Genomic DNA, 121,864 nt, shown 5'->3' with positions numbered 1-121,864 from the left:
ATAAAAAGGATCGGAATGTACAAATGATGCGCAGGGCAATTGCTCACCACCCGCCGACCGACACCCGGCCGGTCCCTGATCAGCGATTCCCCACCCACAGTTCCTATACTGGATGTGACGTCCCATGGTATGGAATACACCGTTGGCCAGTTTGGGTCAGCTGCCCTGGCTGTGTCCTGTGCCAACTTCTTGTGCCCCTCCAGCTTTCTCGCTGGCTGGGCATGAGAAGCTGGAAAATCCTTGACTTTAGTCTAAACACTACTGAGCAACAACTGAAAACATCAGTGTTATCAACATTCTTCTCATACTGAACTCAAAACATAGCACTGCACCAGCTACTAGGAAGACAGTTAACTCTATCCCAGCTGAAACTAGGACAGCTGTACTGCCTGAGCGCAGCTCGCACAGGAGGGTTAACCACAAATCCTTGTTTAAATGCCCCCAGGGTGTAACAGAGACCTTTCCACTTCCAGCCCTGGGCCAGCACTCTCTGCTGTCATCACATGCCATAGTCTCCCGCGCAGTATCCAGAATCCTGCCTGCTGATAAGCATCCTGCACTGTCAGCACCCCACTTATGTCCATTAGTATGAAAAGATATTAATTGTAAACATACTTTTCAGCCCGGAGTTCATATCGTGTTTGCAGGAGGAGCCAAATTACTTTTAGCAGCAGCTGACAACTGCCGAGTACTGCCAGGCAGTTCCTCTGGCAGATTCCTAATTCAAACTTCCCTGGGTTTGCTGCACGGCTTTTGTTTTTATTCTAGCAGACATATCTGCATTGAATGGAAAAATGGTTTTTTGGTAGCACTAGTACAGATCTGCTTTGAGCTGCTGTGTAGACAGGGTAACAGTACTACGTTTTATGGTGAACTTATTACACTCCCTAAAATGGCACATGCTTAGGCACTGGCAGAACGCTTGTTTGAAACAGAGCAATGCAGTGCTTCATGCTGATGTTCTCAATAGCTGGTTCAGGTGGATTCCGGCATCTGGGAACACCCTTGCCAGATACTTCCCTGTAGCAGCTACACAGCCATGTTCAGCACATTTTACTACTACAAAGCAAACAGGTGAAACCATGGCCTTAGTGAATCAGCAGCAAATTTCCATTCACTTCAGTGCTTCCCCCCAGTCTCTTTTATCTTCCTTTTTTTGTCAGCTGGTATCATTTATGGGAGAAGCATATTAATTACCTCTGAAACCTCCTGCAGCGAAGTTTATGTGGGGAATTTCACATGGGTTATTTCCATTCCCTTTGCTTACCGAAACCTTGGCTTCGTGTGCCGTGAGCTTCAGTAAAATCCCTGACTTCCCAGAATAAACTTCCCATGGTAAAGGAGACACAGGCTGCTGGATGTCAGAGAGACAGAAAAACCGATCCCAGTTTCGCACTGCTTCTTGTATCGGGCAGGTTAAATGCGAGGCAGCGAGGAAAGACAACAGCGAGGAGGGCTGTGCCCACAGAAGCTGGAGGGAAGCAGCTCCTGCCCTTTCCTCAGCCGTAGGGGTAACCTGGGGGGGGGTCAGCAGGAAGACAAAGCCAGCAGAGCCAGGCTCTTCGCAGTGCTGCGTGGCAGGAGGATGAGAGACGGTGGAATAGAAGTGGTTCGGTCTAGATACAAGGAAAACGTTTTTCACTCAGAGGATAAACACTGCAGCAGGGACCCAGAAACGTGGTGGATCCTCCATCCTTAGAGGCTTCGAGACCTGACTGAACAAAGCCCTGAACACCCTGGTCCGACCCCAGTGTTGATCCTGCTTTGAGCAGGAGTTGCCCTGGATGACCTCCAAGGTTCCTTCAGGCCTGACTGAAGCAGCTATGATTCATACCAGTAGTCACGTCAGATCTAAGGTTAAGCACGCAATCATTATTTGGTCAACAGACAAACTCATATCGATAGTTTTATATGGACAGCATCTATCTTGGTTTTAATTATTCTCTATTCTAAAATTTCAGGCTGTATTGCTCTGGAGAAAACAGTAGCTTAGAAGTACAGAGTGTTTTACAGGAAGACCAAGGTCACTGAAGATTGCTCTTCAACTGATTCGGGCCAACAGGTTGTTTTCAAGCGACTTTATTCTCCAAACATATTCCTGGGTAGAATCAAACTGCAGGAGCCCATTTGTCTGGCCACGGATCCGTTAGAGGGAGACAAGCTAGGCAATAGACCCAAATGACAGTCAGGAAAACACAACTTCTGCCTGGCTGTTTCACAAGTCTTTCCTATTAAATTAGCCCACTACAACTACAAGAGCAAAAGCAACTGTTGCTGCAATTATTTCTCTGATATCTCACTGTATTATCATTAAAATCTCAGAGGAAACAGAGAACTACAGCATATACAAAACAGCGAGTGAGTCAACAAGAGAGGTAGGTTAGGGAGGAACCCTGGCATACAACATTTACTATAGCTGCCAAATAATGAATTCGCATTGAAATTAGCAAGAGCACTAAACTTAATTTGTCCTAGTATTTTAATGGGAAGTTAGTACGTTGGCAGGAGAAACAGCAAGAAGTTTTCTCACTAACTGTGGAAGTAGATCACTGGCACTGCAAAAAAGCCTGCCAGCATTTGGCATGTTGACAAGGAAGGAAGCACTGCCAACTGCCCTTTCCTTAACCAAGAAATAATGGAAAATACTAATTTTTCTATTTTACTAGTGGATTATGAGAAAACTGCTAGAAAATTGTTTTCAAGATTTGCTGGTGTTTTATAAGAGAATCCTAACAAAAATAGAAAAAGTTCTTTAGTTTTGATAGCTTTCTTTTAGCTACATCTAAAACACACTGCATTTTTTTAGCCCTTTTAGGTGAAAATAAAACATCAAGGTACCCTGACTTCATCATACTCAACTAGAAAATTATCCTCGTCTCTTAGTCTATACCACTGGCTGTGTTTTCTTCAGGAGGATCTATTTTGACTTTTAATGCTATTTATCCTGATGAGGGAATGTGTAATTATCTTCCCACGTCTTTCATTTGGAAGAAAATAAATAAGGCAAGACAGTTCTCCATCAGTTAAAACTTCTGGGGTATCTGAGGTTTGTAGCTCTCACTGGGAGTAAGGTTTGCTAATGAAGCTTTTGAAGCCACAGTGGTGATGTCTGATTGTAATTGCTGAAAGGTGACTCTTGGAGAGGTTTATTTGCACTAATCAACACCATGTTGTGCCTCAAAGCTAGAGTTCCCTTAGATGCGCTGTCCCTACCGAGTTATTCTGCAATAACTAAACAGGCTTTTCTGTTTACTTCTGTTCTGGCACCGTATCTGTTTTTTAATGGGATCCTTTGAAGCTGCTCTCCAAACCTGTTGTACAGTTAAAACTTCATAATTTCTTTCTAACACTTTCCTCTTGCAGCCCCCAACCCCTTCTCCTCTGGTGCCTGAGCCAAAGGGACCTTCAGCGAAAGTGTTAATGTAAAATATCCAAGGGCTTGGGGTGGGCTGTAAATATCAAATCTATTACATGCAGAGTAACAGTAATTTCTTATTTTCCTGATGGTGACCATTTGGAAACATTACATTCACAGTGCTGGATGCAGGTGGACAATATTAGAGAGTGATTCTTGTTCACAGCTGAAACAGGTCTACGCTTCCCTGAATTTTTGTGGCCTATATTTTACTATACAATTGTCCTCCAGTAAAGTAGAAAATAATCTGAGCGTCTCAGTTACCAAGGTGAGCTTACTGTTCATGCTTCACGTGGACCGTTCGTCCATTAGCAGCCACCACATGACTGAACAGATTTTCAGAAAAATAGCGTTGGTGTTAGAGGAAAAAATGCAACAGCTTACCCCAAACTTACCCCCAGCACGTTGTTTTGTGCTTGTTTTATCAACTCAGAATAAATTGTTGTAACTTTGCTCTAAATTCCTTTCAGACTAGATTGCTACGCAGTTCAGGCTGTCGCATTACACAGGTCCTCTTATTTTACAAAGTCCTCGCCCATCGATGCTAACTAAGCTCATTGGATCGTATTAATGCTTATTAACACGAGGCAGCTGTGGCACTCAGGACGCAGCACCATAACCGTGTCCAGCTCTCTAGTCTTCTCTGCAGGTCAGTTACCAACGGATGCCTGGATGGTGCTTGTTTCACTAACGCAAAAGTAGTAGTGCTACAGCTCCGTTTTAAGGCATTCTGAGATGCATGAAATCCTAGTCTGATTGATCATAGTATCACCTTCAATGCACAGTACCCTACATGAAGAAGAACATCATTAAGTGAAAGGCAGAACCCACAGCGAGATGAGTCTTGGATTGTAACGGTGCTAGGTTTGGGGTTTTAGCACTATTGCTGCGGCAGCCTAAGGCAATTACAGACGTTGCCTTAACGAACAGACCTTTCCTGCATAGACCCATTCCCCTGGATGTGCACAGTGCCTGTGGAAGGCTGTCACTGAAGCCAATTATAGAAAAAAATTGAAAACCCTGTAAAGGTGTTTGGAAAGTGAGAAATAAATCCTACCTGTCATCTCTTACTCAATCCAGCCAGCAAATCACGATCCTCACTCATTACCACCCTTGCACATTGTAGCCAGGGAAGGATCTGGCTCTGCAGATCCAGGATTGCACGTCACTTTGGGGACTGTGATTAGCCCGAGTCTTAAGTAAATGAGTTTGAAGCTGACGGTTCGCTCAATACTCTAAAGCCACTAAGTGTAGCTGGCACACGCTGTCAGCACAGGCGCTCTGCGTGCCATAGGGGCTTAGCGGGAGCGAGCCGGGAGGCTGAATTACGATTCCTCTTGCAGACAGGGTGAACCTTTTGGGCTGAGGCTGAGATCATCGGCTAGACACCGCCGAGGAGCAGTGAGGCCATCGGACCAGAACAGAGATACAAAGCAAACACTTCGGTAAACAAAGAGGCTTCTGCAAGGAATTAACACCTTCTCAAGCACAGGACAAAACACACCTGCGTTTCACCCACCAGGTCTGGGTTGTGGCACTTGTGTGTTTTGCCTCTGTAAGGAAAAGGTGCTGCCTGTGTCCGCTGGGCACTGATCGAGCAGGGGACCTGCACGAGTCCCTCACCTCCTCCTGGCTCATCCTGTCCCTCAGCCCGCTTCAGAGAATTTCCCCCACCTGGGGATGTTCCAAATACTCCTATTTGGAAATGCTTTAAGACACAAACTGCTAAATATAACGTTAGGATACTTTGGCCACCAGTTGCTGCTTGTGTTGTGTCTCAGCCCTAGAGAGGTATTAAGGTGGCAGAGAATACCTGGCCTCGTTTGTTGTTTCAAGATGCTGGTCTTTGTGATCCCAACGTTCCTGTGCATGCCATTCGGTAAAGCTCTGGCCGAGTATCGCTAGACGTCAGAATCCAAAGTTGGATTTAACTCCCGTAAGTCATAGCTCTGTCGGGTCGTTGCCACATGAATTTTCAGAACAGCAAAGCCTTATTTTGGTCATAGACTAAACATTTTTCATGGGTACAATTTTACACAGATCTGTCACGAGCTTCTACTGGACTGTAGCAGAAACCAATCTCAAAGTAATTTATTAACATTTTGAGGCTATCTGAAGGTCACACGTAATCAAGATTTGAGGCAAAAAGAGGGGGATGCTTGTTTAAAGCAAACAGGGATTTGATTAGCCTTGAAACCCTTCAAACTAATGGGGCTAAAACCTTTCCTAGCAGGCAAAGGAGGTTCCTGCTGTCAGTCAGGGTAACAAAACCCTTCCAAAACTGCCACGCAGAACGTGCAGGTTCAGCTGAGTGTTTCCAGCTCTCATGCCAACGACTGACAAATAATTTTAACACTTCAAAAACTTTAAAAAACAAAACAAAAAGTCAGTCAAAAGATTTAGAGCGCCCGATGCTGCAGTCAGATGACTTTAGGAGGTACTTAGTTGTCATTAAAAACATCTAGTCTTCATGATTGCCTGCAATCAAATGGTCCAGTTTCACATACGGAAAAAAAAACTCCAGATCTGTTGCATTTTAAATTTAATCTGCTGGATTTGGCTGCGACTTTTTGTGTACAGGGAGTTGGCGGAATGAGGGAGGGGTGGACTCAATCAATCAGTAGGTCTTTTTTTTCATCATGAACACTCAGGGAGTTGTCATCACCAACAGTAAACTCTAAATGCCACTTACCTGAGATTTACAATGTGGAAGAATTAGAAGCCTCCTTTTCTCAGAGTTATAGTATGTTCAATCCTTGCCCAGAAGAAACTGATTTTTTTTTTTTTTTTTTTTTTTTTTACCTTTCTCCTGAAAATGCAAAAGTTTTGATTTTCCACAGAATGTAAGATCAAACATCCCTTCATTCCTGACCCACATTTGCCACAGGTCAAGTAATTATGAATGAAAATGCCATTTTGTTTATATGAGTTCAGCTTATGACAGAGATTAAGTTATGAAATTTGTACTCCTGGCATCTTATTAATACTGCTCTGCTGTAAAATCCCTCAGGCAATAGGCGAAATAATGACTTAAAACTGCAACAAGATAATTACCTTACAATGCAGACATTTATAGCATTAGAGCATAGACTTAGCTCTGGATTTGAAAATACAATTTTTTTAGGACCTTATCCTTTATATAAAAGGGTGTGAAACACTTACAATTACCTAAATTTATTTCGATGACATTTTGGTTTAGATCCAATCAATTCCTAGTACATTAAGGAAAATCTTGTCATTATTCAATAACAGGATTTAGCTATTCAAAGCAATTTTCTTAACCTTTGATTTTGAAAAGGTAACTCTTCAAACATTAGCAAAATTAACTTTGTGCCATGGTGAATACTTTGATATATACAATAACTGTATTGTGTCTGGTGTGCCAAGATGCTTTGACGAATGGAAGAAATTAGCAGTTTCAGCACTTCCCTTCAACTTCCAGCCGAAAGCCCAGTGTACACGCGCAGAGGAGCAACGTCCTCGTTGACACAAAGCCACGGAGGAAGGTTCTTCTGAAGCATCTCTAAAGCAGATGACATAAACTACATTTAAATCTTAAGTGGGCACTCCTCAAAATTAATTGCTTTGATTTAGCTTCCTGTGCTTTTAAATGCGAGTAAACAAAGCTTCTTTCTGCTTAGTGATAATCCACACTAATGTCATAGTTCAAGATCATGAACTCTCCCAAGTGTCCCTTTGCAGGTAACACCTGATGTGGAACTAGCACAACAGGTTAATTCAACAAATGAATTTCCTTTACGAGTGGAGCAGGTCAAATTCCTGCAATGGGAAAAGATCTCGATAGTGCGTTTCATCCTTGTCAGTCCTGCAAAGCCAATACATGCCAGAGGGGACACCCTGCCTTCCCTACGCACGGAGACAAGTTTCTCACTTGCCCGGTTACTGAAGATTAATTACAAAAGGGGACAGCAGCTACTCAGGACCATTAACACGGGAACTTTGTTACTGATGAAGATGCACAAGCCCATGGAAATACTGCACTGAAAACCTACTTTCTGGTGTTCAGCTACACCAAGCAAAACCACTTGACCTAACGAGGCAGCCTGGAGAAAATTTTCCATTAATTTCTTATTCCCAATTCTAAAGTTGCAACGTTCTGGCCTTGTAAGGTGCTTACACTTGTCATTTCTCCACTGAGCTCCAAAATGAACGCAACTTCCCTGAACACAGTCAGAGCTCACATCGCTGTTTTCAGGAAAACATCGCTCCCCCCCCGTCCTGTAAGCAAAGCAAGACTACTATCAGCATCCAGTCAGGACAGTCTTTCACGAATGAAAAACATTAATCAAAAAACAGGCACCTAAGGAAACCCATACAAGTATTTCTTCTTGGTCACCAACATGTGGGAGATGGCAACCCACCAAAGGGGAATACAGAAACAAAAATCAGTTGCCTCCCTGAACTGTTTTCTGCCCTCTTTGCAAACACCTGCAAACTTGGAAAGTAAAGGCTAATCAGAAAAAAACTCCTCCCCTATAACTGGTCTTACTAATGGTTGCTGAGAGAATCTTAAGTATTTTATTTGGAAAGCATGACTATAGCAGATTCCTGAAATAAATCTGAAAACGTTGCAGTTTACCCCTGATTCTGCCTTTGTTTTCCTGGTTTGGTTTGTTTTTAACAGGTACTATTAGCAATTTCTGAGAATAAACTTCACTGTTACCCAACAACGAAAAAAATTTTCTATCTCCATAAAGTGAGTGTAAAAGACAGGTTAAAAGATTGCAGCTTTCCCCATTTGCCTCTTAACACACCCCTCCACCCTGAAAAGGAGATGTCGGGTGCTCAATAGCCATTACAAAGCACATCCAGCCAGGATTTACAGACGTTTAATTTCTCACATGCTCCAGCCATTGTTCCTAATGTAAATTAGAGTTTACACAAAAGCTAGAAAACATTGTACTTCCAGGTGAAAATACCAATAATGCCTTTAACCTTTAGCAAAGGTCAGATGTATTAAAAAAGTGACAACATAAAGATAGACTAAAACAAACAGTTTACAATTTCTCCTAACTATCTTCCTACAAAAATGCTTTCAGAACCAAAGTTCAACATTTGTGTAGGCACAGTAATTATATGCTAATACCTGTATGTATGTATTGCATCCAAACTGGTAGCATCTTGTGTGGCATTACGTTCTATTTCTTGGTAACACGGACTTCAAAACCAAACTTGCTCCACTGGTTTTTTACTCTCTTCCTACTTAGCAAATACAGTTTTTTATCTGCGCAGAATCTCACTTTGATAATGTTAACTGCAAAAGGAGGCAGTTATAGTAGGTATAAGAATTCCAAGCAGTTGCAGAAAGCAGCTCTTCAAGGAACAAAACAAAGCCATCACTGAACTGGGCCTTCCATGTGACTATAACTGAGAACAGGGCAGACGAAGTGTCTGTGGAAAGTTCGGTACAGGGTGAGTAGGTAGCTACCTGCTATGTGAATTCTCCAAGAGGAGATTTACACAAACCAACATTTACCACTCGGGCAGAAAGAGGAGTTGGGTCTTTTCATAATGTTTACCTAATCAGGCATGCTTTTACCATTTTACATCCAGTGAAGAAATCCCCTTGTTGCATTCCATTGCTCTGAAAACTTAACATCAAAGTAGTCCTCTTAGATACTCCACAAGGAAAAAAAAAAAAAAAAGGGACAACAGATCTCCCATTTTTAATATTGCCTGTTCAATTTACCATTAAAAAACCCAAACCAAACCAAAACACAACCCCCTGTCTTTTTCTTGTTGTTGTTAGGCAGGTAAGCTATGGAAAGGATTTTCAGTGCAACCTGTTTTCCATTTGATCGAGAGAAGAGCTGACTCTGAAGGCTGAGGTGTGTGAACTGCGGATCCCAGACAGCCGGCAAGCACAGGCAGATTGTAAAGACAGTGCAATCTCTCTATCGTGCACAGGTTCCACCGCACTCTGCTTGCTAGATATACAGTTGATTATCCGTGTATTAATGATCCGCACTCCTCGTAGTTTGTGACAGCTCCTTTAAGCTTCTGCAATATATATATCTCAACTAGCTAGGAAACATATCTGCAACTCTAACAGTGTACCACAGCACTGCCGAGAGGACGTGGAACACACCAGCACTTCTTTTAACTGCGGACGAAGTGCCACTTCCCAGAACCATGTAACGTAACCCCAGCTGACAGCTCAGTTGAGCAGAAATTGATGGTATTGCTGTAATGGAGTTATCAGTGACAGATACCTCCTATGCAGCTTCCAGGTCACACTCACTTAAGCAATGATAAACGAGCATGAAACACTGTTAGCACAAAACAAGATCATAAATACTCAATTTGTAGTTAAAAACCCCCACCAACTTCAGACAGCGGTAGCATCTTGCAGTTCCCATGATTTTACGGATGTTCTCACTCTTGTCAAAAATATACCACAAAATAGTGAAAGGAGACTTTTTGCAGGTTTTAAAAAAAAAAAAAAAAAAAAAGGAAAAAACTGCCAGTCATCCATCCAGAGCAAGTATTACATCACCCTACACTGGCTAATACACAAACACATCGGTGAACCTTGCAGAGTTTGTAACAGCTTTTGGTATCCCAAGGTCTGACATCCATCTGTCCATCCTTCTGTCATAGAAAGCTGCTTAGGCTGAGAGGACGCAGACCGGAATGTAAATGCCAAAAGTTGTGAAATTCAGTTGTCTGGGACTCTTCTATCCAAGTACTGACAGAGGTGGGAAGCCAATGGTTTGCAACGAAGAAAAATTGGAAAAGCCCATGGGGAAGCAGCCCTTGCAGTTGTGCTTTATCCCCTAAGGAGTTACCTCCACAGGCTCCAGTTGCTTTTAAGAATGAATAAAGCACATTCCCCAGGGTGTTTGCTGATTACAGTTAGATCAGTGACAGCTTGGGACACGAAAGACTGGCAGCTGCTTCCCCACTGCAGCAGCAGAGAACATGAGCGCCTTCTCCTGCTTCCCCATCACCTGGGATTTACCGGATACAACATGAAGGGCATCAACCCTTCTCTACCCAGCCGTCACGCTACCAGCAGTCCGTCGTCTCCAGATTATCCAACACTTACCCAAACGCCTCTCAGAGAGAGCGATAGCATTTTGGCTGTTTACATGAGAAGCGTTAACTCTAAAAGCAGGAATGACAAACCACGCTTGGGGATGCACCGAGAGCTGGCGTGCAGCAGCTAGCGAGCGCGTTGCACAGGGCACCCCTGCTCAGCACGAGCAAGCTGCGCACTCCTGCTTTGGTGGATGAGCCTGCTGGTCAACGTCTTCGTTACTGGCACTGCTGGGCTACAGACTAAATCCTTTAGCATTAACACGGCAAACTTTAAAAAGCCTGGCTACGTCTAAAACCTTAGGAGCAATCAGAAATTGTATTTTATCCTAATTTTCCGTATTGCTAAAAAACCGAGTTCCTTACTGGCTTAAAACAAGATTTTTGAAAAACAGTTCTAAATCTCTTCATTTAGAAGGATATCAGTCTCACTTTTACAAACCATGTAAACATTTATGCAACGTGTTCATTATTTATATCTTTTCAGGGTTTTATTTGCTTTTATTTAGTTGTATTTCCTTCATGAAGTTCAAAGAATAATCAAACACTTACTTGCTTACCAAAAGCAAATTGGAAATTAACATTGAAATGTCTGCATATGGCCATATACCCATATGAAATTTTACACTCATGCTAAGACCCTTCCAATTTACAGTAGGTACTTCCTTTTTACATTGCTACGCAGACGGGAGCAACCGCTACAATATTGTACAGTAAGAATAAATTACTTGGCTATATTTTATGTGTCAAAATACTTGCATTATTAAATTTACTGCTAGAACTATCTGTTGTATTGTGTCATGTACATTCAAATGTGCTGCAATTTCTCTGTCCTGGAAAGTGTATTATGAGACAAAGCACACGATATTGCTTCAGTCAGAATTTTTTAATCGTATTCCTACAAAATCATGTAAACAGTAGCATACAGATCCAGAAAAATCAATATAATATAATGGTGCATAAACTGTAAGTTTAGAAGAACGTCAGGAACACTTCAACAGTTTATAAATTAATATATACAGTAATGGGTACTCATCATTAGATAAGAACACCTCAAAACTGAGGAACTTAGGTGCAAGAGCTGTAAAACAACAGAAGTGCTCCGACACCAAACTTGACCATGAGGCGACATTGCAATCTACATGACTGCTTGTTGTCGTTTCATATTAAGCATTCGATTTAGCTGCTAGAAAGTATAAAACAAAAGTTTTGGTAGGAAGTTTATTTTTATTTGAAATCATATAGCAAACATCCCTAAAGTAACAAAAAAAACCCCCCAAAATGGAATACTCCATAAACAGGTTTCTGGAAGAGTGAAACTGAAGCTTACTAGGCTGCACAAAGAGGTCATTGACATCTCCATTCCATGCTAGTTCAAACAGAGCACCAAAAGGCATCTCTAGCTAAAGAAAACGTTTCAGGTAGTTTATAAATGGAGAGCGGTGGGTGGAGGGAAAAAGAAAGAAAGATGCAGAGCACGTATTGGGCTGATGCAAAATTCCTGCTTCCACATGCAGCATTCTGGGCAGTTTAGCTTTTTATTGAATTAGAAATTCATGGGAATGTAACACAGTTGATAATTTGTTAACTCTGGGCTATTTTGCTTTAAAAACCCCTCCAAAACAATAAAGAAAAATATAATCTTCAGCCTGTCTGTGATCAAAGTCATATTCAAAGTGTTCTTACCGCATTGCCCTTTACGAGATCAGGGACACACAGTAGAATGCAGGATATATCACTCTTATTTAGATGACACATTAAGCAGAAAATGAGTTATTACTTTCCTTTTCTCCTGTCTGTACAACCATATTTCATGGGGGGGGGGGGGGGGGGGATAATAAAAGTATGGTAAACATATCCTAAAGAAATAAAAGGCATTCTTCCCCATATTAGAAAATTCTCAGATATCAGTGAAAATACAGACTGCATAAAATGACTAGGATTATCCTGGAAACATCTGACACTGCAAAAATTCTCTTAACTGGATACCCTATAACATGATTTTCAGAGAATCTTTCCAACATTAAATATATTTTTCTGTTTCTAGAGTCGAAGCAGAGTCTTATGCCATCTTGTTTTGGTACATTTTTTATACCTGACCAATCACTTGCCCTTACAATGAAAATTAATATTGCACTAATAAAGGTGCATTTATTTACAATAAAGGGGAGGTCATATCTAGCCACCTAAAGATTTTTGCTGTATTTTCTTCTAGTTGTTTAGGAACAAATTCTGTTCACCTTTTCTATAAGAAATCCTGAGTGTAAGGTGAAGAACGACTTGTCTTAATTAACAGGGTACATTTATCATCAACAACGCATCTAGAAGCACTATCGTAGTTGAACCTAAATGCCCAAGTAAGAGCTTATTGTAAAACACTGTTATGCCTGTTGCCAGAATCCGAGCCAACACTGAAACACCAGGAACAGGAGAAAAGATTTCCGCTAACTCTGAGGACGCAGGTTGCAAACACAGAAAGAGGCCTGAAATTCTAGCCCAAATCTTTTCCTTATAATGGATGGGGGTGGAGAAAACTACAGTTGGTGGGAGGAATAGAAAGAAACCCTTGAACTGCTGTTGTCTGTCACCTTCCAAGCAACACGCTTCCAAGCTGCCTACTTAGCATTAATGCAAAGGTGCAGCACTCTGAAGGTGTTTATAAACAACCCAACCCCTTTGCTATTGCTTCCACCAGAGCAGCTCAAGCAGCAAGTGCTTTATTGTAAGCCAGACTGCCAACAGCTTCCAGCATTTAATTACCATGTTATGTTTCAGGCTTGGAGAGGTTTATGTCTGACATTAGCCGACAGGATTTGTTGATATTAGAGCCCTAGTTCACATTTCCTGCTGCAGTTTTTACTTGTATTACTAAACTTGTAATAGCAACCATGACAGACCAGAAAATCTAACACAGAAGAGGCTAAACGTAGCAATTTGGGCTTAAACTTAAGCTGGGTTTAAACTACTAATAGACAAACATTTCATTGGATTGTACATAGTACATAGACCTGGAAAAGTTTTATCACAGATGTATCTGCAGCTTTGTGTAAACTATTAATGTACTAAAGCAACACTAATTTGGTATTCACAGAGATAGTAATAGCACAGTTTTTACACATCTTTTGCCCTCTTTTCATTGTTATTATTCCCATGCCTAAAAAGACACAGGCACAAACTCCTAACAAGACCTCATGTTCTTATCTGTATCCTGCAGACTTTCCTCCCACTGATATGTAAGTGATTTCCATTTCCTCACTCACGTTATCCCATGGGGATCTTATACTCACATATACGCGTACTGTGATAAAGGAGAACTGATATGACAATATAAACACAACGAGCAGACCTCAATTCAAATGATATCGCCAACAACAGTGAACCTTGAGAAACTCCAAATATACTAACGCATCTAAGACCTTGTTCAACGTTGTAACAGGTAGCACCAGCAAAATGGTATTGAAGAGTGTCAGGTGAAAATGTTTCCCTCTGCTAACTTTGGTCACATTTCTCATTTTCCCACCCTCCCATACTTTGTTTTTTCTCTACTTCTTCATGCTAGCTTTTGTGTCTGATTTGATAAAGACAATGCAGTTGTGAAATGCATTATAGCTCCCCCAGTATCTTCCCATTTTTAACCATTTATTAAAAAAATAGATTTAAACCAGGACATTTTAAGTTAAATGAATGAAAAAGTTGGTAAGAACAATGAAGGTACCGTGGCAGTCTTAAGGAGGTAATCAAATTACGACAATTTTCAGTAAAAACGATCATTACAACCCTTCTCTCTAAAATCATCCCCAGAGTTACATGGCTGCCTGTACTCCAGCACTAAGCTTACATGAGAAATCTAAGTAAGATCTCTGAAAAATAAAGGCAAAGGAGTGTAGAGAAATCTTCTAAAGTCTTTCAGCAATCTCTTGACTGAAGTACAAATGTGTACCAAAAAATCCTGCTTAACAAGGTATAATGCAAACCAGATTTACCAAAGAAATCTTTTCTGTACACATATGAACAAGGTTTTCACGTACAAAACCATCAAACAAAAAAAATCTCGTCTCTCAAAGGTGGTTTTTTTTGTTTGGGTGTTATACATAACTACCAATGCAGTCAATATATATTAAGTTAAGCCAATTCATACATTATACCCAGCAATTCACACAATATACCAGTGGGAGGAGACGAACAATATTCTGGTCGAACAAATTTATTTCAATCCTCGAAGCACAACCCTTTTTCTTCATCATCATCATCAGTAGAATCTGCATAGGACTCAATGGTGTTGTACATGAAAGAGTACAGCTTGACATCTGGTCCTGAAGTAGAACAGCTTCTGCATTCTTCGTTGTAATATCTCAGTAACAGCCTATAAATGTCCCCTTAAAAATAAAAAGAAATAAAACCCATGTAAGATCATGCCATATGAAGAATGTATGATTGCAAATGAAGACTAGAAATGCACACTCACACTGAGATAGTGGCTAGGAGCATCTCTTTAAATGAGCAGTGAAAGAGGAGGTAGACAACTGTATGAGGGGAATGTAACTGTTTCCAAGTTTGTTCAAAACATAGAGTGAGCTCCCTCAACTTCCTGCTGAGCTTTCTGCACAAGCTATCTGAACGTTAGGCTTGCATATGTGTTACTTAAAAGTGTATTGCCCATTACCTAGATTTGTGCTTCTGTCCCAGAAATTAAAGACATTTGACAGTTATAGTGGGGCAATGGATACATTGCTTTTCTTGTGTTGCTACTGCATAACACATCTGACCACATCTTGCAGGATCAAGCCAGAACCACTATAAGACAAATCTGTATTAAGAATGCGTAAGCAGATTTTCCCTTTTTAAAGCATTTTGAGTTATATTAAAAACTTTTGCAAACCTTCTGTCTACCACATGTATCTCTATTTTCCAAATTCTGGAGCATAACTCCCAAGTGAATTAGAAAAGGATTCTAGAAGTCTTCTAACAGATTAACACTGCACAGTGGACCCTGACTCAGAAGAGCTCCGTACTCTGGAAACAGGTACAAATAAACCGAGACCCATTTGCTTGTGTTCAGGACTTGATGACAGTAATTCTTATTGGACAATTTCTACTTAAAGAGATGGTTAAGTCTCTTTGCTGCATGAAAAGATTTCTTTATGCTCACCAATAGTTTGGCCCTTCTCACAGAGAAAAGTGTGCATGCTGTAAATATCTCGCATCAGCTCCACATCTCCAAAGGTAAAATAAACAACATCACGTCCAGCCTCAGCAGCTGCCAGTATCTGTATTAAGGCTGAAACAACAAAAAAGATTACTCACATGCATACAGGATAAAACAATTTGCTGAAGGGAAAAATACAGCCCAAGTTTACAGCAAATAATCACACCACCGGCAGTATGAACAATAGGTGGGTAAGTATTACTTCCACTTTTAAAACAAAGAATACTGGGCACTGCAGCTCAGGAATGTTGAAGTGTTCTGCTGGAGTCACTAGTGACAACGACCCTTACTTTCCAGATAAACAATGTGCTTAAAAATCAAAGGGGTTTTTGGTCTGTATCCACCCCCAAGCAACATGCAACCATTAGTTATCCAATAAATGTGTGCAACAGCCTAAGACGACAGCACCATCTTACATCCTGGTTTAAGCTGCTTGCATCGGGTCACAAATAGTAGGGTAAAAAGCATCCATTAGCACGTCGCAATTTCCATTCTCTAACACCCTTCAGAAGGAATGGAGCCAACCCTTTCACTAGGTAAGCTACACAAAGCAGGAGCTGACCCAACTTTTAGCTGCCAGATCTATGGTTCTGCAGCCTCTTACTGCGCAATTTAAAGTGTCCATCTTACCTATAATAGAAGCATGCAGCATGGAATATGATGTCTCGTTCTGACCTACAAAAAGCGAGTAGCAATGCCAAGAATGCAATTGAGGTTACTCAGCTTCCAGCTTCATGTCAAACTCGCTGGACCAAGCTGCATCCCCAAGTTCTGTCAATGGCTAACTTTACAAAATAGACAGACTTTGTTTTCCTATATGGAAAAGAAAGAAGAATGCTTCCTATCTTGGAAACAGATTTTTGAAGACTCATCTTGAGAAATCATCTGGGGCACTGATCAGTGGTCCAGCTGAGCCAAGCCAATGACCCACTGCAACTGGAGAAAGCGGCTCTGGTGCAGCTACATATTCTCCCTTCTCACCCACCTCCTGACTTTTCTGCAGCTCTCAGGTGCTCATCAGACATCTCACTGAGCCAACTCCATTCACCAACCTGGCAGAAAATTTATATGGCAAAAGAATAAAAGCTAACTGTTTTCTGCTAGATCTGCAGTTGAATTGGCTGAGTGAAGGGTTTGCTAAAAGCCAGAACTGATCTAAGGGAGGGCACCCACCAGACCATACAGCCAAGAACAGGGAAGGGGAGAAGAAAAACCAGGACCCTTTTAGGTAGCACCAAACTATTACAAGAGTGCAGCTTTTTCACCAACCAGTACTGTGAGGCTGGGGTGTCACAGATGCATGCAATCAATCACACATTCATTTCAGGTAATGTTACAACAGTCCAAATAATGGACCCCAGCAACGATTTATTCTATTGCAGCTTGTCTTATTTCAGAGCCTATGGGTGCAGTTCTGATATTAATTCTTTCCTTTTCCACCCAGTAAGTAGAGTTAATTAAAATGTGATTAATATTGTCTTTGTAAAGATTAATTTTAAGTAAAATAGCATACGTACTGCATTACCACCTGCTACTGGAAACTAAATAGAAAGCTGTTCATAGCTCAGCTCAAGAATCTTTCACATTTTTAAACAGAGACCTAATAAAATGCTGCATTCTTTAATCAAAAAAACCTCTTGTAAACCCATAGCTAAAATTATAAATTACATGATTCACATGTGAAATTAATCTCAATCTGGGAATGATATTTTAATTAAACTACTGAACCAGCTGTGGATTTGGTAAAGCTTCAGTAGTTCAGCTTTTAAAGGGTCTAATTAACTAGCTTGCATAGGGGAACAGAACCTAATGAATCTTATTATTCATTCCAAACAAACAATGCAGTTTCATTTTACAGAAGTTATTAAAAATATCCTACTGTTTATTTTGAATTGCTATAGACCTTATGAAACGAGGGTCAAAAATTTCTGTCAAGAATCAGGCTTCACAATCTTCTGGGCATTAATGATATACAATACCATGTGAAATTTCCATGCTACTGATTGTCCTGGTTTCGGCCGGGATAGAGTTAATTTTCTTTCTAGTATCTGGTATAGCGTTATGTTTTGGATTCAGTATGAGAAGAATGTTGATAACACACTGATGTTTTCAGTTGTTGCTAACTAATGTTTAGACTGAATCAAGGATTTTTCAGCTTCTCATGCCCAGCCAGCGAGCAGGCTGGAGGGGCACAAGAAGTTGGGAGGGGACACAGCCGGGGCAGCTGACCCAAACTGGCCAAAGGGGTATTCCATACCATGTGACATCATGCCCAGTATATACACTGGGGAGAGTTGGCTGGGGCAGGGTGGATCACTGCTCAGGAACTAACTGGGCATCGGTCGGTGAGTGGTGAGCAATTGCATTGTGCATCACTTGTTTTGTATATTCCAATTCTTTTATTATTATTATTATTGTTGTCATTTCATTATTGTTATTACTATCATTATTATTTTCTTCCTTTCTGTTCTATTAAACTGTTCTTATCTCAACCCAGAAGTTTTAACTTTTTCCTTCCAGTTCTCTCCCCCATCTCACTGGGGAGGGGGGGGAAGTGAGTGAGCAGCTGCATAGTGCTTATTTGCTGGCTGGGGTTAAACCAAGACACTGATACAGAAAGGAGCATCACATGAAGAGCAATAGAGCCTGTGGTGCAGGGGTCTGGAGGGATCTGGGCTGTCTTGCCCCATGCACCCAGCTGATGTGAGCCCATTTAACTCTTCGAGACTCACACCTGAAGGGATGGCTGTGCTGACATACCTTCTTCTACCACCCAGTGAGGGTGGTAGAAGCATAATACAAATCCCTCTAGGGACCAGCTATCCTCACAGGCACTACACGCTTTCAATCCCTTTTACCCAGAGGGAAGGATGTTATCACCAGGGACTCCTCTCCTGCAGTACCCTTGCAACAGTGCAGCCAAAGTCCAGAGATCGGCGCGAGGCAAGCGGCACCAGAGACACCGCAGGGGCAAGCAGAGCGGAACTCCTCTACTGCAGGTGCAGCAACGCGACACTGGGCGAAACGCCCCATACTCCTCGTGTCAGTGCCTATTGTGTAAGTTCAGAACCGCAGTAGCACCTTGATATCGCACGCATTGACATGAGGCAAGATGCATGCTTTTCTCTCCTTCCACTAATCCTACAAGGGTCTTTTTACAGCTGACAGCAGTCTTCCTATTGAACTTCATTTTCTCAGATAAATAAGAAGGCCAATTCAGCTAAACAGTACTTTCTCACAATCATTAGGAGTTAAATTTATGTATTTATGAGAAGCCTTATCAGATCATCTCCTTTGCATTTTCAATAAAACAACACTTTTCCAATCTTTAGACAGTTGCAGAGAGCCCCTGCAGCTAGTAATTGTTAAATTATCCTCTGGTTTGAACAGCAAGACAAGATCTTCCAACTTCTCCCAATTACATAAACATACTTTTTTCAGTATTGAAAGTCTTAAGTTTATAGTAAAATTTTGTGGAAATACCCCTAACTTAACTGGAATCTGGCTTGTTTACGTACCAGGTCTTTAATTTATAAAGCCAGATTATTTTTTTCCTCCCTTAAGACAACTTTACTTTTCACATCATCTGTGACCTTGAATGAAACCATATTTTATACACAATCATGCACCTCTAATTCATGACTAAAAAAAAAATCATGGCAAAATATCATAATGCATTATGGAACTTATCCAGTTATATCCAATTATATCAATTACTTTGGTGGTTCTGAAGTCTTTGTTACAGATCCAAATACTACTTCTGAAAGGACAAGGGTGTATATTTAAGAACATTAAATGAAAAAGCAAGTTTTTAAACTATGAAAATTATTTTGTCATTGCAATACACTGTCAAGCCTGTGTAGTCAACAAAAGCTATTTATTTGGGTTCAGTGAAACTGTGATACTGATAATCTCAGAGTTTTCTAAAACATACTCAGAAATGAAGAATTTATGACTCCCTATGAAGTGTAAAAGATTATTCCCCGGTGTAAGAAATTTGCTTATAATGAAATGAAACCACTGAGAGAATTTGCAGTTCAGAATAACCCTATACAGCATTTAAGAACAAAAGAGAGAAACACCTTTAGCATTTATGACTGTGCAGGGAGTATCTGTGAACTAGAAGAGACGTCATATGGTTATCACACATCAAATGCAACTCTATTCTGACAAAACCACACATGACAAACTACTGTACTCTTTTAGTAGCTCTTAGTTTACAAAAATAAAGAATGAAGCCATCTTGTTTCTAGTCAGCATCAGCTCAGAGAAAAACTTCACATACTAAAAGACTAGCTCCATATCCCATAGCATATCACTGTCATTTAATTCTCTTTATCAAGTATTGTTTTTCAGAGTCAGCTAAGAAATTAAGCTGAGTTTACAACAAGAGTAACTTAAGTGCAAGTTAAACCAATGCCTGTCTTTGTAAGGTCTGCCAAAGAACAGGAGAAGACTTGAGAGTACACACATAGATTTAGATGAATTTTTCACAACAGCAGCAGTGCTGTAACTTGCTGTTAAGTGCTAACTCTTGCAGACTTGGGGGGTGTGTGTGTGTGTGTGTGTGTGTGTGTGAAATAAGGTTGATCCAAAACCAGAGCAAAAGTTACATAAATGAGAGCTCAAACTAAAACATTAAGTTAAAATAAAACTGAGACATTGTTCAACACTTTACATGCTCTTGTTCTGGCCAGAGTTCATATCCAAGTTACAAAGCACCACATCTCATGGCTCATTTCTTTGTCTACATCAAAGACTTTTCTTATGGGCTACCTCACCAAATAGACTCAGCTCTGGTGGTCTTTGTCATTATGCTTCAGTTTTGAGCTCCGACCAATGGGGAGAGGAAGTAAAGCACTGCAGTGAGCAATCCCTATTATAAAAGTCACATCCAGTGTTGAACAAATAATGGCTTAGATCAGATGAGCCACATTTTTATCAGAAAGCCGTGTGTTAAAAAAATATACATGCAATATTACAGTTCAGATCCAAGAGGAGGCCTTATGCAGATCAAAACATTTATTAAACCTTCCTAACATAATCAAATATGGTCAGATCCTGCAGTACATACTACCTCTGATATTGATGATCTGCACTAGGCAGCCCATTTTATCTAATGGAAATCAAAAAACAACTGTCAGGAAATCAATGAGCATTGAGGAAAAAATAGATGCTCAATGAATAAAACACATTAAGAAAGAAAATTAATGAAGCTGGTAGTCTGGTGATTGTTTGTCTTAATATAACTACCTAAAGCTGTGCAGAAAAGCAAATGTTAAATACCATCCAAATGTTTGAAAACAACAAAATGTAAATTTCTACTTAGAACTATATGAATCAGGAAACCAATTTAAATGTCAGGATCCATCAGTTCTTGGCTTGATGGGAAAAAGTCTTAAATGAATGTAGGCATGTGTTATTTGCTGCATTATAAATACTCTAATTAAAAATAAAAGAACATGAGAAAGTGAGTGATATAGCAGACAAGTCAGGAAAGAAAGAAGCATGTCTGAGTGACTGGAAACCTCTCCGGCATACAGCAATATATTAAGGAGCAAAACTAAAAATTAAGCATTGCCAGCAAGTTTGTGAAGCCTTGCAAATTACCAGGTATTTTAAGCCAGCTTTGCAGAGATATGAATTTTAGGCATAATCTGAAAAGGCTGGTCCAGAAAGGTCAACTGATTTATATGACTGAGAACTGCAATGAACATGTTCTTTTGTGAACTAATATTGCATGTTCATGCTTTTGAAGGTTTCAGGTCCTTGTAAACCCAGCATTTCACCATAATGTACTTACCTCAAACTTTCAACTGAAAATAGCATATAAAAGCAGTGTGCATTTTTATTGTTTAAGGCCACAATACTCGTGGCCTCAAGATCAAAGCTAATGAACCAGTTCTGTGGAGAGTGTAACTACTATTCCAAATCTTGGCTAAAATGTATTAATTTGAAGAAAACAAAAAAATGTACTTGAACAACAACAACAAAAAGGGAAAGAATTAAAATTTATTTGGTTCATTTGGACATTAATGAATTGCTACAATTTACCTTTTAATCGGGAGTCCCCTCCAAAGGCACCACATCCCCAGTTTCCTGTGGCTATTGCAGAGAGATGCTGAGGTGGAACATTGGGTCGAAAGAAGCCGCAATAGGCCTGCAGGCAGACAAGAGTCAGAAGATGAAGTTGACAGGCAATCTGGTGCAATATTTTCAAACAGTAAGGTGATAACAATAATCAGTATTGTCTTCTATCAATACAAAATTCAAACTACTTCAATTCACCATTAGTCTTCCTTTAAATTTAAGGTCAATCACTAAAGAATTTAAGGCAGGAATAATTTTGCCTTATTTGGATCCAAGTTAAAAATTAGATACAGGTACTGACTCCTAAGGATTTCAGCCATAGGAAACTTTTCAGGATAGCCAGAGTGGAGAATAACTTTAACTGTAGATTGTATCACATTTGTTGGGTTTTGGCCCATTTAGCACAAGACAGCTGAACCGCTGCATCCAGTATTACTGAAATGCCTCAGAACTGAAAATAAAATACAAAATGGGCACCCTAGAGTACAGGTTTGATGCAATAAATGAGAGTAGGAGGAAAAAGTGTGATATTCAATAAGAAATCTTTAGTAAAGGCAGATGCTTCCATGTATAGAAAAAAGGATAAATCTCTTCAGGAAGTTTTTCAGCAGTACAAAAATTTATTGAACTGGTACAATTGTCTAGTACAGACTGAAGTACCCACAGTTTCACTCCAATCTGATCTAAGCTGCAAATTCAAACTTCTGTTAGTTGTAATTTAGCAGGGTACCACGATTCAGAGTTTGCATAACGAGCACTTACACATCATCAGGTACATGCAGCTTCTTGAGCTCTTTCAAGTCAGAGCTATTAGTGTGCTTAATGTCCAAAGCATGTTTGTACAAAACTAGTGGGCCAAGCAAGCTAGTACTCTGGCTATTAGTGTGCTTAATGTCCAAAGCACGTTTGTACAAAACTAGTGGGCCAAGCAAGCTAGTACTCTGGCTGTGTGGACAGTAATTCTTCAAACTCCATCCTCCCAGTGAGGGAAATGGACTGGTGTGCAACAGGATGCCATTTTCTTTTCAGCTTTTACTTAATGGGCATGTATTTCTCAACTCACCAAGACATGGAGAACAGAAACTGTCTCGTCAGACACAATAAGAAAGTCAGCAATTACTTGGAAGGACTTCAGCAGCAATGAAGAAAAATATCTAAGTAAGTGCGCCCATATGATTTTTCATAGCAAATAAAGGAGAAAGATAAAACTAGTAACTTTTTTAAAAAAGAGACAATGCACCGATATTTTAAATAGGTTTCACCCAGGAATACAGCAATATGAACAAAGCTTTCTGTCCAGTTTTAAAGCAGTTGCTTCCATATGGGAAGCAGAAGACCTGTTCCTTTTGAACTACACAAAGGAATCTGTTTTTAAGTTGTAGACAACTTCAAATATATGGTATCTCATATTGTTTAGAAGTTGTGTGATGTTTACAATTGGTTTGTTTTCATATATATATAGTTCTCACATACCATAATTCTTAGGGAAGCATTTCCTGCCAAACATGAAGCTGTAGCTTTTTTTAATTGGTGACTATCAAAATAGGTTTAATGACATTTATGAGTGGGATTGCAAGCCCAATTATAAGTCAGTTGTTGCTTAGGATTGGGAAACTGGAACTTGCAACTGGAAAAATTATTGCTAGTGAGAGTCTTTATTAGGCAATAATCTCAAGGGGCTAGCAAGGATGAAACAGTGACATCTCTTACACATATAGCTGCAAATTTTAATGCTGAAATCAGATACAATGGGGGTTTTCTTATTCTGAACAGCTGACTTTAGACAATATTAATCTTGTTTTCTGAGTATGGGTTACACCAGAAACAAGGGTCAGCCTCAGACAGTGACCTTTTGAGAAAACTAACCAGGACTGAACATCTGGTTAAGACAGATAGATCTTATAAGGAGAAATCACATAGGCTTATAAGAAAATACAAGTTTTAAGAAAAATCACTTTAAGTTGTTTCAATCACTTCCTAACGTCTAACAAAATAACAGACAAACAAAAGAACCTCTGGACACTGGGCTCTGTCTACTAATACATAATACACTCGGATTTCAAAGCCTGTGTACATACACTGTGCTTACTGAGTCCTGGTTTATTAAGTCGTAATAGAAATAGAGTTGCAGCTTATTCCATTAACTTGTTTTCACCCACAGAAAAATCTTAAGGTTAATATTAATTTTATATCAAACTGAAAAAACCCACCACAGTACATTTGAAAATATTTGTTAAAATATTATAGAACGTCCAATAAACTTAATGAAATTTTTACTGTAGTTAACAGAATTAACTCAGGCTTAAAATTTTCTTTAAATACCAATCAGTCCTTATCAAACATCAGCCAAACCAACACACTGTATAAAAGCTGCATGGATCTACCATAATTTATTTTAAAAATCCAAACCCAATCAATAATACTGAAAATTGTAGGCAGATCATAAATTCACTAGAGTAGGTAATTTGAATTTTGTACTAAGATATCACTGAAGTTTACAAAATTTATTTGCTGTCTTTTTCAGGGCTAATTTCATTACCAACCACGAAGAAACAAGCTGATGAATGTTACTTTAGTCAAGATGCTAAGGTTTTATAACTAAATTAAATTAGTCCTTCAGCACTGTACATCATTCTGGGGTGGGGGAACAAACCACCACTACCAAAAAAACCCCACAAAACCAACCAACCAAAAAACCCCAAACCACCGCCCCCCCCCCCCCAAAAAAAAAAAAAAAAAAAAAAAAAAAAAGGAAAAGGAAATGAACTTTCAGGTATATTCCCCTTCTCTTTCCAGGTGAGAATTGGGAACACACTGCCCTACATTTGAATTTATTTACAATGCATCTTATATTATTCTATAACCTCCTATACTACAGAAAGCAAGAGACTAACAACAGCAGTATTGTGCCCTTATATTTAACACCCTAGCTAAAGCAGAGGCCCACTGCATCTATAAACATAGAAGCACACTAAACAAGAGTTTATCATTAGCATGTTTTGAACCCAAATATAAGCACACTAATATAGTATAACTATATAAACTTTCTTGTACTCAACTGCCCAGTAAAAATAGCATTGCCATTGCTATAACAGGCCACAGACCTTTCACTACCTATGCCTTATACTAGCCATGCAAGACCCTCATTCCAGCCCATTAGCCTTCTTATTAACGTATGAGAATTCGCTATGTGAACTGGAGATTGATACCAGACATCTTTTGTTAGGCGATAAAATTTACACATGGGATAACAGCAAAGGCCTTGAAAACATTGGCGTAGGTTGAAAGCTAAGGCCTCAGAACTATAAACAGCTCACTGATGGCAATTGCTAGTCATCGGAAAAGTACAACCTCAAGAGCTGGGAAAAGACTGCTTTAGCTTTAAGAAAAGAAGCAGCAGCAAAGCAAGAAGTAAAACAAGTAACATGAAAATCTCAGCCATACAACATAAAGCACCTGCCATGGCTTGGCAAAGTAACCCCACATTCCCAAATGTTATGCAGCACACAGCCCAGGGCAGAGACCGAGGGCTGGGAACCATCTAGAACCTCAAATACCTTGTTTAAGGACAAGATCCCAAATTAGGCAGGGCAGGGGAGAGAAAAAAAAGATGCCCACCGCAGTTCCAGCTTTCCCTGTCAAAGAGCTCTTCAGCCTGGCAACTTTGATGACTACGAGTATGAAGGACCATAGCCATTGGAGCAGTGCAGTTTTGTATACACACAGTTAATCTCGGGTAAGGTCAAGGACTGACTGCTTTGAATACATAGTGATAATGATTAATGTGTAAGAATTATTAGCAGGAAGTGTGCTGTTTCTGAACATTAGTCTAAAAGTTTTGTTTAAAGGATTAAAACTGGCCTGATTTATCAGTCTTCTGAATGACCCCATCGCTGTAAGCTCTAACTGGCATATATATACACATACCCAGTTGCAACAGCCCTTACAGCTATTGTTCAAATAAAGATATGAGATTTATGAACAGCTGGATCTGATCTCAAGAAGATATCAATATATGAAAAGATAAACTCCCAGGTAATATGGCAATACCCCAATAGCAAACAAGAAAGGTGGAAGAAAAGTAAGTGGCACCGTATTTATGAACTGTCACCATATTTAAATAGGAGGCACCCCCTTCACCTTGACTGCAGGGCTGAGTAGGATATTCAGCAGAGCCAATCAAGGGAAAAGAACTTAAAAATCATAATTTAGAAGCAGGACAGGGAAGAGTTAAAAAATGTACATCCACATTTCATTTACATTTTTGAAAGTTAAATAAAATATACCTTTGAATAGCGTATCAAAGGATAAGTTCTATTTGACAAGCTGCTTCTTTAACATTGGACAGCAAAACCCTGAAGTACACCTTTTATAAGAGACAACTAAGCAAGACCTTCCTTAACTGAAGATAATAATAGAAAAATATTTGAAAAGCTACTATAAACATTCGACTGCAGGCCACTGTAAGAAGTTACTGGCCTTGTTGAGCTCTCTTCTAATTTTCTCTGGACCAAACTGATCAAGGAAACGTCTGAAGTGAAATGCATCTATAGCAACAATTTCAGTGTAGCGTCGCTGCCATTCATCCCTAAAATTGGAGGGAGAAGAAAAGTAGATGACATTAGTTATTTAGTATTGGTGATATAATCATGATCTGAAATAAGCAATTCCCTGCAGAGCTTCTCTGTTAGAAGCAGCTAGAAAGGTGAGCTCATAACAAACAATGGAGCACCTTTTTTTTTTTTTTTCTTCTTTGTGGGTTGGGAATGAAAGCAGCATCAGAAGTGAGACAGGTCTCCCTATAAATTTAGAAATACTCTGGCTAGACTTTGGGCATAAACGTGAAACAAATCTAATTACAGATGTAAGAACACCACAAGGTCAAAGAAAAGCACTTTGGCTCTCTGTCTTCCTCCAACATTTAAATGAGAGTACATTGTGTATGTTTCTATACCAAATGAATAATTTTGTGTATACACTATGATAACCTTGTTGGAGAAATAAATTCAAGAGCTCAGAGCTTTCTACTCAGATTCACAATATTAAATCTTATTTTGCCACACATCAGCTGCACTGTGGCACCTGAGGTATCATTGTCAAACTTCTTATGACATTATAATCAATCCACAGTTCAGTCAGTATCTTAACAAAAATTTGGATTAAATACATATAACTATAAAAGATGCTGGTTTAAGAACCGACATATTGGCAGGTACCATTTATTAGCATTAATATCTCATTATTAATATGAGATAATTTTCTTAGCTTGTTGGCTCTACTGAAGAGAGCAGGATCAAACAGGCAAATTCTCTATTAAGGCAAATTCTAGGAAATACTTAAAGCACTAATTTTCAAATTTATAACATTTACTTATTCTTTCACTTGAAATATTTATGTGGAACTTTACCTTGGGGTCTTATCTTCGTGGCTTCTTGCCCACCGGTAAGTTTCTGCATAGCCTGTATACTCACTGTACTGCTCAGTACCTGAAACAAATTATTTTCCATATTACTAACAAAATATGTACGTATTTTTTCACTTCGCAAATCCTTCATAGGAATCACTGCTTCTCCAAATGAACATGCAGCTCTCAGAAGCAATGGAAAATAAAGACTCATATCTGCACCAAGAATTCAAGATCCTCCTGTAACCAGTAGAAGCTTCTTTTCCACAGATAATGCACAGCATCCAGCATAGAACATTACAAATGCAGATCTATGTATGTTGCCCAGTATAAAACAAGAAAATAGTTTTCAACTTGGCCACTCTCAAGTTCAATAGCTTCTCCATAAACTGCCCATCATCTTTAAGGTTTTACTGGCTAATATCTGGTTAAGAAAGACTGTGAGCCTTCGCGCCACCAGTATTTTGCTTTTCTTTTCTCTTTTTTGAGGCTACTGCCTCTAAACATGATGATAAAATAGTCATTCCACTATTGAAAATGTGGCAACCCTACTTCATCACAATTTAGCAAACATCTGGGCTGACATTTTAGGAAACATAAGAAGAAAAATATAAAGAGATTCAAAAGTGTTTGTGGCAAGCTATATGTTTATATGTTTATATATTTTATTTCTCTAACACATTTTATTTCTCTAACAAAATTAAAATCCATAAAGCCAAAGAAAACCCTGATGGTCAGAAACCAAGCAGATTTCCCACATGCCAGTGTTACCCAGTTTGTAGCCCTACAGTCTCTTGAGGGCAACCTTACATAAGGATAAGTAGGACTGTTAAGCTTCCTAGTCTCACTGCCCAATACACCTCTTTCCCTTCTTACTGTTTTGTTTTACATTAGTTCAGCATGATTTCTGCGCTATGGTTCCTGACACGAATTCTCAGATATCACAGCAATGTATGGCACTGAATGGACTGAAAGGCCACTGCTCTCGGCTGCAGTGATCAGTACCAAGAAGCTACTTCTCCAAAAGCTTGAGGACCCACAAAAACCATGGTCTGGAACATACTTGGCTGCTCTGTGAAGAAGTCCAGCAGGGTATCTTGGCAAGCATTAAGGGCTGTAAGAAAGTAGCTCATTAAGACCTCCAGTAATCTTAGCTATTATGCGCTGCTATGCCAATTCCTTTTTCAAAGGTTTATCCCAAGACTAAGAAGGAGAGCATTTTAACTGAGAGTAAGGATCATAACCTTTCTAAAAGGCTGCCTTTCACCTCATTTTTCTGAATTTCAGGACCTTGCTTCAAAACCTGGTGTTGCACAAATGCTTCAAAGAAATACTCCTAAAGTAATGCCACAGCAAAATCACAACTTTTCCCCCTGTTCTGAGCTTGCAACAGCTGAATTTCAAAAGTAGGGGACTGAAAAGAAAACCTTGTTTAGAAAATTTAAGCTCATACAGGTACAGTTTGGCACAAGTGATAAACGATACAAGTAAGAAGAGAACTGTTAAGCAACCCCTTAACTACAAACAGTGACACCAGCTATGCCTATATAAATATAACAGGAAAATAGGTTTTAGAAAGACATGCAAGCTGACAGCACAAAACATCTGATGACTAAGACAGCAGTAATGCTTAACTATTGCACAGATTGGTGATACTCTGAGAACACAAATGTTTATATTTAATATCAAAGTTTTTCAATCTCTAAATAAAAATAGGAAGTTGAAGAATCAGAAACATAAAACTACTCACTTTTAACAAGGGAATTTAAATGCTTGCTTTCAGTAGTCTCAAGCACAGGAAACACAAGCTGTTAAAGACTGTTTAAAATGATGCATATACTTCAAGTCATTTTCTCCATCTACCCAAATTCATTTTAACAGAAAAGACTTTTCAGCACTTCTTTAACTCATCTGCCCTATTATCCACCCGTTATTTATTTAGATTTGTCTAGATGAATAACCATACTGAGGGCACACAAATACCACTCAAGGCTATTCTGGAAAGCTGCATTGCAAAATGAGTGGGATGGTAAAAGATTCCTCACCCAGAATTCACTTCCTGTTACAAAATCAAAGTCCCCAAAATTGGGTGGCAGAATATGCCTATATATTCACACACATCCATGCTCTTTTACAAAGGACAACTGTGAGCAGCTTAAATATTCAGAAGTCAGCCTTCTAATCGAATTGTAGGCTATCAACCTTTAGTAAGACTTTTCCTGACATCGGTAAAATTCAGTTTTACTGATATGCTTGGAAAAAGTGTCTGAGCAAACAGTAAGAAAAGACAGACAAGAAAGTTATGTGACTCTTCCGAGAGCTCTCTTTAGGGGACAACTTAGCAAAACTTCGAACTTTGAAAAGGAAGCATTTTGTTTGGTGTCTAGCATGTGGAAAGAAAAGACTAGGTTATCAAGATATTGCAACAGGATAGATTAAATGACAGTCAAAGTATTAAGCTGACTTTTTCAAAAGGGTCATTGTTTTCATTTATTTTTAGGGAAGTGCAGTGTCTGATGATGAAAACACCAGGAAACAAACAAGCAAGCAAATACACATATATTAAAAAAAATAATAAAATCAATAACAGAGAAACTCAAAGAAATCACATGAACTCTAAACTTATGTCCCAGAAACACAAAGTTAATGAAAATCAATGGGTTTTCATAAGTGAAGCTCTGGAAATTTGTCAGACAAAAATTGTTATTCAACTGGAAGCACTTTTTGCCTGTGAACTACTGGGACACAAACTGCTGTTGCTGGAAGAACAGAAGCAGTATGGGAAAATTGCATATGCTACTGTTTCTGGTGAATCTTTTTGTGGCCAAGCCACAAATACAGCATAATAGCACAGTTCCATCAGAACTTTAAAAACAAGTTACAAAAACTAAAAAAGCCTAAAGTCAAAAGAAAGTATATACAAGTACCATTCAAAAATACATTCTTTGTGAAACTTGTAATAGTTACAGCATCAAACAAATGGTGAAATTGCCAAGTGTTAGTGCTTATGGGACCTCCTCCATCTAGAGAGAGTTGCAATTATTACTGAATAAAAGGAGTACATGTGAAAAGTGCAAGAGTATAGTTTTGTAGTCATCAACATAAATGCACAGTTACTGCCAAAAGTGAGGGGAAGGTCTTTCTCTCCTTTTCAATCAGTTCTTCTGACCCTTATCTTGCACCACCATTAGTCTTCTGGCTCTCCAGACAGTGGCACGATCAGTTTGCTAAATCCAGCTGAAAACCAATTTTTCCCCTCTAAGTAAAATTTTCAGCTGCACCAATTATCTGATCTCATTTACTGCATGGGTAATGTGCTTAGAAGTCTCTGAAAATGCATCACTAAGATGTGGTCAGGACTGGCCGTTGTTCAGTCAGTAGATTTAAAGCAAACATGGAATACAGCTTCATTTGCTCTTAACGCTGCCTGAGTATATGTGAACTCAAAGAGAGAAAAAAAGAAGGGAAAAAAAAAAGAAAAGAAACCTGAATGAAAACCACTGGTACTTATTCACAGCTCTACCAGAAATGCAGCTGTGGAAATCTTTGGCATTGCTGCTGACATTTCTGTAGGCAGATGTCTGTGTGGAATAACTTGACTGTTTGCATGACCAGTTCCATATTCATTACAGCAGTGATCTTAACCAGATACTGTGCAATCACAACAAATTTAATTTCTCTCCAATTTCTCAGACTCTTCTGCAAATTTAAGCTGCACAGTTATACCCATTAGGCCGCTGAGTCAAGTTGCATCACAAAGAATGTAATTTATCAAGAGGATTGTGACACGCAGTGGAGACTTGGCTAAGAACTGAGGTGGAAAAGCTCCAGTGATGAAATTAAAATGATGCAATGGCCATTTCCATTAGAGAAGAACACCATATCACAAATACTAATTGCAAAACACTATAAAGTACTCAAGAAAACTAAAAGAATAATGCTGCAGTGAAAAGATATCCTCACCTTTATTTGTTCATGCCAAATCACTGGGGTTTTTTGCAGGGGAATGGAAGAAGGTCTTTCAAAACATCCATTTAGTGTTTTCCCCCAAGCAGTTATTACAGACTGATAGCTGTGCTCCGTTTTTACCCTCCCCAGAGGAGCCTTACCCAGAGGACAGTATTTCAACATGTTAATCTTATTATAGTATCATATCCAAAATACACAACAGAAATCAGCGAAGGCCAAGAATTCTCTGACTCATTTTTTTAAAAGGTAATCACAAAAGCCAATTTATCAAGAAGTTTTCATAGAAAAGGCATTAATTTTGGCAGGGTGAAAAACAAAATAAAACACTCTCTTAAAAAGATTACCAAGTATAAAACGAAAACTAAAAGATGCTCTGCACAGGACAATCAATAGCTCAGGACAGAGTAAGATTTGCAAGATCTAAGCTCAAATTTTTACTGTGCATGCATGCAAGAAAAAGAAGTGCTTTGGAAGGACTTTTCCAAGAAATGTGTTCTAGTAACTGTACAAATTCCTCTACTGTTCAGGTAGCTCAGGTAACTAAAACCAATGTTTTTTACTATAGCAGACTGAAAAATATAAAATATACATAGTGTATTACAGTATTTACCCAGAGGATCTCTCTACTATTTTTTCTTTATAGCTGTTCTTTAGAGTAAATAAAATAATATTATAGCATCATTTTATTTTTCAGTCATGAAAAATGCCCACTGTGTTCCTGTGTATAGAACTGAGCCACACACAGCATGACCTGGGCCTCTCCAGTTCTTAATGGTGACATTTGGTGTTTTGATGCTAACTGTTTTGATCCAATGGATAATAAAACATTCCAAGTTCTATGACAGCGGTGGAAACAAAAGGAAAAATGCTTTCAGCAAAGCACTGGATAGACAGCTCATCTCGATACACAGCACCTCAACAAAATACTGGAGAAGTGTTTAGTTTTTGATGATGTAATTAGGAACCCATAACTACCCTACAAGTAGCACAAACACATGCTTGTAACTCAACAAGATCAAATTCCTTAAGAGACATTTCCTGACTTTTTACCGTTTTTAATGGATGCTGATTTTCTCCTCTTCCAGTTCCTCCCCTTTTCGTAACCAGAAGGCAGTTCCTCTTCTCAGAGTTTTTAATCCCACTGATCACATCAAATTTTACAAATTCCAGACAGGAACAAAAAACAAATCCCTGCTTTAACATAACAGAAACATTACCTCCTAATAGCTGGGACCAACTGATAGCTGGTAATTGTGGCTTTTACCTATATTGCCCAACAGTATTCTTTAGCTAGGCCTAAAGACACTGAGACCTCAAAGACATTTATATAGGATAAAAAAAAGTTCTGTCTGCTTGCTGTCACTTTTTTAAAAAAATTTTTTTGTTTGTTTCCTTCACAAAACATCTATTGAAACAGCAGCCCTATGATCTTAAGAGGTGGGGTGAAGAAGGAAGTTCTTTGTGAAATTAGTATTATTTTTTTTTCTTCTTTTTTTATCCCTACAGCATTTAAAAATACTAAACTTGAACTTGGAATATATTTTCTATATATAAAACCAGAGTAAGATGCGAAACATCTTCTGCGGAGACTAACCTGTGATGATAAGACATTCATTGTGATCCAAGACTTCAGTGATGAGCCTCGATACAATCAGTTCTGGGTTGATTAAAAAACGAATTTCTTCTTGAACTAGTCCTGCCCCAGTCACACCACCTCCGACAAAACGGTTTGCAAAGTCAACCTAACAAAAATATATTCAGGAGGATTATTAGATAAGCAAACAGCATAAAATCCTTCCATTTACTGAGGTAGACAAAGTCCCGTACGAATTTCAATAATTCTGTTGAAATCTGCTGGTATCACTTGAAATACAAGCAGCAGCACAGAGCCTGTTCAACAGCATGTCTTTGTATTTTTTTCCTTTCTACTTCTCAGAAAACTTAAAAGACAAGTGAGATATTACACAGCAAAATAAAGTTTTGCATCTCAAATGCTCTGAATCCTTTGTGGCTTTTCTTTGAAGAGCACATATTTAAGAGTGAAATGCATTTCAGTAAATGTGAAAGATGAAAACAGCAAATTACAGTATTCTTTTTGCATTTTACGAACATTGAAGAATTACTAAGTTGTCCTGTAATAAGCATTCTGCCCTAGCTGTCCACACTGAAGCATTTTCAGGTTAGCATTGCCCCTGTACCAGTTGTTCTGTACCTAAAATTTTCTTACGAATTCTCCTTGAAATACACTTGAACAAGGCAAGTCATTTGAATCATTAAGGTTTCTGCATGAAACAGAGAAGCTCTGGACTCTCTTTTGCTCTACAATAACATATACTTTGCAAATTATGTTTTTATATAGACAACAGTTTATAAAGGATTTTGTTTATTCAATAAAGTGATTACTATTTATGCAAATTAACTGCCCACATAAATGTATAATTTTAAAAAGTCACTTCATCTTTCAAACGCTATTAGCTTCTTACTGATTTTTATTTAGATAGCTGATGAGAGCACATTTACAGGAAGGGAACAAAAGTTGCTGGAGTGATACGAGCATCTGTTGAAATTACAAACTGATTCAGGAGTCAGAGTCAAGTCTAAAGCACACTGAGAGCCGGCCACTACAAGAGCAAGTGTTCCTGAAGTCTATCCTGGAAATACCAAAGGACTTCAGTTGTTTAAGATTTGCTGAACTCGATTATGATACAAAAAAGTAACATGAAAACTACCCAAACGTTCAGTGCGTCTGGGCTCCAAATGCACTTTTAACTGTGCCGAGTAGCCTCACCTTAGGCCCCCATCCTCGGCCCCGGCACACGGTCCCCTTGTCCTGGACCTCGCCTGAGACACATCAAGTATAGGCCCATGTCCAGCCCTGTCCTCTGCTGATGCCCATTTGCTGACCTTTGTGACCTGACTCATCACCTTGCCTTTGTCTGATGTCCACCAGCCTGTCAGCAGAAACTTATTGTCACCATCCCTGGTCTGCCTGCCCCAGCCAGCAACCCTGCCTGCTGAGGCTGGGGTCACTGTGGACTCCCGCATTGTCTTGCCTTGGTCATCCTGCTCCCTCTTGGAGTAAGCGCTCTTCATCTGAGTGGAGATATTGTGTTTGATAAGACTTGAAACAGCAGGAAGGAAAAATCCTAGGCAATACTCACTTTTACAGAGTGCAACAGAAACAGCACATGAAAAGGCATAATTCAAACTTCTCTCAGAGAGACAACAGAAAAATGATTATTGAGCAGTTACTGAGTTCTTAATAATTTCAATACACATTTGAGTGCTCAAGTTTCATGAAGTCATAAGACATTTTAAAGCTTGAGCAAAAAGCATTGCAGAAAAAAGTCTTCCTATTCTCCCTCCTCCTCCTCCTCTACAGCACTTGTTCCCAGCTAAAGAAGTTGTAATGAACTCTAGAAGGCAGACTCTTCCTTTTTTTTTTTTTTATGTTAAAGAAAAGCAAAAACCAAACAACTAATTTAAAAACTCAAGTGTGTTCCTTGCTATAGACATGGACAGGACATCCTCCTTATGAATTTTTTGCTGACTGGGTCCAAGACCAAAACAGTGGTGCTGGCAGCAGCAAGAAAGTCTGCTGAACCACTGACCTGGTCACTGTCTGGGGCACAAGAATAATTTTTTAAAAATAAACTGAAACCCTTGACAACTCATCAAGATCACAGCCTGAAACTTATCTTGTCAATCTTTGATCCTGGTTTGAACCAGAAGACCTGAAGCTGTCCAGGCCTCGTGATTTCCTGTCAGTTCTTTCTGTACCAGGTACATGTGCAAAACTTGATGAGCTGAGGAATATTGGCAGTACTAAGACTGCCCATGGAATTAATTTTGATGTTTCTTTTACACCACATAACATCTTGTCATTTAAGTGAATTGAGGATAAACAAATAACTTTGTCATACTTTTATGGTCTGCCAGCTTAACAAAGACATGACAAAGCCACATTTACTGTTAGATGCGCTTACCTGTAGCATACCTTGCCCATTGCTTTCAATGGTGCCTTCATAGGTGACATGCAATCTAGACAGTTTTTTCTGAGATCTATCATTAAGGAAAAATATTGTACAGAAAGTATGATTACAGAATCTCTACACAGAGATCCATTTTAAAAGAAAAACACATCCAAACCCAAACTCCTTGCACACCTTAAACATAAGGTGGTTTAAAAAAAAACCCTGGTGGATTAACGAAAATGCATTTTCCTTTCAGAAACAATTTGTAAAGGTTTAACATAGTCAATTGTTCAGTTTCTCCACCTCTTCCACCATAAAACCCCAAATGTGAAATTGAAGTTCTATGTTTTTCACACAAGTTTGTCCCACATTAACTTGCTAACCAGCAACACTTCTGTTGTCATGGTGGTTATCACCCGTACTTCATTGTATTTCCTGTCATTTCTGAAATCAAGTCATCTCTCTCTTTTTTTCCCCCACTCAAGCAACATCACCAAAGATGTACTACTGTTTTAAAAATTCACTTAAGACTTGGTGGCTTCACAAGCAAACAAACATTCTTGGGGCACTCAAACTACCTGTGACAGTTCACCCACTTACCTCTGTACTTTTCTCCATAACATTTCATACCAAACATTGTCCTCCAGGCCTGAATCAATTCCACGTGAATGGGATTCAGTTACTGATTTAAGAAATTTCTTACATTAACATGCTTGGCTTACCTTTCCCAGTCTGGAAACTCCTGGAGACACTGCCTTGTAAACGTCACCAATCCCGTAGGTTCTACAGGCAAATCAACCCCAGAGGAAAATGTATTAACTGCTGGAGCTTTAGTCCTTAGATTCTTTGAAGTGGTAAACTTTTAAAATTACAACAAACATCGTTCTTGGCAGAAACACGAAAGCTTAACTTTCCTCAAGAGCAGCTTTGAATTTTTCCTTGACAGCCCATGCTCAAATTGAAAACAAGTAACATGAAGACCAAAATATACACTTCTCTTCTGCCTTTGGAGTTTGAGTATTTTCTTTTTCCAGATCAAGGAAAAACTATTTAAGTGATTTTGACTTAAACTGTAAACACTACTAGAAAGACTCAATAGCTGAAGTAAAATGTGCTGCCACTTTAAAAAAAAGAAATTGTGAACCTTTAGAGGGGACTACTGTTCAGCGTCAACAGGCAACGCAGAGTACTCAACCCATAGATGGATGAAGCAGCAGCTCATATTTCCAAGAAAGTCCTACTATGTCAATAAAGATGCAGTGTTAGTGGATTCCATATCAAGCCATTTTCAGCTCTGCCAGAATGCTACTGAAATTCACTGTATTTCAACTGAGAAAAGACTCCTGCGCACAAGAGAAAAAGAGGAGCCATTGCTCATTGCAGGAAGGGTGCATTACCACCTTCTTTCCTTATTTAACTCGAAAAGTTCGGTTTTGCAACAGAAAGAAAATATCAACCTTTTATTAGGTGATGTCATCCTAATAAAAACTTAATTTGAGACTCATTTCTTTGCTCCAGTAAGTCTACTGTGCTGGCTTGCGAAAAACATTCAAAACAGTATGCAAAGCACACATATCCTTCCAAAACCCTTAAATAATCCTATGCTTTTCTTCAAAATTATAGGGGTGCAGGGGGAAAAAAAGGTTGCTTGCTCTTAAAAAAGTGCAGAGCTTTCAATAATCAAGTGCTTTTGCACAAGGGAACTCTGGTATCAGTGGTGATATTTTACAAATTAAGCATTCACCTTTTGAGCAGAAAGTCTTCAGCTGATATAGTCTCCACTGTGTTCTTTTACAAGGAATTCAATTACCATTTACAATAAAGAGAGTTGCAAAATTATTACAGTAATTTATAGAGCTAAGTTACTTCAGTCTTACTAATTCCTTGGACAAAAAAGAACAAGAAATGGAGTCTTTTAAAGGTATGATAGGAATTTTTAATTCGAGAAAAGAGCACTCAAGAATCTCATTAAATATTATTTAAAGTTATAATGTTAAGAAATCTAATACAGTAGTTTCATAAAGCATGTTCCCAACAGATTTCATATGCACAGGGGGTCAGGCACAGCTGCCTAAATTTAGGATTTGGTTTGCATGAAAACATTATTACTCAAATATAAAAAATAGCTAGTACACTCTATCTCTTCTCAGTCCCACACGTAGATCAGAACTTACTTTTTACCTCAGAGATTTAGTTCTATTGACATTGCTGAAAGTTTGATAGCTGAAACAGGATGTAGCTGCATTTAATTTGTGGTGAACTAGAATGATGAATTGAATCAAGTAAAGGGATTTTTATATTTAATAGTTTAAAACTGTCTTCCTTTTAAAGCAAACCCTTCTGAGAGAATATGAAGCTAATAGTGAACTACTGACATGTAAAAAAATACTATAATAAGGATATTGCTGCAGATGTAATATATGCTACTGCAGTAAAATCTCTTTCTCACCCAAAATACAATATATAAGCTCTGATACAGTTCTCACAAAAATAAATCTATTTTTGAAAGCTTATGCAGATATTCAAATTCATGGTAACAACAGAAGATCTGACTATGCACACTAAGGAAAATATGGCAATAATGTCTAAGAGTTGCAGATATCTCACGTCTTGCTATCGCTTGTTTTATTTGAACTGGGAAAACTTCACAACAGCTTTGCTTTGTGTAAATAGAAGGTAAAAACCTGAAATATCAACACAAGTATTGGAAAATCCCTCAGAACTACAAAAATTATAGGCAAAGGACTAAATGTGCACACTGCAAGAAATCTGAAGCTTGATTCAGAATCTTTTAAGCCTGTGATTTTAATGATTACGTATGGTGCTAAGCTCCCTCTACATTCTCACTCTGATGTGGTACAGCAAGTAGTTGCATATATTACAAACATTATACATATGTATATTTATATATACACATACACTTCATATATATATATTTAAAGGAGGGTGAAAATATTTCTCTGTTTTACACATCCCTCCACATATATATCTTGGAAAAAAAAGAAAACAGAGTAAGCTCCGTACAAAAAATTTAATTGCATGCATCATCTATATGAGAAGAAGTGACATAAATATGAATATCAGTGTACTTAGCAAGCTGGCTTTTGTTACACACTTCCATCATAATGCTGCATAGCCATTTCTAAATTTAATGGGATTAAATTTTTCATGTATCTGCTTTGTAGCTCAAAAGAAGAATAAAGGATTACTTTTTTCTGTGACTCTCCTAAAATAGCAGAAAAGGGTCTTAAGTTTCTCAGGCTTCCTTGGTGACCGTCCTTCAAACAATCTGAAAAACAAGAAATAAAAGCAATTAAATAGATATCAGGGATATAGTCCATAGTAATTAGGCTACTTACTAATTGTGATTTTATAACTATTATGTACATATTTTGATTAGCCTTGCATTTAAATACTCTACTGTAGAAAGAACTCTCTAGACAGCCCCTCTGTAACACGGGTTTTTACGAGTAACACATTTGTTCACTTGCTAAATTTCTCATCTCTTCATCTGAAGATGCTAAGAGAATGCCTATCGCACTCATACTGATTTTGTAATATCAGAAAATGTAATTTCAATGCAAACATCCAGGAAAGCTACTAGGGTTTTTTGCAACAGACTGGCTCAGATTAAAATAAGTGACTGAGGGGTGAAAACATGTATGTTGAGTACTCCAAGATCCAAACGTCTTACCCTACTTTCAGCTCAGTGAATTGCAGAGAAGAATTAATGCAACCATATTGCTTTCAAGAGTGGCACGGCACCAGCAGTATTTCTAAAGAAAAGAACCTACCCCCAACAGAAATGGCTTCACCCACTGGGCTACTACTGGCATTCTAACATTCACTTGTAAAAAACCTAAGCATTAAAAAAGAAGCATCCTATTTTTAGCCTTTAAGTGAATGTATTCTTTTAAGGTTAGCTGAAATACTTTTACTGCATCATCTATCTTCCAGCAACTTGAACACGCATTACTTAATTTCACTTCCAACAAAGTGACAAGGCATTGTTACTGGCAACACATAATGGAATTTATCTGGGAGGAAGAATAGCGGTGACTTCAGAAATAATATCCTTTGAGTAAGAAGTTCACTAAAAGATGTCTGATACAGTGAAAGCCCTGAGGATGTAAGATTCCCCCCCAATAAACAGTCTAAGTAAAGGAATGACACAACATTATTCATTTGTTTCCATGTACCGGAATGACAACCTCCCTTTAAAAACCAGAATGCTGTCAAGTGAATTAAGCTTTTAGTAGTGAAGTGAACTAGATTTTTTCAGTATTTAAAAATTCTTATGAATTCTTATACATGCTAAAGAGATCAATTTCATCCAAAATCTATATTAAGTCACAGAAACTGATTTTAAAAAGGTTTTATGAAAACTTTGATTATTCAAAGAATAAAAATCAGGACTCTAAGGCGGCAAACTCCAGACTTACACAGTCTATTTTAAAATGGGCCAATATGCAAGTTCTATCAAGGGGTCGTGCTTGCACAACTAAGAAGGGGTTCATAAAACAAAGAGTTGATGTGTGCGCAGGTGCACGCACGCACCTTGCCTAAATGTATAAATTCTCTCTGACCTTTTATCTGGAAGTCTCATTTGGCATGAATCCTTTAAACCGGTTAATTTCTCTATTAGCCCGATCATGCCTTTACTAGTTTTTTACCTCTTTACATCAAATTGAAATCTTGTTTATATTACAAACTCTCAGGAGAGAGTTCTTCATGTCACAAAGGCGATACATGATTTGGCATAACTAGCAGAGTGGGCAGAAGTCCAGAACTAGAAAAACTATGCCTGAAATAAGTCAGATCAAGCTAAAAGGCAATGGCAAGGCAGATGAACTTGGTTTCATCCGTTACGATTACGCACCAAAATGCAGTCACTCTGTCAAGTAGGGAATTTCAACCAAATATTTTTTTAAATCTGAAGTGTTCAGCATTGTCTGTCTTTTCTCTTGTTAAAAGCTGTGATAACTACCTCTCTTCTTTCTCCTCTGGGATCAAAGCTAGAGTAATGCTGATTTGCTTCTGAAAAATCTCATTTACAGCAGATAAATATTCCCAAAACACCATCTATAATTACAATAATAAGAGATATCTGTATTTCTGTTCTAGCCCTATATGGCTGGGTAAAAACCACAGGGCAGAACAAATGAATCTGAAAAGCTCTGGGTTCTGGCACAGGCACTTGCTGTAGAGGAATACTCCATACAGCAGGAAGAGAAGAATACTGTGGCATTCAAAATTATCTGTATTTTGACCTAGTAGCTATATGCATCCAGTAACTACATGCATCAGATCTTTTATAGCAGCTAGCTCAAGAGCTCTCATAACCTTTCTCCTCCTCACAGTATTTGCTTTTCTTCGCTATGACATAACATAAACTATACGTTCTCTTTGAAAATCCATGGTTAAATAGAGAAAAATAATTTTTAAAAAATTATTTATTTAAAACAAAAGGAGGCAACACCAGTCCTGCACACACATTTTAGGACTGAATCCACTATAAATTATGTTTGTCCAAAACAGAATGCATTTATAAAGGGATAGCTATTTATGGCAGCTTGAAGACACCATGTCTTAGATTATCATGCTTGAATTTACTTAATATTTTCTGTGTCTAAAATTTACCTTTATTAGTGAGCCGGTGGCAAACTGAAGATGGCTATCTACAAACACGCTTTTTATTATATATATATATTTGCAAAACACTAGTATAGTACTTGCACATTTTCATATAACCAGACCAAGGAACTCTTGTCTTCAGCTATTTCAAGTAAGAGTGCTTTATATTAGGAATATGTTTTAAAGGCCAATCAGACCAGTGGAAAAATCCCCACAGATTTTAATGGGCTACAAATTGGCCTTAAACCCTCATAGTATCTAATTATTTGAAGTTATTGATATTCACTCAATTGAATTTGATTGCTTCATATGTTCTTTTAGATTTCCACAGAAATCATATCACAATTACATTAACAATTCAGAAGACCTCCCCCAAGCTATACTTAAGTCAGAAGAAAAGCACAAGAGAAAAACCAACACACAGCCCCCCCATACACTCAGGCAGCCAAGCTTTCCTAAGCGTGGCATCAAGTAACCAGTCATCTTTGTGAATGCAATAGTAAAAGCAAGTGATATTTACAACAATCAAAAATGGCCCAGTCCTGCCCCATTAATTTAAGTGAGGATATAACATGGCAAAGTTATGAACATTTTAACCTTGAACCTTACTTCTGAAATGATCCATTAGGCAATGTTATGAGAAGTTTTATTTCTGAAACAAGTATCTCTATTTTGAAGAACAAAGCTAGATAACGGCATCAATAAGATATTAAATAAAATTCTTCTTCAAGCTCTGAGACACAGATCCTACTAAAAAAACAACCCAAAAATGTAAGTGGAAACCACATAATCAATTTTCTGACAAAAGAACCCAAGGCCAAACCCCATTAATTCCAATTAAAGAACTCATCCAATGAAGTGCACTGTAAATCAAATGCAAAGCACCGCAAGCCCACTTTCAATCGAAGTAATTGAAATATTACCGGCAACTGCATATGTAAGCTGTTTTGCTTTGTACAAGATGTTACCACTGCCATGCAGCTAACTTCAATTTAGCAGACACAGGAGCTAAGAAACCTTGCAGGGCTGATCATGAAACACAGCTGCAAATGTATTTCTGGTTCTCCAGCTTCCAAGCCAGGGTAGCAGCAATGTTAATCAAGTAGAAGACCTCTACAGAGATACACTTAAGTACTCAGGAAATCAAGGTCAGAGATTTAAAAACCTAAGTAGATGTGTGAACAGCATCATAAACACCGAGTAGTCATTGTGGCTAAATTAAAACTCTTTCCTAGCAAATATTTGGACATTAATTCAATTGCTCTGAAGAGAAATCCTACATATGAGAAATAAAATATTAAAAATAACAACAACAAATACTGGGAAAATGTAAAAAAATTTTTTTTAATTACTCAACAACTGTCAGTAAACATAGTGTAAAGTTACAAGGCAACAGTTTATGCTATTTCAATAATTGTTACAAAAACTTATGCATTTGTTTTGTGTTAGTGTTTTCTTAAAATTTTTGGGTGGAAAAAAGCATTTTAGAAGTGTAATCAATATTCTGGTTTTTGCAGTCTCATTGAGTGCAAACTCAATATTGTCTTATTTTCAACCAACATTTCCACCTTGGAAAGCTGGAGCCAAAAGCTCTAAAGAACCTGCTCTTAAGTCCTTCAAGTGCTGAGGCAAGCGGCAAATCTGCAAGATACTTTAAAGGGTGCATTTCCAATAATGCAACATCAACATGATTTAATAACATTAAGAGCTACACAGAGTGACCTTGGCATGCATATAGTTTACTGGGGGAAAGTTGAACCAGCTTAAGTAAACAATTCCAAAAGACATTGTTTCTGATTAAGGTATAATCAAAATACAGTAGTTTACTTGTAAAATTTAATTTCCAAGGAGCTAAATTGATCCCTTGAGATTACTTGAAGAACTGGCTCCAGTAAATTTTACAAGCAGAAGGAACCATTACAATCATGTGGTTTAACCTCCTACTTAAGTAATTTCATATCAGTATTTCCATCCGCAGCCTGTATCTTCCCATCCTCAGGCTGGGCTTCTTTTAAATGTTACTTTTCAAAAAGTATAATCGTGTCTTTACACTGAAATCAGAACCTATCATAAGACTCAGAAAGCTGTCCACGCTGTAACAATATGCAAAAATTTGCAGTATGGATCATACTTCAAAGAATACTTCCAATTCATAAATCCATGGCATTTCATGTGTGCTGTTTGCAAAAGCACGGATACACAATTTTATACTTACGGTCCCCAAAAATAACTATGTGTGCTTTTTCTTAACTACTACAGGCACTAAAAAGTGCCTTTTACTTTACTAATGTAGTTGAAGACACACTTGTATTATTTCTCGTATTTTAGCATGTTCTCACTAAAAATAACATGGCATCTAAGCAAGTGCAAGCCATTTTACTAAAAACTAATTTTTCTCCTACAAATAGAAGTGGAAGAAGGATTTACAAGGAAGTAATACGGAGAGATGAATTTCACCCAGTGAAGGGACTGAGCAGTGGGAAGGATGGAAAGTTAAGGCAGAAATGAAAATAGGGAATCGACATTACCTTCAACCTCAAGAACGCAGCTGATTACTGAACAAAGTTTTGTCTAATGTACAGGATGACAAGAACACTTGGAAAAAAGAAAAAAACCAAGCACCTTGCTTTTTGTGTCTTGTTGCGTTTCAAGACTAAGCTTATCGGAGGTATACGTGTAGGGGTGGAAATACTGTGCTTACGTCTGTGTCCTGGTTTCGGCTGGGATAGAGTTAATTTTCTGCCTGGGTAGCTGGTACGGTGCTGTGTTTTGGATTCAGTGCATGAATAATGTTGATAACACACTGATGCTTTAGTTGTTGCTAACTAGCACTTATCCTAAGTCAAGGACTGTTCAGTTTCCCGTGCTCTGCCAGCGAGGAGGTGTACAAAAAGGTGGGAGGGAGTGTGGCCAGGACAGCTGACCCGAACTAGCCAAAGGGATATTCCGCACCATAGAATGTCATGCTCAGTATATAAACTGGGGGAGCTGGCTGGGAGGGGTGGATCGCTGCTCAGGCATCAGTCAGCAGGTGGTAAGCAACTGCATTGTGCATCACTTGTCTTTTATTGGGTTTTATTTCTCTCTCTTTTTGTTATATTCATTAGTATCATTATTATTATCACTATCATTAGTGTTGTTATTGTATTTTGTTATTATTAGTATTATTATTTTATTTTAGTTATTAAACTGTTCTTATCTCAACCCATGAGTTTTATTTTTTTTCCCCAATTCTCCTCTCCATCCCACTGGGAGTGGGGGGGAGTAAGCGAGCGGCTGCATGGTGCTTATCTGCTGGCTGGAGTTAAACCACAACAGTATGTTACTGTCAAAATTGTATTACTCTTCATATGATTGAGGGCTATTTTCATGAAAAGGCTGAGGATTCTCAGTTGTTAGCAATCTCAATGGGAACTACTAAAATTTCATACTGATACATGGAACCCTGAAGGAAAAACTAACATAGTGTTGAATGGCACAATAAACTCATCATTTAGTATTAGATCGATTGCACTGGGGAGCACACAAGAAGAATCCCTTCCATCTTTCTCCTGCAATTTCCCCCCCACCCCCCAGAAAAAAAGAAAGTGCAGTTCCACGAACAGGAGAGAAAAATAAAACCCTCCGTTTTTCAAAACCAGTATCATATTTGTAATGAAGTATTTTTTTAAGCTTTGATTTGCAATGCTAAGCACAGTTGATGAAAACACTTTGTTTCAGTAAGGGTCCTGTCACAATATTATTTGACTTTTTATTCAGTTGTGCTCAAGGTAACCTTAGTTACACACATATTAAGGACCACCTATAGATATTAGTATATCTAAGGTATAGGAAATCTGTATGCATTAATGTGCACAGAGGGAGAACCCCATCATGTAAGAGCTGGAATGCATATGTAATTATGTGTACTTATCACATGATTCCACAGGATAGAGAACAATCTCTTTCACTCTCTAAATATATGAAAGCAATTCAGCCTACCATATAGGAATAACTGAAATTACATTAATTACCTGTATCCTTTGCCTGAAGTTCTTTTCTGAGAAAGCTGTTTCAATTGATTATGTATTGGGGGGGGGGGGTCGCCCCCATACAGAAATATCTATCTGCCTTTTAAACCAGAGTGGTACATCACTAGAGCTTTGCTTCAATGAAAAAGACGGAGATAGTTCCAATCAGTTACCAGTCAAGGACTTTACATGAAGAACAGAGCTGCAACAAGTGTTACACTGCTACCATTTACACTCCCTTTGTCAAGGGAAATGAATTATGCAATGTTTAATTCCTGCTTACATACCTGTATTTTGTGAATAGCAATACCCCAGACACACTCTGCTCTCCAAAGCACACCAGGGGGTGCACAAGACAATCCACTAGGATGCAGGAAAAAAGTATTTTTGTACCATTCATAAAATAAAAAATATGTTTAAAATAGTGGTTATTTCGTCTTTATCTCGTACTTTTTAATTTTTTTTTTGTGCACGTTTTAGAATGCAATATATTAATACAGTAGCACATGTATGTAATTTATAAGTAAATAAATATGCATATATTGGGGGTGCATGCTCAAAAATTTTTTACTGGTAGGTATGTGCAATCAAAAAAGTTTGGAGACCACTGCCCTAGACAGCTTTAAATACGTAAACATCAATTACATAAGATAAGATGAAAAAACCTTAGCAAATTTAAAATGGGAAATTCTTGTATCCAATGTAAAATATAAACCCCTACTAGAAAGTCCTGCAGCCATTGAAAATATTATACGTGAGAACTAAATACTATTCAGAATATTAAAGTTTCAGTTCATGAAATCTGGACTTTATATAAATCAAAAGCAGATTAATACAGATGAGGAACTCCTCCCAGAGAGATGAAAGGCAGACAAATTAACCAGCTTTCTGAACAGTACAAAAGGAAACATCATCGCTGTCCAGATCTTGCACTTCCCAATAGGAAGACATATCACAACCTTACACAAGTCAGGTACAGCAACCTCAGTTCTGCTTTTCTGGTGTCTAGTGTATGTTTCTTCCACTTCATCACAAGATTCCATCCTTCTGTATTAAAACTGCCTTCCTTTTCTCTGTTTATACAAGATGTAATTTAGAGTTTTTGAATTCACTTGGTGTCAAGTAGGAGAAAAACAATACATTCAATAATTCAACCTCACAGGCAATTTCTGATTTAGTCATGTGTCATTGGCACGAGCTGTCGTCATCTCAAGGTTATTTAAGATCATCGTACTATTCAATACTCTTATGTTTAATTAGAACTTCATCTCTAGATAAATAGTGACTTTTAATATTTGTATAAATAAAAAATTGAGCAGTGTAATTTTGTTGGTAATCTAGATGCAAAAACTATCTTTCCATCTTAGACACACATTCATACCCACATCTCTATTCTCTGTGCTTTTTATTTTGTACATTTGTTTATTGTGGTAAGTGGCTTGGAGCATTATAAACATGCTTTAAGAAAAAGTTTTGGTGATTTAGGAGTCTTAAAGTACATCAGATTGATACTTGACTTGGGTGAAATGATAAGATGCTAACTCCAAGTACTCAACACCAAGGAATAGCAGGGTAAAATGTTTTACCCTGAAGATCTAAAACAAAAGACATCCCACAGCATGGTACAACTAAGTTCTGGACTAAATTACTATATTTACTAAGCTAATAAAAAATATTCAGATTGGATACTGTTTTAATCAGTACAGCAAAGTAATTATGCCAGGTGTGTTAAGAATAGCATCCTTTTAAAGTTGTCTATTTAAATATTATTTCATCATTTACCACACACAAATGCTGATTTTAAATTTTTCAGAAAATTATACTCTACTTAAAGTATTCCATCCAAGGCTAATTAGAACTTGTACTTAAGGTAGGCATAACAGAATCAGTTTTGTCAAATCAGTGTCTGTAAACTCAGAAAACCTAGAACCACTTTTCAGAGGAGCAATGCATCTCACAGTCCAAACCAAGCTCTCTCAAAGTTGCTAGATAATTTATTCCCCAGAGAATACTCATTAGTGTTTTAAAATTGATGTTGTTTATGTAGAGACAATTGCATTACTGGTAAATTAGGTTTCAATTCTCCTGCATAAACGTACTATACAGTTTGCCCATTTCCTTTCATATATTATACATTCCATGAAAGACATATATATCTTAACTAGGGGGGGATTTTCCCCTCATTTCCAATCACTTGAAATTACTTGAAAGGTTTGTTTGATAAAGAAATTCAGTCCTAGTGGAATACTGGCAGTTTCAGACCAGAGCATCCACTAATATACGTGCCAGAAGATCCACCAGGCTTATGCCATTAGACATACTACCTTCAATTATGAATTCAGCCTGAACTGTTTTGATGGGAGCTATTACAGATGCATAGTCTCTCCAGTTTAACTACAGTATTTTTTTGAAAAAGGAAAACAGGAGTTACTGTAACTTGACACAACAGCTAAGAATGGATCTGTAGCAGTCAAAGACACAGGAAAAGCAAAGTAGGTCCTTGACAAACCTGTCTCCTTTTCAGTCATCCAGAACACTGACTCAAGATTGCAGAAGTTTATTTTCCCCTCACACTTTGCTTTTACATATAATCAAACTAGGTAGTTTCCTAAATTACCAAATTCTACAGTGTTAAGACACAGGTCTGATAACATGGTCAACAGGGGGTGGAAGAAAAACCTCCACAGCACCAAGTCATGTGTGACAGTGGACAGTAGCTGTTTCAGCATCTTACAAAAAATAAATGCAAGAAAGCATAGTTCAATCTTATCTTTAAAAAATTTCAAGAGGAATATGTTTTCTATGAAAGTTCCATGTTAAACCACAAACTATTCACAAAGGAGATTAATTATAAGCATTGTCATAAGAAACTACTTTAAACTGTGCAACCAACATCATAACTGTAGAGATGAGTTCAGAAGAGTCAATGCAATTCATGCTCTACCTTCAACCAGCATGCAACTTCCATGGAAAATTTATCAGTAAGAGGAATAAAATGGCAAATTTAATTATTTCTTTCTTTTGTGATGGGATATTTTTGCATAAAACTGCCCAATCTATTTCCATCTTACATACCATAAAAGCGTTTTTAAAAAGAAAAATTGAGCTCTTTAAATTTAACTTGATATTTTGAACAGAAGCAGTATTTTATACTATTTAGTATGATCTAATGTTTGGCCACTGAACAGCTGTCATTCTATCTACTAGAATTCATAAATATTAAAGCTCTCAAAGTTAAACTACAAATTCCATTTTATTAGCTACATTTGAAATGGACTATGTTATTAATGACCTAAGAATCATAATAGGCCCATCCTTGCCAAGCATGAAAGGGAAGAATTCAATTAAATTATTGAGTATTTCATTATACACAGGTGACTTTCAGTCTGTAGCATGAGGAACAATCAAAATAGTGTCACAAAATACTATTAAACTAAGTGCTTCAGTGTCAAAAGAGGAATGCTCACTTTTTTTTTTTCCTTCTCTCATTTGGCAAGACCAACAGGCAGAAGAGGTAAAGCACAGATGACTTATGTTAATACTAACACATACAATGGCCTGCCTTCCAATTAGTTGCAGCACATGCACCAGCATTCAAACAGCTTGCCATCATCACTGTACTAACAATGCCAAGCACTGGTTCACCAGAAAATGCTTAACAGAGGGGGGGGGCGGGGGGAGGGGGGAAGAAGAGGAGAGGGAAAAAAAGAAGGGGGGGTCAGGGGAAAGTAAATTCTTAATATCTTGCACTGACTGTCTGTTGTTTTGTCAAATAGATTTGTACCTTGGGGGAAGTAGGGGTGGAAGTCACATATGCTAGTTAATACCACATAAAAACCTAAAGCAGGGAGAATACTAGGAGGGAAGAGGGAACATGACAACATTTAAATGTAGAAACTGTAATTATTTTATAGTGTATAAAAAGATATTAATGCTTAAGTCTGCATAAAGTGAATTGTTAAAAGACTGCTGCGTAAAATTGAAAACACAAGAAAGAAACAGCTTACACAGTTGTCTTTCTAACTTAAGGCACAAATATCATTTTTTCAGTCTCAAAGATTTGAGGGGAGGGGTGAAAGCCTTTTGTATGAATGTAGAAAGGGCATGTGTAGTGGAATTGAGGAACACCACATTTGCTAAAGAAAAAAATCCCTCAAATGCCAGCATCCGCTCAGTAATTTTGCTTCGTTAGAGAACCATGGCAGATTATTATTTTGTACCCGAAGAACAAAGTAATTCATTCAGTCATATAGCAGATGAATTATGCTGAGGAAAGAACTAAGTCTGGAAAAAGCTGCAGACCATAATACTGTGGGGAGAAAGAGCTGCTGTGTGGAACAATCTGTTATGCCCATCCCTAAGTAGACAGCTAAGCAGCAGCCTCCAAAGCCTTTACATCAAAAACATTGTTATAAAGAAGGGAAAAAAAGTCACAAACATTTTAACTTCAGTCATTGCCTACTGCCTTTTGAGTATATCCAGCTTCACAAAAGGCTTTTTTGTAAAAGCTGAAAATACACACTGCAATGGACCAAACCTTGTCGTCTTTACAAGGCTGAAACAATAGCTGAAAACTCGACATTTTATTCTCTGTCCTTGCTACTAAAGAACTAACTTTTCAGGGCGATAAAATACAGGGTTGACAGGAGGAAAAGAAATAGGATACTATCCATCCTCCTTCTCCTCCTCATTTTAGATTTCAACTGAGTCAGGTTATACACAGTAGCACGATACAAAACTGTAAATTCTTGTAGTACTCTCTCCACCACTCACTCTTTTCAATCTCCTTTTGTTTTTATTCTGCCAGTCCCCCTCTCACTGAGACATTCCCTCTTATTTTATCCACTGCCTGTCACACCTCATATTCTACTTCACTAATCTGCTCATTATCAAATGCAAAATACACAGGGAGGGGAAATCGTGGTCCGACAAATGGTTAAGTAGAAAAAGGACTGAAAAAGGAAACTGTAATTATATAAAAATCACATAAATTGGCAAACACTGAAGAAGAGCCACTTTTAATCCTCAAGAACCAGAGGACATCAGCTTCTTTTCTCCAGTTTGGCAACAATATTCTTGCACTTAAATGAATAAAAATGGCTGTCTAACCTATGTGACTAAAAGCTGAGCATTACGTCATCCATAATACAAGAAGGAGGCCTGAAGATTGTCTGCTGTATTACCCCTTTTAAATAACATTGTTGGAACTTACTCTGAGTGACAGGACTAGGAAGCCATGTCAGAAAACAAAGGAGGACGACTGGAATAGCATAGAAAATCCTGAATAGTTTATACTACTGGTCATTCTTTAAGTCTATGGCAGGAAACTATTTACCTAATAATTTGCCAAGGCTTTTTTTATTTAGTAGTAGTTCAAAAAATTATGCCCCGAGTTAACCACTAGTATTACACTGTACTACAGTGACTTTACATTGCTGTGCAATGTTCATAGAAGAGAATATGAATTTACTGCACTGATTTAACAGCATTTTATTCTATAGTTGGTAAGAATTTAACTGCTTGATTTATAATACGCTTCAGTTACAACAAAACCTGGTACCTTAAAGTCCTTTAAAAAACCCATAAAATTCAGCTAGAAGTGTGTAGCTGGTGCAGTCAAACAGAACTCTTTCCAGAACTTCACTGTCCTCTTTCACTGCTCTGAACATAGATCTTTTTTAATGCATGGATGGTACTTTCCATTTATTTGTTCTTATGAACTAATGGTGGAAAAAACATGCCGAATTGTATGGTACATTAATGCCCACTCACAATTCTCTTCTGTAACCCACTGCACTGTTGGAATAAACACCAAGACAGTGACCCTGGTCTCTCTTCTGAAATACACAGTATAGAGAAATGTGTGCTAGCCCTTGAAGACAGCAAGCACCAAAACCATTATTAGTACTCTGACAATTAATTTATTCTGGGAAGTTCCAGTCTAATATAGCTCATGACAGGCATACCCAAGTGTGCTGGATCACAGGTAACAGTATTATTATATTTCATCTCAGTTTTCAGAGCATATACACTACATATGTTAACTGTGAGGAATAAGAAAAACCTCTAGATCAATAATCTGTCCAAGCTGCAGCCTAATAAACTTGAGGTTGATCCACACAGACTTGTATGGAAGCATCCAGAAGATAACAAACTCATTTCTGATCTACAAGTCCATGTGAACCACAATATTTTGCAGCAGGAAATATCTCCATCTTCTTCCCCCATTTACAATTGAAATAAGCATATTTAAAAAATAAAAGATGTGAAGAAAAATTTCTAATCAAATCTGTCTGTAAACTACCATTGAGCAAAAAAGAATAAGCATTTGTTTAGAAATCAGAGTATCTTTAATTAAATTCTTATTGTGGTCTTGAAACCTTTTCAGGCTAACTTGTAGCAAAAAGGACAGCTTTATTTTAACATGCAGCTCTACAACTGCCTTAAAATGATAAGAGACTGTATGGATACTGAAGAATCACATCCTATTGATCTGACTTAATGTGCAGATCACCACTGCTGACACAAAGGAGACAACAGTAACATGGCTAGGGAAACACTGACCTTTAATTTAAATACGTATAGAACACTTGGAAGCACAACTAAAATATACCATTTGCAGACAAATGGCTTATGAGGAGGTAGGGAACTGTATCAGCCTAATTATGCCACAACAAGAGTGTGCATATGCATGTGCATGCATGAAGAAAAGAATAATTTGGAATATTAAGCGTATCTTCCTGCGCACAGGATCCTTTCTTACATAGTTGCATAGTTTTCTTGTCCCTTAGAGGTAAACAGAAAAGACAGAAAGCAAATTACTGAAATTAGTGACAGGAACATGAAAGAAATGGGAGTTTCTCCTGTAAATGACAACAATAATATTTTCATTGAAGGGTTATCAGCTTCATTTACTCCGGAGTGCCATACCTGTTGAAGTTAATGTCTGGATAACTAGAATATTCAGACTTCATCTTCGCATTGCGACGTGGAAAAGTACAGAAGAAAGCATTGGCTAGAAAACTAGCAATCTGTTCCTGTGACATTGTGATGGAGTGATTCATCTTTTGTTTCAGTAGAGGTATTGGCTACCAACAAAGAAGTGAGGGGGAGGGAGGGGCAGGACAGAAGGGAGGGGAGGAGAGAGAAAAATAATTAGCTTACCCATTTTAGAAGAAAAAACAGAAGCACAAATTACATTTGTTAAATTAGAGCAAGAGTAATTTAGGCCATTGGTGAACCCTTTAATCAGCAGCACCATTAAAGTCAAGAACCGTTTATTCAAGACAATTAGGAAAAGGCTTGCTTGACAAACTGCAGATTTCTAATCAATAATAAAAAGAAAGACCAAGAAAACACTGCTTGTCAAACAAAACCATGGGGGGGTGGGGGGGGTGGGGGTGGGGGGTGGTGGTGGTGGTAAGTAGATGGGATGCTGTAAATCCTGGGCAATCTTAAAAACTTAAGTAAAAGCTCACTTCTGACAGCTGTATAGTTAAGAACCCTTAAGGAATGCTTTCAGCTACAATAACCATGCTTTACACTTTACAAAGAAACATGGAAGGCATGCCACAGATCATCAGTCTATGACTTGCTCTGAATTTTTTTCAGTCCTACTTGAAAAAATAACACTGATTATATTTGCAGGAAGTGCATTATTATCCATTCTTTTATAATCACAATGAACAAGAAGTTCAGCTTCACTGTGGTCTTCAGTTTGGAGTTTTATTTGACTTTAGTCAAGGTTTCTTTAACATAAAACGAAACTAAGGGGCAGGGGGAACAAAAAAAAAACCCACACAAAAACACCTGAAGTGTTATACATCTTCCATTTTATCAGACTTTAGCTTCCTGATTTGGAATTTTTGCTCACCACATTCATGACATTGTATTTATTTTTTTTTTTTAATTATGTGATAATACTAGAGGTGGGGCTGGGTGGGGGAATCAGTCTGACTGCTAAGGAGTCCAGTAACAATTACGATAAACCCACTTGACAGGAGAAAGAACACCATTTTCATCTCTTCTTCCAATATTCTCAGCCATCATCATCAGCATAGCTCCAGGACAGCTGAGCAGCTACATTTTAATCTTTCTAGTTGTGAATGCAGAAATTGCTACTAATTCAGACTGTTGAATACACAGCCCTGTTTACTCCACAAAACCAGTTTTCCTTGATTCTTATAACTACTACATTCACATTCACTGAATCTCATTCTGTCTTCTGGCTATTTAATTAACAAGCTACATTATAATGTCTGAAGTCACACAGCTAGAGGGGGGAAAAAAGCCTGACAAGCTCTCTCTAATAAGTTCTACAAGCCTATAAAAATAGGATATTTTTGACAGTATGTTATATTGGAATAAATTTAGCTTTATGTCTAACCAAAAAAATTAGTCTGACAAAGTTCTTCACAATTTACATTGCCTAACAGTACATCATCTTTATAAAAGGCATTACTATATGAACTTGCAAGTCTTGTGCTTGACTTTGTGCTCAGAAACTTCACAGCATTCTCAAAAACTTCCCCCATCTAGTGACTAGTAAAAACATTTTTAGGAAATAGTCATACTGTTTGAAATTATCTCTACTGTAGGACCCCTGCAGCCTAACAAAGTAGGGAGAGATTTTCCCTGGTCCTGTCCAATAAAATCAATTTAGAAAATTGTAACAAAGGAGGTTACAAATTACAAACCCTGCTAATGTGTTACCTATCATACACTCTCGCTTGATCAGTCCTATTCACTTTCATCAGCTTTACTACCTACAAAACTGATTCCCATAACAATAACAAAGAATTAGTTAATGTTTGTATGTCTGCAAGTATCGTGATGCTTTAACTAGAATAAAACATGTTTCCAAGTAAACAAAGGCTTTATGAAAATACTACTTGTAGGATTAAAAAAATTCTAAAATAAAAAAAATCACGTTTTAAGATTATTCAAGTAGTTCAGTTTGTAAGTGTGATTTTCAAACCTGAAACGTTTCATGGTATTTTCATTTTAAAAAAGCAAGAAGCAACTCCAGCATATAGAAAGGAAAACATTACTGAAGTTCAGGCTAAAAGTATGACAGCAAGATATATTTATTTATTTTTACATTCCACTATATCATTATAGAATTGCATTGTCTGTTCTGCTCCCTAGGCCTCAGCTACGTTCAACACAAAAACTATAGCTTTCATTATAACACAATCCTGATGTTTTGACCTTAGCCATTAGTTACAGTTTGCAGAAAAGTGGTCTGCCACAGAGCACTTAAGCTAGAGCTATTTACTTACCTGGGTGCAGATACTAGGGAGACAGAGCGCCAGCTTGACCATATCAGGAAGAATGGACTGGAACAAATGTTGAGCCTCTGCATCTTCCAGAACCTGTAAAAAGAAAGGGGGAAGGGGGGAAGCATTTTACCTCAGAAAAAATGATTGTACAAAAAGTTTGTGAAAACAGGACCCATTCGAAAGAAATAAGAGAAAAAAATAGGTCCTTTTAGCGTCATGCAAATCTGTAGCATTTTTCGTGGTAGTACCTTCACTGCATTTTACCTTGCAATAATCCACTAACTGAAATACAGAAACAACTCTCAAAAGTTGCAGTTAAGAAAACATGTCACCAAACAGCCTATAAACAAACCTTGAATAAGGTATCATTTGACTCTTTCCAAAGCAATGAACCAAATTCTCCACTGATAGAAATCACCACCTAACCACAAAAGTACTGGAACAATTTACTTAACTTTTATATTCAGGTCATAGTCCGAGACGAGTGCCTGTGACATTCTCCTGTTAAGGACATATGAAACACACCGCTGGGTCAGATCAGTGGTCCTCAGCAGCAGCAACAGGAAATGCTATGCAAGAGGAGCATGCAAGCCTGGGCACTTTCTGCTGCCCATCCCCACCACGTTCCCTAAAGAACTATAGCCGTTGGATTACATCCGTTAAAGGGTGCAGCCTGCCTGGTCCACATGCTGAAGTTGCAAACTTTTCAGTCTCTTCCTGTAAGACAGCTGGTCCTATGACTATTTTAGCTGACTCTCTCTACCTGCTCTGACATTCTTCCAGAGAAGGAGACACCGGAACTGACAACATTAAAAAACAAATGGGGACACCAATGTTTCACAAGGCTTCTCAAAGTTTTTATACTCAATCACTCACATCAATCCATTCTTGTCCTATTCCCAACTCCCTTCCTAACACTGTCTGGCCCACTGTTGACACGTTTGGCTGCCAAAGTGTATCAAGCCAATGTATTCAGAGAAAGTCCAGGACCTCTCTTCTAAGTTGCAACTGCTAGTTCTGAGCATAACATCACGTACCCAGGGTTTAGACGAACCCACCCACACCCTACACCCCCATTCATGTATCATACACCTATTTTTAAAAGGTGCAAAAGGTTCTTTACCATGGGCAATGCTCTTCTAAGAAAAGCTAGGATAGGCACATGAACGAGAGGCTGTGAAAAGCAACATAAAGCAGTGCAGCTGCAACATGCACAGTGGCACAAAAGCATGCCATATCCTCAAAAGTCTCATATTCTGCCATATGAACCAGCTGAAGTAAGATCAAGGAGAGGAAAGCATTCTCCATTTTCCTGTGCAGTGGTGCAGTTTTTACCCTGATCTAGGGATCCAGGCACTAGATGTGACTGGCTGTTAGATTTGCATGCTGCGTTTAAGTCAAAAAGCAGAGCGAACACACAGCTTGCACTACAGCTGGGGAACAGAAGACGAAGGTCACAGTTCAGCCTTCTGCCTCCCTCTTTCCCCTGCATCCAAGGAATCTGTATTTGAGACAACTACCTTCTACCAGTTTCTAGATTAAAATCATTGAAGTTCTGAAACTGTGGCTTTAAAGCTATAGAATATTATGTTTCAAGTAAAACTTTTAGAAAATAATTGGATTTACTACCAATTTCACACAAAAACAATAGCAGACAGAATGGATGAAACAGCATCAAGGTATTATCAATTTTAGTCTCTGCAACGCTTAAGACTAATTGTGAAATCACAGGAAGTGATCTTTTTAGTCATATAATCAAAGCTTTGTAATTCACACTTCAATGGAAAGTTTCACACAGCCTTCAGAATGTAAAAAAAGATACCGGCAATTTTCTTGAGAAGAGGAAAATATGGTGCCTCTGATTCAAAGCATACTGTTCCCCATAAACGCCAAGCTGAAAATATTGTTTGAAGGCTAACAACTTCTGTTCTTCCAAGATCATTAAAATAACTATAGAGGTATCTCTGTTCTATCCCCGCCCCCGTTCCGAGCAATATAAAAGGACAAGAGTACTTCGGAAGTTAAAAACCAAAACACAAACAAATGCTCACAGGACAAACAACTTATGGCAAGGAAGGGGAGAAAACAAAACAATCCCAACACCTACACAGTTACTTTCCATGCATTATGTATGCTGCTCATGGAGACATACAAACAAGGCTCTAGTTTAAAATTTTAAATTGAAACAAGAGCTTACAAAGAACAGCAAGAAAACATGAAAATAATTTGATATAATAAAGGAGGAATCCAAGTAATATACAAATTATTACTGAAAGTCAACTTTTTTTTTTAAGGTTAAGAAATGAACAAGATGCATCTCTTTCCTCTGTTGTTGGCTGCATATGCACCTACATATTTACATGGTATAAGTCAGATACTGAAAATTATGACCTAACCTTTATGATCATCTGCTCTATCATGAAACTTTCCTCTGTTCTTAAGGCACAATGTTTTTAAGTGACATAAAGTAACAAAATAAGCACTTAAAGGCTGGAATTTCAGACCTCAATACGTAAAATGAATATGTAAGTTAAATCTACTCAAAAGATGACATTTAACCTCAGATGTCTACCAGGCTGTCAAATTCTGATATTCTCTCTCCTTCGGGTAACACTTCTTCTCTTTTAAAGTTGACATATAAATAGTGGCTGCTATGCTTTGCTGACTGCCACAGACTATACAGTATCACTTATCTGGTGACACATTATGGCACTGGACTTTGTCATAGCTGTCAAGACTTCAACCTTTTCTTTATGCTCCTTTGAAAACAACATAATAATGGTATGAGACAATTTCTTCCTAAAAACTGAAGCAGGGCCAGCAATTGTACAACTCAGCTTCAATACAAAATGTGTAACTACAGAGTTCACTTCTTAAACTGAAATTCTACTTTTCCTTCTCTTTACCTTCCTAATGTTGCACCAGAACATGCTCTCCTCTCTACATTATTCTTATGCATGACTTTTACCAGGCCTCCACTAATGAAAACCTCAAAATTTGAAGCTGTTAATGACCAGAAGTGTTCTCATTGGACTTCAGACAGATTATTCTTGTGTGCAAATGACAAATAAGATGGGTTTTTTTTGTGAAAAGTGTTGGGTGCCATGAAAGTCTTACATTTTCAAAAGTCACTTAAAGAACACCACAACTTTAAAAAGATGATCATTGTGAGTGCTAAGTTCACAGACCATGCCAAGAAACTCCTAACTCTGCATCATTCTCTAATCAAACCACCAAGTAGCCGAAGCATCCTTGTTTTGAGTACTTCCCTATTTAAGCAAAGGTGTCCTAAATATTGCAGGGAAGCACATCAATAGTTTTCACACTCAAACGTAGCTTGCTTATTCCCAGAAATACCAGAAGTTCACAAAATAGTTGCTGCAGTAAGTAATCCAAGAACTCTGTTGTTCAACTGCAGGTGCTGTTGTTGTTTTTTTTAGAAAACAAGCAAACAAACAAAACCTAACCAAACCCCTTTCTCCCTAAAAATAATTCCTTGGCCAACTACTTAGTCCTCTGCTTCCCATTTACATCTTGAGGCTATAACCCATTATTGAACAGTGGCAGTAAGCCAGAAATAGGTACCCTTCCTTTCTTTAATTTTTTTTAAAAAACTAAGTAACTGAGTCATGGCTACATCCATGTAACTGTAACTTCCCCTTTCTGCCCATGGGCTTTTCCTGTACAAGTAACATTCCTATGAGGTTTTTATGAAAACGCCTCCAAACCCCTGGCTGCTTGGCCCTCATCCTCTTTTGACAACTAAACCAGCACACCACCACAGCTGCAGCTTTGTAGACCAACTACTGTCACTGCATATTCTCAGCTATGCTCAATGCAACAGAGCCTGGTTTTATCTGTGACAGTCTTTTCAGACTTTGAAAGCAGCAAAAAAGAACACTCAATCATGGAACGTAAAAGGATTCCGGGACGTGGAGTACTGACACCACAGCTACATCTGACAGATATCCCATGATGAAAATGCCAACCTGGAAGAACCTAGCAACAGCACACAGAATACCTGGTCACAGAATGGAATGAAGATTTATTTAGAAGGAAAGTCTCTTCAGGAAGCAGTGACTTGTACTGATGTAAAATCCAGCACATTTAGAGCCACATTACATATGCTACTTATTTGTTCCTACTGAAAGAGGGATGTGTCGTTCTAATTCCCCAAACACAGGCACCCATCATTTTACCAGTTCCCATGTTAATCTGGTAATTTCCTGAGATCCTTCAGCTTGCTAATGCTACAAGAAAATAACCTGGGGGCATGTGGGGGGGGTGGTATTCTTCCTCTGCATTAGTAAGTCAAACAAGCCTACCAAAAAGTCATGCATTATTAGATGTTGTGCAGGGTGCGTGGTAGGTGAAACAGAACTAGTCACACCCCTTGTCAATGGTCTACAAAGGCAGATACCAGTTGCAACTCTTCTCACTGAAAAAGCAGTAATACTCTAGTTAGTATGAAGCTGTTACAACAAGCACCTCACTTTGAAGTAAATCTCCTAGTACAGGAATATCTATATGGATTCAGTAATGTGCTTTTAACTGTGTACAATCTTTTTCAAGGCTACAACTATGCAAAGATTAAGAGAAATGATTGGATTTCCCTTGTTTAAAAAATAACATTTCTTTTATAACTTAAGGAATTCTAAAATATTAAATGGTTGTCAACAATTTTCGGTAAAGGAAAACACATTAAGTATAGCAATTTTGTTTTTAAACAATTGATCAGTTTCCCTTTTCCTTATTATGCACATATGTCCTTTGCAGCTTCCGTCAGGATTTGAAATAAAAACAAAAATATATTGTTGACTTTATTCATAGTCCTCCAATCATGCAAAAAATTATTTAGGAATGAAATAAAAGCAGGGGCTATACCCCATGGGAAAAGTATATGCAATCAGAGTTGCTTTTTGCCAAGAAATCACTTGGCGATTTCATCAGTATTTGCACTGGAGTGACTGATTGAATGAACATGACTTAGGGCTCCAATTCATAAGATGCAAATGGTTCAGTGAGCCATAGCAGAGGTAAGAGCTCTTGGCCAAACTTGCATTGCAATTTTGTAAAATGAACATTTATACTGCAGCAAAGAGGCCTGACTAAACGCCACCATAAGTAATAGCCTCTTGTCACTATAAACCAGTCCTCCAAAACGTAATGAACGAGCATGCCTGACAGTCCTAATAAGAAGGATCTGAGGTAGCATGGGGTGATAGTGATGGTAGAGAGTTTAAATCTAAATCTGACAGCTCATCAGACCAAACAAACTGCACATACAGAACACAGATTTGGACAGCTCTATCTATCACATGGGAAGGTAGAGTCATCACACCAACAGGCAACCAGCATGCTAAGACAGCAATGGCTTAATGCTTTCCATTTGTTTGGTTTTATTTCCCGATATTAACTTTTGTGGCAGGACGAGGACCAACTGAACCACATTCTTAAGGATGAAGGGGAAAACCAGAGTGCTTCCTTCAGATTTTGTGTCTTTTATTTCCTAATTCTAATGGATTTTGAGTTCTTTTTCCTTCCCAGCTGCCCTAAGGCCTCACACACCTTCTTAGAATTACTTTGTTTCAGTGTGTAAGTGCTCTGTACCATCAGTTACTATACTGAACTGTCTTTCCAGTAACAGCTTTCCTAATTACTTTAATGTAAGATATCATATGGTTAGAGGTGGTAATAGCCTCCTAACTAATTAGACAAACTGCATAACTTCTATGTACTCTATTCACAGTAAGTTCATTTTCCTAATCTCAGGAATAATTTTTTTTCTTTTTCTTTCTTCACTATCTTCAATTTGTCTCAAATAAAAAAATATCTCTGTATATTTTTACAGGGGATTAAGACCCACATGATGAATACTTCCAAGCTGAAAAACTTGGTTGCAAATAGAAGTGTAGCAAATAAGGGTATATATAGCCCACCTAGACATAACACCATTATTAAACCTCCTTCAAGTCTGCAATTCAAAGAAAATAACAAAGATAGATAGCAAACAAAGAAATACTAGTCACATTCCCACAAAGAGAAAGATTTGCTCAGTGCCACGTGCAAGGAACATGTAGGTGGAACATGCCATGAAGTTTAAGACAACTCGGAATGGTCTCCTGAAAAAAATTTGATCAACATTTATAACTTTGCAGTTTTGGTGAGGATAACATGGAAGGCAAAAAACTGGAAAAAAAAATTTGGGGAACAAGGACAACAGGAACTTGTGTTTGAAGGCTTAATTTCTTTTTAAGACTGTTAACAGTCTTGTTCTACCCATAAGCATTTAAAACGCTACTTATTTTCATTCAATGCATAGACTGTACCTCCCTTCCAAAGGCTTCCATTTTACTGTCAAATGAGACTGAAGAGTTCAGTTGTGCTCTTGCACTGTTCTACAAGATATTGGTTCTTGTGCACTTTGGGACAATGTTAGCAATTTCAATTTCCCACTTGTTTTTTAAAGTGTATTCCACAGAAGAACCTCTCAGGCATCCTGAAGCATCTCCCTTACCATTCCCCTCAAGCTAAGACTTTCCATTGAGATGACACTTGTATAAAAACTTGAATGTACCTCAGCAATCACAACATGTGGCTGCTCCTTTATTGCACTAAGCGATATTGTCTTCATTTTCTTTTCCTTCCAGAGCTGCCTGTACTTATTTACTTGTTCTGTCTCATACAGGAGTTGCATGCTTTTTGTATGCTGTTTGTGTAATACTTAAACATGGTGGAGTCTAGATCCATGACTAGAACTCCTCGGTGCCAGTAAAACAACCAAGCCACTGTCTATGATCTTTAAGTCTTTTACCTGAAAAGTAAACCAACCTCAGACTGCCAACCTGTACTTGCTTTCTTCCCCTAGTCCTTGTCATAAATGCTTTTAAATATTATAGAATCATAAAAGCAGACTCTCTTGATTTGTTATTTGGGATAGCTGGGGAATAAAAACCAAACCAAAACGAACAGAAAAGCCTAAACAAGTTCTTAGGCAACTTTGAAAACTAATATCCTAACTTAATGCACCCCAAAAAAACCAGAACAAGCTTCACTAAGTCATACTCTCTACAAAGCCTTTTCTTCTGGACAGGGAGTAGATGAGTTCTACTTAAACATATTGCGCCAAACTATCAGCGCATCTGATACCTAGACAGAGACACTATGCTGCAGACCTGCTGACTTGTATGCCTATGTAAAGCAGATACTTTGTCATAATGTAAAATATTATATTTATAAACAAGATTGAAACCAAGAAGCAAAGTGGGGGTCAGGGGCGGGGGAATTTTAGTTCCCATTTTACTAAGTCAATGAACTTCCAAAACAGGAAGGAAACAATAAAATGTCATCTGCCTCCTTTTGCTCCCTTACAAAACTAATTCAGTAAGAAACACACTTAGCTGTCAAATCCATCCCATTTCTTGAGCACTTGTCTGATTAGAAACCAGAGGAAGGACCAAGTAATCTTTGGAGGGAAGAGGGAAAAAACCCATAATGCTGGATTATGCAGAGAAGAATCTTATTTGAGAAGAATGCTTCTGACATTTATCAAAACCACAAACTGACACTTCAAAAAGAAAAAGGAAGACAGCTTACAAGGCAGAGGTTAATTCATTTTTGTTTAATTCCACCACCCCACCCCACCCCCCCCAGGCTCATTCACATCTGCCAATCCAACCCTGGGATGATCTCTCCCTAACAATGGCAGCTTTGTTCTCAAAGCTTTTCACCATTCTAAATAAAATCTGAGAGAAAAATGTATATTCATATTTCCATCTCCTCTTAATGGTTTCAGAAGCCCAGTTTATACTTTTAAGGTACTGGAAATCTAACCTCAAACATTTCATTACCAACAAGTGAAACCTCAGTCCTGATTCTCTACAGGCCACCAATAGATTCCACCTGCACATTTTTGCAGAACAATTCTATCATGAGTAGAAGCATCACAAACATTTCCAAAGCAGTGGCAGAGTCCTGGGAGAAGTCCAATACTGCTTTCTAAACACTTCTGAGTTACTCTTTGGAAGTATGAAGTAGTGGAAAGGACAATGACCTCATTTCTACAGCAGTGCTGTAACATGAAGGAAAAAAAAAAAGTATCTTTCATCTGACTGACATAAGCTAACATGAAAACAATCCATTTCCAGGTTCATTCAAAACTTTTACCTTTCTAAACACAGTACCTGGGGGCTGGGGGGGGGAGAGGAATGTTTAATACTGCTATGATTTTAAAAACTTCTGCTACAAACCATAGCGTGGAAGTATTCAAAAGCCATCAGATATTTAACTACAACTTTTTTCAACCACTTTTGTAACTGATAAACTTGACACTAAAAGCTTCATGAGACAACATTGCCCTTATGAAAGCTCTATTTCCTTTAATGTTAAAAAAGATCAAGCACAGACAGAAGGGGAAAAAGAAGGATCAACTAAAGATAATACAATAGCATTGTAGATTTCAACAAATCTATAGACTGTTTTGTGGTTGGTTTTTTTTGGTTGTCAGAATTATAGGCTCTTGAAAAAAATATCCAGTAATTAAGATTATATTGGCCAAATAAGACCCTCAGACCATCTCCAGGGTACACACTCTGCCACCTTTGCAAACCTGCTCTTTAAAGAATGCATGGCAACTAATAACAAACTGCAAGGAAGCAATATAAACAAATTCAGTCTTTCAGATGAAAAAGCATGAGAAGAATTGGGAATATAATTATACTACACTTCATTTATCCCTTCATAGTCATTCTAACAATAGCAATGCCTCCTTATTGCTTCCCTACTTCCATCTACACTTTTTCAGAGAGTGTTTCTCTTGAAAGCTTTGACCATCATCAGTTTGTTTTTTTAATTTTAACTGCTCTGGACATTAAATTTAAAAAAAAAAAAAACCAAACAAAAAACAACAACAACAAAAAAACCAAACCCTAAACAGACAAATAAATCTAAAGGCACAAAGCAGCTAAGGAAAGCCACCACAACCAAAAGGGGCTTCTCTTAGTCATTTGGGATAGATAAGTGAGCACAGGTAAATGATGATTTACACATAAGCCAATGGAAGCAAAGAAATATATTCATCAACCCCCTGCTCCCAAAACACAACAAAAAAGCAACTATCAGAGGATAGCTTTCAAAACCCAAACATTTATATTTACTAGATTTTTTCTTTTTTTTTTTTTTTTTATTCAGGAATGCTCTCAATACAGTGAAAAACTACGGAAGAAATCCTCAGGATGTACCTCTACATTGTCTCAAAGCATTAAGTATCCACAAACATTTAAGACACATTGTAATTAAAACTCTACACCTGGTACATGTAGATATCCCTTCCCTGGTAATTCTGAGTCAATAGTCTGATGCAACAGTCATTGCAATGGTGCTTACAAAACACCACTTAAAAGGTACTCAACTGTTTTCCTGAGAAAGTACAGACAACTAAGAATAAGCCTGTAATTCAGTACTTAATGCTATTTCTCCACTACAATGCTTAGCTTCTAATGTTTTGAATGTGTACAAGATGCATATTCCCTCCACACCAGAAAATTGTTTTGTTCAATATGGGGACAAATTCCTTTCTGCTACTGTAAAAAGAAAACCCTTCATGGCACGCTCAAAAGACCTTTTCAGTTTAGATTTTGAAAAGGTAATCTGATGTAATGAAAATTGTTTGAAAAACATCTGGACTAAAGTGAAATCCAGCAAGGAGCAATGGATAGGCTATTTTCAGCCTTGGGACATTTTGTTTCTTGTTTAAAAGCATACATTTGTAGTGCTGACATCTCCAAAATGCTCACTTCTGTTAGTACTGTCCAGACAATTATAAAAATGATTTATCAAAAACCCAGTCACCAGAACAATTTGGTACTTTAAAATTCGTTCTATTCCAGTATCACTGATTACAGCAATCATTTTTTCAAGCAGGTCATTCAAACAACAAAACATACAGGAAAGATTGACATGATTCCTAATGCCTGCTAGGAAAACAAGAGTGGGGTAAAGCCCTATCCCCCAAGATATGCACTTACTTAACAGTAGTAGGTGTTCTTAAACAGTTTGGTCTTTTTCAAATGAGTGAAAATCCAGAGCTCAACCATAATCCAACTAGATGATACACTACAATCACATCATCTTCAGATGTTGCTTTCATATTCTTTTTTTGATGAAAAATAGAAATAATGGTAAAAAAATGAAAGTATTCTTTCCAAAATTGTCCAGGTAATTTCCAAAATTTCTTAAGGTTATTAAGTTTAAGGTTATTAAATTCAGGTTATTAAGGTTAAGAGCACAGACGCTTAAAGGCTGTGTGGTTCTGTGGCTGTTTGAAATTTTGCATTTGGAGTATTTCATTGACAAGACAGTTCTTAATTTCATTCAAATCAGCTCAGTGATCTCAAAAAGCAAGCAATTCTTAGAGAGGAAGCAGACATACTGCCAATATTTGCGCATCTGATTTTTCTGCTCAGTTCTCAAACATTTAATATGCTCCATCTTAAATCAATTACTGGCATCTGACATTTTCTGAAAGTACCAAGTTCAGGCCAAACGTGCTAGTATACTACATAGCAGCACACATTCAAATGAGAAACTATAGTGTGGCAAAAAAACCCCAATACACTAAGCACATTCTGCAGATATTATCCCAGGTTTTACTAGGTTTATGCCATAATTCAGCAATTCAATAACACACATTTGTTAGCTTTTTTCACTGAAATATAAGGGGTTTCTTCCATTTAATTATTCCTAAGTGCAAAGCATTGACTAACAGAAACAAGACTCAATGCAATATGCTCCCCCACTCCTCACTTTAAGAATATTCTTCTATATCCTGGAATCTGCACAGAACACCTGCAGTAGAAAAAAGTGGTATCTTAGAAAGTGTGTGCACATATCTATATAAATATTGCTAGGCCAAAATTTAAATAGTAAGGATTTGTGCAAATGAAAAATAATTTCTAGTACAATAACTAACTACTGATTTTTCAAGAAAAGGAAACCAGACTTTTGGAAGAGCAAAACATCTGTAATAGGGATGTGTGATAGTTATGGAAAATAGAAAAAAATTTATTTATAAAGTGATTTATTTACATATTTATCTTGCATATTATCTATTAATAAGTTTATGTATTTGTAAATTACATTTATAGAAAGTTTAAAAAAGGTGTTAAGCGAGGTTCTAAAAATTTACAGGTAGACAGTTGCATGTAAAAGCAGACAGTAACGAAGCCTCGTATCCTGACTGCTCTGGACTTCTAAAAGGATCTAGCATCCAGAATTATGATTGTCATGCAAGCTTTAATGGAAAAAAGCAGGGAGAAATGGGACTCCTTTTCTAATCCTGTTTCAAAACTAATTACAGCTGTAATTGTAAGACAAACATTTTTAACAGCCCATATTCTACATCATGTAAAAAAGCATAACTAAAGGGTGAAGAAAAATAGCAATATATTCCTTCAGCTTGACAACTGACCTTGTTTTCTTGGTATATAGCTTTTTATCAGATTTTAGGATAAGCTGAGATTTGTGCCATAAAAACTGCTAACAGCCAGTTTTGAGGCTAAAACCAGTGAATTCATGCTTCACTGGAAAAGGACAAAAAGGAGCACAAAGTCGTCTGGTACGTTATTCCTTTTCCTTCATGCTGAAGGTTCTTCTCTGCAATTAAGTATAGACAGGAGAAGAGATTGGTCTTTTTAAAGAGCATTATCATGTTTCTTTCAACCTCACAGAAAAATCCAAATGTAAAAGTTATACAGCTTCTTTCATAATAGAAAAGGATTTCCTGAATGCTGAATTTATATGGGAATCAACAGCAAATATGCAGATCCTGGTCATTAAATTGATTGATTGGCTTCAAACAGCTTTCGCAAACGACAAGACAACCATAAGACATCCATAAACAGGCATTGCAGACACACACATGCTTTTTCCTACACTAAAAGACAGAAACTAAGTATTTTACAGTGGAGAATGACAGAGTGTCTTTGTAAATAGCATATCCCCTTTAAGTCTTCCTACGTGCATCAAGTAGGCATCAAGGGTTTAAAGTTCTGCAGAGAGCCTGGAAAAACAAATTTTAAAAAGGCAAGTGCCTTCGAGTGAGGTTAATTTAAAACGTCAATTACATTTACTATTTTGTCCTCCTAAAAGAGGCTAGTGTACAGATCCCCATGCCTTTCTGTCACCAATGTCTCATATTGGTACTATGCCACAATGGGGCCCACATGACAAGGCCATTGCTGCCTCTCAACTTCAACCCAGCAAAGTCGTAAGAACATAAAAATGGACAAAAGTTCATGAAAGTCCATCAATAAAAAAATGTCTAGAAAAGTCTAACAGCAAGAAAAGCAAGTAATCAGCAGCACTTTCTCACAACGCTTTTTACTTGCGGTAATCAGTTTCAGAAATTTCCAGAGTCCATCACAGTACCTGTGTAGATGGTCAATGGGATCTTTCCACCAGCAATTTCTCCAAATCCCTTCAAAACCTCATGTAAAGCCATAGCATATTCCACATGCACTGGACAATGAGTTCCACAGCCTTTTATTCAGTATCTAAATAAGTAACTATTTTTGTCTGGTTTTGAAACCCTTACCTGCAAGGAACACTTATCTGGTGTCCCTTAACTGTTGTACTAGAAGAACAAACAGTCATTTCCTCTTCACCTTCTTTTACATTAACTTCGGACACCACTGTTATACCCATTCCGCACTTCTCTCAACTAAGATGAAAAGATGGAACAGTCCTAGCTTATTCAGACGTTCCTCATATGGAAACTATTACATATATTTACACCGTTCCCGACTCCTCTCGTTGTATCTTCTCCATTTCACAGACACAAGTTTTCCACCAAGATAATCAAGCTCAAAGAGGCCAGACAAACAAAAATATTTACAGATACAATGTGAACATCTGCAAGATGTATTGTGATCCATTTTTCAGATGACTCACAGAAGCTCAGAGACCATCACTGTCTATGCCACACAGATATACCTAAACTCCAATCTTCGGTCTATGCTTCTTAAGAGATCAAATTTATGTCTAAGCTATTTGCAATTTCCAATACATGAGTAATCACCAGAGATTACAGTTCTGACATGCCAAAATACTGGATGTAATTGTTTTCAGCACTGAATAGCATACAGATATTATTTCCCAAAGTAACTCTTTAAACACAAATATTTTGGGAATCCTAAATGCTAACAGTCCTGCATACATGAGTCCCTCTCTTTCTGCTTTGTATGTACAAAAAACCAGCAAGAGTAGCTAAAAATCAAATTACTAGATCTGACTCCTTCCTTTTACTGAAGCACATCAGGAAAACCTATAACTTGGATAACTTGCAAATAAGAATCAAGATGCATATGAGCATTATTCTTTTGTTTTCTGACACTAAAATGATGAAAATGCTACAGTTCTCCAAGTTTCAAAGGAGTTTAGAAGATGACTGAAATTTAAACCATGTGAGCAATAAAAGTGCCCATTGTTGTTTCATTGCCTGCAAAGTTCCTTTCTGTCACTTTAAGCGTCTATCACATTTTTTTCAGTAGATTTGTTATTAACTTAAGTATTGCTGCTAAAACTCACAAGTTTTAGATGGGACCAAACAACTCAGTTTGATACAGCTCTACTGTAAAGGACAAAAACAAGTTGTGAAGCTGCTCACTAACTGGTTCACCTCAAAAGAGCTCAGATTTTAATGACAGAGGTTCTATATCATGAAGGTTCCTGAAGCTTCACAACAGAAATCCTGCTGACTTAAGTTCTTATATACTATGCAACTAAAACTGAATTTAAAAGAAGGATCACTTTTAGAGAAAGTTATGCACTGCTTATACAATCTCATGTCATTTTCAGATTTAAACACTCCTCTGTTCCTGAAAGAGCAGGACAGATGCAAGCAATAAGAGGAAGAGTTCATGAAACAACATTAACAAGAACTATGTTTAAGCTCTACGAGACTTTAAAGCAATACAATAAAAACAAAGCATGTCCAGAACAAGCAGGCCCAATCTAAAGCAGCAGACAAATGTGACTATCTTAAATTATAAAGCCCTACTTTTCTCTTTAAATAAAGTTGCTGTTGTTGGAGATTAGTCTAAGACATAAGCCTTGAATGACCTCACTAGGCTTTTTGTTTCATGCACTTGGGAAAAAGCAAAATAATTTGGTCTTGCCTGGAAGTGGAAGGGCAAGTCTACAAGAAAGAAAAATAAAAACTTCTGCAGTACATAGCACTGTTGACCAAAAGCATGTAATAAATCCCCAACCTATCATCATTCACGCAAATAAAGCTCATCTACAACACATTGTGGGTCCTGAGACGGCTCCATCCACAGCAGTTTCCTCACATTTCTTTTTCTGCTTGTTGTTTACTCTTTACTATCTGGCTTCTATGTAAGTTCTGGGAAAACTGATGCAAGGATGACTTCCAAGTGACAAGAATTTTGCAAGTAAGAAGAAAAATGTTAGCACTAATAATTTTCATCCACTAAGTAATAACTTCAGTAAATCCTAAGCCTGTTTGCCAATATTAACAAACAGATGGCAAAACAAATCAATACAACAGTGTGGAAATTCCATAGAGGACAACAAAACTGTCAGATGTCTGAAGCAAATGAGAGCTTTATGTACATTACTGATGGGCGCTATGAACTTTTAAAAAGAAACAAAAAAACCCCAAGCTCCCAAATTTACTTCAATGTACAAATAGGAATTTTACTCCCAAACATTGACTGGCATCCAAAAGAATCTTTTGAAAATAGCGTGAGGGCTCCCTCTTCTGACAACACTTTGGACAAACTGTAAAACTGGTCAGCCTATACACGTCAGGGTATGTTGTTTTGGAAAAAAATCCTGGGTCACATACATGATACTTACTTCCCACTAGTTAAGAAAGCTGAAAGAGTTTTACTCTTGAAGGAAAATAAACTTAAACCGAAGAAACTGGTAATTATTGTTATCACAAGGACATTGATTTGAATCTTATAAGTAGGGTTTAAAAATAATGCATATTTTGACTGTGTAACTTGGAAAGAAACTACCTAAAATAGGAAACACAATGTAAGACTGATGTGAAAGCATTTAACAGATTAATAGATAAGGTGAGCTGTGTCCAGAATCAGAAGATAAAATAACAAATGGTACTTTATAATTCACCAAGCACAGACTTATTGAAGTAATATCTGAATACGGTGGCCTTAAATGAATCACTAAAATAGACACTATTAGATTTGTGGACCCAGCTGCCTTCTAAATCAGACCACAGAATTCTTGGTTAAGAATGCATTGGAAGCCAATAGTAACCAAGAATATAAATAGATATTTGAGGATCAGAGATTTTGTTTTAATCTTTTTGTTTTAATATATATTTGTGACTATTTCTCCCTTTGTTGAGCTGCTGCCCCTCCCTTTGGGCTGCTTAGCCAAGCCAGCTTTCCTTTCAACCAACCCTCTCAACTTCTACTGAGCAAACGTCACTTGACACAGTTCCCTTGTTCCCTCAAAACAGTAAGATAAACAAGAAAACACACAAGCCAATGGTAAGCCCTTAATCATTAACTCCCAAATACAGTAACTTCAAAAGCTACATTTCACTACAGGCTAGTATATTTAGGCATTTCCACAGAGGATCTCAACTTTTCACTCAATAGCTGCTGATTTAAGCAGACTGCAAACAGTCTTTGAAAGCAGATGCCTTGTTAATTTACAGAACTTGAAGAGTTCACACATCCCTTAACAGAAAAGATTTAAACATCTCTCTGCAAGATGTATTCCCCCCCACGTTCTGTTCACTAAATTCAATATATTCAATAAACAAAGCCAGGGTAAGATTTCGCTCCTGTGGTCGACAAGGAGCCACTGTCTTATAGTGCTTCACTGCTCCTTATTTAATATACTGCTGCACACTCTTCACCTTGGTCAAAAATCCATGTTTTGAAACAGCTCTCCTCCCTTCGTCTGGGAACCTCACAAATAAATCATCATTCCCAGGTGACAGAAATTGCCTTTTCACCCTCAGTGAAAGATTGATGCCCGATACATACTTTATTTCCCTACTGTTCCTCTCTTCTCTGGAGACAGCTGATATTATTTATTCTCCCTGGCTGATGATCTCTGAATCTAATCATGCATAGTTTCCGAACTCCCAGACGCACGATATGAACACATCAGGACAAGCTCAGTTGTGTTTGTAGCAATACGATGCAAATCTGGTACATTCCCACGTCAGATTTTAAATAAATAGTTTGCTTGTACTTTAAAACATTCTAATAATTTAAATATGTATTCTTCAATAACACAAGAGTGAACAGTTGAACAGCCCAAGTTAATTTCAGTTAGTACAAGAGGCAACAGGAGCAAAGAGGCCAAATATCCACAGCCTCTACCAGCCAGCCTGAAAGACAGAGACACCCCACAGATGAGAGGAGGGAGCACTGAATTGGCAAGATGAGTGAACATGGTAGGTCTCATGGCTAGCAAATATGATACCACCGGTAGTTTTATAGGTACCTTCTGCGAGTAATAAAAATACCGTGTTGCGTGCAAAACAAAACTCATTCTGTTAAATAGTAGTCCCTATACACAATGGAAACAGGCAATAGAAAGAACAGTTCCTCTGATGACATGAATTAAGTAGACATCTATTTTAAACATACAGAACTGACAAAATTGACTTCAAATCAAATTTAGTTTCCAATGAACCTTAATACAGCTTAGCAAGCCTCTCCCAGGAAAACAGGCACATGTGTTTTAAAAGCACTTCTGAGTTGGTGGAAGAAAAATCCAATTTCTACTGTATATCATTTAACCTCCCATACTGCTTTAATTAGCATAGTTTCTGAACATCAGCCAGGGTGTACATTAATAATAGTCCAACTTGCATTTGCTACCTACTATTAATTTTTATTTTCCATCCTCTTCCAGAAAAGTAATGTGAAGTCAAAAACCATCCCAATCTCTCAAAGGCTCTGCAGTTTAAATTAATCATCTCAGCATATAGCAAAATTTTACTGCTAGACCAGCAAAGCACAGTCTATACAAACACCACTGTATTATAACACTAAAGTTGTTTAAAAAAGGAAAAAAAGAGCAATACTTTTTAAAACAAAGAACCATTACAGTGGAAATACTAATACAATTTATTAATAATTTTGGTTATCATAAAATAGAGAAAAGGCATTTCTCACCTTACCTTCAGTAACCTTAGTTCTTACTGAAGTACCCAAATTACCTGTGTAAGTTTTAAAATGAATCCAGCTTATAAAGTATAATTATCATTTCAGCTGAAGTTACCAGCCAAATAACTGTCCACGCAGATGATGATTGCAAAACCTTTACTCTTGAAAAGGGAAATAAAGCCAAAAGCATTGAGACATATAGACAAAGTAGTCGCTTATATTTTTTATTTTTCACTTTTCTTCCTATTTTATACTTGGTTTACCTTCTCACAGAAGTCAGTAAGAGCAGTGAAGTCCCATTTCTTGGAATAAGCAATGTTGTATCTCAGTATAGCATCCTAGGGAAAGAGCACAACAAAATAAAACCTAGAGCTACTCAAGAGAAGAAAAATGATTTTATGAAATTTCCTTTTTGAAGGAACAGTACCATCTAGTGGCTAAAACCTGTCACAGAGCCTATCAAAATCCATAAAACTGTATTAATACAGTGTGACTCCATGGTACTGAATCCTGTATTTTAGGTTTAGCATTGAATAAGCTTTAGTCTACAGGATTTTCCTCCTAGCACAAAACAAGATAAGGCATGCTTGGATCTGCCTAAACCACACAACATAAACATTCCCCACCCCATGCTTGCTCTCTTTAAAAATACCAGCCTCAGCAATATAGCAGAAGTTTTACCAGTTTATGAACTTCAAGAATCAGAACCATAACAAATTAAATAGGCCCTTACAATAACAACCACATTTAAAAAATTCTCAAGAAAAAAAACAGGAAATAAAATAGTATTATCAAGGGAAGTTTCATTAGATGCCAGGGGAGCAATATTTATTTGTTTAAAGTTTATCTGTAGCTTTTGCATCCTCCTCCTTCCCTGCCTTTCAGGTATAATCTAAATTACATTATTCTTCACAAAAAACATAATAGCAAATCTAAGCTGCTCCAAATCACAATTCATTAAAGCCAATGAGAACTATAAGAGTTATCAACAGAGCATTAGTCTCCAAAATTTACAGATTTTTGTTAGCAGCTTGAATCATTGCAATTTTAGTGGAGTATACTGGTATGAACAGTTACCGTTTCAAACTCTCTAACCTGTGCATCTCCCTATCATCTGGTTACAGTAAAAGCCTACATGCTTCATTTACCACAAACTAGTAAATACCGCTGGACAAACACTGTTTTGTGTAGACTTATAAAGACAATTCATTTTAATAATACCTAATAAATTCAGTGGTAACACTTAAGACTCATTAATTAAGACCCCTAATTCATTACAGAATCCCTTGAACAGCATAGATTCTTTAAAACTTATTTTTATAAGTGATTAAACAAATAGGACCGAGTCAGAATCACTAACAATACATGGAGAGCTTGAACATACACACAAGTACATAGATTTGATTTCGAATTGACAAGCTTACCTTCAAATCGTGCGAGCAAGTAAATTTGTTAAGTAAGGCAGTTTGGATTAGTTCCCATCGACTTCCAGCAGTTCTATCTCCGTTCTTTAAAACAAAAGCCCAAAAAGTCAGATGAAGTTACTGAAAACAGAAAGACATATCTACTAATAATTGTCTTCCTTGCCACATTTTTTTAAATAAAGTTTGCTCTATTTGTGAAGTTCTTTAAAAATAAACCACATATTTTGAGTAACCGTAAAGTACTTCTGCAACTTCTAGTCCACTGCCTTTTACTTCCTTAAGAGTTTCTTTTTAATTGAAGCATTGACAAAATTCATAAAAAGATCACTTTTTCATATATGCGGCACTCTTTCTCATGCCATCTCATGAAGGACAAATAATGCCCTTCCTTGTGAAGAAAGGAGATTTAGATGACCACAGTTTATAAGATCTGCAACTCAAAAATATAAAATGAATCAACTTTATAACAATGTAATATTAAGAACAATAAGAGCACAGATTCTAAAAGCATATTGCTGTGGCTGACTCTTGCGCCAACCCAAATTTAAGACACCCTGTGATATTTTTCCTCAACAGAAAGTATTATTGCCCATTGCAAGCAATAATATTTCTTACAAGACTACCACAAAGACAGAGACAACTCATCTTGCTCAACTGGCAAAAATCTTATGAATGCTTTATCTCTGAAACATCAATTAAATATATTTTATACTGTATCTGTAAAATTGATAAATGAAAAAACCAAGAGTATTTCCTAGAGGCTATAAAAGTTCTTTGTTCCAGATTCAAGTATCAATAATCATTATACAGTCTTCACTACAGGACACACTTGCTCATTTTATTCACCACAGTCTTAAGTATTTCAGTGGGTATGTTTAAGTAATCCTCGAGCAGTGACAAGAAATATCAGATCAACAAACCATGCAGGGCTAACCCTAATCTCTCCATCACTGTTTTAGCAGAACAGCAGACATATACCTCAACCTACCAGCAATACCTGACAGAATATTATAATCAGAACATGGTTACAAATTCATTCACATCTGTTGGCATCCCAAATTGCTTCACAAAAAGACCCGCAAATCACAGAATTATATAACTTATATGGAGTATAACCTTATACTCCATATAAGTACAGAAATATATACACCATCAAATCAATAGCTAGGTAAAATAATTACTAGGAAAAAAAAAAAATCTTCTGCTCTGCCTGAAGCATCACGACCCAGAATCCAGCTTTTCAGACCAGGTATGTTCATCTATTTGATTTTCCAATTCTATACACACAATTTGCTAACTGAGCAAATGCAGTAAACTGAAAACTCATTTATACATAAACAAATTTATTTGGTTACACAACTGTAAATATTTTTTCTTACCTCATCTTCTACAGGGTATAAATTTTGCTCTGAACAAGGCATTTTAACATGTTTATTGTCCCACAAATCTTTGTAGTGAGTTGGAAAAGGTTTAGGCACCTCTCCTTCCCTCAGAAGATCTACCTGCAACACAGAACAGGGGGGGAAAGCTCAGACTCTCTATGCAAGTTTTTAAATGGAAGAAATAAATAGTAAGCAAAAACATAGTTAAAAAAGCTCTCATCTATGGCCATCCTTTTTGGAGAGACGAAAGCTACAACTTGATCACATGATGGATATTCAGTTAGAAAAAATCCATCTGTTACTCTTATGTTTGGTGAAAAGAACACTACCTTATCATTTGACCTCTTGAAACATACTGAAATAAATTAAATACATGCAATTATTTTGTGTCCATTTATCAGTTAAATACTTCCTCATTTATGAATGTAACTATCTACATAGTTTCATGCAAATATTTTCAAAATGTAGTTTTAAATCTAACCATAGTTGTGTGCAGAAATAACAGTTTTTTAACCTAACACTGAAGAGGATGGGAAATCAATATAGATATAGCAGTATTTCAAGTCTACTCCACAGAATATCAGAAATATAAAATGTTCTTAAAGACTTAATCTGCTACATGGCCTTCTGGCAGCACTGATTCTCTCAGAACTTGAATGTAAACTTAACATGCTTCTCTCTTGTTATCCATGACCCTACAGATTTCTGGTCACATGTTTTATTTCAACAATAACTTGACTGCATACTACTCCAAAGGATTAAAGGTAAATGTATCCGATTTGATCTAAAATGCAGTGGTAAAATTGCTCAAATCTCCTCTTCATTCTTTATCATATCTTGATTATCTTGAGTGTTTTGTATATCTTGATCCCAAAATAGAATCATATTAAAATGAAAATATAACATGAAAACATTGAATTAAGTATTTTACTTGCAGATGTATTTAAATTGCCACAGTTTACAACTCAGCTAAGGAAGTACACATGCACATACCTATGCAAAAGAAAAATACTCGTCCCTAAAAGCCAGAGGCATTAAAACCATAATTACATTGCTTCTGGATCTTAATATCCTAATTCTGTGCATCAGAAAGGTCAATTTTCAGGAATATCAGTTGCCCCAGTCTGCTCACAAGGAATGGCAAAGAAAGACTTCCACAACCTGCTAATACTACAAGACTAACATTTGGCATTTCATGTTCTTGAACAATTCAATTATCGTACTCGGACGGTTACTGTATGATTGGCTGAGGGTCGCAGGTGAGGAAGACGGGCCCCACACATAGGCATTCTTCTCATCTCTTCAATCGGTGTCCCAAACCACTTCTTATTAGTTGGAAGAGGAGGTGGCATGTATTTGGGAATCTTCCTTCCTGGCCTCTGGGGTTTGAATTCACACTTTTCTTTTCTGCTGTTAAAATAAAATACATTGAAACATTTTATTTCCACTGAAAAACCTGGTAAGCAAATACATGAATTTCCACCCCAGGGTTATGTTTATAACTCAATCAGTTTATTTGCTAGACTTTGCTGTGGCCCCAGGCCAAAGCTCTATCTGGGGAAAACCCCTGCCACCACCAACCTCTTCCCACCCAACACAGACATATACACAATGTCTACTGAAACACTCTTCTCTACAGGCTTACAAACACCTTCACAGAACTGCAATATGTTAGCAAGGCAGGGTTCTCCTCTGCAGAGTCATGCTCTTTCCCAACAGGATCTGTTCATGCAGGGACAGGAGACAGACTCATTGGTCTGCATTTGTCAGGATACCCTCTACAGCCCCTTCTCAACTGTTAGAAAACAAACACATGTACATGCACAGATGCACATATTCCTTCTTCAAACTAAAAAACAACAACAACAACAAAAAACCAACAAACAACCCACCCCCAAAAACAATTTCTTAACCACCTTTTCTCACTAGGGTTCCATTTTTCATGCCAAGCATACAATACTTGCAATGGAAGTAGAAATTTTAAAATAATCCCCAAAACGCTTGCAAAAATCAAATATGTGCAAGAGCTGATGAACTCATCCTCTTTAATGATCAAAGGTATTTGAATGGATCTGAGATTTTGGGGAAGAAATATCTGAACCTGCTCTATGTTTGATGTAACATACCAGATGTTTCTCATGCAAGAGAAAGTTCTCAGAGCAAAATGCAAAACAAGTTAAAAGCCTACACTTTGAGGTACTGTTTAGACCTCTAAATTCCCATTGGCAAACTCAATCCACCCCTGGATAAAGATGTTGTCCAACCTGTTCACTGCCTTTATGCATGTGCTGGTATCTTCAGGTGCAGACAATGCCTCCAACCTGGCCGATCACATGCAAATAGCGTACCCACATCAGCATGACACTGGGTACAGACCCATTGTGCTCATCTAACAGCCAAAGAGTAATTTTGGCATAGCATTACTGATGACTGAAACCTGTTTGATACGTTACTGCTGCCTTCTCTGCAAGTTCAGATTTGAGCCACTCTATAATCTTTATTAGACTTGGTCTAATGAAAACCAGGAGGAAAGCTTTAAGATTTTCTAATTGCCCTCTTAAGCACTTGTCCTGGTTTCAGCTGGGATGGAGTTAATTTTCTGCCTGGTAGCTGGTACAGTGCTGTGTTTTGGATTTAGTGCATGAATAATGTTGATAACATACTGATGTTTTAGTTGTTGCTAACTAGCACTTATCCTAAGTCAAGGATTGTTCAGTTTCCCATGCTCTGCCAGCGAGGTGGTGTACAAAAAGCTGGGATGGAGTGTGGCCAGGACAGCTGACCCGAACTAGCCAAAGGGAGATTCCGTACCATAGAATGTCATGCTCAGTATATAAACTCAGGGGAGTTGGCCAGGAGGGGCAGATCACTACTTGGGCATCGGTCAGTGGGTAGTGAGCAATTGCATTGTGTATCATTGTCTTTTTTTAATTATTATTCTTTTCCTTTTCATTACTATTATTATTATTACATTTTATTATTGTTGTTGTTCATATTACTTTTTATTTTACTTTAGTTATTAAATTGTTCTTATTTCAATCCATGAGTTTTACTTTATTCCCCGATTCTCCTCCTCATCCCTCAGGGCGGGGGAGGGTGGGAAGTGAGCAAGCAGCTGTGTGGTGCCTAGTTGCTGGCTGGGCTTAAACCACAACAGCACTATAGGCAACACCACTATTTTGCCTGGCACTGAGGTTTATAACCTTCACATCATCTTGTTTAGGCCCCCAAAAGAAAAGGAAAAATAGTCTCTCTACAGCCTCATACTCTACCTTACTAATTATTCTGTAAAGCATTGCTAGGATTCCCATCTATCCACACAGCAAAACTTTTGCATGAGTTTCCCTTCTCATGTTTATTGTAACATACGATGCTCTAGCACTGACAAGCACAACCTGCAACCTCTGCTGCTTTGCTACAACAGCAATTCATATAAATTAGTGAAAAGAGTAGTCCCTAAGCCTGTCTTTTTAAACTTTATGACCCCCTTTTCCATGCTTTTTTAGCAAATTCTTCATCCATCCATTTTTTCCTAAAACTACCTTTTTTTGTTTTCCAAATCCACTCTCAGCCTACTCATCTCTTAAGATTTCTCAAATGCAAGCTCCCAATGCTAGTTAGCCACCCTCCATCACCTCTTCTTCATTTCCTTGAAAAGTATGATTTGTGCTGCTCTTCACATCCAGAAGGGACCACCCAGTAAAGATGTACAAAACTACTTTCTTGCCCTGCTTTAAGGACTGCAGTCTATAGAGATAATCACTTATCACACCAACACACACACAGTCCTCTTCTTTCTGCTTACTCCTTTGCTGTTTATTCACTTTCTCAGTTCCCACTGAAATCTAAGCTCTTCAGAGCAGAGATTATCCTTTTGTCCTTACACAACACCTAGCATGTGGAGTCCTGGGTCATGCTCAGCACTTCTATTTTCATTGCTGTAGCGTATCATCACCAGTCCTTCTCTCTCCCAAATTATGAATAAAGCCAAAAAAAACCAAAAAAACACTCACACATATCTCTACAACTGCTTTCAAAAGTTAATTTTTTCATGTCTATTTCAATCAAAGTACCAGTAGCACTGATACTTCAATAAAATAGATTTAGTATTTTTTGTCAGATGGAACTAAAAAAACCAAGAAAACATCAGTTTCCTCAAGTATTCTGAATTAAATAATGAATGCTAGGGCAACACTCCATAAAGCACTCCTGTACCACCATTCATTTTCAAGCATTAGAAATCCCATCATCTTAAATCCCTTTTTTGATAAAGAAAATCAACTTCCTAACAGATCTCCAATGATTTAAAAAACTGTACTGGACAAATATATCCTTTAAAAAACCCACAAGTAGTCCCATTAAAAATAAGTTATTTCAAGCTTACATCAGTTGTCTTTGTGTCCTAACATACATTTTGCAAAACTCTTTATACAATCCAGCCTCCAAAGTGCCATTACCCAAGTGGAAATTTTTAAGTGTGAAAAAACAGATGAAGAGGCAGACAGAATGCTACCTTTTCTCCTCTACTTTAGGTATCCTCATGAAGTGAGAGGTGATTTTGGAGTCTCTCTTCACACTCTGTTTTGCACCTTTGCATTCTGACAATAGAGTAGGAGAGATCCCAGGTGACTTCGTATGCAGACTATCCTCTTTAACAGAATTATCTATTTCCTCAAAGCTTTCGCAGCCCTTGGCAGAAAACCGTGACTTTCTTGACTCCAGTTCAGCATCCCCATATTGAATTCTAAAAGATTTGTTTATGGATTTTGACATACTGATATCCTCTCGCTCATCAAGGAACTGACTTGTTTCTTCATCAGCCTCTGACCCATGACAGCTATTTTTAGAATTATCTACATCCATCGGTGACTCCGGCTCACTCTCTTTCTCAAAAGCAGGTGAATCCCCTGAACTGCTCTGATATTTGCTCAGTTTCCCAGGACCTCCAAGATCAGATATACAAGCGTCACAACCAGCATCTGAAAGTGGACTTTCTGGAACTACATCCCCTTCTTCTTGTTCCCCCGTTAAAGAGACAGAATTGCAACTCTTCAGCTTCTGTGAATTGCATGAAGCCACTTGTCCATCTGTCTCAGTGTCTTTTGAAGAAAGTTTTGTATTTCCCATTTTCAAAGAGCGGCCTGATGATAATTTCCTCTGAGTCCAGTTGTCACTGCTTTCTTCACAGCCTCTCTGAGCCTGCTTGCCAGTTTTATGCATCTGATCGATGTTGGCATTTTTAAAGAGGTCTCCAGACTGCATCCCCTTTACAGGCTCTGTGTCTAAGACTGAATCTTTGTCCTCAGCCTCCCAGTTATACATGCTACCTGTCTGAGGTAAATGTACATGCTTTGCACCAACTTCCACAGATATTTTTGAATAATTTTGCTGACAAATATTCTCTAGTTTCTTCACATCATGCTCACAAAAGTTCTCTTTTTTAATGGAAGTCATCTTCGAATTTGCTTCAGTATTAACTTTGCTGTGTAAGCTGTGGAAAAGAAGTAAAGGAATTTAATGTCTTATTGCCAAATAAAATTTCTGTGTGTGTATATATATTTAAAGCAATGATTATAAACATACAACAGAAACTACAGAATTTTACCCATTATACTCTCTAACTGAGCACTACCAGGATCAACAAGTTTTACTGCACTGGGGAATGTAGCTTATTAACAACATATTTCCATTTAAAGGCTCCAAAGGTTGATGAATCAGTTGCTTACCTTAGAAATCTACTCCAGTGATTCATTACCCTTATTTTCAAATCTAAACAGTATTAAGCTGCTATTTAGTTATTTTCTCCCGATGAAAAATGTTAAAGTCATGATAAAGTCCTCCTTAACTTTCATTTTAATCAGTTAAATACAGTGAGCAAGGAAATCAATGGTTTTGTAGCCATTCCCTCAGAGCTACAAATTCATCTTTCAGAAGAGCAGGGCACAGTAGTCCATAGTCTCAAAAACATCCTATTACCTCCTTACTTTTACAAGCAGCCCATGACTCTTAAAAAAAAAAAATCACAAACCAAAACCATAAGAGTAAAATCCATTTAGAACTGATAATAAAAATTAAAAGACACATTAAATCAATTTATTATTTTTAAAGAGAAAAATAACCTAATTTGTCCCGCACTGTCTTACACAAAGAATGGAAAGAAACATGTCCCGGTGGTTGCACAGCGAAATGAAGCGAGTTTTTTATGAGCAGATGAAACTTTTCAAGATGACATTGGAAAGTCATTTCACAGTTATGTATTAATTTTTGTGTAAGTACATACTTAGATGCCATATGAATATTAACAAAAACCTGACTAGTCTTGGTGAATATATCACTCTGAACAATACCCTCCCCTGAGTGTATTGTTACAGCATTGTATATAACCAATGCAAACTAAGCAAGCTAAACTCTGTATCACTGTCTGGTCATTGCCCAGTTTCCCATCTACACTAAAAATATGCAATTATCACATAATCCTAAATTCAGCAACTGAACATCTTAATAGACTCCTGAAGGCATTAATTGTCTCCATGAATGATAACAGATCATCTTCAAAGAGCACTCTGGATAAAGAGATAGCATTCACACCTTTGCCACTACAGAACAAAAAGGAGAAGAAAAAAAAAGGGGGGGGGGGGGGGGGCAGCTTGGAGCAATAGATGATAGCTTGGAACTTCACCCATATGAAGATTATTTGAAAACAAAAGGATTTTAGAGGGTTTTATGTTACGATAATTTAACTCCCCATCGATGCATTTGTTCCTGCACTGAAAGTTTTGATGAAAAAATAAAGTTATCTTACTGCTGTCATGTCAATAAATGACTGTTCAAAGGTATTGACAATATCTGTTGTCAGCTTAAGATGAGAAATCAAATCTCACAGTGTCCAAATTCAAATAAATTAAAATTGTGATGTTAAAAGAAAGGCATGTGAAGTGTTTACACAACAAACCTGCTGCTTAAAACTGACTAGGCTGTAATCTGTCAGCAAGGCTGGAGGAGAGCATATAAAAGCAATACTCTAAAGGGAATCTTAGAACAAAAAACAAAAAACCACATTCCCTCCTGAAGCAACCTCTTAACATCTTTGTTTTACTGCAACCTGTGTGCCTGTAATTGAGCCCTGTGTACTTCTGTATTAATCATTACAAGTTTCCCCAGCTATTTTAGCATTGCTATAGATTTCAATTTCTATTTATTAGCAAACATCAATGAAAAACAAACCAGCACATTTACAACTGCAATTATAGAAAAACAATATCTGATACTCCTCTGCATCAGATAGTTAAACTCTCAGGAGTTTAATTTTAACGCTGCCTTGCAAACATTCCTCCTGACAGACTACACTAGCAAACTTTACCTGGCACCATTCAGCTGCAAAGCTTTCATAACAACTTTCACAAAATACCCTAAATGGACATTTGAGCATCTGTAAACTCTGGTCCAAACTAAATCAAGTTGTACACGCTTATACTACAATCACAGTCCAACGAGACAAACCAGAACAGACTTTTGTCTGTAAATTAACAGAACTGTGAGTTGAATGCAGGACCACCAGCCAAAATCCACAACTCTTATTGCCCTATGTCAAACAAAAATAAAATCAGAGCTGTTGACTAAGAACATAGTCTGATACTACAGCTAACTCGATCTAGTGGTTGGCTGCCACTGGAAGCAGCAGTCCCACTTTGCCTTCCCTTGCTGCAGGTTCCCATCTTTTTCTTTGCCCAAGCAGCAGTATTTATTCACCTAAACAGTGAGGTGCTTCAAGAAGCTAAGTCAGCAAAAGATTTTGGCTTTGGGGGGTTAAAGGGGAGGGGGACTAGTTAGCTTTTTGTAGTGAAATTCTGTCAGTTGGTTATAGTCAAGAGGATGCGCCAAGGAAAGGAAAGCAGCAGAAACAGGGCTGCCTTTTTTTCAGTGGCTAGCTGTACTGGCAACCTGCATTTCGAGCTCCCCACAGGCCCACTCAAAGAACACAACTTTTAAATAGGTATGCTGTGTATTTTACCTTTTGGACTCAGTTGTCTTGGGTCCTTTATTCTCCAACCAACTGGTAATTGTCCGTTGTTTACAAACTGAAAAACCACAGTTCACTACATTATTACATGAAACATGATAAAACTGCAACAAGATTGCATACGAATAAGATCACTCGTACCAGATGAAATGATAATCAGGACTTAATTGAGGTGTTTTTATCTTCTACTATATGTAGTATCCAGACACTTAACAGTATTAAAACTACATGTGATGCAATATTTAATTTGTATCAGTCAGCAGCTGTAGCTTCTGTAATAATCTTTATAAATGCCAGGCTTGGTGTGTGACGAGTTTTTTTTAATCCAACTTCTTTTTTTTTTTTAATATGGTTATAAAAATACAGTGAATCTCTAGATTAAGAAAAGAAAAACAAAACAAACAAAAAAAACCCAAACCCCAGTAACTTGAACTTTCCAGCTCTCATTATTACCTTTATTACCACCACCACCACAGTGAGCCCTGAAAGACTTCTGCTGAATTTTGGAATGAAGAGGCAATATGACATAGCTTAAAACAAACAAACAAAAAAATAACAACTAGGCATCTTAGAAGACCCAGCTAAGAACCTTATTTGTATGTAGCATACTGTGAAACATGAGGCTTAATATAAAGATTGTATATAGCAGAAGTGACAAGAGCTGAGAAAAGGACTTTTTCTTTTCCCTTCCGTGCATAAACAGTTTCTGAAGCCTATCAATGCTTACTCCCCTAAACAACAACAAAATGTGAAGGACACAATTTTTTCAGATTTACTACCAATGACACAGCTCCAGCGAATGCCATCAGTCTTATCTCTGTGATGTTGCAGTTCAGACAAGCTTTTAATAGAACAGCCGCACATGAACCAATTATGTAGAGACTTGGAGGGGGAAATGGGAAGGAAGAACTCAAAGCAGTTATTTCACAACTGGAAAGTAAACTTCATTAGTATAAGAAGGGGTTTTTAGTTTTGTTTTCTTGTTATTATTTAAAGGTAACACTGAAAATTTGGCAACTAGCTTCAGTTCCCTTTCTTTCCATTTGCCAAGAGAAATTATCTACCTGTCACTGCTGAATGCGCAAGGTGTTAACTCACTGCGTTCAACTGGGTAAGTAAAATCTGTAGTTCCCCTATTGCAACAGTAGTTTTGCAGAACTTAAAAACCAGTGCAGCAGATCTGGCTATTCTGATTAATAGTCACTACAGACAGACTCCGCATTTTACTGCAAATGGAGGTTGTGTAACTTGTAGCATAGGTAACTTAGGCCACAGGTAACTTAAGAGACATTGTTTCATAAATGCTTTCCCTAACATTTGAGGTCTTGAACACTTTTCCACAGCTGGTTATCAAGTATCTGCATCAAAAGTACAGAATTTCTAGAATGAAAAAGTAACCTCCAGGAAACGTTTAAATCATTTTAAGTTCTGCTGAAACAGCACAAACGGTAGTGCAAAATTGCCATCACTTGACTAAGCCACCAGGGAGTAATGCCAAGCCTTATATAGATTACAAGCACAAGAATACCTGTGCCACCTTCAGCCATACAATTCTTCAACAAACACTCAGCTTCACCCCGCTGAGACAAAAATAACAGCTTGATAGATTTTATGAGCTAAAAATTTTTTATTTCTAATAATTCACTAAAACCAAAGTCTATTAGTCATTCTGTTTACCAAAATTCACCTTCTTGTATTTGAAGTGTTAACCCAAATTGCCTACAGGAAAGGGGAAAAGAAGCAGCCAGAAAAAAAACCTGAAGAGACATGTTAAAACATGGGACGAATAAACCTCTTCAAAGGCAGCCGATTACCTCTTGAGGCATAAACTTGCACTGAGGAAGGAATACTTATTCATTGGCGCAATAAATAGAAACGATAGCAGCAGCATCAGAACAGAACAAAATGGCTTTGGTCTTAACTTTCACATCTGACTAGCCATTTAATGCCTATAACCAATGTAACACACATCATTTTCCTTAACACTACTAACATCTCTTTTTGCTACAGATAAGGTGGTATAAACATAAGAGGCAACAAAAAGACAACACATGCTGACATTCAGTATAAACAAAACCAGGCTTCGGTGTAATTTTTTTTAAAGTGGTCTCTAAATTTCTATTCAGGATTCCCCAAATCGTTCCCATAAAACAAACCATTCATCAGAATCTGCCACTGAGGAAAAAACAACTGAATTATTAGAAGATTCTTATTTACCGCTCTGTAGGAATGCGTACATATAACTTCAAACTATCACCTACTCAAAGTTGCCTCTTAGTTACTGGTGACTGAGGTTTAACTCATCAACCAAAGACCACAGCAAATCTGTTTGGTTTTTTTTTTTTCCCCCCTTCCCTGCATTCCTTCCTATTCCTGAAATAGGTGCTTTATTGTGCATTAAAATTTTATTTTGACAGCGTTAGCTCCAAATAAAAATAACCTAAGGAAGCCATGCGGGAACTTTTTCCTACGCAGCTCTGTTAGACAGCAGGAGGAGCACCCCACGCGACCAGCAGCGCTCCAGGCCTGCAGCCACATGCCCATGTGGATTCCTGTCATCACCCTTAGCTCTCCCTGCCATGATAGCCGGGCACAACACCACGCTGAACGTCATTTCTCTTGCAGCAAGTACTTCTTCTCTCACATGCGAGACACCCTACCCTTAGCGGCTCACACCTCACTTGGAGGGTTGCACTGTTACCGAAAGTTTGTAAAGGATCAGACACAAAGCCGGGATAACAATCCTGTACCCAAAGCCGTCTCCAAAGGAAACCAACACGCACTGCCCCACACCACCGGGCTCGGGTACACGGGACACGCTGGCTCCGGGACGCCAAGTTAGGGACGATTCAAGCCCGACATCGAAAGCCAGCTCCGGGGAGGCTACGTGCACCGGCACAACCGGCCTCTCGCCATTCAACGCTGCCCTCCCTCCCGCCTTATCACGCCAAGAGAAGCACAGCAGAGCCGCAGTAAGGGGCAGAGAAGGACACCCCAACTCGGCGGAGCCCCCGGCCCGGCCGCCTCCTCCCGCCGAGCCCCAGGCGCGGCCGCGGCGCCCGCCGCCCCGTCCCGCCCCCGCGGGCGCCGCCGAGCAGCGCTCCGGCCCGGCTCGGGCAAGTTCAGCACTGCCCAGGCTTTGCGGGCAGAGCCGGCCCGTCCCCCGGCACCTCGAAACCGCCGAAGGCGGGGGACGGGCGGACGGACGAGCGCCGCCGCGACGCGGACCCCGGCGAACCCCCTTCCGCGCCCGGCCCCGGCGCTCGCCCGGCCGCTCCCCCTGCCCCGGGGAGGGCGCAGCTCCGGCCGGTACAAACCTTTGTTCCCCACGGCGATGGCGGGGCTGCCGCCGCCGGAGCTGCCGCCCCCGGGACCCTCCTGGCGGGGACCGAGCGGCGGCGACGGCGACCGCTCTCGCTGGGAGCCGCCGCCGGGGCTGGCGGTGCTCGGCCGGGCTCTCTTCCGAGGGGGGTCCCGCCCGCAGCCCGCACTCATCCTCGGCGGGCCCGCCTCCGCCCGCCCAGCCCGCCTCAGCCGCGCGGGCCCGCCAGCAGCCGCCGGGGCCAGGCGGCAGCCGCCCCCCGGGGACGGCGCGACGATGCGGCGGCGGCGGCGGCTCTGCCCCTCCGCATCCTCCGGCCCCGCGGCGCCGGGCTCGTCCCGCCGGCCGCGGCCTCGGCGGGAGGGCGCGGAAGGAGCGGTGGGGCCGGGGCCGAGCCGCGTCCAGCGAGGGGGGCCGGGGGCTGCTGCCGCCGCCGCCGCCGCCACCGCCGCCGCTCGCAGCAAAATGGCTCCCCGCCCGCCTCACCCCCTCTCACCATGGCGACCCGCTCCTCCCCCTCCGGCGGCGGGCGCGCGGGCCGGAAAGCAGCGCGGCGCGCGGCGCGCTTTACGGCGGCGCGCGGCGGTCGTGGCTGCGGCGGCGGGCGCGGGGCCCGGCGGCGCCATGGAGGGCGGCGGCAACTCCAAGGGCACGGGCCTCGGCGGCCTCTTCGGGGCCGGCGGCGTGGGGTACTCCCACGCCGACCTGGCCGGGGTGCCACGTGAGTACCGGCGCGGCAGGGGGGCGGCCGGCGAGGCCGTGCGGCGGCGCCCGCCCTCGGCCCGGGCGGCGGGGGGAAGGCGGTATCCGCTTCCCGTCAGCGGGGCCGGGCCGGGCCGGGCGGCCGATCGATCGATCGATCCCTGCGGGCCCCGGGGGCGGCGGCACCACCGCTCTCGGAAATCAGCGTGGCGCGGCCGGGGCAGAGGGCCGGGCCGGCGGAGCGCGGCCCGTGAGGGGCCGAGGGCCCGCCCCGGCAACGGGCCGGGGCCGCGGGAGGCCGAGGCGCAGCGCTTCCTCTGGCCGGCCCTGGCGGGGGGGGGGATCGGGCCGGGCCGGACCGGACCGGGCCGGGCCGGGCCGGGCCGGGGGGGTGGGCGAGGGGATCGGTCCCGGCCGCATGTCTTCACGGTGGAACGTCCGCTGCTTCCGCGCACCGGGCCTGGCCCCTTCTTACTTACCGGGTGTGGAATTGTTACCGGGGAAACTGGTGTTAAAGTACTTCTCGTTTTTTTCCTTTCAGTAACCGGAATGAGTCCTTTGTCGCCGTATTTAAACTTGGACCCCAGGTATCTAGTGCAGGTGAGAAGGCGGCCTGTTTTTATTGTGTTGAACTCGATTCCGTTGTTTGTATATGAGGTCATATGTGAAGACCTCAAAAACCCTGCAGTGCTGGGCAGTGTGTACTGGAGTCTCGAACTGATGAGCAGTTGAAAGGAACGATTTTTTTTAGTATTGAAAAGCTTGCAGCGCCATGGCATCAAGGAGAAGAAAACCAGTCTTAATACAGAGCATAAGTAAGACTGTTATGTCAATATAAGCCTGCCACTATTGAAAAGAGGAGGTCTCCCTCCCTACTCTGAGGCATACAGCCCCAGTGCACCCTTGCACAAGTTCTGGCATTTGTCACACCCTCCACCGAGCCCCTCCAATCAGTAAGAGCAGCCAGAAACTCTCCACTCTTGATGGATTAGCTTTCTGTACTGTGTTGAGTTCAGTCGGTTTACAGATGTGTTCAGCCAAACCCCAGACCTGATACAGGCTTTGTCATCATCTGTGCTGTCATCACAGCAGCAGCAAATTTCATACCACTTTCCTTATGTCATTTCACAGCTGAAGGGAGACTGTCGTGAAGTAGAGCTTTCCCTTTTATTCTACAGAATAATGTAGCTGTTGTACTTACACAGCTTAATACTAGTTAACCAGGAAAATAGAATAATTTAAAATCCTATAATGTTTTCTTTTATCAGCAGTATTAACTACAGCTGAAAAGGTTTAAGTTAATCCAATAAGGATGTATGTCTTAATGATTTTATCTAGTTAATATTATCTATATATTTATATATATGACCTATATTATTTGGGAACATTAAATTTTGCAGAAGTAGCACTGAAGGTCAACAATTGTATAGTATCTGCTAATCTGTGTGCCTTTTATTTCATGGTACACTGGGTCACTGCTGCATTTGTAAGTGGAAAGCTCTGAATGCAGTTCTGGGGGCTGTTTTTTATATTTTTCTTTCATGAGAAGCTGTTGTAGTCAAGATTACAGCATAACGTTCCCACAATGGTGGGAAGCAGGGGATGTGCCTCTGTTTGAAGTGGATTCACTAGCATGATTATATTGCCTGCTGTTGAGTGGTCAAAAAATGCTAAGTAATTATTTAGACCTCTTCTGAAAATACCCTCTAAAGTTGTCTTGTTTAGTTAGTACAGTATATCTGGGAACATGCTGGTGTTAAAAATGGTACAACACAATTTCTGGAACAAAGCTTGTATATACTGATAGATTTTTATTTTTTTTAAAAAAAGCTTTAAAAGAAAAGAAGGTATTGGCATTAGCATCATGAATAACTTGCAGAACAGTTCTAAAAATACCTATTGACATAACACTAGAGCCTACAGTTTGTGTTGTAACACTTCACTGCTCTTTATGTTTAGCACTAGCAAGTACATTGAAATAAAAGGGAATTCCATTTAAATGTGAGAGTTTTTTTTTTTACTTGAACAAGTTGCCCAGGCAAGCTGTGGAGTCTCCATCCTTGGAGATGCGCAAAACCCGGGTGCGATCCTGAGCAACCAGCTAGTGCTGACCCTACTTTGAGCAGGGGGGTTGCACTAAACAGGCTCTGCAGGTCCCTTGCAACCTTAACCATTCTGTGATTCTAAAAATTGAAAGAAAAAGACATAGATAATATTTTAAAATACAAGAACTTACATTATTAGCCTTTAAAATTGGTTTGTCTGTGAAGGTGTGTGTGGAGGGGTGAGGGTCTCCTGTATTTAAAGATCATCAATTTGCTTTCAGGATGCAGAGAGAAAGTTGGTCTTATTGTTGAGAATCTTACATTTTGATCCTGGCCTTCCCATAATAATGAATGCTACAGTGGTACTCGTGACTTTAAAACCCACTTTCTATCTTAGTCCATTAATGCAGGCACAAACCAATGTGTTTCCTGCAATGCTTTTGTTACCTTCAGCAGGTATCCATTATAAAATAGCATGCCAGCCTTTGTCACAAACCTAGAGGATAGGCTTCCTAGGTTGTTGTCTCTGTAGAAACATAGAGGTTACATACAGAGGGTGAATGTTTCACCTTGACTTTCTGGAGAATAGTGAAAACTCTTAAGAAACTGCTAACTAATGTATGCACTGAATTTCTCCAAATACCTGGTTACAGGGAAGATAGAAACCATAATATAGGTTCAGTTAACTGATAAAGTATTCACAATTTTAGAAGTTGTATATTTTTTATGTATTGCTCTCCATGTTTAGTGGCAAGTATGGAATAAGAAAACCCCTTACAATGCAATTACTTGAGCCTGCAGTTGTTGTGGTCCTATATCAGTTAAATGGGGGGTGAATAATGTTATGACTGGAGAGCACAGAAGCAGAAAGGGTGATCTTACCGTTTTAGCACCTTATCAACACGTGTGCATCTTGTCAATGTCTCATATTGAAAAAGTGCTTTGGCCCACCTTATCTCTACACACATGCTAGTTATCAGCCCATTTCTTTAGCTTTTTGGACCAATCTGATTTATGAGAACACAAGCCTGTCCCTGTGGGAGAAAGATGGACAAGTGAAAAACTACCAACCTTTTGTGCCTGATAATCACTAGTTTTGAATGCATTCCGTGCTTTTTCATGTCTTCAAAATAGGTCACTTATTTCAGCGCGAGGAAATACTTCTTTCGGTACAAAGGCAGTTTTTCTTTAGTGTCAGAGTAGTGGAAAAACTTAATGCATTGCTGCATAAGTATAGGTTGCTCAGTGAGGAAACAGTGCTGCACAGTCAGACACCAGGAAGATTTTTAGAGAGCAGCAAGTCTTGTATTGCCTGCTGGAAGCTAAGAAATAATTAAGCAAATAGTCATTAAAAAAAACCAACAACCACCCACACAATATGAGTTCCGTGGCTGCCCAATGTAATTTATAAAAAGTTAGGACAGGTAGGGGAAAAAAAAAGCTCTTGATCAGTTTATCTTTTTAAAGTCTTTTTTCATTCATATTAAAGTATACACATAGCATATTCCATTTCTGTGCTGGTGTGGACAACAGTTTTACAGAAACACTGGTTGTATATGTCTTTTCTTTAGTTCATTGTATGGATTAAAGAAAAAAATTATTATGGCATACATTTTGAAGCAGGTACACTTGGAAAATACAAAAGCATTTGTTGGTTTTGTTTTGTTTTCCCCCAGGATACAGATGAGTTTATCTTGCCCACAGGAGCCAACAAAACTCGAGGCAGATTTGAGCTGGCCTTTTTTACCATTGGAGGATGTTGTATGACAGGTAGGTGGTTGTGTTTTTCACTTTTCCCAGCTGTCCAGGTAACACCTATGTACTACAGTAATTGACGAGACTGTAAATGTCTTGTTTTTAAATAAACAGCTATTTGACTTCAGCCTATCCACTGAACTCTATTCTCAGTATTTGTTTCTAGTATTGTTCTTTTTGTTCATTTTCTTCTTAAAAAGTAATAACTGATATTATGCTAACTAGGGGCAGCATTTGGTGCGCTGAATGGTTTGCGACTTGGCTTGAAGGAGACGCAGAATATGGCATGGTCAAAACCTAGAAATGTACAGTAAGTGTTTAATCCCCCCAAAGAGTACACCTCAGTGACAGAGTTGTTTCTTCCAGCTTGTACAAGGTTAGATCCGAATATACTGCAAAAATAAATGTATTTTTGTGTCTTCTGTGGGGACAAACAAGAGTCAGTGTTTGTCTTCATCAGCTTTTGAAATTTTTTTAGTTATAAGGATGTTCAGTTCAAGCTTTTTGCTTTTCATTTAGTGACAACTGGTGTGTCCTCTGACTTACCTTAAATATTTGAGAATAAATTACTACTTTGGTATTTACTAGAAATCTACTTTAAAGTCAAAACAGTGTTTTAATACATTGAAATATTCCCAGAAGCAGCACAGTTTGCTTTGAGCTATTTTTTGCTGTCACTTAGCTGAGAGCGAGTTCTCTCTTCTTTCCCAAACTTTTCAAAACCAGGAAGAGATTAAAATGCAGAAGCTGGGCCTGCCTGGATTTGCATTAGGGATGACATTTGTACGTGCTGCTGAGCAAGTGTTGCATGGTGGAAGTTGTTATGGATTACAGCGTCCACGAATATGCATGGCATTCCTGTGTTTTTACCTTACCTGATTATTTGAAAGAACACAGTAAAGATAGGAACACATTTTTTTCCAGCAGTATGCTTCTCCTAGAATTATTGGTAGTTTAGACATAACTATAAGAAAACTTAAGTGCCTGTGAAGGAGACATAGCAAACTAGAGGAGTGGAATAACTGGAGGAAAATATTTTCACTCCCACAATACTTTGGAAAAAGGGAATTTTAGGGGAGGAATTTAGTATTTCCTAGGATAGTTTGTACTGGCTCTGCTCCTTTTTAAATTCTGTTTCTGTATTCTTCATCCCCTTCTTTACCATCTTTAGATTTACAGCTAGAACCAAAATATTCCCCATTATAATTATGACTCTTCCATAATGTCCTAGATGAACAGAGTTGTACTTTATGCATTTGGAATGAGCCGAGTCACAAAAACATGTTAAGGGCGGAGTTTGATGGGTCGAGTCCAGCAGGTGGCAGTCAGTGCTCACGCTGCTGTTAGTACTTGCCCTTCAAGGGAAAAGGCGTGCTGAAGGTCATCACCTTGAAACTGTGTATTAAATTCCACGTTTTCCTAATCAAGTGCAGGGAAGAGACTTGCCTAGCTAGATTTCCTTCAAATTTATCCTTAGTATACACAGATTTTTCTATTATTTTTTTATTATGAATTTGAATTTTGCTGTTAATCCCCATCATCAAACATCTCACAGTATGTCATGGTTATGAAAATTATGAATTTTCTCATCGATTCAGAATTGATGTAATTTTAACAAAATGGGGGGGTGGTTGTAATTAGGGAGAGATTGTCAATACCCTAGCCTCTTAGATTTTTTTCTCTTGTTTCAAAATGAAGTTTTCCATTATTGTTTAATTCAATACCTAACCATATTCATTAATGGCCTGTGTCTCCTAATGAAAATTATTAAAAAGGAAAAGTAGTGGAAAATAAATCAGAAGGAACATAATGTGTGACACTTTCATTGCTTTAAATGATAAACTAAGTTCCAGTGGTAGTCGGCTGTCCAGAGCAGTACTGTGCCTGTGATAGTGTTACACTGCTGGGAGATAAATATCAGTTATTTCTTCTGGCTGCTGTTGTCACCGTTCTGGAGACAGCTGATGCCAAAAAGAAGTGACATTGTGCTTCCCTGAGAGTGCACTAAAGATTTGCTTTCCCTCTTTAGTGCTAGTCTGGAAGCACACATACAGAAATACTCTGGGTACTTTACCTTTTGTTGGGCGCTAAGTTTGACAAATGGAAGTGCAAAAGATTGCCTCTTTTCTTCCTGACTTGCTTTAGTTCAGACTTGCTTTTAATACCTACACCATTTGTTCAGGTGTCACCATGCTCCCTGACACGTGGTCCCTGTATTGCTTGCACCTTCTAGAAGAGCACTCTAGTCTTCTTGGAGGTCTTTTACCCAGTTAAGTCAGCATAAGCATATCAGTCATTCTCAATAGCTATGTGTAGTCACCATGTAAGGAAAATTTATCAGCTAGGGTTAGAAAGTCATTTGAAGGGAAGAGATTGGATTCTTGGTAAGGGGCAAGTTTGACTTGGAAAGAGGGAAAGATTTTCTTAAGAATTGACAGGACTAAATATTTGCCTTCAGTATTGCTTGCATTACTATTTGTAGTATGTGTGATGAAGGAGATTATGTATTACCAAGCTGTGTGCTTTTCCTCACTGTTTTGTTTTGAAGGGCTTTTGGTTCATTATTCCAGTTTTATTAATCAAATGTATAGTTGTAAACATATTACGCCTATCATAAACACTGCATCAATGTAAACACAGAGAGCTAAAGGTTTTAATACCTTTTTAACTCCTTTATAGAATTCTAAATATGGTGACAAGGCAAGGAGCATTATGGGCTAACACTCTGGGATCTCTGGGTAAGTAAACTCATTATTTTGTAGGGAAAGCAATTTAAACATGTAACTGTTTCATTATGAAATCCATCAGGAAAAACTGCAGGTTTTTTTTTTCTTTGGGACATGAGGGCATTTCAGTAAACACTGAAAAGGAAATTAAAGGCTAAAATAGAATTTGAAGCATAAGTAGCCAAAAGCCTGTAATTAGAAACCAAAATTTTTAGTATATTACAAACAAGAACTCTAGCTATAGAATAGCAGGAATAACTGAAAGTTATAGGTAATGCTTACTTGTTAATAAATTCCAATTAAATCACAACTTAAGTCAAAAAATGTAATTGAATACTTCAGAAATAAATTCAATAACCTAAGAAAAGACTCAGTGGTCATGTGAGCAACTGCCTGATGTCTGTTTCCAGCTAAAAAGTCAACAAAATTTTAACTGTAGAAGAAATGTGATAGCGACTACAAAGACTTATCCTTTTATGATGGTAGCTTAGCTAGAAAAATCACATATGATACTACCCACTTTAAGTCTAAATGTTGCTTATAACTAATACAGGTTAGAAAAAAAAAGAAAATGCTCAAAAGCCTGATGTATGAAAAAGAAAATTCTGTGAACTGAGATTTGGGTGGGGAGGGGGCTAGGAAATAAAATCACACCAGTTGCCTCAGAAAAACAACTTCAGATGATTTCATAAAAGTCAGTGGAATAACTAATGCCCTAGAGAATACAAGTTCTTTGGTTCCCCCCCGCCCCAATATTAAAAGACCAAAGGGTGCTCAGTTTGAAAGGAGAAATCCAAAACTGATGAAGTTATTTTGAAGAAGATTAATGATAAAACTCATTGCCCCATGAAGTGATAACAGAAATTAGCAATATTTAAAACAAGAGATTACATCATACTTTAACCCAGTCTACATATATTTGAATTTTGAAAAATGCATCAAAGCATAGGCGAAGTTGCATTTATTACATTTTGTTTCAGTCTTATTTCTAAAGAGTAGATTAGTCTGCCATTTAACTGAGACATCAGCTTTTGACGTATAATATAGAAGCCATGGTTAGAGATGGGCTTCTGAACTACAGTGAGAATGGCACTTTTCATAAGAGATGCATATTGCCTAGTGAGTTTTGTGGTGGGATGTTTGTTTTCTTTTTCTTATTTTCTATTCCACATCTAATCGAAACGTCTGAAAACTGAGATGCAGGCACACTGCAGTTCAAGGTTCCAGGTTAAGTGACACATTAACAGTTTTTTTCAGCTGTGTTTGAAGAAAGATTACTCAAGAAAATGTTTGTGCATTCCAGTAACAAACTGTTATTTTTCTTATAAAATATGGCCTCCCAAGCCACAGAGCTATGCAGAACTTGTTATTTTGTGATTTGGTATAGCTCTGCCTTGTCCTAGGTACCGGAGAAGTTCCTTTCAAGGAGCTGAAGTATTTTTGCCTCTTAATTCACTTGTGCAGCATTTTTGTACCTCAGAGATTCCTTTTGTCACTACCGACAATTTTTGTCATTTTGTTCCTAAACAGAGGTAGCAACATCTGTGTTTTTTTAAATGTTGAATTCAGCTTTTCCTTCCCCTCATTGTTAATACTACGTGCTACTAAGACAAGGTAAAATACCATTGCCTATGCTGAATGGAGAGAGATGCTACTGTTCAACTCATCAACATTAATATGGTTGCTTATGAAGTATTTACATGCTTTTTAGCAGAAGTAAAGAGTTCAAATTCTTGGAGGACAAGGGATGAATTAAAGTGGCATGGTTTCTTTTTCACTTTAAAATGATGACACACTCTACTGTTCTTTGTCAGCATGAAATGTGATTATAGCATGAGGGATGAGGATGGGGGTGCCTTCTCCCTTCATCAAAATGCATAGATGATATATGCATCCATACTAAAAGCCCATGCATTTCGCTTTCTGGTCCTTTCCAGGACAGTCCCCAAAGCTCTCCCAAAGCAAAAGGCCCTCTGGGGACAAAGTTTTCATATCCAGGCAGAGGTGAAGAAGCTGTAAATGTCAAATCCCAAGCAATCTAATACTCGTTTATACAGGAAATGCAGCCCATTGTACTTCAGCCCTTGATAACATGATCTGAATGCTGCACTTAACTTGCATTTCATCTCAGTCACACGTGGGCAACAATATTCTCTACTACCTAGAAAGTGTTGTTTAGTTTCACGCAATCCACAGAAGACAGTATAAAGCCTGCCACTACAAAGTTAAACCCTCAAAAGTTTTTTAAACAAATTTGAACTAGCAAAATGGGCTTAAACTTCAGTCAGTGCTTTATATCACATATTTATCATGTCTTGAGGCAGTACTAGATGTCATGAAGAATGCTACTTTATAACCAAGCTGTAGCTAGGGAACTAAAATTATCTGTAAAATAGAAATAGGTCTGGAAAAAAACACAGAAGACAGGATTTTGCAGAGGATTTCCCCCCTTTAAATAAACAGAAAGTCTGTGCTTCAGAAGCATAGTCTAAGTAGTTACACCGGGACTGGATTCTAAGCCTTGTGTCTCAGAGAATGGGAGTTTTAACTTGAATTTTTAATATGTTTTTCTTTCTCAGCTCTACTTTACAGTGCGTTTGGAGTCATCATTGAAAAAACACGAGGTGCAGAAGATGACCTGAACACTATAGCTGCTGGAACCTTGACAGGAATGCTATACAAAAGCACTGGTAGAGTAGCAAAATATTTCTAGTTTTCCTCTTCTTGTGCTTTATGGTAGTTATTAGGATTCTCATTACTTCTACTAAATACTGTCCTGCTCTGAAAATCAGCAGTGTAAAAATGGTACACTAGGAACGAAGACCTATTAGTTCAATATCCCCTAAGCCACACATTGTTTTTCACGCAGCTAAGTCTACTCAAGGAAAACTTGCACGTAAAAAAAAAAATTCCAGCTGAATTAAATTGGATTCTTTCCAACTTGCACAGGACAATAATCAGGAAAGCCAAATTATGTCTGTTACATACTGAATAAACACTCAAATATTTACTCAGTTTTGTAGTGAGATTGTATAAAATACATACCCAGCTCATTCTTAGCCATGTTTTTCAGGTATAGCAGGAATAAAACCAATAGTTTCTCCAGTCCATGAGTCAATGCAGGCAAATGGAAACTACCTTCCAAAGTGGAAGGGGGCAGGGGAGGGGGGAAATACACAGAACACAGTTTGACTGCATCAAGATGAAACTTCTTACAAGTGATTCATGTGATAGTACCTGGAGCTGCAAAAAACCTATACACATAGAGAAACTGATATATTCATAAAGTTATTACTTAGCTGTTTGTGAAACTGTTGTCTTGTGGTAGGACTCTAGTCTTTGCATAGTGGTCAAAACCAAGAAACAACGTTATTTGAGAACAGCATGGATTTAAGGTTAGTTTGCTGATGCGTAGTGAATTGTTTGCAGAAGAGAGGGTCTGAGCTTCATCAGCAGAATGCCTCTTAACACGTATTCCAAGCTCAACAGTTGAGGGGATCATCTTGTTTAGAGGACTGCTGGGTACCACAGATGGACATTACCACAGGAAAAATGTATATGTTTTAAGTACCTTGTTAAAGGTTTGGCTATAAGATTCACCTCTGTTTTACTGAGGAGATAATTCTAGAATTAACCTATGTACTTTTACATAACTAACTGAGCCTCAGTGTCTTAGAAGTGTTCCTGAAGGCTAGCTTTATATATGGGGCAAAACAGTTTGAGAAGTCTTATTTTCCTGTTGGCCTAGACTGATTGAAACCAAAAATAATTGGCTTGAGCAGCCTTCATAAATACTGGCTTGTGCATTTAACCTTGCAAGAGCATATAGCTCTCTTATAATCAATTACTTATTTGGGATTTCACGAGTAATACAACAGATCACCAACAACAGATGGATAGGGTAGCAGTATAGAAGTCTAATGTTTTCCGTAGGAAGTTAAGAAGGAAAACTGCCATCTGCGCTCCAGCAGAAGCTTCCCCCTTACCTTTCAGAAGTATAGAGCTGGCATTATGTGTAATTCTTGGTGCAGTGCAACCATGGGGTAACTACTCCAGTCACATGCACAGTCATCTGACACTACAAAAATTTTTCTTACCAGAGCACAGTGGGACTTTTGTTTGTAATAAAGGATGTACCGAGCTAATAGTAGGACTGATAAAGGTAAATGTAGTCAATAAGTCTGTATTCATTACAGTATTGTATTTCAAGTATGTGTTGTGCATATGAACTGTAGTGCGTAGAAACTCCAAAGAAATACATTTTTCACCATATGCAGAAAATTTGAGTGGCACAGCAGACCTTAAAGGTCAAGGATTAGTTCTGGAAGTGAAAAAGTTAATTCCAATCTTATTTTCCTTTTTTTCTTTCATGCTCTGTCCCTCTTGCTTCCTCTCCTGTCACCTTATGCCAGAATGCCCTTCCCAATTCTGGCTAAGCTTCCTTCTAAGTTGTGCCTTTACCCAGCATCAATGTATATTTACCTAAAAAACCTTGAATATTTAAACCATATGCAAATGATCAGTTCACATCTGGGACGTATTTCAAGATGGTAATCATTTCCTGTGTTACATGGAATGCCATGTTGTGTTGGCATTAACAAAGGGACATTTCTGTTACGAATCCCTGTATTTTAGTGTTGGCTGGAAACTCCCACAAACAGGCCATTTCAAATCAAGGCTTTCTGTAATCCACAAAGGGTGGATATGGATTTCGAGGCAGTGCTGTTCAAACACTCAGATTTCCCGCTTCCATCAGTCCTGTTCTGTAAAGAGATCAGGGACATATTTAAGAAGGAACTGTATAAAGTATGGCAGGTTTTTTATTATGACTTTCTGGTTAATATTTAGACATAGCACTGATGGAAGAATCACATCAGCAACCCTGCTGCACTGAAAAATACTCTTGTGTACACTACACTACAGCCTAGATTGAATTTCTGAAACAAATGATTAAGCCTTTGCTGAGGGGGATGAGTAAACAGGAAAAAAAAAAAGTGGGAAGACTTTTTGAAGGCTGAAATTTCTTGCCCCAAACTGGTCCCAGTTTTCACAATTTGTCCTTGTAGAGGTGTTAATCATTACCAAAATGCCAGCAGTCAAACAAAAAAGGCTTTCCAAAATACGCACGTTCTAGAGCTATTAGATTGTGAGCAGTTATGTGTGAGGCTACTTAACACACAACTCGTGTAAGAGAAGATAAAAGAGCATTAAAAAGTCTGCAGGTGAGTACTGTGGAAGTTCAGCCCCCCTGTGTTCACTGAAGTGGCATTAGTCACTGAAAGTTCCCCACTGCAAGTGACTAAAGCAGTTAAGACCCCCAGACTTCTGGTCCTCCTCAGAGTGAGTCAGATACTGTTAACTTGCCATTATAAATCAAATGTTAATTGGAATCCTTCTCAGCATACTGTATGGCTTAAGTTAACAGATGTTGAATTGAGTTGAAGGTAAAACTGGTTTGAGGAGCTTTGAAACAGCATACTAGTTGATCCCTTTGACCAAAATGATCTCTAGCTTTCACATTTATTTGAAATGAAATTTAGTACCAAGATTACTCACTAGATTTTAGCCCAAATGTGGCAATCTAAGTACAGTATTAACTTGTTACACTAGACTTGCAGCTTTATGGAGGCTGCGTTCTGAGTTCACAACTTAAACAGAATGTTCTGGGTAGAAGTTGAGTGACGGAGGGCAAAAAAAACCCTTTGTGTTCCTTTGCCAGTGGCATATGTAGTAGAAATGTTGTTGCAACTTAGCCAATCCTGTTTAAGTTTTGCTAAAAGGGAATCTAATATTATAAGTCCACAAGGATAGCTTTTCCATTTAATAAGAGATTATTCTTCAATTTCAAGCAAAGGCAGAAATTGAGATCTGTTATGCCAAGTTTTTTCTGTTAAATGTTACGAAGCGCAAATACTAACATATCTTAAAACAAACAAATATTTAGCCTTCTTGCATGTTTTTTCAACCTCTTCTCTAAATCAAACATCTTCATTTTGTTTTTTCATAATTGTATTAGTTTCTGAAAGTAGCAAAAATCAAAAAGATAATTGTCACTGTGCACTATGTCACTATTATTCCTTCCCACCATGAAAGTGCACGTGGTTCCAGTCATCATGTCACAAAGGTACAGCTGGTTGAGGATCTTAGAGTCCTCCTCAAGCATGCAGGATTGATCACTCAGGAAAAAGATACTGAGCTAGGTGGGGACTTTGGTCTGACCCAGTGTGACAGCCATTAATTTCTCATTGAAATTCCTGACAGAGGCTTCAGTAAGCAAAAAAGTTAAATAACCTTTGCCTCTTATCTGAGGGTTACACAGGTTGTAGATGTTCTTTTTCTTAGATAATTTTTTTTCCCCTCTTGAGGTTAGGGAAAACGGGAACAAAAATAATGCTTTGGACAAACTAAATTATTTTGTTTACTGTACTTCTGTGCAGTAGGAACCCAATACTAGATAGAGCATCTCATGCCTTTTGCACAATAGGTGTTACATAGTTTGGTATAAAATGGTATGCATCTGAAAAGAAGGCAATTGCATGCTAGCAATAGCTGAAGGGAGTAGTTGTCATTTTAAGACCTCAGAACACAACCCTGAAAAGTCAATACATTATGAATTAATTAAGAAGGGCTAAATGCTTTATTGCTAGCAGTAAAGTCTGGCCAGAGCTAAAGATAGGTTTTGTGACATTCAGCGGGTAGGAGTTCAGAGCAGCTGTGTTAGCTAACTACTTCTTGAGCTATAAAAGCCTCTTTCCTTTGGGCTCAGTCTGGGATGGGGGGGCAGGCAGGGTTTTTCTTCTTGTTTCTGTTTGGTGAGGAGTGGGAGGTTTTTGCAGACTGTTGCAGGTATGGCCCTGGGATGTCTTATTTTTCTGCATTATTTGGAGAAAAGGAAGTAAAGGATTTGCTTCTGAATTTTGATGTTCAGGGCTGTCAGGCATTTTAGAAATTAAGAACCTTTGTCAAAACCTGCTTTTAACATAACAATTCTATAGGACTATTAATCAAATGGTATTTAGTGAAAGTATTTTGTTTCAGGTCTGAAATAAGGAAGAGATAAGGGTAAGGTACAAGCATGTGCTACAGGTAGTAACTTGTTGAGGCTTTCTTTGTCACTTGAGGGCTAACTTCTAAGAATACATGTGGCCACTGAGAGCAGTGCTGCCTTCCGCCCTGCTCTGCTAAGTAGAATCATTGAACTAAAGTTCCCTGTGCTGCAGGAGACCGGTAGCTGAAGTAGTCTCCTGTCAGTCAGGTGCTGGTGCTTTCACTCAGTGAGAAGACAGGGAATGTTAATAATGTTTGCAAAGTAATTTTAACAGCTTTAATACTTTTAAATTAAATTGTAAATTCTTACTGTTTTTCTAATTTAGCCTTCACACCACAGTAAGTACAGGAAGTGTTCCCTGTCTCAAGCTTTGCTGTTTCTGTATTTTAACTACAATACTGTCTTAGCTGCAGCAGTATGAAAGTGGAACATGCTTTTCTGCAATGTATCTTGTTTCCAAAAAGAAGTTTATCAGTTTCGTCAATAATTTCTGTACCCACAGACTTTGCCCACACATAGAAGATTTCATAAAGTGACCTCTGTGGAGCAGCAGGAGGAAACTATTCGAATTTTCTACTGACATAAGACCACCCACAGATGTTCAAACAAATGTCTGCCTGATGGTTCAGAGGGTCTGGCTAGCTACCACTGTTCTTGCATTTGGAGAAAAACTGAGGTTGCCTTGTACATTTGAAAAGTCAAGCCGTTTAAACCATTTAAAAATATTTTTGTTCCTGGAAGCCCTAAAGGAAGAGAAACTGTTTGCATTCTGAATATCAGAGAGAGAGATTGGAAGACAGAAAACTAATCACAACTTAACTATTAAAATTCTTTTATTTGGCATAAATACCTATGGCTGGGTTTTCAGTTAAGGTATTTCTAATGTTTGCTGTTGGATGGTTCTTGCTTTAAAGATCCCAGGAACTATCCCAGGATAGAGTAACACATTCTGAAAATAGACACACTAAGGTCCTAACTGGAAGATTTTGCCCTCATGTTATGCCATATAGATAATGATTTTACCTACTATATGAGTCAAATTCAGTGTTAGGAGTGGATCATACCATAAAGAAATGCAAAGCTGCACTATTAGAATGCTGTGTGTCATTGCATAGTGTACTCCAAAACCTATTCTAAATGCATAGAAGAGGGACAATACTCTGTGGTGAAAGGGTGCAGCAGCTAAAGTCAGAGACTGAATTCTCATTTAGAGAATGTATTCTCTATGTATTTTTGGAAACCTCCATAGCAGTTCTCAGCTGTTGTGCAAGGTGCTTGATCTCAAAATACCTGCTTTCAGAAGTGTCTGTCAGCTGGAACTTTAAGTTATCTTATTCAGACGTGCAAGATTAGGGGCTTATGACCATGTTTCTAGGAGGGTTTGTCAAGGCAGATTTGGTATCAGAGGCTTGCAGAGAGTGATTGCAGAGGAGGGGTGGGAACGTGTTCTATCATGCAAACACAGCTGGGATGGGAGTGGAGAATTTTTTATTTATTTTTTTTTAACAAGGTAATCTTCTCAGAGGGCTTAACATTTCCTGCCCAGCAACTGGGCTGCATTCTACAGTGCATTACTGTTTGATGCCTGCCACAGACTTGGAGATACTTACTCAAATGCAAATCTAACCAGCTAGAGAAAGTTTTTTCTTTCCCTTTTTTTGTAATTACTGTGGATAGTTCAGAAACCAGGTGCAACTGCTACAAAACAGATGACTGGCAAAATTTTGTAGCAGAAACATAGGGAGCCTGGTAAGAAACATTTCTTGCATGTTTTCTTGGATTTTTTCTAACTCAGTAATTTACCTATACCGACTGCACAAGATTAGTGCCTGTTCATTAAACAGACTTCCACTGAAACATCTTCTTCAGCAAAGTCCCCAAGTTGTCCACAAGACCTACAGACTGCTTTAGGCCCAGTGGTTGGCACTTTGTAAGTGGATTTAGAGCTGCCAACCTCACCTGGCTGACCTCAGCACATGAAAATATTATCATTATTTTTTGTGTTAGGAGTAGTATGTCTTAGCAGTGCTGTGTCTAAGTCTGCATGGATGCTAGAAAGTGGCTCAGCTATCCAAATTAAAGAAGGTAACTTTCTTCTACAATCCTGACTTCGCAGAATCTGGAACCAGACTTGATCAGCCTTCAACCTATCTTTCTTCCATAGGAAGAATAGGATTTTAAGGGGAAAGGAGAGGACTTGAACCTGGGGACTGAGGGAGGAGTCTATGGGAATAGTCATAGCTCTGTACTGTGTTGCGTTCTGTGAGGATGTTCCATATTTCATGCATTTCCCTGTATACCATAACGGTTAGGAGCCCTCTTTGGGGGTTTCTTCTGTAAGCAATTGCTTTCTAATACAAACAGCAGAAAATCAGGCTCACTAATGTTTTATTCATTTTTCCCAAAAGTAACAAGGAGTTAGCATTTTTACAGATTATCTCAAATATTTGTTTTGCACAAAGTGTCCTTTAAATTTCACCTGTGGCTTTTTGCCAGAAGCTGCTTGCACATGGTTAGTTCTGTGTACCCAGCTGCAACCCCTTCATGTGAAAAGCTTTTTGTGCAACAAATTCAGGGTGACTTATCAAAAACAGAAGTCTACATCTGCATTCCTAAATCCTGATCTAGGCACGTAGGTGCATAAACAGTATAGCTTTCCTTAGAGCTGTTGAGTTCTCAACAGTTAGGGCAGTGAACTCAGGCTTACAGTCCAAAAAACTCTCAAATCACCACAGCTAGTCTGGCAATGAAATTTCTAGAAACTATGGCTAGACATGACCTCTAGTGCCAAGTCCAACTTGTGCAGCTTCTTGGTTTCATTACATGCCTGGGCAATGTGAGTAGGTTTAACAACTCCAATGAAATACATTTAATCTTGCAGCACAGGTAATGCGGTCTCAGTCTGGCTGACACCAACAGCTTCTTGCCCCACTACAAGCCTAAATGCAATTCTGTGAGACAGCTTTATGACCATAATGGAAAAAAAAAAAAAATCACTGATTACTGAGATGCATTTCTTTTCAAGATAGAGGAACCTGAATTCCAGTGTCAGTTTTACCAATAAAGCAGGCAGGTTTTATCTAGCTGTAAGCAGAAACTGGCCTTGTTCTATATACTGTACACATTATCTAACTTGCTTTAGCTGGGATTGATAAACATTGCAGAATCAAACTTAGTGAAGTTTTCCTAGTGTTGAGGGTCATACTCTCAGGTGTTCCTGCACATTTATAGTGCGTTCTAGGAGCTTTAGCAAGGCACTTTCTACTACTGAGGAATAGAAGCATTTTGGTGTTTAGTAAAAGCAACAGAAGTTTCTACTTCTGTCCCTGTGCACCACAGCCCTTACATGGATGGAATGGAGTTGTGATGCCATCTGACTCCCAGCTCCAGCCAGGTGCGCTGGCTTCAGGTAGTAGCCAAACTTGCCCTGTATTTTTACCTTCACAACTTGCAGAAGCTTCAAGTCTTGAGTGAGCAGTAAATATAAAATAAAAAAAGAAAGATTTTTTTTTTAAATCACTTGTGTGACTCAATTTTTGCCATTGCAAGATGATAATTTTGCATATTAGTAAGAATAAAGAAAGTTGTTCGATGTATGACCTAGTAAATTCTTGCCAGTTGGTCCCTTTCATCTACTTTTTTTTTTTTCCCAAAGACACAAAAGCAGTGATAAGTTCTCTGTGATGGCCCTCGTTAACCTCTGGAGCCCAAGGTCATGTCCACATCAGCTGCTGTTGTGTTCACTTACTTCCCTCCTGCCCTTTCTCCTTCCCCCCCCCAAGCCTAGTTACCATAACTGACAAATATTATTATTATTATTATTCCTCATCTGAAATCCTAAATGGAGGAGTTCTTGAAGCAGGAAGAGATCATATCTATCTGTAAACACCTGTGTTGAGGACAGATGGAATAGATAAAGTAGGACTTACAAAAATCCACCTTTGCTTCAAGTGTTCTGTAGTGGTTCACTCAGGCAATAGTGCTAAAATAGTTCGAGAGGAAGTCATACCAGCAGAATTAGTATCAGGATCAGGAATGACCTTTCTTGAGCCTGGCAGCAAATTTAAGGGCAGGGTAGAATTAGCACAGGTACCCTTTCTGGAAAGTTATTCAAAAAAGAAAAACTGTTTCATTAAGATGCCTCTGGATTTGAACAGCTTCTTGGAAGTTGCTGTAGCTGATCATTTGCTTGGATGTAACTTTAATGGGTTTTAATCTGTTTTTCTTTTTCAGGTGGAGTGCGTGGGATAGCACGAGGTGGTATTGCAGGTCTGACACTTACCGGCCTCTACGCTCTTTATAACAACTGGGAGCACATGAAGGGCTCCATAGCCCGGCAGTCCCTCTGAGCAGGGCAGCCAGCGCTGGACGGAGGACACGCTTGCATAGTCACCAATCAAATCAGTTGCGAGATCTGTCTGGTGCCCCTTCCTATTTTATTTACAATTAGTGTGAAACTGGAGGAAGCTATGCTGGGAGGAACCTCTTGACACCATGTAGCTGGACTGGCCCTTTTCTTCCTGCCAGCCAGTCGCTGGAGAGGCAGCAATATTTGTTGGACCTGCAAGTAAGCAGAGTGGCCACCGAGATAGAGTCTCCCTGACACGCTCACCAGCTAGCCCTGGGCCAGAGCTACGAGGCATGCTCGAGTCCCATAGCTGTACCTGCTGCGCTACCAGGTTTGTTTGGTTGCGTGTGCTACCACGATAGCGCTGCATATTAAAGTCTGTGTCCATAGAGCTATTCACTGCAGTTTTTCAACGTGCATCGCCCGGGCAGCCGGCGCCCCAGCAGCTGGAGCCAGCGGAAGCCTTAAGTAGCAACTGGCACAGGGCAAGGCTTGTTATTCTGACAGCACAGGGTAAGCTGTAAAAAGGGACATCATCATTAATAAAAAGGGTGGTACTTACGCAATACTGTTTCTATGCTTTGCTGTTCCGACTACTGATAAGACAAAAATGTGCTGCATCCAGTGACTTTTATTTACAGTTTTGTTTTGGAGGACCGATGTGATAAAACCTGGGGGAGTTAGTGGGTGAGGGGGGAAGTGAGCTAACAGGCTGAGGTCTCCTGATGCGAGGTGATGGTGAGGCATCCAGGGCTTGAGTCCACTCCCTTATTTGCACTAATAAATAAGGAACTTGTTGTTTCTGGGCGAGGTACAGTTGCTGTTGCAGCTGCCAGTGGATTATCAAAGCTCTTGGGTGCTCCAGGATCTCGGAACTCATTTAGCTAACAGTTAGAAACCAAGCAGTAGAAATACTCCTCTTATTGCCCATTACAGGATTTTTAATTAGTGACAAGCTTTTTCCTCCAAGTAATATTTGTAGGTTTTTGGCAGAATGAAGACATGTGATGAACCTACACCTTTTCCAGTGTTAAAATTAAACCATGTACCAAGCATCATTTGCAGATAAATTAAACAGTAAGTTGTGAATTAGTTCAGTAATTGGAATTGCTGTATAACAGCAACTTTTAAATAATTAAACAGGTCTGAGACAGCACGAAGGCAGGTCAAGGGAAAAACAAGAAACTTACCACTCAATAGACAACTTAATGCAAAACAAGAGTTTAATTTGAGTTTTCCCTACTAAAACAGTTCTTGATAACTACATGGCACCCAACAACATAGAAACAACAAAAAAAGCAGCAGAGGGAAGGTGGTACCTCTTACCTTCCTCTGAGAAGAAATGCCACTTTGCCAATAAGCCTCTTTAGGAGGAGATGACTGCTGGGACTATCTTTTTGTAGAGCAAGTGCTCTAGCTAATGAGCCTTCATAGTTGAACTCGATTAGCTTTGCTTGGATACCAGGTCAAAGTAGATGCTTTGTGCCGGCACTTAGCTAGATGTAGCATATAGGAAGGAAAAGAGGTCTTTTCTCACCTGCTTTGTAAATACTGTTTTCTCGTTAAGCCATATGTTCCACTGTCTTTTAGTGGGCTGTGTGTTACTGTTGTGGTGTTAGAGCTGGACCTTCTAGCATGCATTTTTCGAGGGCTGTATTGCCAAAGAAGCTGTCCCCTACTCGCAGCTTGCTGAAAGGTGACATAGGCAGCAGCTGCGCAGTGCCGTCACATGGAACATCAGGAAAACGCATGCACTTTCTTCCCAAGCTTTTTCTCTCCCCATTGGCATCCATGAGTTCTCCCCACCCACGTTTCTCGGTCACCGTTAACAGGATTTGCGCTCCTGCATGCTTAAGAATGCTGAATGAAGGACTGAGAGCTGCTTTGGGGGGGCTGATGGTGGGCAAGGGTTGCTTTTTAAGTGTCAGGGACTTTGCAATGTATCTTTTATGTTTTATAGAGACTTTTTTGCAGACTGAAATATGACCCAGGAGCTCTCTGCCCCTAACTGAAGTGGAAAGCTGTGAAGCTTAACAACTGTCTTTCCTCCTTTAGGTGCACTGGAGATAATGTAGGAACAAGCTTTTCTAAGTTCAAAGTTGCCACAGACTTCAGGCTAGGCTGACGCTTGAGACAGCATGTTATCTGGTCTGCAAAACCCTCAAATTTCCTGGAATTGTTTGCCTTGGGGTAGAACTGAGTGCATTTTTCTGAAATAGCTGTGTTTCCAAGGCTATTAAAAGCTTTAGTTCGTATCCTAGTTGTATGTGGAGTGATCCAGAGCTTGCGCTATGAAATGCAACCAGCACGGAGACGGCAGTGAGGGAGGTGAATTGTAAGTATGGAACACAGAGAACATCTTTATGATGTTCCATGGCAAGACTTCCCATGTTCACAGTTTGATGGTGAACAACCAGTATAAAGTTGCCACTTAAAGCTGTGACCAGAAGTATATCCGGGTTCAGTAGGAATAAAAGAAAGTAAAATCAACTTGGAAACAGGATCTGGGAAGCAAGTTATAATCCTCCCATGCAGTATTATGTGAATGTGAGCATGGGAGACCTTGGCCATCTGGAAGAGCTGTGTTTTTATCCTTGTCGTGCCAGTCATGGCATCTAGTTTTGCTGATAGATCTGAGACAGCTTTCTGTGGTGTGGCAGCAAGTGAGGGAGTCTGAGACAACAGGTATAATGGAAGAAGGCTTTTTGAATCTTGTAAAGCTGCTTTTGTATAGTCTTTGGAACAGAGAAAGGCAAACCCCTTTCACCATTCCCTGTCAGCAGGTGACTTCTCTTACAGTGGGGGGCATTTGTTGAACAATCACTAGTCATGTGGTAGGCAATCTCCAGCTTCCTCCATGAAGCAGAAGCCACTGCTGAAAACAGGAGGGAAACATATGCTAGGGCAGAAAAATGATGCAGTGTTTGTAGCCTGTGTTTCCTCTGACCTAATCTGGGACTGAGAAGGGAGGGGGAAAAGCCTCTTTTATGATTTAACAGGGGGTTACCCCTGTGCTTAATAAATTCTAGATAGGACATGGGTATGTTTTAAGTGGAGCTTTGTGTACTCTATGAGTATTGACCTGTGCTGTTGAATGCCAGGCACTGCAGGGACACCAAAGAGTACTACGGCCTTTTTTGGTACCTTCACAGCATCATTAATACCGGTCTTGTGTTCCCCTCGGGTGTCTCTTCCCCCTCCACGTGAGTGCCGCTGCCAGACTTGCACACAGCCACTTCGAGTCCGAGGAGTCGAGCGGGCTGGTGCCCCAGGAACCCTGTGAGCAGCCCTGCTCCAGGTAGCTGCCTGCGAGGGAAGGACACCTGCTGCCACTCGCACCCTCCCATGCCTTTGTTACAAGGCTCTGCATAGGGCTGACTCACACGTTTGTAAAGGACTTCCCCAGGCTCTGTGGATGTCTAGCAGAGGAGATGACGGTTTGCTTTTCTTGGCTCACCTAGCCTGTACTGCAGCCTGCGCTGTTGCTGTGAATCACTGCCCGTCAGGCACTGCCTTGCCCCCTCTCCTCAGCTGGCCAAAGTCTGGCGCACCTTCCCTTGCTGCCTGCAGCAGCTCTCGGGCAGGGATGTAACAGGCCAGCCTTCGCCAGGCAGGCTCTCGGCTCGTAAGGAGTCTCCCACCTGAAATTCGCCATAAAGCTAAAGACTTTCACCAATGCGTACATGACCAGAAAGTATTTTGGTTATTTTGCACAGAACCAAGTTAGGAGGATTCGTTTGTTACAGAAACTCAGCTGAGGGAGAAGTGGGAGGTAATTGCTCCAGCTCCACCAGGAGGGAAGAGAAATCGAATTAAGCATTTCAGAGAGAACCCCATTCCTCAGTACAACCCAATAATCCCAGATTGCTCAAAACAAGGTCTTCAACTGCTACCCAGAGAAGCCAAGAAGAGCATTCTCTGCTCTGGCTACTCTATCTTCCTTGTCTTTGGAAGACCTGCGGTATTTTTTTCCCTGTCTTTGAAAGCTCTACTCAGGATACATGTTCAGTTCTGCATGTGGCTGCTTCTAACAAAGAACCTCTAGTACGTTTGGAAAAACTGTGTGTGCACACCCACACAGCAAATTCAAGGTACTGTGGCTGAAAGGCTGCCAGGCCCAGCTGCATGCTGTCTCATGAGAATGTTCATTATGGTACAGTGCAGCCTGGACTTTAGAGGAATGGAAAATCCTCAAAGGAGGAACAAAACATGCGGAGGCTGATGTTCAAAAACCAGGACAGCAGAAGAGCCAGAGAGGAACCAAATTCCAATTGCGCAGCCATACCAGCAATGTTCTACAGCCATGGTAGAAGAGGACTGAAGGCTGCTAAAAGCCATAAATCTTCCTTAAGTATTAAAGAGTAATAAGAAACAAACACATCATTTTGTCTAAACCTGTGTTTCTTACTGCACCCGAGTGAAGGCTGGGTGATTTAGACATACCAGCCGCACATCCAGGGGCTTACAGTGCAGTGCAGTAGTTGGCAGGAGTTACCCATTAGGTGTGTACGTGGTGCCAGGGGTTCCCGGCTTTCAGAGCGGAACTCCACGCAACTGCTGGCAGCGGTGGAATAAAGAACCCAGACATGTGAATCCAGTACAGGGATGGAAGCACAGCTGCAGCCACATCCAAATGTAAGTTAACTAGGCAACATGCCGCAGCATTTTCTGTTAACCCTCTTGCAAAGGAGATGTACCACACCCTTTGGTTGGAATTATTTTTTAATGGAAAAGATGAATCAATGTTTTACATAAATACCAATTAGTGAGAACAAGTCAGATGAGTAAGTAAAGGAATACATACCCCCAAGTTTTAGAGGCTCATAATGAACTGACAAAGTAGCACACAATGACAACTACAAGGAATTATAAGAGGTGGGCTGCACGTCAATCACCTTCATTAAGTTCAACTGCTAATCAAATTAGGCTATTATTGGAGTTGGTCACAATGCAGTCTTCCCATGCCGCAACAAGGACACGTTCAAAGGGGAAAGTGAACTTCAAAAACATCTTTCTGCTTCCAGCAGAAAGCCCCAGCTATGAAAGTACGAACCACTCGAGCGGTCCACTGATGTTAAGCCCTTTTGGGGTCTGGTTTCAGACTAAAAACTTATTTTTAACCAAATGCACAGGTTCTACCAGATGGGAATGTGTTCACACTGCAAAGTGATACCAAGATTGGATCTTGCTAGTAATTTCTTTTCTACAGGGTTGTGAAGAACTGCAATCACTTTTATTCCCAGGCAGGCTGCAGGGATGGGGAGAAGGGGAGGCTATTGTTATAGTCATTAAGAGCAATTTGTTAAGTGAGTAGAAGCTGCACCAGAAACTATGTAACTTCACAGTTTTTCATGCAAGCTGACAGGCGTGATCCACATTTCCATCTAACATCTCCACACTCTGTCCTATGGGCTCAAAATGCCGAATACCTGAAGAGGCATTGCTCATATTATGTCCACAGCTACAGGAATCAGAGTTACTCGATCCCACTTCCATATGCATATCAACGTGGAAACCCACAGATTAAATATCTGTAAAATGGATCAGTGGGAGCCAGGCAGATTGCCAAGTTAGTGTTTCCCAATCAAGGAGCATGACATCAACCTGATGAGAAGGCATCAAATTCCCCAAATATTACCTTCAAATATTACGTAGCTAAGATGCTTGCTTTCCAGTGGTTTAGTCAATAGAAGTTCATTATGAATTATCTAAAACTAGCAGAAATGTACAAATTTCATCTTACAGCTTTTTCAGTGAAATTCAAATAGTTATTAAATGCAGTATGATCTGATCTACTGATGCACGAAAATTAACAACCCACCCTGTTCTCTGAATGGCTTAAAAATTTGGAAGCAAAGTTTTCATTCAAAACCAAGTTACCAATTCTCCTGTCACATGTCAGGTCCCATAAATTCATGTCTTCTTCAAAATCTGGCCTACACATACTCAGCTAGGAGACACACCAATACAAGTTAGCAACTGCTCAATAAAAGAAATTGCTTCCAAATACAGCCTAAGTTATCTTGCAATCCCAGTAAGCAGGAACCTAACTCATGGCAAAGTTGTAGCAGCTAAAAGGAATGGCAACACTTCTGAAGTCACTGCCAAAGGTGGACCTTTTACAGCACCAGAGAGATTTTGCTTTATACTTGCACTGGCTTCAACATACTTCAAGTGACAACCCATTACAGAAGATTCACATAGTCCCGTAACAAGATACGAATTTACTAACACCTCTATAGTATCGGATTGCTTATGCTCAGTGGGTTTACATTTCAGAATTAATCCTAATGAAAAGGCATCTTCTGCACTGTAACTCTGTTATATGAATAATCTTTCTTTTTGTTACAATTTTAGAAGAAAAAGCAGACGGCCAAACACAAAACACAAGAATTCAGCTGGCTGCAGTCACTCAGCATGATGTGCGATTGATCAGCAGGAAGGGGATGATTCTGATGCTTCCAGTTCTTCACATCTAAACAAATTTAAAATGGGGTTATTCTCTTGGATAAACAGAAAGAAACACTTGCAAAAAAAAACATGTTTAAGACATCCTGGGGAAAAAAAATAAATCATACTGAAATACTTCCTAAAACTGAGTATCTTGCCTTTTAGGGTTTGAAGTATGCCTGCTAAGAAGGACTTTTTTCATGAATTTCAAAAACAATGATAAAGAGTTATCTCAGCAGAAAGGAAAAACATCACGTCAGCCGTAAATACATTACCGAGATAAAAAAGAAGCAGCCTGGAAATTTAGATGTTAATTGCATGTTCTAGTTACAATAGAAGTCACCAAGATTTTACCAACTGTCAATCAGTTGAAGAGTGATTTACTCAAGAACGTAAGTAATTCCCTCCCTGGCTTGTGATCAAAAGAGGAATAATGAAAAAGTAGAACGGTCCAAGCTGTTAAAAAGGTATATGGGGAGGAAGTCACAATGCTGTTAAACATTACATTTAGAGAACTCCGAAGACAACAGTTAGCTGCCAGTGTCTGTATTCTGTACCCTCAAGTCCTGTTTAGGTTCAGCTGTTCTGATACATTCTGTGCATCCTACCTGCAAAGGAGTCCGATACAGCCATTTTTCTTTATCTCCATTGAGTTTCATACAGGCAAAAAGGTCACAAACTGCAGGAAGGCCAAAGTCCTGAAAGAGAAGTCACCTTAGTTACTGATCTCCAAACATAAATACATTCTGATACATCTTCAAATTCTGTCAAGTGTTCAAAAATAACACTGACTTCTGAGTCTTTGAGATTAACACTTTCTTCACTTAGTAAAACGTACTAACTTGTTTTGTGTTAAATGCTGGCCTCATCTACTCAAGTAACTAAGTAATAATCACTAAAAACATTAAAAGAGCTAAGAAACCTAAAAAATTATCAGTCAGTATTATCCAGAAGAGCTATGAATTTGGAAGAGAAGGCAGGCATTAAATTCAGTAAAATGATAAACCTGACACATTGGCTTGAGACACAGCAGTAACAAAAACTTATGCTCACTTGTGCTTTCTTGCGTAGAAGCCATTTATCTTCCGCTGGAGGTGGGTTAGCATTTTCTAAGTTGTTTGAAGTCAACACCCAACTGTTTACATTCAAGGGGAGGTGGAATGGAGCCAAGAGGTCTAGGAAAGGAGTCTTGAAACTATTATCTGCTTTTTCCCTACTCGCTTTTTCTTCTGCACTTTCTGCTTTGTGCTCAGACTTGGCCAGCCAGCTTGTCAGAGGCCTTTCGAGCAATACTTTCAAGGGTTCTGCGATCTCTGCTGAATAATCTGCTTTCTCTGCACTAGCCAGTTGCCCCGTGAGCTGCTGTGCGGGGTTAAGCCAAGTATTGGCAGCAGACTTGGTCTTCTCATGCTCAGGGTTCAGTACATCTTTCTGGCTGACTGGAACTCCATTTTTATCCTTCCCTTCTTTCTTCAGAAGCCATTTACACAGAGCCTCTTTTCCACAGTTTTCATCACACACACATTCTGAAAAGGTGGCACACAGCTCATTAGCTTTGCACACATCTTCCACTTTAAATGGGGCCTGGGGATGCTGAAGAAGCCAAGCATTTACTGGAGATGTAGTGGGTGATTTCTTTCCATCAAGATGCTCATTCAGGCACTTCAGATTTCCCAGGTTCTCAATTTCCACACTTTTGGTCTGGCTGCCACAACAACTGGTACATGTTTCAGCTTTGAGGAGCCAATCATTCAAATTAAATTCTTCCCTAAAAGGTTTAAATTCATACTTCCATTTCTCATCTGAAGCAGTACTTCCATTTTCTGTGTTCGGAGTAAGCAGCCAGTCAGAAAGGTCCATCTCTTCTTGTCCAAGGGATTCCAATTCCTCCACCTTTTCAACAGTGGAAAAGGACGAGTTGAAAGTAGAGGTGGAATCCTTGTGACCAGGGGAGTCTGTCTTCCCAGCAACATCACGCTGTTGATTCTGCAGGAGCCAGTTTTCCAAATCTTTCAGATTTCCCCAGGCTTGCTCAAAATAACAGACCTTGGAAGAATTTAAATCCTAGTAAAGACACATTGAAATGCATCTATTAACATTAAAAGACAATGTTCGGTAAAGGCACAGTTACAGCTTGGAGCATTCTGATAGTAAGTGCAAAAGTATTAGTTGAACACGAGGCAGAGTGAACAGAATTACAGAAGGTTTAATTCCCACCATATTCCACCTGCAATCGGACACTGTGTTTTCCCCTTTATTAAAAACTAGGTTAGCACATGAAAGGCTTACCTGGCTGGGTTCTGACACACATTTTTGCGTAACCCATTCTTCAAGATTGGTGCTGGGAACATAGGGAGCCTGGCAAACACCCACAGGTCTGCTTCCAAGTAACCAGTCAGCAAGTGAGGCACTCACTGTCCCACACAATGTTTTCTGCTGAGAAAGAATGTTCTTGGTTATGAGAAAGTCCAATTGCTGAGGCAATCTATGGTGAACATCAAAACAGGCATTCAACATGCATCAGAATTTCTGAACCAAAAAAAAACCCCAGTCCCTTCTAATTAAGAAAAGGTAAATCTTCATTCATCTCTATGACTTTAAGCCACTGCACTGATAAGATTGTTTTGTGATCCCAGGTTCTTACGAGAGAAAATGACAAGAAAAGGAAGCAACAACTTCTACAACGCACAGTTCTGGGATGTGTAACCGAGCCATAACCCTCCTTCTGACCTGTTCCTAATTTGCTACCCTGCTTCACCAGTGCTCTTTTCATGCTGAGCCCAACATGAGATTTCCCCATGAATTTCTGCATTAAAAGGCATCTGATAGTTCCAAGTCCTGGCTTGACAACACCAAGGAACATTCAATTAAAAAATTCTGACTGACAGTCACACTCCAAATTCACTTTCATACTATGTTCCTGGAGCAGCTAGAACATCAGATCACTAATGCTCACCACAGCGACTGTTACTGGCTACTCAAACATCTTAACAAACAGACAGAAGTCATTACTCATGCTTGTGTAACATACTGTGCTTGAGTTCTCCTTTTCCCTTTAATACAATTAAACATTCACAGATACAAGTCTTAATCTTACCTGCTCACAATTCATCAGGGCACAATTCTGCCCTGGGAACCAGGGAGAAGTATTCTCTCTCTCAGAGGTCTGCTGTAAGGAAAGAAAAGTAAAGGCTAATTTAAATCTCAGTTGTGTCCAGTTCTTAGGATGAATTCCCCAATAAAGCAGAAGTAAAGCGCAGTTACAACTGGTCAGTTCTTTGTGGCTAACGATTTTCTCAACATTTAAAAACTGAATGGAGAAATATTTACTACAAATATACTACCTTCAGTTCACTTCCCTTAAGAGAATTATCTCCAATAATACAGGAGATCTGCTGCTTACGTAAGAATCCCAAAATACTTATATCGCAGAAAGCCACCTATGATGTGTAACTATTAATATCTATAGAAAACTGTGACGTTAATTTTTCAGTTGCTGGAATAGAGTGAGAATACAATCATCACTCCCTCAGTCTCTGCCAAAATGTATTAAATATATTAAATATATTAAAATAACACATACAGAACTAGATCTAAGCTCAGTCAAAATCAAAGCCACATGCAATAGTTAATAGACCACTGTGTATATATTATACAGCCAAAACTACATGACTCGTACACAAGATCCATTCAAGCTATATATTGCACTACTGCCTCAAAAAAAAAAAATTATTTTTTTTTTTCCCCAAGTATTCCAACTCAGGAAAGTCTTGGTGCTTACCATCGTTTTAATTGAACCAAAGGAGGTAATAGCCTGGCGAAGGTAAGATGTGTCAGCCTCAAAATTCAGGATGGAAGACTCCTCTGGTTTAAGAGTAAGACTTTCCAGTCTGAAAGAGCAAGACGATAGTTACAGAAAGAAAGAAGAAGAAAAAAAAAAAAAAAAAAAAAGACCATCATCTTCATCTGTCATGTTTTGGGAATCAGTCCATTATTTCACAAAAAGGCTTCCAAAAGGCTTCACAAAAATTAGATTAAATTCGTAAGTCAAAATAAATACCAATTGTGTTAGCTTGCATCATAAAATATATTTACCTCTCCAGGCAAACTGAGATCTGGTTTGCTAATTCGTTGCTATAGGAGCGTTCCAGCTGATGAATAAGGCAATTGAATTGTCCCAAATACTGCATGGAAGACAAAACACATGTTATTGTTTTGGCTTCTAAGATTAAAATTGAGAAAATACTTGCAAGGACAAAGTTTACTTAAAAATGCCAGTGCAACAATTTACAACCAAATCTTACCCAGTAGAGCTGCTGCGCCTGCTGCTGCAATGCCTCCTCTTTCAGCTGCTGAATGAGATCTACCTGCTCAAACAGCCAAACTTCCCGACTGCGCAGGCATTCCAGGTGGCGGCTTATGTGGCTGTGAATCTTCGCTTTTACCTGTAAGGTAACATGTACCATTTCTAGAACATCTGTCAAACAGTATGAACAAACATATGCTGCACTGATTACAAAATAATATTTATCATAGATAAGTGATATTTTTGGAGCAAGTTATTTCTCAAAAACTAACCACAGTCACCCCACAGCACCACATGACTCAAGTTGGTAAAAGTTCCGAGGCTACCTTTAAAGAAATATCAAAGAACAATGTTATTTGCAGTATCTCTCTATTCTGATGTTTCAACCAACAGCTTTAGGAAATTCTGCATGCCTAAGCTAGTAATACAGGAATACCTTTATCAAGAGCACAATCAAATTACACAGCAAGATGCTTGCAAGCCTCTAGGAAAACTTCAGACCATCATCATCATAGAAAGTACTCTGGAATAATAAAAACTGTCATTAAAGTCATGTTACTTATTAAAACATTTTCTAAAAAGGGGTTAAAATTACCTCCCGCCAGTTCTCTTTAATCTGTTGTTCAGCTTTGACAATTCCAGATATAGCTGTTTCCAAGTCCTTCTTTGCTTGAAGGCACTTTGCCAGAGGCTCACTGCTGCAGGAATTTCTACTCCTATCTTGTGGTGGACTCATTCTTGAAGTGTTCCTAAAACACAATGAAAAAAAACCTTCTTAATAGTTTCTATTCCTCTTCAACAGAAGAGGAAGGGCATCACATGAAGAACCATCTGTTCTACTTCACTATAAAGGTGAACAAAAAAAAAACCCCTAAGACCCTACACCGATGCAAGTTTTCTAAACATAGATGAAGCTTTCTGCAGGAGCAACAATGGTCTCTCCAATACCTCAGCCCGCAGGATTTGCACAATCACAGGAAAACCAACAGGTATTTGACAACAGCTTCAACCACAGCAGCTTAGGCAATCCTCCCCTGCCATTCCCCTTCCTCTGGCACTTATGTCTAGCCAGCAAACTCCAGCAGCTGAGGGCTGATTCAGGCAAAGTTCAGCAGCTCTGCCGGAGCTGGGGGAGAATGGCCAGGCAGAGGGGCAGGAAATGCTTCAGTCACCCTTTTTTCAGCTGCAGGCAAGTGAACTGGCTCCCATAAATGAGAAAATTCTAATACAGTTTGATCAACTGAAAAACCCAAGTGTTGATACGCAGATCACTCTTTACTAAGCTGCAAAAGCTGAAACTTATAGCAGCTGCCCATTATTTTTGTCATGGTCACAGCCGTGGTAACTTAGTCAGCTTCAGCATATCCTCAAATAAAAGAGGCTCAGATACAAAATTTCTACTGAAGTTACACTGGTATGGATTCTGCAAGTATGGGGAAAAAACTAAATATGGATTTTTAGTAAAAATTAGAAGCATCAATATAAGCATTTTTTCTAAACAGTGGGTATTTTGTTACTGAAGAGTTTCAATTCTCCTGCTAGTTTCATGGGGTTCCTGAAGCACTAACTAAAGATTCATAGTAGACATTTAAAACAAGTCTTCAGCAATGACAACTGGAAGTTCCCAGCAGAATTAATTAAAGCATACAAATGTGCCAATCTAAATATTTCAGTGAGGGAAACTGAAAAGAGTATTTTGAATATGACAGGACGACCACGGAGCTTCTGTAACTGAGCAACTATTTAGTCTGCAATTTCCAAGTCCCAGGACCATATAAACTGCAACCCAAAAATCTTTCTACAGCCAAGACGCACCAGATACATCTAAGTTGTGTATTTCAGAGAGCAGAGGGCTAGGAGTGGTTCACAAGTGGAAGCTGACAGAAAAAGCAAGGTTCGCTGTGAGGCCGTGGCAGAGATTGCATCTCCCTTGGCTCCCTCCACACCACGGGCCTCCCGTCCCCTGGGTGCCCCCAGCCACAGAGCAGGCACAGAAGCCACCCCAAGTCCCTGCATGCAGCTGAATCCCATTCTCGCCGTAACATCTCATCTTCTAGGAATCGCAGAGCACAACTACGAGAGAAGTGAACTTTAATTTATTTTTTAAGCCTGTGTTAATTTTACACCAAATTGGACAGGGTGCAGAAGTCCAACGTACGTCATTTGCCATTCTGTGCTATTAATGCGAGTTTTGTCCTTGTATTTGCATATCCTACTTCATCCACAGGTCAGTTCTGTAAGGTTTCTCGATCTTTACCGTGCTAGTGATGTTCAATAAAAGGTAAGCTTTCTCTTCACGACTCCCCTTAGATCTTACCTTGCTTTTCAACTCTCTCGCGTACAACCTACAGGAAAACGTAAGTGGGAGCCCTAGCTCTCAGATGTAATCTAGAACTATTAAAGCAAAGGCAGATGGAGATGCACCCAGACAAGAAAACAAGGATGTCATAGGTACCTTAAAAGCTATCATATACTCAAAAGTAGACCAAAAAATCGTAGTTCTTTATTATTTCATTCATCATACTCTTACATAACCAAGTCAAAGTCTGAAAGGCTAAATGTAACTGTGATGTTTGCTCGCACAGTAGATAATGTACTTCAGAGTTTTGTGAAAATTATGTTAAGCTGTGTATCTACAAATGCCAAGTCCAAAGTATGCTGCATTACCATTTATGTGTTTTCTGGGTTTTTGCCACTAGGGAATCAGGCTCAATGCCTGAAGAAATGCTACTTTTTCACATTTTGCATTAGCAGCTTCGTACCGGCACAGTCAAATTTGAGAAACTTACACATGTTCCTCTAATGATCTCTGAAAATACTTCCATTTGTTGCTTTTCTGTTTTTTTCATTTGATTGCAAGAGCCTCTCTCTCCAAAACGTATACAGAGAAAACGAATGCTGCTTTCCTCCAGCCAGCCAGGTCTTGTAAAATGGCTGTTCTTATGCTTTGTTAAAAACCAATCAATAAAACTACCATTACTGTTGAGGATGAGAGTCCATCCATCCTTCTTTTCGATTTCTGCAAGCCTCTAACAAAAACAAGTGGGGTTAACTACCTATTTCCTTGCTTCCCAATGACGGCCAAGCAGCACTAGGAGGTTAAGACCTTTCCAGGTCCGGCGCTCCGAAATGCCCGAGATGATCCACTTCGGCTCAACGATAGGTAAACACAATTCCTTCTGCGACAGGATACACGGTTGCGGCACAGAGTCACCATTTTTGGCAACTTCCATGTCATCGAACCGTTTCCGACCTCACGGCGGTGTCCCACCGTGGCTATACTGCGTCACGGGATGCACGCACCGCCCCCGCCCCCCCCCCCAGCTGAAGTTGCACTTACTTTCCGAGCGAAAGAAGCCGCTCAGCAGCGTCCTGCTCATGAAGCCGATTCCACTTCCAACCCCCTATTCCGCAGAGCAAGCACGGGCTCCGAAACGCTTTTAAACAGCCACCCCCAGCATCGGTTCCGGGCCCCGCCGCAAGCGCTGCCTGGAGCGGGACGCGACCCGACCCAGATGAAGGTGGAAAGGAGGGGGGGGGGGGGGGGGGGGGGGAGGGGGAGGCGCGCGCCCGCCGCCCCGCCCCGCCCCGCCCCCCGCGCCTTATCGGGGCGGCCAGCCCGCGCGCCCCCGCAACCGCCGCAGGGGCGCGGGAGGGCCGGGCCGGGCCGGGGCCCCGCCAGCCCTTCTGGAGGGCGGGGAGCGAGCCGAGGCACAGCCATTTTGCCCGTGCCCGGCGAGGAGGAGGAGGCGGCGGCGGCGGCGGCCGAGCCCCAGCCGTGCTCCCCCGCCCTCTCACCGAAAACACCAAGTGCCTCCGAGCATCCCTCCGGGCAGTTTAAACCGCAAAACCAGAACGCTTTGCAACAAAACCGCTACCGCTTGCAACTTCGGAAGCGTGGCGGTCCGCCCTTTCCAGAGAGCAAACGCAAGAGAGCGCGGCCGCCTTCTGCGGCGGCGAGGGCAGCAAGGGCCGCGGGCCCACGCAGCAGCCACGCGGAACCCTCCGGCCCCGGCCGCACGCAAACCCCGGCACCGAGGGGCTCCCCAGGCCGGCGCTGCACCCCTGAAGTTCCAGAAACCCTTCTGGTAACAAACCGCTGGGACGCGCTTCGCTCCTGGAGGGGCCGGAGTGACACCTGCCGCGCGCCCTTCCCATCACGCCTACTCGTGCTTCCACCATCTCGGGCGCAGATGAGGAAAGCAGGGGTGTACCCGTCCGCCTGCAAGCGGTAACACCCTTACAGCTGTGAAACCTAAAGAACTGCCCAAATGAGGCAGGAAGATAACGTTATGGTTCCTAATCCCCGTTTCCATTAACACCCGAAAGCCACGCTGGAGGGTTGTCGCTGCGAAGACCCAGCAGCCCAAACTCCTGGTCGCGGTTTTACTTCTCCTGGTGCCCCGAGCCACCTCCAGCCTTCAGACAGGCTGCCTGCCCTCCACCCCAGAGGCCTTACTCCCCCTATTTGCCTTCTTTCGCTTTGATCTGTAGATCAGAAACTGCTGGACAAAAATAATTTTTTTTTTTTAGATTTTAATTACATATCACGTGGCTGGGGAGCAGAGGAGGAGGGAACAGCCCTTCCTCGCTACACAGTTTGCTAACAGGCCAGCAGAAAACTGGTTTTACCAGCTTTTCACTTTCAGCACAACCATCCCCGCTGCCGCTTGGGAAGATCATTGTTTTCCATTTCAAACGGGTGTTGAATAACCTTAAAAAGACGGCCGTGCCGAGCCTTAGCTAGGGAAAAGCTTCTGAAGGGAACAAAAAATCACGTCAAAAAGACTCTGTTTATAAATGTGGAAAGGCTTCTTTCAGTTGGCAGGACGAGGCAGGCTGTTCCAAAGGTCTCTCCGACCTGACTTCATGTGGTTTTAAACCAGCTGGCTTGTTTGAACTGAAATCCCTCTTCCATTTCCATTTTGCCACACCAAAAAAACAGTAGTTCCCCTTAAGTAACTGTCCCAAATTAGGTTCGTGGGAGTTGTGGTCAGGGAGCAAAGTACTGTAAGTATGCGAGCCGGCTCTCAGAAATTTCCATTTATCGTCCAAACATAACAAGCATTTTATACAGTACAGCATCAAAATCACGAGCCAGTATCTATGTGGAACTTTTGCTGGGGGGATTATCTTACTCCAAAACAAGTATGTACTGCTGTATTTTGTAAGTCACAAGCCACATCCAGAAAAAATGACCTCTAACAGTTCTGAGTAAGAGAGACAATGAAATTAACCCCTTAAGGATTGATAATAAAAAAAGTTCAGGTAATACATTTTCTAAAATTCAGGTAGTTTTTATCTGCCTGCACCGTATTGGATCTGTGCCACAGACCTGAACACACACAACTGCCTTTTCAGCCCATTTTAGCCCTGGAAGCAGCTGGTCAGTGCACAAAGCACGTGTACCGAGACATTTTCACAAGAGCTGGGTTCTGAAGGGTCGCAAGCCACCAGTGCAGCTGAGACAAGAAGTCTAATCATCGTTTTATTCCACCAATCGTGAATATATTTAAGTACAGCACAGCAGGCCCAAAACTAAAATAAAAAAGTATCTGAAGGCCTGAAATCACTATGCCATAATTACATGCAATGCCAAAGCAGATATCCCAGAGTGGAAAAGACACGCTGTTATCTTCACACAGATTTTACACTACAACACAACTATCTTTCAGACTTTTGCATTTAAAACCCTTTGGAAAACAACTGACAAACCCCTTGCTCTGCTTGAAGTGTATGGCCCCAAAGATAGCAGCATTGCCATACTCTTGGTATATCCATCGATACAACCTTATGCACTCACAGCATTACAAATGGTATTTTCTACATGACTGTCGTTTTTTTCCCCTCCCGTGACTGCATTCCTTTACCTAAAACCCCAGCGGAGGACGACCTTGTTCCTCTGTCAGCTTTTCCCATTAATCCCAGCCACAAATACCGAGTTTAAAACTGAAAGAATGCCTAACTAAGTCCCTGAAAGCTGTGGCTCGAACCACTTGCCAATTACCTGACAACATACATTTTCCAAACTTTCCGTAAACACGGTGCACGACAGCTCCTGATCGTTTTTAAGCCAGACTGTTATTGCTTATGCAACCTTTGAAAAGCGCAGCTGTTGACAAAAGATTTTGACTTTTCACTTAAGGAGGGAGATGACTTTAGGCGTGCTAGCAGCTTAACGTCTCACGGGCATAAAAAGAAAGCGAGATCAGTAAAAACAAACCCCGCGTCCTCGTATCCGATCAACGTTAGCCCACACAATTTTAATTAATTCCCTGACTGACCTGCCCGGTCGCGACCGACCCAAGCCGGGCCCGCCTGAGCGACTTCCAGCTGATTCCTGCTGGGTCTCCTGCAGAGACCGGACCGCGGGACACCTCACCTCCCGGCGGGCAGCGGCGGCTGCCGCCCGAGCGGAGCGGAGCGGAGCGGGCCGGGCCGGGCCCCGCAGCGCTCCGCCGGCTTTGCGCGCCCGCCCGCGCGGAAAGGCGGCCTCTCCGCGCGCGGGGCTGCAGCCACCCCCTCCTCGGCCACGCGGGCGGGCGGGCGCGCGCTTCTCACGAACCGGCCTCGAGCAGGCGGCGACGCCGGGACTGCTGAGAGAAAACCCTCGCGCGAAGTAACGACACCACCGCCTCCCCCCCCCCCCGCACACCTCAAGGTAACGCCTGTCCGTCCCCACTGCGCGCAACCGCCGCCAGCCCGGCCCGCGGAGGACCCCGGCACCCGTCACCGTCGTCCCCCCCCCGTCCGTCCGTCCCCAGTCCCCGGTGAGGTCGCGCTTACTCAGCCTCGGCTCCCCTCAGCCCAGCGCCGCCACAGCTGCCCGGCGATCCACGGCAGCTCTCGCGAGAGCGCCGCCCCCGCCCCGCCCGCCCCCTGGCGGCTCGGCGGAGCGTGCGGCGGTGAGGGAGGCGAGCGGCGGAGCGGGGCGGGCTGCGGGGGAGCCGCGGGGGCTCGGAGGGCGGCGAAACCCGGCAGCACGACAGGAGGGACGGGGCGGGACGCTGTTCCGCAAACCAACCGAAAAACCGTGAATCGCAACAAACCCAGCGCGGCGATTCCCCGCCGGCAGCCGCTGTCGAGGCCTCCATCCCGGTGGCCCACAGGAAGCCGG

General features: G+C 39.5%; 3 protein-coding genes and 1 non-coding gene across 12 annotated transcripts; 2 read left to right on the top strand and 2 right to left on the bottom strand.

Annotated features, from left to right (window-relative positions):
* Window positions 1-12,289: 12,289 nt before the first annotated feature.
* On the bottom strand, window positions 12,290-85,782 carry PARG (poly(ADP-ribose) glycohydrolase). Of its 5 annotated transcripts, none has more exons than XM_049809684.1 (18): window positions 85,363-85,782; window positions 82,037-82,103; window positions 78,539-79,516; window positions 75,249-75,435; window positions 74,023-74,145; window positions 72,644-72,727; window positions 71,483-71,557; window positions 54,043-54,135; window positions 51,692-51,849; window positions 38,327-38,406; window positions 35,840-35,900; window positions 35,130-35,205; window positions 32,738-32,885; window positions 27,178-27,256; window positions 26,250-26,358; window positions 21,735-21,840; window positions 15,624-15,752; window positions 12,290-14,850 (listed from the first exon to the last, which is right to left on the bottom strand). In XM_049809684.1, exons 1-18 carry the CDS (start codon window positions 85,538-85,540, stop codon window positions 14,684-14,686), a joined length of 2,898 nt encoding a protein of 965 aa, XP_049665641.1. In that variant the 5' UTR covers window positions 85,541-85,782; the 3' UTR covers window positions 12,290-14,683. The 5 variants fall into 5 exon arrangements, with proteins under 5 accessions (XP_049665641.1, XP_049665642.1, XP_049665643.1 ...); XM_049809685.1 differs by having other exon boundaries at window positions 75,249-75,432; XM_049809686.1 differs by lacking the exon at window positions 85,363-85,782 and adding an exon at window positions 84,706-85,042.
* A 160-nt stretch (window positions 85,783-85,942) lies between these two features.
* TIMM23 (translocase of inner mitochondrial membrane 23) lies at window positions 85,943-104,557 on the top strand. The gene is made up of 7 exons (XM_049809717.1): window positions 85,943-86,088; window positions 86,611-86,669; window positions 89,791-89,884; window positions 90,095-90,179; window positions 92,549-92,607; window positions 95,175-95,285; window positions 103,877-104,557. Exons 1-7 carry the CDS (start codon window positions 85,992-85,994, stop codon window positions 103,990-103,992), a joined length of 621 nt encoding a protein of 206 aa, XP_049665674.1. The 5' UTR covers window positions 85,943-85,991; the 3' UTR covers window positions 103,993-104,557.
* Window positions 91,718-91,920, top strand: LOC126043262 (small nucleolar RNA SNORA74). The gene has a single exon (XR_007507381.1). It is a non-coding gene; the product is annotated as a small nucleolar RNA SNORA74 (small nucleolar RNA).
* Window positions 104,558-108,695: 4,138 nt separating the features above from the next.
* Window positions 108,696-121,603, bottom strand: NCOA4 (nuclear receptor coactivator 4). 5 transcript variants are annotated; one of them, XM_049809697.1, is made up of 10 exons: window positions 121,534-121,603; window positions 115,343-115,496; window positions 114,746-114,886; window positions 114,537-114,625; window positions 114,223-114,331; window positions 113,539-113,610; window positions 112,731-112,877; window positions 111,495-112,505; window positions 111,050-111,139; window positions 108,696-110,466 (listed from the first exon to the last, which is right to left on the bottom strand). In XM_049809697.1, exons 2-10 carry the CDS (start codon window positions 115,481-115,483, stop codon window positions 110,461-110,463), a joined length of 1,806 nt encoding a protein of 601 aa, XP_049665654.1. In that variant the 5' UTR covers window positions 115,484-115,496; window positions 121,534-121,603; the 3' UTR covers window positions 108,696-110,460. The 5 variants fall into 5 exon arrangements, with proteins under 5 accessions (XP_049665654.1, XP_049665659.1, XP_049665653.1 ...); XM_049809702.1 differs by lacking the exon at window positions 121,534-121,603 and adding an exon at window positions 121,403-121,497 and having other exon boundaries at window positions 112,731-112,874; XM_049809696.1 differs by lacking the exon at window positions 121,534-121,603 and adding an exon at window positions 121,403-121,496.
* Window positions 121,604-121,864: the final 261 nt, after the last annotated feature.

Source organism: Accipiter gentilis, chromosome 9 (assembly GCF_929443795.1).
Source record: "Accipiter gentilis chromosome 9, bAccGen1.1, whole genome shotgun sequence".
Taxonomy (NCBI): Eukaryota; Metazoa; Chordata; class Aves; order Accipitriformes; family Accipitridae; genus Astur; species Astur gentilis.
This window is presented reverse-complemented; position numbering and strand designations above follow the sequence as displayed.

What these genes read in the sequence shown, in the direction of transcription:
- PARG (XM_049809684.1), bottom strand. Translation starts at nt 85,540, where the DNA reads ATGAGTGCGGGCTGCGGGCGGGACCCCCCTCGGAAGAGAGCCCGGCCG. An exon ending in CATCGCCGTGGGGAACAAAG is followed by an intron (nt 82,104 to 85,362) that starts GTTTGTACCGGC and finishes GTGGTTTTTCAG; the next exon opens with TTTGTAAACAACGGACAATT. An exon ending in TTACTGACTTCTGTGAGAAG is followed by an intron (nt 54,136 to 71,482) that starts GTAAACCAAGTA and finishes TTCTTTTTACAG; the next exon opens with GTTCTGGAAGATGCAGAGGC.
- TIMM23 (XM_049809717.1), top strand. Translation starts at nt 85,992, where the DNA reads ATGGAGGGCGGCGGCAACTCCAAGGGCACGGGCCTCGGCGGCCTCTTC. An exon ending in TCAAAACCTAGAAATGTACA is followed by an intron (nt 90,180 to 92,548) that starts GTAAGTGTTTAA and finishes ACTCCTTTATAG; the next exon opens with AATTCTAAATATGGTGACAA. An exon ending in TAACACTCTGGGATCTCTGG is followed by an intron (nt 92,608 to 95,174) that starts GTAAGTAAACTC and finishes TTTCTTTCTCAG; the next exon opens with CTCTACTTTACAGTGCGTTT.
- NCOA4 (XM_049809697.1), bottom strand. Translation starts at nt 115,483, where the DNA reads ATGAGTCCACCACAAGATAGGAGTAGAAATTCCTGCAGCAGTGAGCCT. An exon ending in CCCTGATGAATTGTGAGCAG is followed by an intron (nt 112,878 to 113,538) that starts GTAAGATTAAGA and finishes ATTCTTTCTCAG; the next exon opens with CAGAAAACATTGTGTGGGAC. An exon ending in GTGTGTCAGAACCCAGCCAG is followed by an intron (nt 112,506 to 112,730) that starts GTAAGCCTTTCA and finishes TGTCTTTACTAG; the next exon opens with GATTTAAATTCTTCCAAGGT.